At 40.4% G+C, this 144,179-nt stretch overlaps 4 protein-coding genes across 7 annotated transcripts in view; 3 read left to right on the plus strand and 1 right to left on the minus strand.

The window, feature by feature from the left end:
* Positions 1–63,166: 63,166 nt before the first annotated feature.
* On the plus strand, positions 63,167–97,696 carry katnbl1 (katanin p80 subunit B-like 1). The gene is made up of 10 exons (XM_043697969.2): positions 63,167–63,328; positions 77,410–77,546; positions 83,075–83,118; positions 84,381–84,657; positions 88,937–89,052; positions 89,272–89,322; positions 89,405–89,494; positions 93,757–93,861; positions 94,498–94,591; positions 97,042–97,696. The coding sequence occupies exons 2-10, from the start codon at positions 77,424–77,426 to the stop codon at positions 97,072–97,074; spliced, it is 933 nt and encodes a 310-aa protein (XP_043553904.1). The 5' UTR covers positions 63,167–63,328; positions 77,410–77,423; the 3' UTR covers positions 97,075–97,696.
* Positions 97,697–104,259: 6,563 nt separating this feature from the next.
* emc7b (ER membrane protein complex subunit 7b) lies at positions 104,260–115,505 on the plus strand. The gene is made up of 5 exons (XM_043685853.2): positions 104,260–104,474; positions 107,430–107,549; positions 110,672–110,810; positions 111,755–111,835; positions 112,907–115,505. The coding sequence occupies exons 1-5, from the start codon at positions 104,275–104,277 to the stop codon at positions 113,051–113,053; spliced, it is 687 nt and encodes a 228-aa protein (XP_043541788.1). The 5' UTR covers positions 104,260–104,274; the 3' UTR covers positions 113,054–115,505.
* Positions 115,506–125,263: 9,758 nt separating this feature from the next.
* On the plus strand, positions 125,264–128,502 carry LOC122554006 (fibrinogen-like protein 1-like protein). 2 transcript variants are annotated; one of them, XM_087990015.1, is made up of 3 exons: positions 125,264–125,534; positions 126,266–126,446; positions 127,643–128,502. In XM_087990015.1, exons 2-3 carry the CDS (start codon positions 126,296–126,298, stop codon positions 128,335–128,337), a joined length of 846 nt encoding a protein of 281 aa, XP_087846141.1. In that variant the 5' UTR covers positions 125,264–125,534; positions 126,266–126,295; the 3' UTR covers positions 128,338–128,502. The 2 variants fall into 2 exon arrangements, with proteins under 2 accessions (XP_087846141.1, XP_087846140.1); XM_087990014.1 differs by having other exon boundaries at positions 125,268–125,534; positions 126,260–126,446.
* Positions 128,503–131,374: 2,872 nt separating this feature from the next.
* Positions 131,375–144,179, minus strand: part of LOC122553726 (muscarinic acetylcholine receptor M5) — a 179,196-nt gene continuing 166,391 nt past the window's right edge. For 2 of the 3 annotated variants that reach the window (XM_043697983.2, XM_043697982.2), the window contains exon 2: positions 131,375–138,739. In XM_043697983.2, the coding sequence (XP_043553918.2) occupies positions 136,991–138,601 (1,611 nt within the window). In that variant the 5' untranslated portion in view covers positions 138,602–138,739 and the 3' untranslated portion in view covers positions 131,375–136,990. The remainder of the gene's footprint in view (positions 138,740–144,179) is intronic. The other variant, XR_015757939.1, reaches the window with a different exon arrangement.

Here is a 144,179-nt window from a genome sequence, read left to right on the forward strand (position 1 = left end):
ACCTGTTGCCTCCTCCTCGCCTCTGCCCCAATTAGGTGGAGGGTAGGAAGTTCTATAAAAGCCTTCTCATCCCATCACCAACTGAAGGCTTTAAAGTGGGTGATTATTGCACACTTAATGGATTAACAGAGGCAGGTAGTGTCATGTCATGCAGGAAGCTGGAATCAAAGCAAATCTTGATGGGATTTTTTGTTGGCTCATGGCATGCAGGAAGATGTCATTCAGTCAAAGAAACTTAATGTCTGGTCAAGAGACCCAGCATTCAGACGAGGATGCCCTCTGACAGCTACCCTCTGCACTTGGCTTCTGACACCCCCTCCCTTCCTCACTGCCCCTAGCTAGCAAATTGCCTTCTGTCCCCATGCCTTCACTCACCTATGACCTGGGTTTCTAGGTGATCCTAGGCTTCTCCCTGGGTGCACTGTTGACAAGCACTTTGGCCAGAGTTTCAGCCCTTGCGGGCCCTTGTTTGCAGGGAACAACTTCTATTGTCCTCTCAAGTGTCCAAGAGACATTTCCCAAAGGAGCTCATGCAGGACTTTCACTGGTTTTCCAGGTGGTGGGCCAGGCTTCTGCCACCAACATTAAATAGCACCCTTCATTTCAGACTCCTAAATTTAATGGTGCTCAGGTTTCTTAAAATGAAAATTAACTTCACAATTTAAGTCACCCTCATTCAAATGAATCTTTGATATAATCCAGAATTTATAACATTACTCAATTAATCATAGAATCCCTTCAGTGTGGAAGCAGGCCATTCAGCCCATTGAGTCCACACTGACCCTCAGAAAAGCATCCCACCCAGATCCTGCCTTTCCTATGGCTAATCCACCTAACCTGCACGTCCCTGGACAATATGGCCATGCTAAACTGGCCAATCAACTAACCTGCACAGCTTTGGTCTGCGGCAGGAAACCAGAAATCCCAGAGGGAATCCACACAGACATGTGCAAACTCCACACAGACAGTCACCTCAGGCTGGATTCAAACCCAAGTCCCTGTCACTGTGAGGCAGCATTGCTAACCACTGAGCCACTATGCCACACTCACTGGAAACAAATTCCTATATTATCAATCACAACATGCTGAAATTGCTATTTTTGTTACTTTTAACTTAAAGAACGAGAGAATTGAAGCCTATGAATGCTATTAGAAAGGCAGTCACTAATGCCAACTTTTCCTTTGCCAGGTCAGCAACAGCAGCTTGTGCTGTACACAAAGACACTTCTGTATATGTGTTTACTCTGACTTTCTACGGCTTTCTGAGGCAGCACTGACACCGGCAACTTGGAGCACAGAAAGTACTAAGCACATTTGTTTTATTACACAGCATAAACTATCCTTTCAAGCATTTTATCAAGTTGTAAAAACATAGAAAGTATAGCACAGAGGGAGGCCATTCTTCCCATTATACATGTTGCAATGCTAGCTGTTTTCCATTGGATATAGCAGCTTTCGTGCATCAACTATATTACTGAATCATAGTTTAATGTCAAACCAGAAGATAAATGACAGTTCATTGCACTGTTCATGAAACGATGATTCAAAAAATAATATCATTTTGTTTGATTTATACAAGTAAATTATTGCAACATCAATATTTTGTAATAATCACTAATTGAGTAGTACTATTACCACATAATTTTAATTTTGGAATTTTCTTTGTTCATTTTCAAATGTTTTGGGGATTGCTTCTTATGATGCCGATATAACTCAATTAATGTTAGTACTGTATCTCAACAAGAAGATTCTGCCTCCAAGAGTCATTCTAGATGTTGACTTTATAATCTGGGCTGAAACTCCAAGGCAATACTGAAGGGGGAGGGGGGGGGGGGGGGGGCATTATGAGAGAATAGACTGAAGTTAATGAGTCAATTGTATCTCTCTGAAAGAAGTGCCTACGTTGTCTGAACTTTCTTATGTTTCTATGCCCTAAAACTCCTTTTGATAATATTAAGAAGACTTCCTAAACTATTCATGGAATCATTTGGAATCTTAGATTTGTGTTTTATTATTACTGCTTTAATCATCAGATAAAATGATTTTTTTCACCATTAGCCTCAACATGCGTACTCATGACTTTGAAGACCACTATGAGATTTTGTGTTAAATTAAGTCTGTGAAATACTCCTTGTTTCCATGAATAGTTTTATACTTCATTTATCAAACCAAGGATTGCACATAATTTTAGCAAGCTCCTCAATTTATCCAACACTTTCTGGGAAGAATTTTATTCTCCCCCATGAAGGTGGGCTCAGAGGCAAGGAGCTTTTTAAAATCAGATAACTATGTGCTACATGGAGTCCCTTAGACTTTCCTAACTCCCACTGATTACATTCAGGTTGGTGATAGCTTTCTGTCAAAAAGGGGCCCTCCTACCTGCACAGCCAGTGGAAATCTTGCCAAAGCCATGGTCTGCCAATGAGTGAAAAGTCCCACCTTTCTGAAAAACTAATGCCAACCCTCTCCCCCAAGCCAGTCCCATGCCTTCCCTCACCAGAGTCCCCCATTTGGATCCTCAATTATTTCACCCCAGGCTTCAGTGCTGCTCCTGAAGCCTTGTTCACCTGCAGTACAAGCAGGGGGCACCATTCCCAATACCTTTCAACATGTTCCTCCTTTGTTCAGATGTCGATAATACCTGGCTTACTAAGAACACCTTCCATTTCCTGTGAAATTGGCATCATGATTATCTTGCATCAGATTATCAGAAACTAACAGCAGTACATGTTTATATCCTTTAGTAAAATTCACTCTTTTCCAAAATACTAGATGTAAATCAGAGAAGATTGCTTTCCATCCCAATATATCTCAGGTTCAGTATGTTCCTTATAAATGTACTTTTTAGCTGTCTGCGTGCTTTTGGCTTTTTCTGCTCCCATCTATCTGGACTTGGACCATTGGTTCTTGTTTTCAGTGCTACTATGATCTTTCCTCAACTCGTGCTGTTCCAGCTCAAGGTAGGCAGCTCAGCAATTTGCTCTCTAAAATGTGCATGTTCACCTCTCTGAGTAATAGATAGTTTTTTAATCAACCTGGTTAGAGATGATATAGCTGAAAATGTGTTGCTGGAAAGCGCAGCAGGTCAGGCAGCATCCAGGGAACAGGAGAATTGACGTTTCAGGCATAAGCCCTTCTTCAGGAGAAGCCCTTCCTGAAGAAGGGCTTATGCCCGAAACGTCAATTCTCCTGTTCCCTGGATGCTGCCTGACCTGCTGCGCTTTTCCAGCAACACATTTTCAGCTCTGATCTCCAGCATCTGCAGACCTCACTTTCTCCTAGAGATGATATAATACATCTCTGGAGCAAGTGGGACTTTGAACCCAGGCCTCCTCGCTCAGAAGTAGGGACATTACCATGGCAGCACAAGAGCCTCTCCTCTCTGAGTCATAGATTTCCTACATCAACAATTTTCTCATGACTTTCAATCAGCAGCTTAGCAAATTTACCTTCTACGTTTTAAACTGACTTCATCTGTTTTGTTTTTGTTCCTATTATCTATCAATTAGCAGGACTTACTGACTTGGTTTACCAGCTTTCCATTCTATTCCTGTTATTTGTTCTTATCATAATTCCTCTGCTCTTGGGTTTCTTCAGCATTGTATATTGTCTTTTTTAGTGTGGATCTTTACCATTTTGGACTGGGTGTCAACTTGGTTCCCACTGAGCTGACCCGGGAATGGTCACATGGTGAGTCTAGTGTGGTCCATTCGTCACGCATAAATTACTTGCATTCGGTCGGTGCTTGGGATCTCAGTCCCGATTATTTTCTTAAGTTATTTTGGTTAACAGTTTTTTTGGTAATGATTTAATACAAATGAAAATCAAACAGTGTTGGACAGCAGGTTGATGACGGAATAGAGTGCCAAATGTGCGAGATGGGCGAGGAAGTTGTGATGGTAGGTATATAGATGAGATTGTAGGATGGGTCAAGTGTCTTGGGGCCAGATGGATGTCTGTGGAGCAGTCACTGTTGGGTTGACTGTCCAGGGTGTTGGGTTGGTGCGTAGGGTGAGAATCAATGTGGGAGGGGGAATAAGGATTGATCACTGAGGAGTTCAGGATGCCAGTTTAATGTTTAGCCAGGAGCTAGAGCTAGCTTTAATCCCTCTATCTTTTCCTGGCTGACTATTTAGATAAGAATTTACAGCCCTCTGATGTCTCTGATTCTAATCAGAAGTGGGGACCTGTTTGAACATTTCAGACACCTGCTAATTAACCATTCAAGGTTTCACCTTCGCAGGCAATAACCATGTAGTCAGCGAGTCAGGATTTCTGAGAGGTCCCAACACATACCTTTTAAGTCGTGCCCATTCTTGGACTGTAAGATCTGGGTCCATATCTATGGTCTATTTTTTGTTACAATATTGATGACTCTCATTGGTACATGAAAGTTGGAATATTTTACCAGTGTTGTGGAAATGAAGTTCTGCACTTGTATCCATAACATCCATTATCTCCATGGTCATAAAATAGATCAGTTCCCCCAATCCTTTAAAGACAGTGTACTTCATTTTTCTCCTTTTTCTAAAAAAGAATCATCCCACAATACTACAAACTAGTGAATTTAACATCCATTGGAAGTAGAGCTATGGAAACTTGCAGGAAGAGATAGAGAGGAAATCATTAAAGATGGCGAGTGTGAGTTCAAAAAGAGAATGTTGTGGCAATCCAACATATTGGTTTTCTTTTAGTAAAATATTAGGTAAGGGTAAGACAGTTGATGTGGTAATGTTGGATAGTAAAAAAACAGGAAACAGTGGTAATATTTTACAATGCTATGTAATTGTCAATTTGTAAGGTTGTTGATACAGGGATTTCACAAGAAGGGACAGCAGGAGCAGGCAAATCAACCCCTTGAGCCTGCTCCACTTTCCTGCTTACTCCCCATAGCTCCCCATAACTCTTCAGCCCATTGCGAATTTAACATTTGCCTATCTCCTCCTTAAATTTACTCAATGTCCAAGCATCCACCACACTCTGGGGTAGTGAATTCCACAGATTCACGATCCTTTGACACAAATAATTTCTCCTCATCTCTGTTTTATTTGTCGAACTTCAATCATTATGATCCCACAACTCTCTTTTTGGGACAACATTTGTTTAGTAACTCTATAAATGATCTGAAGCTAGAACTCACTGACACAGTAATGAAATTTGTAGATAATGTAAAGCCAATGAAATCAGAAAGGCAAACAGGATAAGCAACAGTTGGATTTGAATATGCTTAGGGATGTAATAGAGAGGCAGCAGATGAAATGTGATGGAAATGAAAGATAAGTGCTTCATTTTGGAGTGAAATGTTCAGGAAGAAATCCTCAATTAAATCAAAAGAAAATAACCTGCATGGAAAATGAAAATGGTATGGGGGCTGCTGATTATGGCAATAGATTCGATATGTCAATGAGTAAATCACATGAAGACTTATTAAAAGGTCAATGTTATTGAGGTAGCCTTATTAACTTATAAATCATTTGAAGCGACTGCCCTTGAAATGTCTACAGTGCTGTCACCATCATGCTAAAAGAATACTGTACTCGTTGAAAGGATATGGATAGGGAAGAACAGATGGGAGGATTCGATGATAATGAGCAGATTCATATTATTGCTAATTTTATGGTTCAAACTGGACAAGATATTGTGGGCTGCTTTATCTTGGTAATAATCATATAATCCGTGGATATGATCTATGCTTCTATCCTACATGATCTGCAAAAATATTGGCCTCAAAATTAACTTTCTCCCCATTTTGATGGTCTAGAAAATATTGAAGGAGGCTAAACCAAAAAATACATAAGTAACCAACTTGCCTGTCTGTTACTGTTTATACAAAAGCAGCTAATATGTTGTACACTTGTCCAAATTTGGAAAGACAGGACACTATGTTACTTAGCTTTGCAGTGTCCCATTAGCTCAGGTCAGGGACCTCTCAGAGAATGGACGACAGGAGCTCCCCAGTCCTGTTGGCAAGTCATTTTACAACAATCTCAGGAAGAGGGCAAGTTAGGAAGTCATGTTGAGGTTGAACAGGGCATTTATGAGGCCTCTTCTGGAGTGCTGTGTCCAGTTCTGATCACCGTTTTATGGAAAGGATGTAATCAAGCTGGAGCTTTCTGGTCGAGGAAGTCTTAGTCCTCCCTTTTGTTGATTATAACTTCTTTCGAACTCCAGTTGCAACTGGTGATCACTGCCACACTTCTGACCTGCCACAGCTGAACCACACTGCCGTTTATACAAACCCTCCCCCAACTCCACAACTCCTCTGTCAAGGCCTGATCTGTACCTTATATAGAGTTAAAATGTCATACAGCACGGAAACAGAGCTTTTGGTCCAACCAGTCCATGCCTACCATAATCCTAAACTAAACTAGTCCCACCTGCCTGCTCTTGGCCCATATCCCTCCAAATCTTTCTCATCGTGTACTTATCCAAATGCATTTTAAATGTTGTAACAATATCTACAACATCACTTCCTCTGGAAGTTCTTTTCCCACACAAACCACTCTCTGTGTACAAACGTTGCCCCTCATGTACTTTTAAAATCTTTCTCCTCTCACCTTAAAAATATGCCCCCTAGTCTTGAAACCTCCCCCCGCCCACCACAGAGAAAAGCCATTTACCTTATCTATACACCTCATGACCTTAAATATCTCTACAAGGTCACCCCGCAACCTCCTACCCTCCAGTGAAAAATGCCCCAGCCTATCCAGACTATCCTTATAACTCAAACCCTCCAGTCCTAGTAACATTTTGGTAAATCTTTTCTGAACCATGTCCACCTTGATAATATCCTTCCTATAAAAGGATGACCAGAACTGGGCACAGTATTCCAGAAGAGGCCTCACCAATGTCCTCCACAATCTCAACATGATTTCCTAACTCTCATACTCAAAGGTCTGAGCAACAAAGGCACGTGTGCTAAATGCCTTCTTAACCACCTTGTCCATATGTGATTCAAATGTCAAAGAATTATGTACCTGAACCCTTAGGTCTCTCTGTTCTACAGCACTACCCAAGGCACTACTTTTAATTATCTAGGTCCTGGCCTTGTTTGTTTTACTAAAATGCAGCACCTTGCATTTATCCAGATTAAACTCTATCTGCCACTCCTCAGCTGAATTGATCAAGATCTCATTGTAATTTTAGATAACCTTCTTCATTGTTCACTATACCACCAATTTTAGTGTCATCTACAAGCTTACTAACCATACCTCCTAAATTCTCATCCAAATTATTTGTATAAATGACTGACCAAAACGTATCTACCATCACTCTGTATCTGGCCTCCAGCATGAAAACCAACCTTCACCATCACTCTGTGTATCCTACTGTTAAGCCAATTTTGTAACCAGTTGGCAAACTGGGCCCTGAGCAGAGGGTCCAGACCTAACAGCCTTCTGCATTTGGTTTTTTTTAATCCAAATGGCAGCCAGCCAGACTTATCCATTTGACTGGCTGCTGATCGGGAAAAGAATTGCAAGGAATAAACAGATCCTGCCATTAAATTCAACGGATCTACTGCATCCCCATCTTCGTCAATACTTTTGATCTCTTTCAGTCTCCCCATTCCCTCACACCTTGCCATATATATTTGGGTTACCATGGTAGTGAATTAGTGGTAAATCTGTGGACCAGCCCTCCTAGGGAGACAATGCAAGCAGAGATTCTGGAGTCATTCAAATGCAGAATATATACCTCTCTTTGAGAAAATAATGTTATAGGATACAACATAAGAGTAAGCTGAGACATTGTTTGTGGTGAATAAAGGCCTTGCAAGGCATTGGTGTCTTTGGCCTATGGCTCCCTAGAAATTCCACTACTATTAGAATTTTCCTAAGCCAATTTCTGGATCAAATTGCAGAGTAATTTAAAGAGACTGATATAATTGTTGTGTCATATGACTGCAGGGATGGTAGTGAGTGAGCTAAGTGGTCCTCAGTTTTTTATTACCCAACCATTTTCAAAGTGTGGCAACAGGAGAAATTACAGCCATCATAGAATTTAACATTATTCTCGGATCAATGCATTGTGCATTTGGTCCACTTAAAGCTACCATATAAAGTACGGAACATAGAACTGTATAACACAGGAACGGGGCCTTCAGCCCACGATCTTATGCCGAACATGATGCCAAATTAAATTAATCCTTTCTGTCTGTCCTTGGTCTATATCCCTCCATTCCTTGCATATCCATGTGCTTATCTTAAAGTTTCTTAAATGCCCCTATTGTATCTGCCTCCACCACCACCACTGGCAGGGGTTCACGGATTCCTCCTGCTCTCTGTGTAAAATGTTTGCCCCTCACATCTCCTTGAACTTCACCCCTCACCTTACATACATGCCCCTGGTTTTAGGCATTTCAACTGGGGAAGAAAGATTGTGACCATCAACCCTGTATTTGGACCTTATAATTTTATAGACTTCTATCGAGTCTCCCCTCAGCCTCCACTGCTCCAGAGAAAACAACCCAAGTTTTTCTCGCTTCTCATTATAGCTCATAAGCTCTAAAGCAGGCAGCATATTGGTAAACCTCTTTTGCATTCTCTCCAAAGCCTCCGCATCCTACCAGAATTGAACGCAGTACTCTAAATGTGGCCTAACCAAAGTTTGATATAGCTGCAACATGACATCTTGACTCTTGTACTCAATTCCCCAACCAATTAAGGCAAGCATGCCATTCACCTTCTTTATCACTCTGTCTATTTGTGTAGCCACTTTCAGGGAGCTATGGACTTGAACCCCAAATGTTATCCAGGGTCCTGCCATCAACTGTATACTTTTCCGTAACATTTGTTCTCCCAAAGTACAACACCTCGCACCTACTCAGATTCAGCTCCATCTGCCATTTCTCGAACCATAACTGCGATTGATTTATATCGCACTGTATCCTTTTGACAACCTTCCGCACTATCCACAACTTCTCCTATCTTTGTATCGTGTGCAAACATACTAACCCAATATACCTAAATATAACTGAATATAAACAGAAGAAGTCTGGAAGGAGTTTAAGGATAACATTGCTTTAACAACATTTTGTAATAGTTTTCTTTTTTACTGAAACTTACACTTCTTTCCAAGAAATTCACATCGCTATATATCAAGCCTGGATTCTCTGCCAAAATGTTCTGTTCCTGCAGCAGCCCCATGGATTATGTTTTTGAGCCAATCTCCTGTTCCATTAAGAATTCAACTCCATCTATCTTCTTTCGAGATACGTGTTTGGATCCAATGAACCAGCAGGATGTGAAAGTGCCTCAATCTGGCTCTCAATTCCCTGCCCATTAAATTGCTATTTATTCAGATTTGTCTTTCAGGGATTGAGAGTGTGTTCACGTCCAGCTCAGTCCTGAGTTGAGTTAAAACGCAGCTTTTGCCTGGAAAGGAAAGCCAAATGGGGGAAAATGTCATAAGGAGAGTCAGAAATCCCACCACAGCAGCCCTAAAGCTTCAGAGATTTGAAACTGACTTGAATTTTTAATAAACTTATTTTGAAAAGTCTGCAGATATTTCTAAATATCAGAAGCATACTTTTTCCCAGGCATGTGGGAGACTGAACATTTTCAGGCCAACCTTCCTGCAAGCAGCAAGAAACCAACTAAACCTGGTAAGAAACTAAACCTGGATTTTCCCTGTGAAGCCCCTGTTTCTTAAGATGGAGTTGTCTCACATTGTGTCCCTGTCCTGACACTGAGAAGGACAGAACCCCATAGGAAGAATTGAGTGCATCAATGAGACAGACAAGCTGAGAAGGATTTGATGAATTGAACTGAACAGTCACAGAGAGGGGAGACAGTGGTACAGGAGGGGGAGGGGAGATATGGAGATAGAATAGAGAGGAAGGAGGACAAAGAAAAGAGAGAGAGAGGAAGGTCAGAAACTTAGAGGAGGAGTGAGGGAGAGGAGGGGAGGACAGAGACAGTGGAAAGAGAACAGGGAGAGGGAGAGAAGAAAGAGGAATAAAAGGGAGAGAGGAGAGCAGAGGAAGATGGAAATGAGAGAGAAGTGAATGAGGAAGGAGGGAGGGCTAAAAGAGAAGAGAGGGAAAGGCAGAAAAATGGCAGAGAGAGGGAGGAGTGGCAGGACAGCAAGGTCAAGAGTGCAGAGAGAGTGGGAGTGAGGGAGAGAGGAAAGAGAAAGGGGAGTGAGATGAGAGAGTGAGGAAGAGAGAGGGCAAGTGTGGGACAGTGAGAGGGAGAGAGAGAGAAAAATTAGGAGAGAGAATGAGGAAGGAGCATTTTGAGGAAAAGGAGGTGGAGCAGGAGAAAGAGAGATTGGGGTAAGGGAGCAGAGTGAGTATAGAGAAGAGAGAGAGGGGCAGAGTAGCAGGGTGGAGATTGCAAGGGGCAGAAAGAACAGAGGGAGACAGGGAGGGGATAGATGAGAGAGAGGGAGTGGGACAATGGAGACACACACTGTGAGAGATGGGGAAGAATGATGGGAGAGATTAAGAGAAGAGAGGAGAGGGAAGAGACAAAGGGAAGAGAAGGTAGGAAGAGGGAAGAGAGGATCGAATAAGAGAGGAGAGATGGTGGAAGAGAGGAGAGAGAGAAGGGAAACAGTCTGAGAGCTGTGCTTCCCTCAGTGAGTGTTCTTGCTGCTTGGCAGGTGAGTATCAAAGGCATGGGAAGGTTCTCCCCCTGTACAGAGTTTCATCCCACTGCCCCAGTTGTCAGAGTGGCATGAGGGAGCCTAATGGAACACCACCATTTGCCAAGCTGAGCTCTATACTGTGGGCTTTCTGATACCACAAGCAACACTAACACCAGCACAAACTGCCTTCTGTCCAGCTGCATGACCACCTATAAGACAGGGGAAACGGCCACTGAGATATAAGGCACATGTAGGCCAGATCTACAAGAGGGCATAAAAGCCATATTGGGCTAGCTATCCTCAGGTGTGTAATCACCCAAGACTCAGGAGGGTCAGTCTCCATTGGCAACTTGATATCTTCATGGTGTCAGCTTGCCGTCCCAGAGGAGTAGGTTGCCATGCACTTCCAGGGCCTGATAATATGTTTATCATTAGGGACCCATTTCCAATGCCAGTTATGTAGGTTTTCAGTGAGGAGTGAGAGGGAATATAGTAAGAGTGAGCACAAGTATCAGCTACTTGAATGTTGAAGTGAAGTACCTGAACAGAGGAATGAGCAGAGCTGCAATATATGCTGTCCTTTTATGGGTTCTGTGGTCCCATCTTTAACCACAGCCATCCCTGCCTGTCTGGGTGAAGAATCTGTCATCATCCTTCCATTCATAGGAGAGCCCACCTCACAGCAGCCATGTGGATGTGGGGCAGACATCCATGTAAGAGTGAGGCCCTTCACAGTTCACCTCACTGTTCCTGTGATTGCTGCAGTCTGACAAAACCCCAGAACTGGTGAGCTTCTCTGCAACGTGCCATTGTTTCTGTGATTGCAAGACCTGACAAAATAGTCACAATATTGCTCCTGTCCTTTTTAATATTTCAAGAGCTCCAGTGGTGAGTAAAGTGGTATCCAAGAGTAGGACTGGTCTGAGGATTTTGGCATCCAAAGACTCTGTCTCCTCCAAACCCCTCCAACATCCGCTGAAGAGAAAAACTAGAAGTGTAGATTGAAATTTTACTTTCAGCTACTAGGGATTCAAAATGGTGTACTTGGCTGACTTTGACCGGAGAATAACTACCCCTCAAAAAGACTCAGCCTAAAAATGATCCCAATGTCTGCAGTGAAGTGGAAGTGGCTACATTCAGTCCATGCTTCCAATATTCTGCTTTGGTCACAGAAAATGTTCAGTTAGATTTCCTCACATCAGGCAGTGATTCATATCAGCAGTTAAAATACACCTAGTTCTAGTTGTCATGTCTCAATCAACAGCATTAAAATAAGTGACTCAGTCCATGTCCTCGTTGCTGCATATGCAGCCTTGCTCTGTATAAACTATTTATTGGATTTAGATTAGATTACTTACAGTGTGGAAACAGGCCCTTCGGCCCAACAAGTCCACACAGACCCATTCCCCTACACCTAACACTACGGGCAATTTAGCATGGCCAATTCACCTAACCTGCACATTTTTTTTTGGACTGTTGGAGGAAACCAGAGCACCCGGAGGAAACCCACACAGACATGGGGAGAATGTGCAAACTCCACACAGAGAGTCGCCTGAGGCGGGAATTGAACCCAGGTCTCAGGCGCTGTGAGGCAGCAGTGCTAACCACTGTGCCACCATGCCGCCCATGGATTTGTCTCCATGACAACTGTGCTACATTAGTTATGGAGCATGGGGAAGCTTCTGGGATCACGAGGGGTACGAATCAAAGAAAAACACTTTCTTCATTACATCTACACAAATAGCCCTCAGAACCAGCAATGGGCATGTTTCTTCTGTGATGGAGAGAAAAGGTACACAGCTGTATTTTGAGTTCCATGAGGAGTGCTGTCCAGGATCGGCCTACCAAGTTAGCCCCCACCCTTTAATTTAGACATGTTTCCTCCAGGTGCTAGTGTTATGTCTATGAGAGGATGTAAACAGCGGCATAATGCCAATAATAATATACAGTAATTCTGGACTATTGTTATGAATGTCATGTTGGTTTAATCTGCAATCTGAACTGCACCTTACAAAATAAAAGGTTCAAATAGTTTGTGCTTCGAAGACTGCATTGATAATGGTCTCATTCTAAAACCATACTTTACTTACATATTATGATTGACACACCAGAGTTTTTTTTGTTAACTGATGCTAAATCAGTGGAAAAAATATCTAATCTCAGTCTTATACCAGACATTCACAGGCAGCATGGCCACTCCTACATACATGAGCTATGCACGGAACAGAGCCAATTCTGCACTAATGCAAGTTGTTCAAGGAATTCTTCTAGATTGGGTATAAGATAAAAAAACTTAGGAATGTGAGAACATTTTCCGAGCTACAGCTAAAGAAACAGAGCACTCTCACCCACATAACATATCCCTCATCGATATACACAACATCCTGTTATCCACAGGCTCCATTCCCATACCAATCTCAATTTTGGCATACTATTGCCTGAGGACACAGTTCATAATTTCCTACAAATATTGAAACAAACGCATGGCCACTTTGCAAAGTAATGAAAGCCAATCTATCTACCCACAATCTACCTACTTTTCTCCCTCCCAAGAAGCTCCACATTTGGCTATTCCAATTTGGTTGCATCTGGATGATGTACATTATTCTATTTACGTGTTCACATTAACCTTTTATACTAGCCAGTTTTGAATCCCTGCTGCATGTACAATTTGCCCGAGGAAATGAAATTGCAGATGTAAGAACTCACATTTGTTGTTGAGGGGAGGTCTTGCCTACTCTAAACATAATAGGGCAGTCCTTAGTCTGTTGCACTGAATCCTATTGATAAGGGTGTCAACTATGAGGCCAACTAGTCTTGCTAATCTTCCAGGATACCTTTCATCATCCACAGAAATGGGACAGATGCAGTATCAAAACACAGTCAGTTAAATGAGTATCTCCAAACGTTTTTTAAAAAGCTATAAGTAAGGATTCCACATGAGCCATTTAGCTCCAGACCTTAGTAACATTTTTATCCAAACTTGGAAAAAGGAGCCAAATCCTATGACTGAGAGTGGCATCAAGGAACATGAATATAATTGAAGTCAATGGGAATCAGGTGGAAACTTCTCCCCTGACTACACTAGGACAGAAAAAGAGTGGTACAGTGCTGATGTTTTCTGAACCAGGAGACCTAGGTTCAAATCCCAACTGCGTCACTGGTGTATAATAACAAGTGTGAGCGGTTTTAAAGGAAATGAGAGTTCTTCGGTAGTGCCCCTACTCCTGGGCCATGAGGACAGAGTTCACATCTCACCTACTCCTGACATGTGTCATGACAGGTTGACTCAAACTACCTAGCACAAGCGATAGAGTTGTCATTGTTAGAGTCCAATTATCTCAGTCCTGCATCATCACTGCAGGAGTTCTTTGGGGTAGTATTTGTTGTATATGGATCTGAAAGGGTTAATACTGATGAATACCATAAGTACCGTTGATTACAATAATATCATATGGGCTTGTAGAAGAACAGCTTAGAATCTTGAAGGAGCGAGACGTAATATCTGATCCTGCAGAACAAAATAGCCTCTGTAACCATGTCTCTCATAAAAATATAACCTGCACCCAGTTGCTAACATGCAATAAGCTGTACCTTGTTAATGTTAGACAAGACAGTGTTTCTCTGATCACACAGGCCCCGTGGCTTGGAATAAAAGTAGAAACTGCTGGAGAAGCTCAACAGGCAACATCTATGCAGAGAGAAACAGCGAGGTTTTGAGTTCAATACGACTCTTCTTCCGAACCCTGTAGTTTCTCCCAGTTAAAAAGGATAGTGACAGCAATCTTTATCATGATCTGTAGCTCATACAGCATAGTGAGTTGGCATTGCCAGCAACTCTATCCTAGCCTCAACCGCCTCCAACTGTTTCATTAATGATTTTGCTTCCATCAAAAAAAAACAGAAGTGGGAATATTTGCTAATAACAACAAGAGCAGGTCAGAGGATTATTCATTCTTGGCAGTAACTCAGCTCCTGACACTCAAAAGTGTATCCCCCATTTATAAGGCACAAGTCAAGAGGGTGATGTACAAGACTCCACTTACCTAGTCACACACCATCTTCACTTGGAAATACATCGCTGCTACTTCATCGTAACGGGATAAAAATTCTAAAACCTTCTCCCAAATATCACTGTGTACCTATATCCCAGTTTTTTTTTACATTATTCATGAGATGTGGGCTTTGCTGGCTAGGTCAGCAGTTATTACCCATCCTTAATTGCCCTTGAGAAGGTAGTGGTGAGTTGCCTTCTTGAATAGTTGCAGTTTTTGGGAGTAGGGAAACCCATAATATTATTAGGAAGGGAGTTCCAGGATTTTAACCAAGTAATGATAAAAGCATTGTGCTTCATTTACAAATGAGGATGTTGTGTGACTTGGAAGGGTACTTGAAATTGATATATCCACATACCCTTGTTCTTCTAGGTGGTAGTAGTCATGGGAGGTTTGGCAGGTATTGTCAAAGGATCCTTGATGATTTGTTGGATAGATGGTGCTTTTTGCCATCACTGAGCATCAGTGAGGGTAGGAATGAATGTTGAAGGTGGTGGTGGGTGTCCCTTCAGATGGGGGGGGGGGGGGGGGGGGGGGATGTCATTGTCAAAGCATCTACAGATGGTTGATCCTGAGGAAGTCTTGCAGAGATGTCCAGTGTCTGAGATGATTGATCCTCAATAAACACAACCATCTTCCTTTATGCAATGTATGACTCCAACCAGAGAGTTTTCCCTCAATTCACATCGACTCCAGTTTTGTTATTGCTCCTTGCTGGCACACTCTGTCAAATGTGGGCTTACATTTCAAAGGCAGTCACCACCATTCCTCTCTTGAGTTCAGCTCTTTCATCCATGTTTGGACCAAAGTTGAAATGAGGGCAGCAGATGAGTGAGCCTGGAGAAACCCAAATATCAGTGAGCAGGTTATTGCTGAGAAGGTAGCACTGGCAACAGTACTTTTCATGACCTTACTAAGGAGACTGAAACTAGACTGGTTAGATGGCATTTGCTGGGGATGGATTTCTCCTTCTTATTATGGACCGGGCATACCTGGACGATTTTCCACATTGCCTGATACATACCAATGTTGTACCCATATTGGAACAGCTTGCTGAGGGCATGGCTAGTTCTGGAGCACAGGTCTTCAGTACTATTGCCAGAACATCATGAGGGGCCTATAGCCTTTACAGTATCCCATATCTGCAGCTGTGTCTTGATAGGACCTGAAGTGAATTGAATTGGCTAAGGCCAGGCATCTGTGTATTCTAGTTGAAATGCTTTCAATACTTCAAGCTTGTCTTTGGCACTGATATGCTATAGTCCTCCGTCATTGATAAAGGAATATCTATGGAACCTCATCCTCCAATGAGTTGTTTCATTGCCTACATCCTTTCACGATTGGATATGGTAGGACTGTCTCTGATTATTTGCTTGTGGCATCAAAGAGTATGCTGGCTACACCGTTTGATACACAAGTAGTTCTCTGTTGTAATTTCAGCAGGTTGGGGCTTTTTTTTAAGACAGCCCTGCTCTTGGCCTGTCTGTGCTCCATTGATTGAGTGATCTTCTGGTTTGGTGATAATGGTAAAGTGAACGATATACAAAAAACTCTGCTATTGCTGATGGCCCAAACCACCTTATGGAAACATAGCCTTGAACTGCTAGATCTGATTGAAATCTATTCCATTTGGCATGGTAATCATGCCACAAAGCACAATGGAGAGAATTTTCAATGTGAAGGAGAGATTTCATCTCCGCAAGGACTGTGTGGTCACACCTATCAATACTGACATGGACAGATTCATCAGCAGCTGCTCGATTGGTGAGGTTGAGGTAGGTGCATTTTCCTTCATGTTGTTTATCTCACCTCCTGCCATAGGCCCAATCTAGAAGCTATGTAGTTTAGGAGTCAGCTAACTCAGTTAGCAGTGGTGCTACCAAGCCACTCTGGTGTTAGCAAGTTAAAGGCAGTTGCATCCAGAACATATCCTGTGCCACGCTGTTTTCAATGCTTTCTCGAAATGGTGATCAATATGGAAGAGGAAAAACAGAAAACAGTAGGTGCTAATCAGTAGAAGGTTTCCTTTCCCATATTTGACTTGATACCATGAGACCTCATAGTGTCCAGTTCCTTAGTCAATGCATGTGGTCTGTCTGATTTTATTCCTTTTGTCAGATGTATTCACAATGGAGCAAAGTACTAGACCATTTCAGAAGGCTTTTATGAGTTAACTAATTGTTATTACTCTAGAGTCACATGCCAGCCAAATAAGTTGATGGGCAACTTATCCTGACCTTGACAACAACGCCCACATTTTATCACGGAATAAAAGGAAATGCCCAAAGGCAATGTAATTGGTTAAAAATAGTTTCTATTCCATTAACATAGAGGTAGTCTACAACTGTAGAAAGCTGAAAATTCTTTTGAGGTTTTGTTACTTCCTGCAATTTGTTTATCCTCACGCAATCTCTGCTTGAAAGTCAAGCAAACCCCAACGATTTTTTCTCTCAGTGATGAGGATATACTAAAGCTATGGCTCAAGGCACCTACATGTGAACTAATTACATAGTCTGAAGAGCTGCCCCCTTCAGATAATTCGAGATTATAGCCAATAAACGTTGTTAAGTTTTTGCTGCAGTGTCATTCCCAAATTTGACCTGCAAAGGAGTGTACAGGTGAAACAGTCTCAAAGAAGAAAGTTTTATACAAGTTGAAGCAAAAGAGATGATCAATTCAGAAAGGGAGAAATTGCCAAAGGGAACTGCACAGACATGCTGTCAACAGACAGGATCTAGTTTCCCATACATTTACCTAATAGGCCTTTCCTGCCAAAATGTCATGATCTTCTCCACATGTATCCATCCATCATGCCAAATAATTTGTTTCCTCCATTAAACATGAATGCACATAAGCATTCAAGAATGTAACCTTATTTCTTTTCAACAGGTTCAATTCTGTTGGTGGAATACCAGCACATTCCAGTTGTCAACCAGGGCCACTTCTTTGTTCCTTGCAACGATGGTACATGTGAAACAGGAGCAAAAGCAGATCAAACAGCCCTTCCAGCCTTCTCTGGCAACCAACAAATTATAGCTGATCTGTTTATGTTCCAAACTCCACATTGCTAGCCATTCCTGATAACCTATGTTTCACTTGCCTAATAAGAATCTATCTATCTATATCTTAAAAATGTTTAATGACCCAGCCACCACTGACTTCTGAGTCAGAGAGTTCCAAAGGGGTACAAATGTTGGAGAGTAAAAACTTCTCCTCATCTCTGTCCTAAAAGGGTAAACCTTAATTTTAAAACAGTTCCTTCTGAACTCAGTCAGAAGAGGAAACATCCTTTCCTTATCCTTCTTGTCAAGACCATTCTGGGTCTTATGTACTTAAATCAAGTCACTCTTCACTCTTCTAAATTTCAGTGGAAAGAAGTTCCATTGGTCCAACCTATCTTCATAAGTCAATCCACTCATTCAGGATATCAACCTAGTAAACATCCTCTGAACCACCTCCAATGCATTTACATTCTTCGCTAAACAGGGAGAACAAAACTGCACAAAATATTCGAGATGGCATCTCACCAAAGCCCTGTCTAATTGCATTATAACTGGGTTATTCAATTCAATCAATGAAACTATCCCATTAGCTTTCTTGATTACATACTGTATCTGCATCCTAATGTTTTGAGATCCAGTCATTAAAACATCAAAATCTTTCTGCAACCATGAGTCATTTTCCATTGACGTAACATGTTCTTTTTCATTCTTCCTATCCCACCGCCAGCATCCCCCCCAACCCCACACCCCCCAACCCCCCCCCCACTCCCCACTGGCTCTCTCAGCCTACCTGTATCCCCCTACAACCTCCTGACGCCTTTCCATAAGACCGTTAGACAGAAGAGCAGGAGTCAGCCATTAAATCCATTGAGACTGCTCTGCCGGTCAGTGAGATCATGTCGGATTTGATAATCCTCAACACTATTTTTCCAGTCGATTCCACCTAACCCTTGATTCCCCTCCTGATTAAAAATCTGTATATCTTGGCCTTGAATATACTTCAGGACAGGACTGCCCTCTGCGGTAAAGAATTTGGCCGATTCACAACCCTCTAAGAAATTGAAATTCCACTTCATCTCCATCTTAAATATGCAACCTATTATACTGTGATGATACAGAATAGTTTTAGATTATTCCACAACCTTGCAGCGTCTACCCTCTTAAATCCTCTGAGCATCTTGTATGGTAAAATACAGTTATCTCTCATTCTTCTGTATTCGAATGAGTACAGACCTAATCTACTCAACTCTCCTCATAAGACAGTTTCTTCATACCTGGTGTCAGCCTACTGATCCTTGTCTAGACTGTTTTTAAATGCTGGTGCACCTTTCGGGGTCAAAGTCATTCACGGTATTCCAGCTGTGGCATAAATAGTGTCTTGTATAGTTTTAGTTCAATCTCCCTACTTTAATATTCCATTCCCTTTGAAATAAAGGCCAACCTTTCACTTGTCTTCCCTCAAAAATATGTTGCTACCTACCTTAATATTATTTGTGATTTTAGCTAATATGCTTTCATTCCCTTCATCTAAGTCATCTCAGTCCTGGCACAGATTCCTGCAGGACTCTACTCACTATCTTCTGCCAGTCAGACAAAGATCCATTTATATGTGCTCTCTGCTTACTGTCTGCCCATATTTTATCAAGTGATAAGTTGTCCATGAGCTTTTAATTTCCGCAATGGCCTTGGATATGGCACCTAATCAAATGCCTTCTGGAAATCAAGTACAGTACATTTACAGGCTTCCCTTTACCATAGATCATGCTACTCCAAAGAACCCCAAAACATTAGTCACATGATTACACTTTGACAAACCTATTCTGTCACTTCCCAATTACCTTTTAGCTTTTCCAAGTTAGCAGCTATGAACTCCAAGACAGACATTAATCTAACTGGTTTTAGTTTTATATTTTTGCCTTACCTGCCTTCTTGAATAGAAGAGTTATATTTGCTACTTTGCAGTCTGACGGAACCTTTTGTGAATTTAAGGAATTTTGGAAAATTAACACCAATACTAGCTCATTAGCCACCTCTTTTGAGATGCTCGGATAAAAACTTGTCAGCCCACTACTCCAACAGTTTGCTTAGCACTGTTTCCCTCATGATTATTATTTCATTAAATTCCTCTCTCTCTTACACCTTCTAAATGATCACTATTACTGGAATGTTTTACATCCTCTGTAGTGAAGACAGCAGTAAAATGTTATTCATTTCATCTGCCATTTCATTACTAGCTATTAGTAACTCCCCCATTCTCACTCTCTCAAAGACCAAAACTCAATTTACTTCTTTTGCTTTTTAAAAACCTGTGAAAACTCTTATTATCTGTTTTTTCATTTCTAGCTAATTTTGTCTCATCTCTGATTTCTTGTTTCTCGTTAACCTTTTAGTCATTCTCTGCTGTTCTGTACATTCGAACCAATCATCTAACCTACTTATCTTTGTAGTTATATTCTTTTATCCTTAAGTTGGATGCTTTAGCATACAGTCATAGAGATGTACAACATAGAAACAGTCCCTTTGGTCTGACTCATCCATGCTGACCAGATATCCTAAATTAAATGCCAACATTTGGCCTATATCTCTCCAAAACCTTCCTATTCATTTACCCATCCAGATGCTTTTTAAATGCTGTAATTCTACCCTCCTCAATCATTTCCTCAAGCAGCTTATTCCATACACACACCACCCTCTGCATGGAAAAATTCCCCCTTAGGTCCCTTTTAAATATTGCCCCTTCACCTTAAATCTAAGCTCTCTAGTTTTGAACTCCCCTACCCTGGAGAAAAGACCTTTTCTATTTACCCTATCCATGCTCCTCATGATTTTATAAATCTCTAAGGTCATCCCTTAGCCTCCAATGCTCCAGAGAAAACAGCCCCAGCCTATTCAGCTTCTCCCTATTGCTCAAACCCTTCAGTCTCAGCAACATCCTTGTAATTTTTTTCTGAAGCCTTTCAAGTTTAACAACAGCCTTCCTATAGCAGGGTGACAGAAGTGAATGCAGTATTCCAAAAGTGGCCTCACCAAAGTCCTGTAGAGCTGCAATATGCCATCCTAATTCCTATACTCAATGCACTGACCAATAAAGGTAAGCATGCTAAACACCTGCTTCACTATTCACTGTGGCTCCACTTTCAAGGAACTATGCACTTGCACCCCTTGTTCTCTCTGTTTAGCAACACTTCCCAGGACCTTACCATTAATGTAGATGTTCTGCCCTGGATTGCCTTATCAAAATGAAACTCCGCACATTTATCTAAATTAAACTCCATCTCCCACTCCTCGGCCCATCGGCCCATTTGATCAAAATCTCATTGTGCTTTGTGATAACCTTCCTCATTGTGAGGTGATGCATTTAGACAAGACTAATTCTAGAGCGAATTATACAATGAATGGAAGAGCTTTGGAAAAAGTTGATGGGCAGAGATATCTGGGAGTGCAGGTCCATTGTACCCTGAAGGTTGCTGCACAGGTGGATAGAGTGGTCAAGAAGGCATATAGCATGCTTGCCTTCATTGGACGGGGTATTGAGTATAAGAGCTGGCAAGTCATGTTAACATTGTACAAGACATTGGTTCGTCCGCATTTAGAATGCTGTGTACAGTTCTGGTCACCACATTACCAAAAAGATGTGGACACTTTGGAGAGGGTGCAGAGAAGGTTTATGAGGATGTTGCCTGGTATGGAACGTGCTAGCTAAGAAGAAAGGTTGAGTAGGTTAGGTTTATTTTCATTAGAAAAAAGGAGATTGAGGGGGGACCTGATTGAGGTTTACAAAATCATGAAGGGTATAGACAGGGTGGATAGAGACAAACTTTTCCCAGGATAAAGGATTCAATAACGAGAGGTCATGCTTTCAAGGTGAGAGGTGGAAAGTTTAAGGGGGATACACGCGGCAAGTACTTCACACAGAGGGTGGTGGGTGCTTGGAACACGTTGCCAGCAGAGGTGGTAGAGGCAGGCACGGTAGATTCATTTAAGATGTGTTTGGACAGATGCATGAGTAGGTGGGGAGCAGAGGGATACAGATGTTTAGAAATTGATCGACAGGTTTAGACAGTACATTTGGATCGGCTCAGGCTTGGAGGGCCGAAGGGCCTGTTCCTGGGCTGTAAATTTTCTTTGTTCTTTGTTCTATTGTCTGCTCCACCATCAATTTTGGTGTCATCTTCAAATTTGCTAACCATTCCTCCTAACTTCACATCCAAATCATTTATATAAATGATGAAAAGCAACGGACTCAGCACCGATCCTTGGGGCACAGCGCTGGTCACAGGCCTTCAGCCTTATATAACCAATAATTTGTACATGTAGCTACAGTTCAATGGTAAATACTTAGAGCTGAAAATCAAACAATACACTTACAAGCACCCAGTATACTATTAATAGGCTGTGAAGAATTTAATGGAGCATTTATACTACAAGGATGCAAGCTGACGTAAGCCTGAGTAAAACAGAAAGCACTGGTTTCTAGTGAGTAATGGGTGCCACATTGTCCTTTAAGAATTTCTCAATCACTTTATCCCAAACACTCAACATTTCTTCTTGTGTACTTTTTCCCAGATTGTGGTCACTATTAGGGGTTCTGAAGACCATGCCAGTTGGTGATTCCTTTCTACACTTATTAGTCATCTCCTCTCATATCAATTGTACACCCTGATAAAAGGCATGTATAATTATTGCACAAGTATCGTCTTTGAGTAGTTAGTGTTAGTAGTAATGGTATCCCTCAACCTTTATTTAGCTTCCTAATCTTTTCGCATACCCATTCAATATTCAGCAACCAATCCTTATCATCCAGCAATTACATCTCCATAATGGACGAATGAGTCACCGGACTCGAAATGTGAACTCTGTTTCTTCCTACAGATGCTTCCACAACTACTGAGTTTCTTCAGCAATTTCTGTTTTTGCTCCATAATGGCTATCAGATCATGATTATTTAGTTCAATGTACATCTTTAATTCATTTGCCTTGTCATAAGTGCTTTGTGCATTTAAATACAAAGTCTTTAGTTATGCCTTTTAGTTATCTTTATAACATAAACTTCTTTGTTGGTGTTTTTTGGACTTTTTTTCTTTCTCTCCTGCCATTCTCTGGCCCTCATTTCCCTGATTACTATTTTCATCCTATCTGTCTCTACTCTTTGATATACCACACCTCTCCATATTTAATTCCTAGCCCCAACTATTTATTGTGAAACCCTAATTTTCTAGTAATGCAGTTCACAAGAACACAGGTCCCAGCATCATTCAGGTGCAGCCCATCCCAATGATATAGCCCTAGTGCCAGTGCTTGACTCAGTGCTTCTCCTGAGTGTGTCTTGAGCTCTCTTTGCCTGCTGCTCCCATCCCTGTGGAAGAACAAAGTGAGTTGGATCAGGGGTGATAGATTCCCCAAAGAACTGAGTTTTGCCAGGTACTGTAGTATTTCTGAATGAGGACCTGCAAGTGATGGTGGCACAGTTAGTTACCCAGACCTATACAATTAGTGCCATCAATCAACAGCATTTGAATGCAGTGGGCAGAGAACTTGGAATATGAGATTGCCCTGGAGATGTCCAGAATTCATTCCAGTTCCTGATGGAGAGCATGCCATCAGTGCAGCTGGCAATCTCTTTGTAAGCAGACCTTCATGCAGTATCACAGCTAACTCATTCACTTTGCCTATTTATTCATAGCAAAGGAGACACACTGCTATAAATTGGAGCACAATGATTTCATACCAATTACCAATCCTCCTTTCCTTCTTTCTCTTGAAACTGTGTGATCAGTTCCATCTGGACATTCTATCAATCACATTTACTCTCCCAGCTGTTTATTTCAGTTGTGCTTTCCTTTCTATTTTAACTTGACAATTTATTTCGCTTATTGTTTCTTTTTTACACGGAATGTATTGTACATTTTTGAGTGAATTCCCTTGGTTTGGCAATTTTTCATCATTTTCCTTTCCACATCTTGAATTTTTGTTTGCATTCTTTTCTCATTTAACCTCTTTTCACCTTTCTACAACATTACAACAGGACTCCCAGGCTTTCCTAACCTAACAATTAGCACCACCCTCTCATTGCTTCTGTCTTAATTCCATCGCTGACAGCTCTAGTCAAGATATTTTTCACCAGTCAGTTCAGTGATGTCGTTACATGCCTCTGAAGTAGGTGGGTCTTGAACCCAAGCCTCTTGGTCCAGGGGTAGACACGTTACCACTGCACCACAAGAGCCCCTTGGCCAGTTCTAGTTAACCTTTCACAAAGATATTGATCCCAGCTGTGACATTAGCTTACTCGAGCATTGTTTTATTTTATTATTCTTTCACGGGATATAGATAGATGTGGGATAGGCATGCCTGTAGCTGGGCCAGCATATGCTGCACATCCCTAATTCCTCTTAACTTGAGTGACTGGCTGGATTATTTCAGAGGGCAGTTAGAAGCTAACCATGTTTTTGTGGGTCTGTAGTCATGTATAAGTAGATTATCTTCCCTGAAAGACAGTAATGAACCTGAAGGGTTTTGTTCACAACATCCACACTAGTTGAGAATAGCTTTTAATTCCAGATTTTACCAAGTGAAATCAAATGATGATATTTTAACCCATGACAATGGGTTGTCAGGGAGGGACAATATAGAGCTATCATGAAGGGGCGATTACTTTTGTGTCCTAAACTTTGAACAAAGGCATAGTAATAATTAATGAAGTACAACAGAAAAACAGGTAAGCTACTCATTTTTCTGGGATGACTCAACCCAGTGTTAGCAAGCAAAGTTATGTCATTGGAGAAAACTCAGAACTTCTTTTTTAGCACAATGTGCAAAGACTTCTATTTTATGTGAAAAAATAAAACCTAAGGAATTTGAAATAACAGTAGCTCAACTTCAGACCAGGAAGACTCTGGACTATGAATACATTGGCTTAACATTATGTCCCTGGCTTCTCATCAAGTGAACAAGACAACATTATACACCAGTCTGATGTCCTGGATTTGCTTTTCTTGGATTAGACAGAAGAGAAAACCAGCCAAGGTCTATTTTTGATTTCACATATGTAGAAATAATGAGTAAAATGTTATCAGAGTTCAAAACAACAGTAACATAAAACATGCATTCGCTTTGGAGACCACCCAGTTACTCTCGTGGAGAACTGCACTACCACTATCCTAAATAGATCAGACTTCAAACAAATCTCGCAGCTCAAAACTGGGCATTGATGTCACACCTTAGGCCATCAAAACAGCAGAAATGTATTCAACCACAATATATAGCCTTGTGACCTGGCATATCCAACACTCTAACATTTCCATCAAGCTGAGAGACCCAGGTTCAATAAAGAGTACATGAGGCACCAACCTGGTGAAGCTATAGCACTCGTGTGACAAACAGTGGAAACAGCATGTCATTGCCAAGTGATCCCACGCCCAGTAGGTCAGATCCAAGCTCTGCAGTCCTGACACAGCCAGTCGCAAATGGTTGTGGGCAATTAAACAATATATATCCATGTCGTCAACAGGGAGTCTAACAAATAAGTTTTAAAAATGTAGTAGAAGCGTTTGCAACAATTTTCACTCAGAAATGATGAGTGGATGATCCATTTCAACCACCTCCAACCAATTCAATTTCCTCTATGTGATGTCAAGAAATAACTAAAAATATTGAATACTGCAAAATCTATAGTCCCTGATAACATTCTGGCAATAGTACTGAACACTTGCGCTCCAGACCTCACTGTGCCTTTTTCCAAGCTGTTCCAGTACAGCTTTAACACTGGTATCTATCCTGTAATGTGAAAATTGCAAATGCATGGCCTGTCCACAAAAGCCAGGACAACCCACCCAACCCCATCAGTTTACTCTGATTCATCAGCTAAGATATGGAAGGGGCCAGTCTTATCAAGCAAAATTGCTCAGTAAAAAACCTACTGACTGACTTTCAGTTTGTATTCCATAACACCTACTCAACTCTTGACTTCATTATAATCTTGGTCTAGACATCTACAAAATAGCTATTTGCTAAGGGTGCAGTGAGAATGACTGCCCCTGACATCAAGGCAGTGTTTAAACATTCAAAGTTTGTGAGAAGATTTGTAGCTCGGGTGCTCGTTGCTGTGGTTCTGTTCGCCGAGCTGGAAGTTTTTGTTGCAAACGTTTCGTCCCCTGTCTAGGTGACATCCTCAGTGCTTGGGAGCCTCCTGTGAAGCACTTCTGTGGTGTTTCCTCCGGCATTTATAGTGGCCTGTCCCTGCCACTTCCGGTTGTCAGTTTCAGTTTTCCACTGTAGTGGCCGGTATATTGGGTCCAGGTCGATGTGTTTGTTGCCTAGTAGCCACACACGCAGACGACAAGCAACATGAATTCGACTGGGACAACACTACCATTATAAGGCAAGCCAAACAAAGAACAGCCAGGGAATTCCTAGAAGCATGGCACTCATCCACAAACTCCATCAACAAAAACATCGACCTGGGCCCAATATACCGGCCACTACAGCGGACAGCTGAAACTGACAACCGGAAGCGGCAGGGACAGGCCACTATAAATGCCGGAGGAAACACCACAGAAGCGCTTCACAGGAGGCTCCCAAGCACTGAGGATGTCACCTAGACAGGGGACGAAACGTTTGCAACAAAAACTTCCAGCTCGGCGAACAGAAGCACAGCAGTGTTTAAACATGTATAACATCAAGTTCTCCTAACTAAGCTGGAGTTAATGGTAAAGCTCCACTGGTTGAAGTCGTGATTTGAAGTCATGCATTGCACAAAGCAAGATATTTGTGATTGTTGGAGGCCTATCATCTCAGTCCAAGAATATTCCTGTCAGTGCCTCCATGTAATGCACTAAGACCAACCATCATCAGCTTTATCAGTAATCTTCCCTCCATTATAAGGTGGAGATGGTCACTAATGATTGCATAATATTCAGTATTACTTGCAATTCCTCAGAGAGTGAACTGTCCAAGGCCATATGCAGCAAGACCTGGAAAATACCCAGATTTCCGCAATAAAGGCAAGGAAAGTTAGCACCATAACAAGTGCAAGTAAATAGTCATCTCAAACAATAGACAATCCAACTGCTGTCTTCTTGAAATTCAATGGCATGACTAACTCTCAGTCTTCCACTAACAGCATCTTGAAAGTTATCATTGGCCAGAAACTGAACTGGAATAGTCATCCAAATATTATGCTACAAAAGCAGGTCAGAGGCTGGAAATTCTAGAGTAAGGAATTCACCATCTGATTTCCGAAAGCCTGTTCACTCTATCTGTAAAGTTCAAGTCAGGAATGTGATAGAATACTTCTCACTTGCCTGGATGAGTCCATTTCCAACAATGCTCAAGAAGTTCAACACAAATGAGTACAAAGCAGCTTGCATGATTAGCTGTCTACCACTTCAGCTCTCATTCCATTCACCATCAATGCAAAGAGGCAGCAATGTGCACCAAATGCACTGTAGTAACTTACCCATGACTCCATCGACATCAACTTCCAAATCCCACACCTCTATCATCGAGAAGGACAAGGGCAGCATGTGCCTGGGAACGTTACTTACTGCAAGATCTCTCCAAGCCACACACCACCCTGATTTGGAACTATAATGCTGTTCCTTCATTGTCATTGAGTCAATATCCCTCTTAACTATGCTGTTGATGTACCTGCGAGGAGAAAGTGAGGTCTGCAGATGCTGGAGATCAAAGTTGAAACTTTATTGCTGGAACAGCACAGCAGGTCAGGCAGCATCCAGGGAACAGGAGATTCGACGTTTCGGGCACAGGCCCTTCTTCAGGAATGTACCTGCACCTCAAGTTCAAGAAGCCAGCTCACCAATTCCTTTCTCTAGAACAATAAGGGATGGACAATAAAGGCTGGCTGAATTAGGAACCTCCACATCTCATGAATGAACAGAAAAAAAAGAGGCTGTATATTCCATGGTGGACAAATGAGAATTTATACCTCGCACATGCTGGAGGTGAACTTCTTGATTTTTTCAGCTATAAGGTGGTATGAATCACACAGAGTCCTGCAGTTGCAGCAGATGGGATGGAGTTCATTCTGCATAAAGATTTACCATTGAAGAAAAGATCTCCAATCTTTGGAGATTACTGAGAATTAAGAAATACTGAAAAAGTTAGTGCGACTTGGTAATATAGAAGTAGTGAAGCATAATCATTCTGGCTGTGTGCTTGAAACACTTGCATTCAAGGGAAATAAAAGAAAGAAGGATTAAAATTTATCAACTCTGCTGCTTTAATGCTTCTGATTTTCAATTCTTGATTCTGTTGATGTGCCCTAAATTTTCACAGTTCAAAATTCAAGTGCAAGTGGTCTCTGTTAATCTGTGTTCCATGGCATTGCATTTCAATTGGCCTGCAGTGTAGAAGGGAGCTTATGATTGAATGGCACCATGTGAGGTTTGAAATACTCTGTTGATGTGTGCCATTGAGTAAATATGTTCAGATTGAAGAGGTGTCACAGAAAGTGGCAGGAGGTAGTTTGTGACCCATCCCTTGCTCCCCTAAACTGAGTGACTTGTTAGATGGCTCAGTGGTTAGTACTACTGCCTCACAGGGACCCAGGTTAGATTCCAATCTTGGACAACTGCTTGTGTGGAATTTGCACATTCTCTATTTGTTTGCATGGGATTCCTCCACATTCTCCGGTTTCCTCCTACAGTCCAAAAATGTGCAGGTTAGGTGGATTCGCCATGCTAAATTGCCGACAGTGTCCAAGACTGTGCAAGCTAGATGGATCAGCCATGGGAAATGCAGGGTTACAGAGAAGGTTTCAGGGGGTTTTGGGTCTGGAAACGATGCTCTTTGGAGAATCAGTGTGGATTTGATGGGCTGAATGGCCTGCCTCTGGACTGTAGGGATTCTACAACTTCATTGGAATTTTAAGATTCAACTACTTTGCTGTGGGTCTGGAGTCAGGTATAGACCAGACCATGTAAGGATGGCTGATTCCCTTCTGTAAAGGACTTTAATGATCCAGATAAGTTTTTCCAACAATTAATAGAATTTCCGCTTTCACTGTTACTGAGATTAGTTTTGAATGATCAGATTTTCCATCAGGTCCCATGGTAGGATTTGAAATCTTATCTCCAGAACTTTAACCAGGATGTCTGGATTACTAGCCCAGTGGCATAACCATTATGCTACTGTGATAGTAAGGAGAAGAAATATGCATAACTTTCCTTCAGACAGCATGGTGATATAAGTTGGAGCTGCTTTGGAAGAATACCTCAGTGACCTTGCTTTGGACTGTCAAAGCTATTGCGATGGATTGTATTTCTCCCATAGACTCAATCTTGTTGTGCTTACATAGTTTCTATCAGGTTCTCTTAAGCATTGAATGTCCTCTTAAAGGGTGTACTATCTGATTAGATTGCCACTGCTCTGAGTCCCTCGCCCTTATCTCGTTTGTCCTTAAATTAGAGTGATTCTTTTAAGTGGCAGCAATAGCATCTACTGTGAGGGAACCTTTTGCTGGTGCAGTTGAAATATCAGCTGAAGACAGGAGGAGAAAAACAAATCAGTTCCTGTTGTCCAGTAGCATAGGAATCAAGAGTGTTGGGAGTGCTTCAGGTGGTTTTGGGGGCAGTGGTAGCAGGAGTGAGAGGCAAGCTATCACTCACAAAGAGACCTGGCTAGAAATGTTTCTTCTTACCTTGGCTGGGTGTCAAAGATCATTTCTGTTGTCATTGAAGCCATGTCTGGAAGGTGAGATTGACCTGACTGAATTGTTGAAATATTCTTTTTGTCCTACTCCTGTACCTACAATTAGCCTTTCTGAAGAGAAGCAAGGTGTCCATTTATCCCATTTCTCCTTTATCAATGTTCGTTTTAGGGGATTAATGTATCCTTGCTCAAAACATTTCTATTCTTCAATTTCACCAAACTCACTTTAAGAATTCTGGTCTCCCTGTTTTGGAAAGATGTTTTTAAACTTGAAATGGTGCAAGAAAGATTTGAAAGGATATTGCCAAGGCTGGAGGATTTGAGCTATAGGGAGAGGCTGAATAGGCTGGGGCTGTTTTCCCTGGAGCGTCAGAGGTTGAGGGTTGACCTTATAGAAGTTTATAAAATCATGAGGGGCATAGAAAAAGTAAAGAGACAAGGTCTTTTCACCAGGGTAGGGGAGTCCAAAACTAGAAGGCATAGATATAAGTTGAGAGGGGAATGATTTAAATAGGACCAAAGAGGAAATCTTTTCATACAGAGGGTGGAGTATGTTTGGAATGAACTGCCAAAGGGAGTGATGGAAGAGGGTAGCATTACAACATTTAAAAGGCATCTGGATGGGTATATGGATAAGAAGGGTTTAAAAGGATATGAGCCAAATGCAGGCAAATGGGACTAAATCATGTTAGGAGATCTGGTCGGCATGGACAAGTTGGACCAAAGTGTCTGTTTCTGTGCTGTACAATGCTATAACCATGTCTCACTTTAAGAAATCTAACCTCACATAATGCTGTGGCTGGATCCCACTGCTTAGTGGCATGCAGCCCAAAACTGTGTGAAAACTCTTGGTTGGGCAGCACAAGATAGTGAGGTCCAAGCATTAAAATAGTTCAGGCCTTTCATCTTTTCGACCAGAGAACAAAATTAAAACTAATCTATGTGTTGTTTGGTGGATGATGTTTCAAAGTAAAACATTTTTGTTGCATCCGGGAATCATTTTAGAAGTTCTTTGAATGCTCAGAGACCTGGGTGGGTCTCAGAGACCTGACAAAACATGCTTTCTATCAAATAACAGCAATATTGCCAAGGAAACAATCATTATCAATATGCACCAAACATTACTTGTGCACTATTCACATTAGCTTTAGTTTAATTTTTGAATAAGGGTGAGCGTTTCCGAAGGATTATGTGCTCAGTTAATTAGCACCGTGTTTCCCTGTACATCAGTTTCTGGTAGCTGGCTCAAGTGCAACATTGGCTGGGTTGTCAGTACATAAGCCTTTGCCAGGCATGGTGGGTGGAGATTGGAATTCACCCCCATGTCCAAGTTATAGGCTATGTAGGATTACAAGCCATCGCACGGAATTCTGTTGTGCTATGGAGCAGGAAGGTCACAGTGACATCATCGTCAGATGTTACTACAAACCCTCAACCCAATGGCTTAGAATTTCTTTTCGGCACCTCTGTGACCATAAAACAAGGACCAATTCAATCAGTCAAACAAATTGAGAACCATTCTCCCATTCATCCATAAGGATACAAGAAGAACTTTATGATGTTTTCCATCCCACACCTAACCTCTCCTATTGAAAAGAATAGAAATTACTGAAGTTCTCAGTGTGGAGGATTCAACATTTTTCCAAGACTTTGGGGAAATTATACAATTTAAGGCAGTACTAAGATATGATAAGTTATTGAGAAAGGGTGAGAGAGAGAGAGAGCACCACTGTAACTTCGCTTTGGACTGCTATAACTATATGTATGGATTGATTTTGTGTAGACTCAATGTTACACAATTGTTCCTTCATGGATTTTATCTACCTCTGCTTCTCTTGGACATTGAATGTCCTGTATTATTAGAAGTTGTACTGTCTGGTTAGATAGCTGCTGCTCTGAGTCCCTTGTATCTGTAACTTAACGTGACTGTACCTTACTACTATAAAATCTTATATATTTGTTATGAAGGTGTGGGTGTACCTTTAAGAGAGTTAAAAGCAGTAGAACTACCGCTCACAGCACCAAGTGTTCTCAATAAGGCAACAATGTAACACTGCGTCAAACAACTCAGTTGGTTCATTGCCTGGAGACAAAAACAAATTCGAATTTGGCCAATCAGCTTAAATTATACCCCGAAAAAATATCAATTTCCAATCAAGTTTGAATTGAGTATATTGGCAATCTTAAAAGTCGATGTTCTGGGGTATAAGGCCGGGGAGAATTGAACAGTTAAGAGGAGAACTGCCAAGTCCTAGCATGTAACAGATTGCTTGAAAAAAGTATCTCTCTTAAAAGTACCCATTCGATCAATAATCTGTGATGCAGAAGTTCCTAACAAGGGGAAAAGAAGACACAGGAAGATCTGAAGACAGGAACTTACAGATGCCTGGTTTTGAGATATGAAGTGTTGTTTTGTAAATCTTAATTGGGAGTTTTATTGGATGAGTATTATAGAAGTATTATATGAAGATAAAAGATAGGTTCGAGAAAGAAATTGTATACGGTGGTTAGTTAATTATTCTCTGTTATACTTTAAGATATAATGTTGTTAATTTTTAGTTCGCATAGTTCTTGGCCACTCAAAGTTTTACTGATTACTGCATGGGATAAATCTTTTTTGTGTTGCTTGCTTTAAATTAAGCAGGACAGTTTATCCCATGTCGTAACATATTCTTTATTTAAATTTTGAAAAGCAGTGCAGTGAATATAGCTCTCTAGTACCGTGATCTTTCCTGATTTGCTTCGAGCCCTGACCTCAACTGTTGCTGCAGAAGTAAAAGTCACATCATCCTTTATCATAACCATAAGACCATAAGAAATAGGAACAGGAGTAGGCCATTTGGCACCTCAAGTTGGTCCACCATTCAATAGGATCACAGCTGATCCAATACTCCTCACGGTCTCATTCCTGCATTTTCCCTGTAACCCTTGAATTCCATGATTTGTATTATATTGTCTTCTCAAGCAAATTCATTTCCCATTACACGAGGAGTCACCCTGAAGAACTTTATAGATTGATATAGAGAGATCCTGATTTCAGTTTACCCTCAGCCAAGAAAACAGATTTCCTTTGTTCAGTGCTTTCAATGTAGCATAACATCTCATAGCTCGTAGCAGCAGCAAAAGAAAAGAAAACTGCATGGAAAATAAAAGGAAATATTAGGGTGGATGACCAAAAGCTTTTCAGGAGGCTTTTAAAAGGTACAGAGGGAAGTGGAGGGACTGAGTTTCAGACCATGGAACCTAAGTGGTTAAACGCTCTATATTAAATGCTCCCTGGACAGAGGAAGAAAGGGAGGATGACCAAAAAATAGAGTTTAGTGTCTTTGGCTATGGTGCATCAAAGAGATAAAGAATGTTGAGTGCATGAACTGATTTAAATATGAGGATGCAATTTTGATATCTGTTGCACTGGGGAAGTTAGCAACCCTGTGTTTAGGAGGACAAGTAATTCAAAGAGCTATAACCTACAAAGCAGCCAAAGCATCACTTTCTATTAGGGGAGACAGTTGGTTGATGCACAGCTTTTGAGTAGCCAGTCCACTAACACAGGGTGAGTGAGGAAGGCATGCCTCCATAAACTACCACAGCCAGTATAGGGATTGAACTCACATTATTGGCTTTGTTCTGCACCATATTGTAGTCAACTAAGCTAACTGACTCCCAGACAACCGCAATAGGTAAACATACAATAGTGCGGCATAAGAAATTAGAATTAGATTATCAACCTGCTCCTCAGATGCTGCCTGACCTGCTGTGCTTTTCCAGCACCACACTCTCAACTTAAATTATCAACGGTCTCTCCACAAAATAAGTAGAAATGTTGAGAGAACAATCACCTCAAGCTGCCCTTGTCAGCCTGAGAGACCTAAGACCAGAGTACAACAGAGTTCAAGATGAGCATGTGAAGGAAATAAACTATCAGTAGAAATCAAGCAGAATGACAGAAAATGCTGGAAATATTCAGTAGGCCTGGCAATAGCTATCGAGGCAGAAACAGTTAAGGTGGGAAAATGTAGAAATGTAAATGATTACAGCAAGTGAAAGGGGGTTGGGGGGTTCAGGGGTGAGGTGGGAAGAGGTGTCTTTAGCAAATAGAATAAAGGAGAACCCTAAAGCTTTCTATAGGTGTTTGAGGAATAAAAGGATGATTAGGGTAGGAATAGGGCCAATCAAAGACAGAAGTGGGAAGTTGAGTGTGGAGATCGGAGAGGTGCTAAGCGAACATTTCTCATCGGTTTTCACTCAGAAAAAAGAGGATATTGTCGAGGAGACAAATGAGGTACAAGATATTAGACTAGAAAGGATCAAGGTTAGTTATGAACAGGTGTTATCAATTCTAGAAGGAGTGAAAATAAACAAGTCCCCTGGGCTGGATTGGATTTATCCCAGGATTCTTTGGGAAGCTAGGGAGGAGATAGCAGAGCCTTTGGCTTTGATATTGGAGTCATCATTGACTACAGGTTTGGTACCAGAGGACAGGAGGATTTCAAATGTTGTGCCCTTGTTCAAGAAGGGCAGCAGAGATGACCCAGGTAATTATAGACCAGTGAACCTTACTTCTGTTGTAGGAAAGGTTTTGGAAAGGATTATAAGAGATAAGATTTATAATCATCTAGCAAGCAACAATTTGATTTCAGATAGTCAACATGGTTTCGTCAAGGGCAGGTCATGTCTCACAGACCTCACTGAGTTTTTTGAGAAGGTGACCAAGCATGTAGATGAGGGTAGAGTAGTTGACGTGGTGTACATGCACTTCAGTAAAGCCTTTGATAAGGTTCCACATGGTAGGCTGTTGGAGAAAATGCAGAGGCATGGGATTGAGGGTGATTTAGCAGTTTGGATTAGAAACTGGCTTTCTGAAAGAAGGCAGCGAGTGGTGGTTGATGGAAAATATTCAGCCTGGAGTCCGGTTACTAGTGGTGTGCCACAAGGATCTGGGACCACTGCTGTTTGTCATTTTTATAAATGATTGAGACGCAGGCATAGGTGGATGGATTAGTAAATTTGCAGATGGCACTAAAGTCAGTTGAGTAGTGGACAGTGTGGAAGAATATTACAAGTTGCAGGGGGACTTGGATAAACTGCAGAATTGGGCTGAGAGGTGGCAAATGGAGTTCAATGCAGCTAAATGTGAGGTGATGCACTTTGGTAAGAATAACAGGAAGGCAGAGTACTGGGTTGATGGAAAGATTCTTGGTAGTGTGGATGTGCAGAGGGATCTTGGAGTCCATGTACATAGATCCCTCAAAGTTACCACTCAGGTGGATAGTGCTGTTAAGAAGGCATACAGTGTGTTAGGTTTCATTCGTAGAGGGATTGAGTTCTGGAACCGCAATATCATGCTGCAACTATAGAAAACACTTGTGCGGCCACACTTGGAATATTGTGTACAGTCCTGGTCCCCATATTTTGGGTAGGATTTGGAAGCATTGGAAAAGGTGCAGAGGAGATTTACCAGGATGTTGCCTGGTCTGGAGGGAAGGTCTTATGAGAAAAGGCTGGGAGACTTGAACATGTTCTCATTGGCAAGAAGAAGGCTAAGAGGGGATTTGATAGAGACATACAAGATGATCAGAGGATTAGATAGGGTAGGCAGTGGAAGTCTTTTCCCTAGGATGATGACGTCAGCTTGTACAAGAGGGCATAACTACAAATTGAGGGGGGATAGATTTAAGACAGATGTCAGAGGCAGGTTCTTTACGCAGAGAGTGGTAAGGGCGTGGAATGACCTACCTGCTAATGTAGTCAACTCAGCCACATTAGGGAGATTTAAACAATCCTTAGATGAGCACATGGATGATTTTGGGATAGTGCAGGGAGACGAGCTGAGAATAGTTCACAGGATGGCGCAACATCAAGGGCCGAAGGGCCTGTTCTGCGCGGTATTGTTCTATGTTCTATGTTCTAAGAATATGGATATCTGTACAGGATGGGAAGCAGGAGACAATCAATGGTTTTATGATATTAAAAACATTGGTTTGGCACCTCGAAATGCAATCGAAAATGAGTCTTTTAGGCCATCATGGCAAATCGAAGCAGAGATTAAATTATCTGTTTAGAAAACAGAATAAGGTGCTAAAGAGTGAAATCTGAAGGAGTACTGTTCCTTTAAAATTGGCAGCATTCCCAGGCTTTGTGCTTTTCAATTTTGTGCATGCTTCCTGAGTAACATTTATATTCTCCCAGTTACATTTCACCTGAGCCAAGCAGATTGTTGTTAATGTTTCTTGGTAAACCTCATCCCAGTTTGAAGTAGGTGTAATCTGCAGTTCATTCCTACAGGGATTTCCTCCACAGCAAAGCTTTGCTTGTAAAAAGTGTGTTTTCTCACTCCTTTCAAACAAAAATAGTCTTCCATTACTATTTGCCAACAGTGTCAGATGTCAATGCAAGTTCAACAACATCCTCTCGTGGATGTTTAAAAATAACAGCTTTTCATTTGCTTAGTGGACAACCGACCTCAACTGGTGAAGGAGTAAGAAGTCAACCACCAAGTTGTGGTACCATCCTAAACCACAAAGGCACTGCTTTGTCAACAACAGCAGAGCCCTGCAATTGAAGTGCTGTTGGTTCATACCACCGGGCACTTGTTTTTATACACAAGACTAAATATGTTGGGATTTTTGTTTCATTTTTAATCGCATTTACCATGAAGACTGCATGGCAGAGCTGGTGTAACTGAAAGGTGCATTCATAATGTGATCAAAGAGGTTGATTGTCAGCCTGTAAATCCTTCTACAATTTGATGGTAGGAGGTAAGAGCAGCAGAGTTTCATGGTCAACCACACTGCAGTAGGCAGCAGCAAATCACTGCAGTACTTTGTCAAAGTGAATCAGGGACAGATCAAATGGAAATCTATGGTTACCAACATCCTCTTAGGACAGGATATTACAAGGGACTTCATAAAGGACAGGATAAAAGAGGACATGGGGTGGAGGAGGGACAGGTAAATGCAATTAATGGAAAATTAGAGATGTCCTTTTTAAAGAGATTTTAGACGAGGGAGCAGAAGTGTTGATGTCTTCGACCTCAGATTTTTTTTGCAATACTTTTGTGTATGTTGTGACGTTCTGTGGCTCTTGTACAGAAAGCAGCAAGGCAAATGGCTTGGCTGTGTGACTATATTAATTGGCAAGGCAAGCTCAAGCACAAATGCTAGGAGCAAACAGGTAGGCGTGAAGTTAGCAATTGTTAATAGAGCAAATGAACATCCCTGAGGTGCAGTCTGGTCCAGTCTGTGGATTTAGTGCCTCTTCCTGCCTGCGATGTGTCCCTGCTAACTGCTGGTGTGCCCTGCAATGCAAATATGTGCTTGCAGAGCACACTGCCAGTGAATGGTCAGGTGAAGCTCCAGGATGGTCAAGATGGGTTGACAGATTAGCTATCAGGTGTCTGTGGTTAAAGAGTACATGTAGTTGGTGCACGTGGATCATATCCTGAGTTACCATTGACTGGTTTTTGACACAGGTCGCTCGGAATAAGCTGCACACTGAATCTAATAGATCAGGTTTGTTGTCTAGTTTTCTGAATGTTTAGCTTGTTTGATAAGATGGAAGTCTGAATATTAATATTGGGAGTTGCAGTGTTAAGGCATTTATAAGGTATAATGCACATCAGTTGGTATCTCGCCAGTACATACTGAGAATCTCACAAACCTATAAGCTTCTGCCCTCAATAAATGATGCTAAATGGCACCACTGCAACAGTCAATCCACAGCTACATTGTGAATTTGGAGTCTAATGATGGAGTAAAGACGCTTGGGTAGATTAAGCAATGATGTACATTGACATTGAGTAGCTTTTTAAAAAGCATTAATGAAGAGGACAGGACCAGCTACAGCCTTTTGAGGGCAGTACAGAAAGGGATACATTTATTTCATAGCTGTTCTGGACAAGGACAGAAGTAAAAACCTAAACAGATTTTACTCGAAAAATCCAGCACACATCTCCAACCTAAGTCAAATGATCAGATCCACCAAAATGAATCTGAAAGCCTGAAGTTCTAATGACCCAAATGGTTAGCTGTTGGTTCAGTGACTGGAAAGGCATAGGCTTGATGAAGATAGATCTTCTACATGTATTGTGACTTCATCCATGTAATGAATGTCGGTGGTGAGATGCCAGTTTTGTGAGGTCAACAGTGGAGTAGTCCAACTCAGATGACAATTTGTGGATATTCACGCTTAACTTCTGATATGATTAATTCCCAAGTGAGAGTCCCAAATCCATTATGATCCCAGATCAGAAGGGAGGAACTGGCTCCCCTCCTTTATCCAACTTACCTCAACACCCCACACATGTCAGTTAGTTGCAATATTACCCTACATAGAACATAGAACATTACAGTGCAGTATAGGCCCTTCGGCCCTCCATGTGGTGCTGACCTGTGAAACCAATCTGAAGCCCATCTAACCTACAGCAAAGGATTCCTTCTGTTATGAGTACCTTTCGCAGTTCCAAAGTATTTAGGTTTTAAAAAGAGCCAGTTTAACCAGACATTCTCAAGTTACAAGAAATGCAACACACTCTCGTGGATTCGAAATATGAAGTGAATAAAAGCAATTCAAAAAGAATTTTTGGTTTGCCCATGCAGTGTAGATGTTGCAAATAAAGAAGCTGCTTCTGGTCTATCCATTGAGCAGTTGGTCTGGAGATCCTGGATTCTGAAGATTGACTCGGGGAGGGGAAGTGTTTGTTTCACCCTTTAACATCAAGATTTAGTTGCTGACTTGTTCCCAGCAATCAAAGAGCAAGAGAGGGACAGATCATTCTTTTTCTGTTTACCTGAAAGCATTCGTAGTGTCCAGTAGATGTTCTTCAATCGTAACCTTTGTAGCACATACTGACCCAGTAGCACTCAAACACCAGATGAGTACACAGGCACCAGAGGTATGGCTCAGTGGTTAGTACTGTTATCTCACAATGCCAGGGACTTGGGTTCAATTCCAGCTTTGGGTGATTGTGTGGAGTTTGCCCATTCTGCTTGGGTTTCCTCCCACAGTCTAAAGATATGCAGGTTAGATGAATTGGCCATGCTAAATTGCTCATTTTGTTCAGGGATGTGTGGGTTAGGTGCATTAGTCAGGGGTAAATTTAGTGTTGGGGGTGGGTTACTCTTCGGAGGGTTGGTGTGGACTTGTTGGGCCAAAGGGCCTGTTTCCACACAGTAAGGATTCTATAAAGAGGTTACAACAAGGTTCAACTCCTTGGCTTCAGTATTGCTGGCAGGGCAAAAAACAGACATATCTTTCACTCAGAGTGTGTTTCCCTTCCTTTGAAGCATTTATTTGAAATTTCTTGACATCTATCCAAGTATGAAACTCCATGATCTCTCTTGAGGCTGGATATAATCCACAAAGGAATTTTCCAGTCAGTTCCAAGTGAGCTGCATCCTTAGGTTTGCATGTCCTTCTTTCTAAAAACAAAACAAAATCAACCTGTCTTGCTTATAAGTTCAAATTATTGACACATTTATCCAGTGCAGCATTTGTGCAAGAATAATAGGGTAATAACATGATATTTGTATCCTTGTTATCTTGGGATAAAATCTGAATAATTGTTGGTTCACTGTTTATTGACTAACAGAAAAAAAGGTGATATTCCAGATAAGCCCAATTGACATAATAGCTGTTATATGAGTCACAATAATGTCAAAACTTTGTTTCTGAAACTTATCATTCAAATTTATACTGTGTATATGATTTATCAGATATAGAAATAGACTCCTATAACCTGATAAACTATGTCCACAGCAATATATGGTAACACACTTCTTAGTTCTGGCTGTGATTGAGAGGCTGGATGGGTAACTATACCACTATACCTGTATAAGTACTTAATGTTTATTGCATATTTTGGAATTGGAATTTATTACAAAATTTACTTTCCCATCCTTGTATTTTTGAAAATTATACCCTTTTGAACTTTGTTCTTTCTTGTTAAGTTTGAAATCCCGCATTTATATCTCCCATTATCAATTGCACAACACCAGGTTATAGTCCAATAGGTTTATTTGGAAGTACTAGCTTTTGGAATGCTGCTCCTTCATCAGGTAGCTGCCTGATGAAGGAGCAGCGCTCCAAAAGCTAGTACCTCCAACCCAGTGTTATGTGATTTTTAACTTTGTCCACCTCAGTCCAGCACCTGCACCTCCACATCATTATCAAATGCCTGCAATCAATCATCCCAAAACTTGAACAGTAAAGTTATCCTGAGAACAGATACTTTTAACAAGTGTGGACAAAACTGGGATGAAGATCTTGCATATACATTACAGAAGCAATATTTAAGTTAGGTATCTGGTCCAGTCATCACAATTCATTCTCAGTATTCAAAATTCACAATTGTTGATCAAAATATCCTAATTGATTAATTTTTTATTTGTCTTCGAACTGGCCTGCAGCTGCCTAATGCTGTTGATACACAGAGACTGAGTGAGACGGAGGGGCAAGAAACATACTTGAGGGTTCTCCAATCTGAGAAGAAATAAATAACATTTCAGAGATGTTTGTTAAAGCAGCACACATACTGTGAACAATGTTTGATAAGTTTTTCAGTTAAGTGGAAGTTAGAAATAAAATTGGAGCGCTTGAAAATTGTCTGCATGTGACAAAGTAAGATCCTCTGAATCTTAACCCTCTCAGAAAAAGAAGGCCTTGATGAAACTAGAGCCTGTACAATGTCCTGACAGGGTTACACTGAGAGGTTGTTTTCACTGGCTAGGTAATCTAGAATTTGAGGAGACAATCTCCAACAAAGGGTCAATTGTTTTAGGTTAAGATAAGGAGAAATTCTTGCCCTCAGAATCTTTGGAGTTATCTATTCCAGAGGGATGGATATGTTCCATCCTTCAGTGCATTTAAAGCCAGGCTTGATAAACATTTGGTCTCTCAATTTTTCAAGAGATATGGTAATTGGACATGAAAACATTTCAGCAGAGGTTCTCCTCTAATAATATTAAAATGCAGAGCAGATTTGAGGACCAATGATCAACTTCTGGTCCGACTTCTTATGTTCTTATGAAGAGGTAGTTTAGACATGAGATATGGTCACTTTTCAACACTGTCAGCAACTTGAGTCATTGGCACATCCAGGTGACCATCGTGTCTTCGTCACTGGGACAAGGAAATCAAGCCACACTTTCTTGCTGATTAGCTCCAATTACCTTGGCCATCGAGCAAGACATAGAGAAATGTGTCAGCAATGTTCCATAAGGTACTTCACTTTTCATTTCACTTGCCTCCTAAGATCACCTTAATGTGCATTATGTCTACTTTGTACGAAACGTATTTATGGTATGACAGCCTGTTTATGTGTAGCTTCAGATCATTAAATACTGTCCCATTTTCAGCATGCCTTTGAGGTAGTATATACACCAAAAACATGTTATGTCTCAGTGCACAAACAGACCGTAACTTCTGGCACAGGTTCATATCCGTGCGGTTCTTGAGGTTACAGGCATGTAGGTGGTGAAGAGAACAATGAGCAGATCAGAAGCTGTTTCTGCAAGCATCAACGTTCATGTCAGGTTACAAGTTCCATCTTGTGTAGCTATCAGTGGATCAAGACATTTTTTGGCGGAAGCGGACTTTTATTAGAACTTAAGTCTTGTGGACAGTTTAAACATTAAATCCCAGTTCAATATCATTAGATTGTTAAACAGCCTGACTTTAATTTGCTTAAATCTGACCAAGAGTATGGTGCTGGGAAAGCATAGTTGGTCAGGCAGCACCTGAGGAACAGGAGAGTTGATGATTTGAGCATAAGCTCCTCATCAGGAAGAAGAGCTTATGCTCGAAATGTCGACTCTCTTGCTCCTCGGATGCTGCCTGACCTGCTGTGCTTTTCCAGCACCACACTCTTCGACTCTGATCACCAGCATCTGCAGTCTTCACTTTCTCCTCCTTAAATCTGACCAAGCATTCCTCCCGAAGGACCAGTCACATGTATGGGTAGAATGTTTATTCCAATAGGGAGGTGAGTGCTGGAGGTGGGTAATTTTGAGGGTCAGGATTTTTTGGAATGAGGGAGTTTGCAGGGAGAAATGTGGGCGAGCCTGAAACCCAATTCTTCCTGCACTGAAACTATTGAACGCTTTCTGGAAAACTTCCAACACCTTCTCCTCAACACCTGGTTTCAATGAATGAAGTGGCCACAACAGTCCTCTGTAGTCAGTATTGAGCCCCTCAGCAGGGTATACAAACAGCATATAGTTATGGTAGTGAGGTGCAGCAATTGTACGGCAATGGAAAATAAATTTTCACTGGCAATTTTAATTCTGTGAGCATCCCTTACTAACAGGATAGGTTAACATCACCTTTGTCTTTTGTCATTACACCGCCATAGTAATGGACATGAAAGCAAATTTCCACTTGGACTGATTATATGTGTGCAGCCACTGACTAAAATAAAAGTTGTCCCCTTTATTACATAATAAATCCTTCCAAAGAATGGTGAGAATGTAAAAACCCACAGGGTGTGGTTGAAGAGATTATGGAGGCATTTTAAGAAAAACTAGGCAAACATTTGAAGGAAATAAGGGATAGATTATTATGAGGTTAGATTTATCATGAGCCCCAGGAAATAAGTAACCCAGCACATAAGGTGACCCATATTCCTGATCTCAAAAGTAATGCTTTTACATTGGCTCAGTGTAGAAGTCAAACCACCATGCTCAGCCCATCCTTTCAGCCATGTTGTGCTATATTCACATTGGTAAGCCCATGACAGTTTTTCTCTCCATTAATGCATACTCATAATTGAGCAGAAAGCATTTAGCAAGCAATATGGGTTGTGCTAACAAATGTGCATGGGAGTTTAAGACATATCTAGCTTTTGTATCTGAAGCACATGACATTTCAAAACAGAGAATAGGAACATAGAATTAGGAGAATACCCCAGCATTCAATATGATTGTGATCAAACATTCCAATACTTTTACACAGCACTTCTCTATAATTCTGTCCCACTACTGGCAATCAGAATTTTATCAATTTCTATTTTAAACATACTTGTATATGGTAATCAGAATTTTATCAATTTCTATTTTAAACATACTTATATATCTGCATATAAGTTAAACATTGTTTTTGGAGAGATTTCTTGAGGGTTCACAAATTAACATGTATGTTAACATTTATATTAGACAAAGAATGATTAAAGGAGGTCAAAACACCAGCTTGAACTGATTTCCAGTGCTATGCATGTTGAGGTGTACAAGGGAATAAATATTAGCTCTGAAACATTTATTTTAATTAATATTGAATTGCTTTTACTAATCAATGTCAATAGCTTGACCAGTATTCAGATCACAAGCTGCAGATGGATGGTAATTGGAGAGATGTTGACATTTTATTATGTGGAGGAGCCAGTGTTGGACTGGGGTGGATAAAGTTAAAAATTACACAACACCAGGTTATAGTCCAACAGGTTTATTTGGATGAGCTGAATTTTATGGAGGGTGAAAAATTTGCAATTAATCTCAAGGGTTGGAATCTTATAGGGGTCTAAGTGGACTATGGCAAGATCTGTAGCCGAATTGGATAAGAAGAGACCTATCTCAACATTGGGAGAATTTCATGCCAACTTTTATGGTTTTGACAATCGATGTGGAGAGTTTCTCACTAGGCAAGATTGAGTTGCCATTTCAGAGGGAATATAGCTTGGTAAGTGCCTTATGAATGGTTGGACTTGCCTCATTAGTACACAGTAACCCATCTTACCAAACAAGGTAGGTGTTGGGAAATCTCAAAATTGAAATCAGTGTATCAATCTGGCAAGTTCAGATCACTAAGAGAAAGTGGTGGATGCAGGTACAGTTACAACATTTAAAAGACTTTTTTTTCCCTTTATTCATTCACAGAATGAAGGATCATTGGCTCGGCAGCATTTTCTGCCCATAAGGAATTAACAGTAAACCACATTTCTGTGAGTCTGGAGTGACATGTAGGCCATACCAGGTAAGGATGGCAGTTTCCTTCCCTAAAGGACATTAGTGAATCAGATAGGGTATTGCTGACAATTGTCAATGGATTCATGGTCATCATTAATTCCAGACTTTCTTCTTATTGAATTCAAATTCCACCAACTGCTATAATGGGATTTGAACCTGGGTCCACAGAACATTTATCTAAGTCTCTGAATCAACAGTTCAACGATAATACCACTAGAATAATTTCATGAATAGGAAAGGTTTGGAGAGATATAGGTCAAGCAGCAGCTGGGACTAGTTTAGGTTGGGAACATGATCAGTATGGATTATTTGGACCAACAGGTCTGTTTCATGCTGTTTGACTTCGATTCTATAACCAATAAAGCGCTGGTTCAGTTGGGCTGAACATCTCATCTGGTAACAAGGTGTAAGCCAGATAGACTTAAATCTATGTCTCTTGGGCTTGATGATGAAAACCATACCAGGGGAAGTTCTGGTGTGGGAGGGAGCAAGCATATTTTTGGGAAAAAGCAATTAAGTAGATTAATAGACAAAGAAATCAATGGAGAGCCAAAGGTTAGGTGATTGGAATTTTGCAAGTGATTTGTGGGAAGAGATGTTTTCAGGGTCTATGAGAGTAGAGTTGAAGGGGGATAGAGAGTTATGGTGGTACAACAAAGTGGTCAATGATAGCACTGTATTTTGATTGAGATTAAGTGAAAAGTGATGCTACAAAAAGGGGTTGCCAAAAAATATGGGAGGGGAGTTTCAAAAAGGAGCAAGTTGTTAACACTATAAGCCAGATTTTGCATGACTGTCCGACTGTCCATGCAATGTTCTCCAACAGCAGCATGAACAGTGAGTAGCTCGTTGTAGGGCCTGAAGTGCAGAAAGGAGTGTGTTTATATGTCTAACGGATTGAGAAAGCTGAACACGGAGGTCTTTGATGTGGTGATCTGCCTGAATACATTGGGTGGGAAGGTTGGTGAGAGACAAAGAAGATGATTTTGAGAGTTATAGGGTAGCCAGGAAGGACCTGAAGAGAGAGCTAAAAGCAGCAAGGAGGGGACATGAAAGGTCCTTAGTAGATAGGATTAGGGAAAACCCTAAGGCTTTCTATAGGTATGTTAGGAATAAAAGAATGACTAGGGTAGGAATAGGTCCAGTCAAGGATAGTAGGGGGAAGTTGCGTGTGGAGGCGGAAGAGATTGGGGAGACACTGAATGAATACTTTTCTTCAGTATTCACTCAGGAACAGGGCATTGTTGTCGATGAGAATACTGAGGCACAAATAAGCAGAATGGATGGCTTTGAGGTATGTAGAGAAGAGGTGTTGGAAATCCTGGAAAAGGTGAAAATAGATAAGTCCCCTGGGCCTGATGGCATTTATCCTAGGATTCTCTGGGAAGCAAGGGAGGAGATTGCAGAGCCATTGGCCTTGATTTTTATGTCCTCTTTGTCTACAGGAGTAGTCCCAGAAGACTGGAGGATAGCAAATGTGGTTCCCTTGTTCAAAAAGGGGAGTAGGGATAGCCCTAGTAACTATAGGCCGGTGAGTCTCACTTCTGTTGTGGGCAAAGTCTTAGAGAGAATTGTAAGGGATAGGATTTATGCACATCTGGATAGGAATAATGTGATCAAGGATAGTCAGCATGGTTTTGTGAAGGGCAAGTCGTGCCTCACAAACCTTATTGAATTCTTTGAAAAGGTGACGAAGGAGGTTGATGAGGGGAAAGCGGTAGATGTGGTATATATGGATTTTAGTAAGGCGTTTGATAAGGTTCCCCATGGTAGGCTACTGCAGAAAATACGGAGATATGGCATTGAGGGTGAGTTGGAGGTTTGGATTAGGAATTGGCTGGATGGAAGAAGACAGAGGGTAGTAGTTGATGGCAAAGTTTCTTCATGGAGTGCCGTCACTAGCGGTGTTCCGCAAGGATCTGTTTTGGGACCATTGCTGTTTGTCATTTTTATAAATGACCTGGAAGAGGGGTTAGAAGGTTGGGTGAGCAAGTTTGCGGATGATACGAAAGTCGGAGGAGTTGTTGACAGTGAGGAAGCATGTGGCAGGTTACAGCAGGATATAGCGAAGCTGCAGAGCTGGGCAGAAAGGTGGCAGATGGAATTCAATGTAGCTAAGTGCGAGGTGATTCACTTTGGGAAGAATAACAAAAAGATGGGGTACTGGGCTAATGGTCGGATACTTGGTAGTGTGGATGAGCAGAGGGATCTTGGTGTCCATGTACACAGATCTCTGAAAGTTGCCACCCAGGTAAATAGTGCGGTGAGGAAGGCATATGGCGTACTGGCTTTTATTGGTAGAGGAATTGAGTTCCGGAGTCCTGAGGTCATGATGCAGTTGTATAAGACTCTGGTACGGCCGCATCTGGAATATTGTGTGCAGTTTTGGTCGCCATACTATAGGAAGGATGTGGAGGCATTGGAACGGGTGCAGAGGAGGTTTACCAGGATGTTGCCTGGTATGGAAGGAAAATCGTATGAGGAAAGACTGAGGCACTTGGGGCTGTTTTCACTAGAGAAAAGAAGGTTTAGGGGTGACTTGATTGAGGTGTACAAGATGATTAGGGGGTTAGATAGGGTCGACAGTATGAACCTTTTCCCGCGTATTGAGTCGGGTATTACAAGGGGGCATAGCTTTAAATTAAGGGGGGGTAGATATAGGACTGATGTTAGGGGTAGGTTCTTCACTCAGCGAGTTGTTAGTTCATGGAATGCCCTGCCAGTAACAGTGGTGGACTCTCCCTCTTTATGGGCATTTAAGAGGGCATTGGATAGGTATATGGAGGATAGTGGGTTAGTGTAGTTTAGGTGGGCTTGGATCGGCGCAACATCGAGGGCCCAAGGGCCTGTACTGCGCTGTATTCTTCTATGTTCTATGTTCTATGTTCTATGATGTTATTGTCCATAACGATTGGAATCTTCCAGGTGGGTGGAAGTGGGTTTGAAGGTGAGACTGGGAGGAATTACACAGAAGTTGAAAGGATCCATTCCCATCTGTGGTGCTCTCTACAAAGATGAATGAACACTTTGTTATGGACTAGGTCAGACCATTCAATACATTCTTAAGCAGGCAAACCAGACCATAACTTTGCAATTTGTTCCAGTAAGTGTACAGTGAAAATTACCCAGAGTAAGTTAGCTAGGTTGACTACCAGGTTTTAAAACAGACAGAAATTTATTCACAAAATTACACAATGAAACACAAAGAACAGAATAAAGAACCTCTACAGAACTCAATCTATCCAAACTCGACTTAATTACGCTGCTCCGAATGTATACAACAGTCCCAATCAGCAAACCCCCTTTAAAAAAAACAGTACAAATGGAACAAATGCTTACAGGTTGAAGTTAGAAGGGCAGAAGGAAAGAGAGAGTTTTTTTAGCAACCTGTTTCCACACAGCTCACTGTTGAACTCCTAAATAGTTCTGGACTGAACTGCTCAGCTAGAGAGCTGACCACTCACTTTCATTACACAGGTGACTTCTAAAACATGGCCACTTTGGCCTGAAGACTCATCTGTTTACATATAAACAAAAGACCTCTCAAAATCCTTTTTCATCTCTGTACCAAACTAGTCTAATCAGAAGCGGGAGGTGCTTATGACCCCCTTGAAACAAAAACCAAGGACACAGTATCCTTGAGAAAAGGAACAGCTTTTAGAAAAATGGGTCCAGCTCTGTGGCAACTTGTAGAGGCTGCCCTTCAGCACCAGGTAATCAGTATTTTTTTTAAACAGATTCAAATATTTTGTAGTACAGAATGCACGTATTACTGGAAGCAAACATATTTTGTCAAAGCTTTTTGTTTTATACTCAACAGGACAATATTTTTAAAAAATCAAAATAAAGGGGAATAAACATTCATACCATACAAGGGAATACTGATTGGTTAGCTAGTGGACTCTGACTAGGAAAGATGCTGCTATGAAGAGACCACAATTTAATGATGATTGACAGTTAACTGCCAAGCTCTGTTTTAATATTAAAAAAGGCACACTGACTCTGATTGGTGAAAGTTTGTCTGTAAAATGAACCTGGCTGTCACATATTTTGTTACATTTAAACAGGTGTATTTTGTGTCTATGTTCATTTTACCTACAAGAACAGGGCACTATTTATTGCTATATGTAGCTCCCAGTACACACAAGTACATCACACACCGGGCTTCCAACAATATGTCTTTTTTCAGCAGTACTCGGATTAAAACCTATTCAATGGCCTCAAGATAGAGGTACCTTAATATCACCTTTCCAACAATGAGTGTTGTAGGATTGCATGATTAAGCAATGAGAAATAAAGTACATTCTGTTTAACTGTAATTGTGGTTAGTTGTAAAACACTTTGTGTAAAGATGAATAGCCGTATTTGGCCATTGCTGGGAAGATCTTGCAGGCAGGAGCCCATTGTCAGTCGGACTGTGGTCAGGTTCCAGAAGTGGTCCTGACCCTTAATGATGTTCTGAGGAAAGGTTCCACCCCAAAGAGGAAGAAGTGGATGCTGCCATCACTGGCTATTCAGACCATGCTGAGTGGCACCATCTCATTGAAAGGCTATTTGTATCTGAAGTGGCAGCATCAGGCCACTGGAGAAGAAAGACAAGTCCTCATCTGACAATTAATCAGAAAGGCAGCACCTTCTGCAATGTAGTTCTCCCTCATTAAAAACATTGAAAGGACAGCCTACATTATCTGTTCATTTTTCTATAGTGGTGGCTTAACCTACAACCTCGGCCTCATTGGCGAGAATGCTCCAACAGATTAAACATATTTGCGTGTATGTCTGTATATGTCTTTGTGTTTTTTTGTGCATCTTCAATAAGAGAAATAACAAATACTGTTATTTAAAGAGAAGTTTTTATTCATTGTACACACAATTACACATAGAGTAGTTAGGTCTCATGATGGTGATCATGGATATATAGGATGTCAGGTTTACGTAAATCATGACAGTTGTACCACATATATTTGTTATTCTTTTTCCACTATTTTCACTTTCTCATTATTTCCATGATGTTAACCAGTCCAGCGCTTAACAGTTTTAAAGGAAAGCTTTCACAATATATTGCAAAAATAGCATGTGACGGTTAAACACCTATTCAATCCTAATGATGTTCACATTTAATTGCACTTAAAATTGCATTTTGTAACTTTGGCAGCACTGCTAGCTTAAATTACTGTCTTTGTAATTTACCCACGCCATTACTTTTCCTAGTTTCACATTTTGTGAACCTGGACAAATTAGAAAACACATATTGATATGTTGCTACACATTATGTTCTGATGTCAAAGTGCACAATGTGTCAAATAATTGGAAAAAATATCATAGTGAGACACATGCTTAAAATCTGGTATTGTTTTCAAAGAGGTTAATTATTACAGGATCACTCATTTCTACATTTGTCCGTGCACTTCTCCTTGGCCTCTGCTATTAGCATGTGACCTTTAAAGTGACTCATTGCATCAGCTGCAGCAGTAAAAAATGTGCTGTTTAGTAGGTCATAACCTGTATGTTTGGAACAAACAGAATTCCAATCAGTTCAATCCCACACTAAAAATGCTGTCCAATCTTGCTGCATGCACAAACGAATATGTGAATGTAAGTTGGTCTTGTAGTAATTGCATGTGAAGAGGAGACAAACAAAACCATTATCCAAGAAGAACTTCATTTTCGAAAAAGCCAATCAGCAATGTTCACAAGGTGCCTTTTGCAGGCATCTGTGCGTATATTAACATCTTTTCAATCAAGTTCTGATGTAGGGTCACCGGACCTGAAACATTAACTCCAATTTCTCTTCACAGATGCTGTCAGACCCATTGAGCTTTTCCAGCAATTTCTGCTTTTATTTCTGATTTACAGCATCCGCAGTTCTTTTACTTTTTATTCTGCAATGTAGATGTTAGAATAACAACATTTATGACATGAAAAATATAGCATTTTCTGAATATTTTAAAAGAAACTTAAATCGTTAATTCACTTTGAAGCAACACGGTCTTCCTATTTCAATAGGCAGTATCTCTACTCTTGGTGGATCATGAAAAACTATCAAGAGGAAAGAAAATGAGATAGGTTGCTGCAGCTCCTCAAACTCTGGCTGCTTTTTGTGCCTGCCCAGAATGAAATTACTGCTGGTAGTATCAGTGGCAGAGGAAATAATGTGGTCTGGCTTGGAGGGGAAGTCCAGAGAAATAGGCTGTGAAGCCATGAGAAACAACTTAGGTTCTGCTCAGTACTTCACCATAAGACTTTATGGGGACAAACATGCATCTTGTTATTTTGTGGTACACACCATGGCATTGTGCCAGCCCTCTGTCACCACATTGCAATGCTTTTCTCTCACAGCTACTGTGAATTAAAAGCTATGTTGCAGGTTATTTTTCTAATGTGTTGATTTATTAAGTGTAATTCCAACCCTCCCCAAGACCTATGGGTATTGGGGACAGGAAGTTCCACCCTTTGAGAATATTTTCTGGCTTTCAGTGCAAGAATGAAAAGCAGCTTTGTGATCGCTCAGCTTGGTGATACGCTGCAGCAATCCCTAACCTTTCAGTAGTAGCTTACAGCCACCTTGTGGAATTTAACGGGATTTTCTTTTGTAAAACGCATTCCTTGATTTAAGCAAGAAATTTGAATAAAATGTTTTTTACCAACTTAACCAACAACTCAAAGGTTGCCAGCAATATTCCTCATATCCAATGCTGGCCCAATCCTCCCACTCTCCATAGGCATAACTACTCACCATTGCCAGACATGCTGGTATTCCTGGTGCCAAGGCTGTAGTGCACCCAGTCAAATGCTGTAAGTCCAGAGCTGCCCTACACATCCACTCCAAACATAGGAGACAAGTGGAAATTAGTGGCCATCTTTGTGGACAGGGACCTTAAAGTGGCGTTCCAGTAGACAGAGTGGTGAAGATGGTATTTGACATCATTGGTCAGAGTATTGAGTATAGAGGTTGGGGTATCCTGTTACGGCTGTACAAGACATTGGTAAAGCCACTTTTGGAATACTGCGCACAATTCTGGACACCCTAATATAGGAAGGATGTTGTTAAACTAAAAAGGGTACAGAAAAAATTTACAAGGATGTCGCCAGGACAGGAGGAGGGTTTGATTTATAAGGAAAGGCTGGATAGGCTGGGACTTTACTCCCTGGGGCATCAGATGCTGAGGGGTGAACTTAAGGAGATTTATAAAATCATGAGTGGGCATAGATAAGGTAAAAACAATGACTGCAGATGCTGGAAACCAGATTCTGGATCAGTGGTGCTGGAAGAGCACAGCAATTCAGGCAGCAGCCGAAAAGCTTCGAAATTGACGTTTCGGGCAAAAGCCCTTCATCAGGAAATTGAATAGCCAATGTCTTTTTATATTGGTAGGGAAGTCTAAACTAGATGGCATAGATTTAGATGAAAGGGGAAAGATTTAAAAGGGAGCCGAGGGATAATTTTTTCACACAGAAGATGGTGAATATATGGAATGTGCTGCCAGAGGAAGTGGTAGATGCAACTTACAACTTTATAAAGTTGTAACAATACAGTTAGGAAAGGTTTGAATAGGAAAGGTTTCGAGGGATATAAGCGAAATCAGGCAAATGGGACTAGGTGAGTTTAGGATACCTAGTTGGCGTGAACCGAAGGGTCTGTCGCCTATGACCTGGAGATCCTACTAGATAGGATGGTGCAGTGGAGGGTCACTCTCTTCACTCAGGACCTACAGCATGGTCTGAGCTGGTTATCTGAGTCACTGCAATGTCCACAGTCTGATGATAAGCCCAGTAATGCAGAAAAAAGTTTGATTACCTTCTCTGCTCTGCCAGGGCAATCTGTTCTCTACAACTTCACACTCACTGTCTGCTACCACACCTACATCTCACCAAGGTATGTTACTCTACTACACTCATTAATGCATGCAACACTTTCCCTCACTCATTCTCACACTCCCCCTCCCAAATCCCGTACATGACTAACTCGGCATGTCCTCTGTGCTACCTCCATACTACTCAGAACAGCTCACCTGCAACAGCACTAAGAGCTGAGCCACCCACTTCCATCTCACTCAATCCTTCCTTATCTCTCATTCAAGGAGTAAATGTCTTCTCAAATACCAAACTATCCAGGTGGATATTTATCTCCTCCCCTTCTACAAGATGCTTAGTCCTTGCAGATCATGACTGCACTGTTCCTGTAAAGATGCTGAGAACTTCATGTCCTAGCAACCAAGCATTGTTTCTGGTTATACTACTCTGCCAATAGCCTCACTGTGAATGTATTATTAATATACCACAACTTCTTCCCCTTGGTCATGGTGCATTCTCTCTTTTGTCTCCTACAGGCACCAACGGGAAGACCATGGTGGCTGTAGTCAATAGGGCCATACGCATGACATGTACTCCTCCACTTTCGATGTCCTTGAGGAAGCACCAGCAAGGTTGCCTCCTGCACCCCTCACAAGCTCAGATACTTACACCTAGGTGATTATATTACGTATGTTTGAGTGAGGAGCAGCTACTGGTGAGTACTTCATTGCCATGTCACCACACCTGGCTGAGGGAGAAACACCCAGATTGCTGGCAGTCAGATGATAGCCACAGACTTGGTACCTGCTCAGGCCCAAGTAGGAGAGGAGCCCCCTAGTTGTGGCAATTAAAAAAATCTTCATACATACGCAACCACAGATGCAGGAGCAGCAGATGGGTTTGCGGGGTCACTGGGCAATCTAACATTGGGACACTGAAAGCGCATCCCCTCCCACCAAAGGTCTCCTCTTAGGATACTGCAGAGGTGAATGGACCCTCCACTTCCAGCCAGCCTGTCACCCTCAGGCCTGTGGGAAGTCAAACCAAGAGGGTGGACTTGCCCCTGGGCAGGACATACTCAACACGTCTGAGCCCTCAAGACACAATGTCCCTCAGGTCATCCAATTAAACATTCAAGGACAAGGGGCTTTGTGTAGGGTAGACATCCTCCACCCCAGCTGCAGGGATGCACTGAGACACAGTGGGAGGGAAAGAAAGGAAGAAGAAAACCTTCTGAAAGCACACAGGTGGCACGGTGACATGGCAATGTTTTCACATTTATAAATACATGTTCATATTTCACCATCAGCCTTGTGTGGCAGTCTCTGTCCAGCCACAACTACAGAGCTGAGGGTACAGGGCCCACCTTTCCTCAGCACCGCACAATGTTCCACCGTCCAAGGTGTAAAAGTGAGCAGCTTCAGCACCATGTGCAGGCAGTGGGTAATTGGGCTCCATGTTTGCAGGGAAACAAACACAACTACTGCCAAATAGGCGCCAGTGGGATTCATTCACTATTGTGCAGATGTCATCAGGGCTGATTGCGGCAAGGATTTAGATTGCACTCAGTAGGTCAAAATCTAAGGCTCGCAAAGCAGCCATACAGAGCATGGAAAAAAACCTTTTGGCCCATCATGTCTGCACTGGTCAAAAACAACCACTAATTATTCTAATCCCATTTACCAGCACGTAGCCCATAGCTTTGTATGTCTTGACATCGCAACTGCACTTCTAAGTACTTCTTCAAAGTTAAGATGGTTTCAGCCTCTGCCGCCCTTACAGGTAATGAGTTCCACAACCCTCTGGGTGAAAAGGCTTTTCTTCATAAAGTCCTCTAAACCTTCTGCCCCTTGCCTTGAATCTATGCCCCCAGTCATTAATCCCTCTGGGTTTCTTCCCGTGTACCCCTTATTACCTTATACTACTCAATCATGTCCCCTTTGATCTCCTCTGCTCTAAGGAAAAGGACTCCAGTATGGCCAATCTCTCTCTATAGCTGAAACTATGCTTCAATGTATGGGTGTCTGTGTAATGGTGTTGCCCTTTGAAGGGTCTCACACCACCCAAATTCAAAGCCCCCTCCCTCACAGAATGAAGTGCTTCACAGGGAGCTGCTGAGTAAGGTGAGAGCCCCTGGTGTTTGAGGTGAGCTACTGGCATGAATTGGCTGTCTGACAGAAGGCAGAGAGTGGGATAAAAGGTTCTTTTTTGGAATTTCAGCTGGTGACAAGTGGTGTCCCACAGGGTTCAGTGTTGGTACCCTGCCTTCTCACCCTTACAGCCATTTTCAGTTCCATTTCGTACATATTGTTTATAACACGATGGGAGGAAGCACGGTCACCCTTTGGAAAGTGAGTCTCAGGCTCAGGCTCTCTGGTTTAGTGAATCCCCAAAAATAAACATTTCTTTCCTGGTGGTCCTCTCTGTTAACCCCAAAGACTTTGCACTTGCCCGAATTCCCACTCAACCTGTCTGTCTGAGCCTTCCATCTACCCATTTTGCCCTCTCAGCAACATTCCCAGCTGGCAGCCACTGGGAAGCTCAGAACATGCCAATGAATGGATTCCACTTCAGAAAATTGCTGCCGCATGGAAACCTCAGAGGTCTATGTAACAGCAAAGTAAACTACAGGGAAGGTAGCCACACATCCTCAGGCATAACAAACATGCAGCACTGGTAGTGCACTGTTCACCATGGTAACCTGGATGATACTTACTCAATAAACCCCTCCACGCTGATGGCACCTTTCCCTCTATCATCTCCCTGCCTTATATATTGAGTTGTTCACCCTTCAGTATAGTTAGCTATGTTATATCCCAGCATTCTGACTCAAATCCACAAAATTAATTTCTCCAACCTTATTCCGATAGCAGTAGCCTCTGGTAAGCCCTTTGACTTTAAGACCATCCAACCATAAGAGATAGGAGTGGAACTAAGGCCATTTGGCCCAGCGAGTCCATTCCGACATTCAATCATGGCTGATGGGCTTTCAATGCCACTTACCCGCACTCTCCCGTAGCCCTTAATTTCTTGCAAGATTAAGAATTTATCAATCTCTGCCTTGAAAACATTTAATGTCCCAGCCTTCACTGCTCTATGGCAATGAATTCCACAGGCCCACCACTCTCTGGCTGAAGAAATGTCTCCTCATTTCCATTCTAAATTGACCCCCTCTAATTTTAAGGCTGTGCCCACCGCCGAGTTTCCTCGCCTAACGGAAACAACTTCCCAGTGTCCACCCTTTCTAAGCCATTTATTATCTTGTAAGTTTCTATTAGATATCCCCTCAAACTTCTAAACTCTAATGAATGCAATTCCAGGACCCTCAGCTGTTCATCATATATTAGGCCTATTATTCAAGGGAATCATCCGTGTGAATCTTCGCTGGACACGCTCCAGTGCCAGTATGTCCTTCCTGAGGTGTGGGGCCCAAAACTGGGCACAGTATTCTAACTGGGGACTAACCAGAGCTTTATAAAATCTGAAAAACGCATCGCTACTTTTACATTCCAACTCTCTTGAGATAAATGACAACATTACATTTGCTTTCTTAACCTGCAAGTCAACCTTTAGAGAATCCTGGACTAGCACTCCCAGATCCCTTTGTACTTTGGCTTTATGACTTTTCTCACCATTTAGAAAATCATCCATGTCTGTATTCTTTTTTCCAAAGTGCAAGACCTCACATTGAATTTCATCCACCATTTCTTGGACCACTCTCCTAAACTGTCTAAATCTTTCTGCAGCCTCCTCACATCCTCAGAACTACCTGCCTGTCCGTCTAACGTCGTATCATCGGCAAACTTCGCCAGAATGCTCCCAGTCCCTTCATCCAGATCATTAATTTATAAAGTAAACAGCTGCTGCACCAACACTGAACCCTGTGGGACACCACTTGTCACCAGCTGACATTCCAAAAAAGAACCTTTTATCCCACTCTCTGCCTTCTGTCAGACAGCCAATTCATGCCAGTAGCTCACCTCAAACACCAGGGGCTCTCACCTTACTCAGCAGCTCCCTGTGAAGCACTTTATCAAAGACCTTTTGGAAGTCTAGGTGGATAACATCCACTGGGTTTCCCTGATCTAACCTACTTGTTACCCCTTCAAAGAATTCTAACAGGTTTGTCAGGCACAACCTCCCCTTACGAAATCCATGCTGACTTGTTCTAATCCGACCCTGCACTTCCAAGAATTTAGAAATCTCATACTTAATGATGGATTCTAGAATTTTACCTATAACCGAGGTTAGGCTAATGGGTCTATAATTTTCCATCTTTTGTCTCAATTCTTTCTTGAACAAGGGGGTTACAACAGCGAATTTCCAATCATCTGGGACTTTCCCTGACTCCAGTGATTTTTGAAAGATCACAACCAATGTCTTCGCTATTCCTTCAGCCACTTCCCTCAGAACTCTAGAATGTAGCCCAGCGGGGCCAGGAGATTTATCAATTTTTAGACCTTTTAGCTTTTCTAGCACTTTCTCTTTTGTAATGGCTACCATACTCAACTCTGACCCTTGACCCTCCTTAATTGTTGGGATATTACTCATGTCTTCCACTGTGAAGACTGACACAAAGTATTTATTAAGTTCTTCAGCTATTTCCTTATTTCTCAGCACTAGCCTTTTTGTAGCAATTTGGAGTGGCCCAATTTCTACTTTTGCCTTTGGTTTGTTTCTTATGTATTGAAAGAAACTTTTACTATTATTTCTAATATTACTGGCTAGCTTACCTTCATATTTGATCCTCTCCTTCCAGAATTTTCTCTTTGTTACCCTCTGTTTGTGTTTGTAGTCTTCCCAATCTTCTGATTTCCCAGTGCTCCTAGCCACTTTATTGGCTTTCTCTTTTTCTATGTTACATTTCCTGATTTCCTTTGTTAACCATGGCTGTCTAATCCCCACCACCCCCCACTCCTGGATAATCTTTCTTTGGGATGAACCTCTGTACTGTGTCCTCAATTGTACCCAGAAACTCCTGCCATTGTTGCTCTACTGTCTTCCCCGCTCAGCTCTGCTTCCAGTCAATTTTCGTCAGTTCCTCTCTCATGCCCCTGTAATTACCTTTATTTAACTGTAACACCATTACATCCGCTTTTGCCTTCTCTCTTTCAAACTGCAGACTGAACTCCACCATATTATGATCACTGCTTCCTAAGTGTTCCCTTACTTTAAGATCTTTTATAAAGTCTGCCTCATTACGTGGCACTAAGTCCAGAATAGCCTACTCCCTTGTGGGCTCCATCACAAGCTCTTCCAAAAAGCCATCCTGTAAGCATTCCATAAATTCCCTTTCTTTGGATCCACCAGCAACATTATTCACCCAGTCAATTTATTGAAGTCCCCCATGATCACCGTGACCCTGCCTATTTGACAAGCCCTATCTATTTCCACGACTTTGAGTGGATGAACACCCGGAACTGGTCATGATCCACCTCCTTGAATGACTTAGCCGGGCAGCCCTGAACAATGAGTGACCAGACCTGTGACTGATATCTATCCAACTCCATATCTGTGTTCTCCTGACTCCTGGGTCAGGTCACACTGAACCCACAGGGCTGACCATGGCCCACTCCCTGGACTGCAGAGGTACTCTGACTGGCCAACTGACTGAGCCAAGCCCCTTGACTTACTGTACTAGGACCTATTCCCTGACACACCCTCACACCCATCTGCCCACCACCGCTTACATAAACTGAAGGCTGTCTCTCCTGGACTTGACAGAGAACTATTCCACTGTACCTCAAAAGCCTTCCTACACATCTGAACAGATATTTTCCAAATCAGTCAGTTCAGTGATGCTAGTACACAATTCTGAAGCAGGTGAGAGTTGGAACAGAGATAGGATAGTACCATTGTGCCACATCTATTTGCCTTATTACTTTCAACTACCAGGTGTATAACATTCATCAATCAAAGTTGGTTCATGTGGTGCACTAGAGTAGTCTTTGGGCTAGGAAACCTCGAGTCAAGTCCACCTACTCTGGAAGTGTGTCATAACATGTTTGAACAGGTTGATTCAAAATTATTTCCATCAATAGAACCTATCACTTACTGCCAAGAGGCACTGGGAGAAACTGTAACTCATCCAGTACTGAATGTTGGGTAAGTAATCTGACTGCACAAAGGCAGTAAAGAGCTATCATTTATATACAGCAAACTTTGTTTCAACCATCACTCTGGCAAAAATTATATACCGCAAATACTGCGATCGACTGTAATGTCCAAGTATTTATTCTGTAAATAAAGTATAACAGTATGTGTGTGCCCCCTACATTACATTTGTATTACTTACTGTGTGTTTTTGGATTTAATTTAGGAGTTGTGTCAATATTTTTAAATAGATTCTTTTTACATTGAGGGATGTTGATGTCTTGGAAGCTTTGCTTGGTCAGGGTTTGCTGCAGTTATGAAGATTATTTAGAATATTTGATCAAGAGCATAATCCTGATCTCATAGGTGCCAGTTGAATAAAGTTTGCTGTACTTCTTAACATTCGTCCTAAATCTCTGGATAGTATCATTGAGGCACCCCCATATAGATGAGATATGGAGATGCTGGTGTTAGACTGGGCTGGACAAAGTTAAAAATCACACAACACCAGGTTATAGTCCAATAGATTTATTTGGAGCTTTCAGAGTGCTGCTCCTTTATCAGGTATTAGTCTTCCATGTCGATATGCGCAATCTTCTTGGAGATCCTCTCCACTTCCAGCTGGTAGTTGGTGGTGTCGGTGCTACCCATGATGTGGAGACCTGATGAAGGAGCAACACTCTGAAAGCTAGTACTTCCAAATAAACCTGTTGGACTACAACCTGGTGTTGTGTGATTTTTAACTTTGTCCATATAGATGAGGTTAGAGGACATGGATCTTTAGAAAGAAATCAGAGGTGACAGCGCTGGGTGGGAAGTAAAGTAATTGATGAAGATGCATTGTGCTGAGTGGAACCTGAGCAAATTTTCAGATCATCATGATCTGTTATACTGTCTCAATATCTTGGTGACTGAACGATATGACCTTCATATGGATCAGCTGCAAGAGCTGTCAAAGTATGAGGCTGAGAAACCAGAGCAGAGAGCAGCCAAAACAGCTTCAACTACAGCAATGTCTATTTGCCATATGCTTAATCACCCCTCCAGATCTGGCAGTATCTGTGGAGACAGAAACCGAGTTTGAGCCCAATATGACTTTTCTTCAAAACTGAATTTCTGAGTTTCTTCAGCATTTCCCTTTTTATTCCATTATGTTGTGCTTACAGTCCTACAATGTCGGGCTTATTTTCTGAAGAATAGACATGTTAATTCCATAACCACGTGAGGTTAGAAGAATGGGAGATGGCCAGATAAGGAAGGTATTTCCCCTTGTCAAGGAGACGAAAACTAGGGAACACAGTTTAAGAAAGAAGGTCTCGCTTTTAAGGCAAAGAGGAGGAGAAATCTTTTCTCTTAGAGGGTTGTTAGAGTGTGGAATTGTCCCACCCCAGAAGCTGAGATGTCAAATGTATTCAAGTTTGAGTTTGGTAGAATTTTAATGGACAAGGCAGTCAAGCTTAATGGGGTCAGACAGGAAAGTGGAGCTGACACCACAAATGGAGCAGCTGTAATTTTATTGAATGGCAGTAAAGGTTTGAGGGGCCAAAGGGTCCTCTTTTGTTTCTCTGCCTAATGTTCCTACAGTTTCTATTCTTAACTGTATAATCTAATGAAGGGTCTCAGTGCAATCTCTATGGGTAAAGCCTTGTGAGCTGTGGAACAACTGAGGGGTTTCTGGGCAGCACACCTCAGATGCTGTCCTTCAATCTGTTGCACTGGCTCTGGGGGCTGGGGATAACTTGACCTGACCCGACATTTCAGCGGTGGGATTGATTTGGATGGTATGTATTTGAGAAATTTTCAGACCCACATGCTATTGACCATTCTCTCATGCTCTTCACATGATTGTCTTAGATATCTTCAATCCATTTCCAGGGTCCATATGACAGAATTGGTGCTGAGAGGATGTTTCCCCTCGTGGGGAAATGTAGAGACAGAGTGTACACTGAAAGGGTCACTTTACAGTGTATGGAAGCAAAAGTGATTTTTCTCTTCTCCCAGAGGAGTTCTATTCTTTGGAATTATCTTTGCCAGAGAGCTGTCGAGGCTGGGTCAATGAGTTTGGCTGAGTTACAGGTTCTTAAAAAGTTCATTCGTGGGACAAGCATGCCGCTGGCTAGACCAGCATTTATTTTCCATCCCTAATTGCTCAGGGAGCAGTTAAGCGTGCTGTGGGTCTGAAGTCACATCTAGACCGACGAGGTAAAGATGGCAGTTTCCTTCCTAAAGGACATGAGTGAATCAAATGGGTTTTCCTAATAATCGACAATGGATTCGTGGTCATCAATAGACTCTTTAACTCCAGATATTTATTGAATTCACATTCCACATCTGCCGTGGCGGGATTTGAACCAAGGTCCACGGACCATTTCCTGGTTTTGATCCACGTGGGGGTGACAGATTGTGAGTGACAGGCAGGAAAGTACAGTTAAGGCCACAAGGGCTTTTGCCCGAAACGTCGATTTTCCTGCTCCTCGGATGCTGTCTGTCCTGCTGTGTTTTTCCAGCACCACTCTAATCCAAAGTCTGGTTTCCAGTATCTGCAGTCCTCACTTTTGCTCAGTTAAGGCCACAGTCAGAGCAGACAGGATCTTATTGATTAGCAGTGCAGGTTTAATCAGCCTAATGGCTGAATCACATCCCAATTCCTTACCCTCGTATAAATATGTAGCCTGATGCAGCAAGATTTCAGTACCTTCTCTATCATATAGTTTTAAGTTGCTGTCAACATTAAAGGTCAAATGGATGCTCAAACTTCTCTCTCCTGGGTGTTTGCATGATTGCATGCATTGGTTTCTGCCAGTAAAATTGGATTCAAGTACAGGCAATTCCTGTGCATTTCTGAAATGGTCTGCCTCACTTGCATTGGGGTGAAAGGGAGAGGGAAAATTAGCTACAAACTCTATTCTTAATGTAGATTTTTAAAAATTCATTCATGGGATGTGTCATTGTTAGCTGGGTTAGCATTTCGGGCCCATCTCTGATTGCCCTTGAAGAGGTGACGGTGAGTTGAACTGTTGCTCTCTGGTTGGGGAGTTGGGCTGTCTCCTAGACTTCTGCAGGGCACTAAACCACCAGTGTGTAGTTGTGGAGCTTGGCCTCAGCACCGAGCCCCATGGTCACTATCGCTGTCACCAAGTCCAGAAATGTGGAATACAGGATGGTATGCACCTCACATTCTTCAGGGACCTTGGGTCACTTTTAGGCAGGTTCGCTGAGGTGCTGGACAACTAGCAAAACAGGTAGAACTAGGATGTGTCTCATGAAGGACAAAGAACACCTTCGTGATCCTGATATGGGGCAGAGCCTAGGGGGTTTTATTGGGGAACTCCATCACAGTGGTAGGCAGAGTTGCCACATCTCCTGGATTGAAGTCTCCAAGAATTAAAGATTAACTTCCTGAATACTGCCACAGCAGGAAGATATTACAGTGTTTTAAGAACTGTCCTTTCCCCTATTTATATTGATGTACTTGTGATAGAAATACAGAGGAAACTCGATTATCCAGCATTCAATTAACCAAGTTTTGGATTATCTGAACAAGATTGCAAGTTCTTGATGCTTGGCTAGTTATATTATCTAGCATTCAATTATCAGGCATCCTCACCTCCACCCCCCCACCCCACCCCACCCGTTATCTACTTCCCACTCCCACCTCCTGTAAGGGCTGCATCACTGCCCTGATCCCTTTGCCATCTTTCTATTTACCCCTTATTCAGTTGGCATACTTAACCATCTGGCACCCAACACTCCAGCAACCTATGCACTCGCCATTCTACCCAACTGCCAACCTACCCCCTTCCTACTTGGCACTCTACCTCAACCAGCAGCCTACTCCCCCCTTGTCTAATGGTGTTCCAACCCATTGGGCAGTTTACAAACTACCCATTCGCACCATCCTATCCCCTACCCACTGGTACCCTAACCCCACACTGAAAGGACATGCCCTATTGGCATCAGCTGTCAAAGTGGCTGTCTGTGATCGTGCACCTTTCAATGCCAGAACTGGTCCTCACCCTTAACAATTTCTCCTTTGAATCCTCCCACGTCCTCCAGACCAAAGGGGTAGCCATGGGCACACGTATAGGCCCCAGCTATGCCTGTCTCTTTGTTGGCTACATAGAACAGTTGATCTTCCGTAATTACACCGGCACCACTCCCCACCTCTTCCTCCGCTACATTGATGACTGCATTGGCGCCACCTCGTGCTCACGCGAGGAGGTTGAGCAATTCATCAACTTCACCAACACATTCCACCCTGACCTTAAATTTACCTGGACCATCTCTGACACCTCCCTCCCCTTCCTGGACCTCTCCATCTCCATCAGTGACGACTGACTTGACACTGACATTTTCTACAAACCCACCGACTCCCACAGCTACCTGGATTACACCTCTTCCCACCCTACCTCTTGCAAAAATGCCATCCCGTATTCCCAATTCCTCCGCCTCCGCCGTATCTGCTCCCAGGAGGACAAGTTCCACCATAGAACACACCAGATGGCCTCCTTCTTTCAAGACTGCAATTTCCCTTCCCACGTGGTTAAAGATGCCCTCCAACGCATCTCATCCACATCCCGCACCTCCGCCCTCAGACCCAACCCCTCCAACCGCAACAAGGACAGAACGCCCCTGGTGCTCACCTTCCACCCTACCAACCTTCGCATAAACCAAATCATCCGCCGACATTTCCGCCACCTCCAAACAGACCCCACCACCAGGGATATATTTCCCTCCCCACCCCTCTCCGCCTTCCGCAAAGACTGCTCCCTCCGTGACTACCTGGTCAGGTCCACGCCCCCCTACGACCCACCCTCCCATCCTGGCACTTTCCCCTGCCACCGCAGGAACTGTAAAACCTGTGCCCACACCTCCTCCCTCACCTCCATCCAAGGCCCTAAAGGAGCCTTTCACATCCATCAAAGTTTTACCTGCACATCCACTAATATCATTTATTGTATCCGTTGCTCGCGATGCGGTCTCCTCTACATCGGGGAGACCGGGCACCTCCGAGCAGAGCGCTTCAGGGAACATCTCCGAGACACCCGCACCAATCAACCACATCGCCCAGTGGCTCAACATTTCAACTCCCCCTCCCACTCTGCCGAGGATATGGAGGTGCTGGGCCTCCTCCACCACCGCTCCCTCACCACCAGACGCATGGAAGAAGAACGCCTCATCTTCCGCCTCGGAACACTTCAACCCCAGGGCATCAATGTGGACTTCAACTGCTTCCTCATTTCCCCTTCCCCCACCTCATCTAGTTTCTAACCTCCAGCTCAACACTGTCCCCTTGACCTGTCCGGACTTGTCCGACCTACCTAGCTCCTTTTCCACCTATCCACTCCACCCTCTCCTCCCTGACCTATCACCTTCATCTCCTCCCCCACTCACCTATTGTACTCTATGCTACTTTCTCCCCACCCCCACCCTCCTCTAGCTTATCTCTCTGCCTTTATTCCTGATGAAGGGCTTTTGCCCGAAGCGTCGATTTTACTTCTCCTTGGATGCTGCCTGAACTGCTGTGCACTTCCAGAACCATTAATCCAGAATATCACAGCCGACTACTCTGAAAAGTTTCCTTTCCCTGAGTGAGATGGCCACTCCTTGGAAACTCAGACCCACATGTTTTCTAGATGCTGGTCCCGCAATCAAACCGACTTATTCCGATACACAGCAGGAGCTGGACTGAACACTGAAATTGTCTTTCGCAAGCTCGGTCCTCCGGCTGGGAGGACCCAGCCATCCCGGCATGCCCGCGTGCACGGTCGGCGGGCTCGGTCCTCCGGCTGGGAGGACTCAGCCATCCCGGCATGCCCGCGTGCACTCCCGGCGGGCTCGGTCCTCCGGCTGGGAGGACTTAGCCATCCCGGCATGCCCGCGTGCACGCCCGGCGGGCTCGGTCCTCCGGTTGGGAGGACTCAGCCATCCCGGCATGCCCGCGTGCACGCCCGGCGGGCTCGGTCCTCCGGCTGGGAGGACTCAGCCATCCCGGCATGCCGTGGGCTCCTTTTGAATGGCGAAGCTTCAGGGAAAGGTAGAGACGAGCGGTGTGGCCCGGTAGCGCCCGAAAGAGAAGAGAAGAGAGGAGAGGACACGAGGGGAGTGACTGGGAAAGGAAGGACAAATTCTAATCCATCGCACTCCCACTGAAATGTTGTAAAATGTTCTGGTACGTGACCCTCCAACTTCGTATGGGCGGCGGCTTGAGGCCTCGCTCTTGTTTAGTTCCAACTGGATGGGATGTTGGGTTGGGTGGGGGGTGGGGGGTGGGATGAATTGGAGTTAATAGAAGAAAAGCTGTTTCTTTATAATTTGAAGTTATTTGCTAAGGAGGTCTTCCAACTATCCACATTATCACAATCAATGTAAGACAACTTGTCGTTAACAATGGCACCTCAAAGCACAATCTTTATGCGATTTTTAAGGTTAAATTAATAAAATCTGAAAACGTTTGGGCTTTAAAAGTCGGGGACTGGATCCTTCATCTCACTCTTAGTCCAAAAGACGCGACGGATCTTATTGAAAAATCTGCATTCGTTTGGACCCATTTTGTTTGCCTAGCTGGGAGTGACATGAAGGGAAGTCTGTTTAAATGTGGTGAAGTTGTCAAAGCGCATTTTGTAGAATTGGTTAGCAGGCAGATCGTTTACTGTTTGACAACTGGCGATTTATTTATAGCTGCTGAGAATGCCAACTTGTAAAGCGACCTTGCTATTTGAACAAGCAAATCTGTTCACAATTTTTGAACCTGGCCTTTTTGCAAGGATTAAGTTGTCATTTCCCCAGAGTCCTGTTTTATGGGATGATTCAGATTTTGAACAATGTGAGTGGACAGTACTGAATGGTGGTTAAATAAATATACTGTATACTTTATACTATAAGGTAATGAAGCCAATTCTATGATTTTCATTAGCTATTCACTACATTTGAAAAAAGAGGATTAGGATTTCTAACACATTATTTTACTTGACATCTGTGAATATAACTGGTTGCAAATCATAACATAGTTCAGGTGGATGATACTGATCAGAGCAAGAAATCCCATGTGCTGATCAACACTGTCAAAAGTATTGATTGGTTGTTAATCCCATGTAAATGTTTTGGAATACTGTTACACAACTATATTTGTCTGCTTCATCTTTAAGCTTTTTTGAGTTAACTTATTATAGTAGAGAGTTACTAATTCTCCTTGTAACTGTGGAATTTGAAACATCAGGAAGGCAATATCTGCAAACCAAATGCGAACCAAAACACTACCATTTCTGGTAAAACTCTGGACTTGCAACAGGACAGTGTCTGGGAGAAATCATGGCAAGCGATACACTATAACAAGGAAGAAAAATGGAGAGGAAAGGAATGATGGAATGAAAGAAAAACAAAACAAGATTAAATTATACATTTTTAAATGTGTAATTTACAACATTTAACACATTAAATAATGAGCCTTAACACTTACAATAACTTATTGTCAGGGAGCCTTTTCAGTCATAGTTAACATTGTTTGATGTTAACCTGGAACGGACATGGTAAAAGTAGGCAAATTTAACTATAGCAGTAAAGGGTCTTGGTGAAACTGCATCTGGAGTACCGTGTACAGTTTTGGTCTGTTTATTTGGAAAGGAATACAGTTATGTTAGAAGAAGTTCAGAGAAGGTTCACTTGACTCAATTTTGAAAGAAAGATTGAATAGGTCAGGGCTTTACTTATTCAAGCTTAGAAGGCTGAGAGAGATCTTATTGAAACAAGATGCTGAGGCTATTAGTGAAATAGATGTTGGGAGGATATTTCCTCTTAAGAGTGAGACTAGCACTGGAGGACACAGTTTAAAAATAAGAGGACTCTTTAAGATGAAGACAGGGACAGTGTTTTTTCTAATGCTCGTTACTCAGTGGAATTCATTTCTGGAGGCTTGCATTGAGGACAGCCAAAGTGGGTTCAACAGATTTTAATTCTACAGTGAAGTTGAGGACTATAGGAACAGGCTGGAAAGTACAGTTTAGACCTCAATCAGATCAACCATGATCTTATTAAAGATCAGGGGATGTACTTGCAATACTGAAGCAGTACATGTTCAAATGCAACAAGATTTGGAAATATCCAGGTTTGGGCTGAAAAGTGCAAGTAACATTCGTGCCACACAAATGCCAGGCAATTAGCATCTCCAATTAAAACAAAACAATCTAACTGCCATCCTTTGACAATCAATTATGTAATCATTACTGAAACCCCCCATGATCAATATGTTGGGGTTACCATTGACCGGAAACTCAAGTAGACTCACCACATAAATACTGTGGCTACGAGAGCAAAATAGACATGAGTAGTGCTGCGGGGAGAAAGTGAGGTCTGCAGATGCTGGAGATCAAAGTTGAAACTTTATTGCTGGAACAGCACAGCAGGTCAGGCAGCATCCAGGGAACAGGAGATTCGACGTTTCGGGCACAGGCCCTTCTTCAGGAATGAGTAGTGCTGCAGCAAGTAACTCATCTGACTCCCAAAGTCTGTCCACTATCCACAAGTCAAGAGTGTGATGGAATACTACACTATACATGGATGGGCAGAGATCCAACAACACTCAAGAGGCTTGATATCATCTAGGACACAGCAGCTGGCTTGATAGTCACCACATCCACACCTCCACTAGCAGCAGTACTATCTACAAGTTGAACTGCAGAATTTTGCCAAAGATACTTAACACCTTCCAAACCCACAGTCACTTCTATCTAGAAGGACAAGATCAGCAAATACTTGGAAATATATCGCCGTCCTTCACTGCTGGATCAAAATCCTAGAATTCCCTCCTGGACAGAATTGTGGATCTATATACAGCATATGGACTGCAGCATTTCAAGAAGGAAACTGACCACCTTCTCAAGATCAACTAGGAATGGGCAGTAAATGCTGACCCAGCCACTAATGCCCACAAGTCCACAGCAAATAGTTCCGGTTCAAAGGGGTGAGTGGTCTACTGACATGTTCCTATAAGTGAACTTCCTATGGGGAGCTTTAGTTAGTTGAATTTGGCCAAATTCAGCAACTTGCATTCACTGCGTTAGAATAGTGAGTCAAATGGCAAGATGCTGTTTTCAGAAGACTTAATGACTTACACGTTGGGACATTTGAGTTAAATATTCAAAAACCTAATTATTCACAGGAAAGTCTGGGTCCTAATTCAATCTCTTTCTAGTACTGTCAGGGATTGCATAGAAACTTTAAATTAATTCTAGTGTGTGATAACTCTCAGATTTTGATTATACCCTGCAATAATCCTACGTCTTGTGCGCAATTTTTTTCCTGTATTGAGTCTCTTTATGATTAAGTGGCAGTTTAATAATGCGAAGAAGTTCATTGCCATTTAGAACAAAGCAGCAAACTTGATCGTAACAGCATCTGCGACCTTAATCATTCACTCCCTGTACTGTCAGCTCAACATGGCTATGCAGTATGTGCCATCTGCAAAATGCACTGTGGCAAATTACTTTGGACTTTTTAACAGCATTTTCCAAATGGTGATCGCCATTGTCTAGTAGGTGTGCTGTCACCTGATTTCATATTGTTGAAAAATATATTGTTCCTTCTTAGTAACTGGACCAAACTTCTAGAATTTTCTACCTTCCTAGCAGCACTGGTTTACCTTCACAACATCTGCTGTAATTCATGAAGGCAGCCCCCCACCAATGTTTCAATGACACTTTGGCAAGACAATGATTTATTGCCTTTCCTTTGTCTCCTGTAACCTGTAAATGAGTAAAATAAGCTTTTCTGAAACCAGTACTGTTTAGAAGTATTTAATACATTCATATCACAGTTAAGACGAGTGTTTTACAATAATTGTACATTTTGAATCTACTGAAGAAATATATTTTGGGCATTTTCATACTGTTCTTGGTGTTATGGAGACAGACAATTTGTCTACCTCCATATTCACACCACTATAAGACATAAGAACAGAATTAGACCATTCAGTCCATCGGTTTGATCATGCCTGATGAAGTAGCGGCGCTCCGAAAGCTAGTGTGCTTCCAATTAAACCTGTTGGACTATAACCTGGTATTGTGTGATTTTTAACATTCTCTGTAAGCCTTGATCCTTTTACTAATCAAGAACCTGTCTATCTCTGTCTTAAATACACTCAATATCTTGGCCTCCACAGTCCTTCGTGGGCAATGAATTCCACAGATTCACCTTCTGGCTGAAGAAATTCCTCCTTATCTCAATTCTAAAGGCTGTGTCCTAAGGTCCTAGTCTCTCCTACTAGTGGAAACAATGTCTTTGTAACAGCTTGTATCCAAGCCTCTCAATATTCTGTAAGTTTTGATGAGATCATCCTCTTCCTTCCAAACTCCATCGAGCATGCACCCAAAGTCCTTAACCATTCCTCATATGGCAAATCCCTCATCCCTGGGGTTTTTCTTGGCAATCTCCTCTGGACCCTGTCCAACACCAGCATTTCCTTTCTTGCATGCAGGGTACAGTAAAATTAAAACCTTTTGAAGATTTTAATAGTTACTCAGTGGTTCCAAGCCAGATTTTTTGAATAACTAATCACAGACGTTGCAAATAATTAACTTCCAGATACCAGATTTGTATCTGAAACAAAAGATTTAATAATTTATTAAATACACAATAACCTTAACAGAGGAAAATTAGGTAACAAGGTAATCTGATTAATGTCTATTAAACCCAAAACATTTGTTTTCAGCCCCCATTCACACAAAAGACAGACAAATTAACGCAGTTAAGGCATACCGAAAAGAAATCAATAAAATTGTTCAGATTACTTGAATGGTTTTCACAATGCGTTGTTTCACAGACACAAATGTGTACGCTTGGGTTGCTTTTCTGAAACTGAAAGGGGCTGCAGACTTAATCAAGTCACTTGAGTAATCTTTTAAAAACACAGGCTCTGTTGCTTGGCATGCCTAAATTAGCTTTAGGCAAATTTTTTCAGTTAATTGTTCATACAGGGTTTGTTTTCATTGATCTGTTTTTTTTTAATGAACCTGTCAGAGATGTTGTTATACACTTTGGAACAGGTGGGATTTGAACCATTGACAGGGACATTAGCACTGCACCATAAGATTCATACAGTGTTAACCTTACTTAATATTTGATATATTGTTGAATCTACCAGGCTGTTAAGCTTGTTGTCCTGTGACTCCACTGAGTAAAACAAACGGTCCAACATTGTAAGCAGGAATTATTGTGTAAAATAAGATGAACTATTGATACATTTCTATAGGTCTTTATTTGTGGCTTATATGTATCAATAGTTTCTGAAATAAGACCAATATTGATGATGAAAAAATGTAAGTTAACTAAAAAGGAAATCTCAAGAGATACTGTTCAATCTGAACTGTTTTTTCCAACATTATTAATTGGGGAGGAGCTACTTATTCAAGAATAGTGATTGGGTATGAATTTGATTAAAATCATCAATTTTTAAATTCTATAAATCTACATGCTAATATAAAAAAAAATTCAAACGCTGGAAATCTAAAGCAAAAGCGTTGGAGAAACTCTGGTCTGGCAGCATCTGTAGAGAGAAAACAGAGTTAATGTATCAAGTCCAGTGAACACTTCTTTAGACCTGAAAATAGCTGGCAAAGTGTAGCTGTTATGCTCAACGTGGGGGAGGGTAAATAAAGTACTTGAAGATGGGACTGTGAGACAGAAAAAAGGGATAGACAAACAGAGGTTGCTGATGGTCAGCCGAGAGAGAGAAATTCTGGGTCAGGTGCTGATGAGAAGCGTAAATGGTTGAAAATGGCTGCACTGGGAGCAACCCATACAGAACAGGATTTGGGATGTGAAGGTAGGTAGCGAACATGGAGATGGATAGTTATAAAATTGTTAAATGTTGAGCTCTGAAGGCTCTAAGATATCTAAGTGGAAAATGAGGTGTTGTTCTGTGTATCATTGGAGTTGCGAGTATGGTGCTGGAAAAGCACAGCAGTTCAGGCAGCATCCAAGGAGCAGGAGAATCAATATTTCAGCCATAAGCCCTTCACCATTTTCCTGCTCCTTGGAGACTGCCTGACCTGCTGTGTTTTTCCAGCACCACACTCTCAACTCTGATCTCCTGTGCTTCATTGGATCATTCAAATCAGCCTGAGACAGAAATTTTGGCATGGGAATACTGTGGTGCATTGAAGTAGCAACAGCAAGCTCAAGCTTATTTTTCCCACCACAGTGGTCACCATTGTGCATTTCATCTCCTTGGTATAAAGGAGACCATATTGGAGGAACACCCTTGTGGATTAGGTTGAATGAAGAGCAGGCAATTCACTGCCTCACCTGGAAAATGTATCTTGGATCATGGTTAATGAGGACTTCAATGCACAAGTGCTGCACCTTCTTTGATTGCATGGGAAGATGCTGTATGAGTGTGGAGGAGGAGTGGACCAGGATGCCCTGGTGGGAATGGTTCCTGCAGAATGCTGACAGGGGAGGGGAATATGAGGCTTGTGGTGACATTCCACTGAAATTGGCAGAAATTATGGCTATGATCATTTTGGATATGGAGACTGGTTGCGTAGAAAGTGAGGACCTGAGGGTCCTGATCGTTGTTGCGGGAAGGGAAGAAAGGGAAGTGCAGGAAAGAGATGAGGCATGCCTAAGTGCCATGTAGTGGTAGGGAATCCTTGTTTGAGGAAAAAGGTGGGGTTTTTTTTAAGAATGTAGCTTATGAATAATCCAGGACAATGGAGTAGGTGGTAAGTTGGAAATATGAGCGTGATATGAGGCTGACTGGAAGTAGGGTTGGAGCTGGTGTCCTGTTACCTTGAGTCGACAAATACTGTAGCAAACAGAGGGACTGGAGAACGTCTGTATGAGTCTGTTTTTAAAAAAAGCCTTCAATTTGTACAATGCTTTTCATAACCAGTAGATGTCTCAGAGCACTTTCAAACATTTGTAGTACTTTTAGTTACTGTTTTTAATATGGGGAACAGCACTACTTGGTTGATCACACAGACGACAATATGATAATAACCAACTCGTCTGAATTTGGCATGTTGATTGAGGGATAATTAATAGCCAGGACAGTAAGAATAATTACCCTGCTCCTCATCAGAATAGTGTCTTGGGATCTTTTACATTTTGCGTGAATAGGTCAGGGGACACTGATTTAAAGTCTCAATGAAACGTTGATCTGTTTATTGGTAAAGCACTCCCTCAGTAGTGCTCTCAACTTTGATTTTTGTATTTTAGCCTTGGAATGGCACTTGATCTCACAATCTTGTGGCTCAGGCAAGAGTGTTGCTAATTGAGCTGTTTCTGATATTTATCTGGGAACAGCAAAGAATGTGGCCTGGAAATAGAAATGTTCAGAATATATGCTGAGTAGAAATCTGCAACAAAGTCTGAAAGCATTTTTACAATGAAATAAATTTCATAAAATCTACATCGATAAGTATCACCAGCCCTCAATTTATTCCTGTGAATGTGTATCATCCATTTCTTTCTGGCTCCAAGCTTCACAAGTCAGAAGCATTTATCCAAATCTAATATCTTTCCTAACTTCTTCAACAAAATTCGGCACCTCCACTTTTATCAGTTCATTTGGCAGAATAAGGAACAATGAATTGCTTTCAATATTTTCACCTTTGTGCTCAGGACCTTTCATCATAGAGTTACAGAGATGCAGCAGAGAAACAGACCCTTCGGCCTGACTCGTCTATGCCGACCAGAGATCCTAAATTAATCTAATCTTGTTTGTCAGCACTTGGCCCATAGCCCTCCAAACCCTTCCTATTCATATACCCATCCATATGTCTTTTAAATGTTATAATTGAACCATCCTCCACCACTTCCTCTGGCAACTCATTCCATACACTCACCACCCTTTGCGTGAAAAAGTTGCCCCTTAGATCCCTTTTAAATCTTTCCCCTCTCGCCCTAGACTTATGCCCTCCAGTTCTGGCTCTCAACAACCCAGGGAAAAGACCTTGACAATTTACCCTATACATGCCCCTCATGATTTTATAAACCTCTATAAGGTCACCCCTCAGCCTCCATCGCTCCAGGGAAAATAGCCTCAGCCTATTCAGCTTCTCTCTGTAGCTCAAACCCTTCTGGCAACATCCTTGTAAATCTTTTCTGAACCTTTTCAAGTTTCACAATGTCCTGCCTATAGAAGGGAGACTAGAATTGCATACAATGTTCCAAAAGTGGCCCGACCAATGTCCTGTACAGCTGTAACATGACCTCCGTACTCCTATACTCGATGCTGTGACCAAGAAAGGAAAGCTTACGAAATGCCGCCTTCACTATCCTCTCTACCTGCAATTTCATGTTCAAGGAACAATGAACTTGCACTCCAATGTTTCTTTGTCCAGCAACACTCCCCAAGACCTTACCATTAAGTTCAAGTCCTGTCCTGATTTACCTTTCCAAAATGCAGCACCTCACATTTATGTAAGTTAAACTCCATCTGTCATTCCTCGGCCCATTGGCCCATCTGACCAAGATCCCATTGTACTCTTGAGGTAACCTTTCTCGCTGTCCACTACACCTCCAATTTTGGTGTCATCTGCAAACTTACTCATTATACCTTCTGTGTTCACATCCAAATCATTTATATAAAATGACGAAAAGCAGTGGACCCCGTACTGATCCTTGTCGCACACTACTCCAGTCTGAAATAAAACCCTCCACCACCAACCTCTGTCTTCTACCTTCAAGCCAGTTCTGTATCCAAATGGCTAGTTGTCATAGAATTCCTATAGTATGGAAACAGGTCAGCTGTACATTTCTATGACTAAGTCCACACTAACCCTTTGAAGAGTAACCCATACCCCTTACATTTACCCCTAAATAATGCACCTAACCTACAAACCCTGAATGCTATGGACAATTTAGCATGGCCAATTCAACTGGCCTGCACATCTTTGGACTGTGGGAGGAAACCGGAGCACCCAGAGGAAACCCGTACAGACACGGAGAGAATGTGCAAACTCCACACAAACAGTTGCCCAAGGCTGGAATTGAACCCGGGTCCCTGGCGCTGTCAGATTGCAGTGCGAACCAATGAGCCATTGTGCTGCCTCATGTTCTCCCTGTATGTGATCTAACTTTGCTAACCAGTCTACCTTGAGGAACCTTGTAGAACGCCTTTCTGAAGCCCATATAAATCACGTCCACTGCTCTGCCCTCATCAATCCTCTCCGTTACTTCTTCAAAAAACTCAATCAAGTTAGTGAGACATGATCATCTTGCCCCATCTCACCATAATCATTTCTTTGAGCAATTAATTCACATATAAGACCATACGACTTGAGAGCAGAATCAGGCTATTCAGCCCACCACATCTGCTACACTATTCAGTGAGATCCTGGCTGCTCTGTTAATCCTCAACTTCATTTTCCTGCCTTTTCCTATAACCCATGATTCCATTACTGATTAAATCTATTGACTGACATAGATTTTTAATGACCCAGCTTTGACAACTCTATGCAATAATGAATTCCACAGATTCTCAACCCTCCAGGAGAAGAAAGTCTTCCTCATTTTTGTCTTAAATGTTTGATCTGACCATACTGTGGCTTTAAGAGATGTAGTTTTATCCAGGTTTTTTTATTAATGAAGAAAGTTATGTCATTTTCTTAAACATTTAGATAGTTATAGTTAAGCCAATTATTTTCTTTTTATTCTGTGTTTATTTTAACTGTATTTGGCTTAAAAGCGAGTAGTTTGACCAATCAGATTTCATCTGGAACACAGTGCCTCACACTTACCTTTAATATTAGAAAACATTAGGCAACCTTCTGAATATATTTTTAGGGGCTTTGGTATGGTCCATAACAGCAACCTGTATTCTAAGATAATGTTCTCTGGTCTGAGACGCCACAAAGGGAAACAACATTTCCGCACCTAACCTGTCAAGTTCCTGTTGTCTTGTGAATCTTGTCTGTTTCAATAAGGTCACCTCTCATTCTTAGAAATTCCAATGAGTTAAGCCCAACCTACTCGACCTCTCTACATGAGAACCCCTTCCATATCTGGTATCAGCCTAGTGAATTTTCTCTGAACTGCCTCCAATGCCTCTACATATTTCCTTAGATAACAGACCCAAAACCATTCAGATTATTCCAGCTATGGTCTGACTAGCGTAATGTTTTAGCAAAACAAATTGAGAATTCCTAAATTTCTCTTCTGTGATTTTTCTCTATTTAAATAATGTTTCTGTCCATTTAAATAATATTCAGCTTCTCTATTCTTCCTGGCAAAATGCATAACTTCATATATTCCCACATTATATTCCATCTGCAAAGTCTTTGCCCACTCGCTTAATGTATCTTTATCAGTCTTCAGATTCTTTGTGTTACCAGTATTACTTGCCTTCTTGTTATTTTTGTCATATGCAGACCAGGGCTACAGTACATTCACTTTCCACATGCAGGATATGAATTAATAATTGTGGTCCCAAAACTGACTTTGTGATACTCCATTAGTTACAGTTTGCCATCCTGAAAATGTCTCCCCTATCCCAATTCTGACTTCTATTAGTTAGCCAATCCTCTATCCATGGTAACTACTACCTGCACATCCTGGGCTCTTTTCTAACTAAGTAGTCTAATGTATGGTGCCTTATCAAGCAGCTTCTAAAAATCCATAACTTGGAGGTGCCAGTGTTGGACTGGGGTGGACAAAGTTCCACATCACACAAAGCCAGGTTATAGTCCAAAAGGTTTATTTGGAAGCACTAGCTTTCAACAGCATCACTGCTTCGTCAGGTAGTAGTGAAGGTTAAGATGATGATCTTAACCTCCACAACCATTTGATGAAGGAGTGGTCCTCCAAAAGCTAGTGCTTCTGAATAAACCTGTTGGGCTATAACCTGGTGTTGTGTGATATGTAACTTTAAAAATCCAAATATATTGGATCCACTGCTTTCCATTTATCTATCCTGCTTGTTATCTCTGCAAAGAATCATAATAAATTTGTCAGTCATGATTTCCACTTCATGAAGTCATGTTAACTCTGCTTGATCATATTATGATGTGGTATTACAAACTTTAAAGTAGATTCTAACAACAATGCTGAAAGATTTTCTTCGTCAAGCATCACTATATTTTAGTGGTAGATGTAACCATGCTTCCTGTCTGTTTGTTTACATGATAAAGCTGGAAAATAATTGTTTTTACAATGAGCTTCCGTCTTTCTGAGGAGGCTTCAGACCAGTGCAGTCAGGAAGCTGCTCTGAAAGTTTTCACTTTGACTACTGTGGCAAATTTACACCACTCTATTCAACACAATTCACAACATTGATAAGGTTCTGCATGGTAGACTGATTAGTAAAGTTAGGTGACATGGGATTCAGGGTGAGCTTGCCAATTTGATACAAATTTAACTTTACAGTAAGAGACAGAGAATTGTTGTGGAGTGTTGCTTTTTGGACTGAAGAGGCCTGTGACCAGCACTGTTCCATAGGGATCAGTATTGTTTGTCATTTATACAAATGATTTGACTGTGAAAATATGAGACATGGTTTGTCAGTTGTTAAGTAAAATTGGTAGTCTAGTAGACAATGAAGACAATGAAAATTACAAAGAGATCTTGAATATAATTTAGATAAATGTGAGGTGCTGCATTTTGGAGAAACAAATCTTAGCGGGACTTATATACTTAATGGTAAGGTCCTAGAGCGTGTTACTGAACAAAGAGCCCTTGCAGTGTGAGATATGAGAATGTGTATAGGGTATGAGCAGGTAGGGAAAGAGTTAAGTTTTGAGTTTTGTAAAACGTTCATGTGAGCATGACTCAGATCAGATAAGAACTTGCATTTAACAATGGGGTGCTGGAGGCAATGATAATGGGTTAACAAGGTGGCAAAGCATGCTTTATGTAAAGCCATTTAACAATATTGGAAACATTCAGTATATAAGGTCAGTTCACAAGGGGAAAAGTATCCATTATGTGAAGCCAGTTAAGCAGGTTAAGAACATTCATTGTATTACAGCAGAAGGCTTAATCTCTACTATTGACACTCGCTGATTGTAACGGTTATCCAATTAATATATATGTTGCCTTATCTGGATACTCCTCCCTGTAAAATGACTGAATAATTCATTGAGAAGACGGAGAACTCGTGTCTCTGTGCACATGTGCAATTGTTTTCTCTCCCTCCAGTGCCCTGAATAAAGATGGAGGAGGTAAAACTATACTGTGTCTCTGAGTATTTTTCTTTGAATGAGTGGGGGAACAGGACAACACACGGTTTCTTGAAAGTAGAGTCACAGGTAGATAGGATAGTGAAGAAGGCGTTTGGTATGCTCTCCTTTATTCGTTAGAGTACGGGGCATTGTAGTTGGGAGGTCATGTTGCAGCTGTACAGGACACTGGTTCGGCCACTTTTGGAATATTGCATGTAATTCTGGTCTCTTTCCTATTGGCAGGATATTGTGAAACTTGAAAAGTTCAGAAAAGATTTACAAGGATGTTGCCAGAGTTGGAGGATTTGAGCTGTAGGGAGAGGCTGAATGGGCTCGGGCTACTTACCCTGGAGTGACAGGAGCTGAGGGGTGACCTTAGAGAGGCTTATAAAATAATGATTGGCATGGATAGGATAAATAGACAAGGTCTTTTCCCTGGGGTGGGGAGTCCAGGACCAGAGGGCATAGATTTAGGGTGAGAGTGGAAAGATATAAAAGAGACCTAAGGGGTACACTTTTCACACAGAGGGTGGTGCATGTATGGAGTGAGCTGCCAGAGGAAATGATGGAGGATGGTACAATAACAACATTTAAAAGGCATCTGGATGGATATATGAATAGGAAAGGTTTGGAGGGATATGGGCTAAGTGCTGGCAAATGGGACTCCATGAGGTTAGGATAACTGGTCGGCATGTGTGCGTTCGACCGAAGGATCTGTTTCACAGCTGTACACCTCTATAACTGTCAATGGGCTGAGTAGTAGTAGATGGAGTTTAATTTGGACAAATGTGAGGTTTTGCATTTTGGTAAAACAAACAAGCACAGGATTTTTACAATTAATGGTAGGGCCCTAGGTAGTGTTGTAGAATAGAGACGTATGGATTTAGGTACATAACTCTTTGAAATTTGTGTCACAGGTAGGCACAGTGGTTAAGAAGTCATTTAGCTTGCCCTTGTTGCTCAGACCTTTGAGTATAGGAGTTGGGACATCAGTTTGGGGCTGCGGAGGATATTGGTGAGGCCTCTTTTAGAGCCTGTTTGTGGTTCTGGTTGCCTGTTATAGGAAGGATATTATTACACTGGAGGGGGTTCAGAAAAGATTTACAGGATGTTGCCGGGACTTTTTCCAATGGAGCATAGGAAGTCGGGGTGGGGAAGTTTATAAAATAATGAGGGGAATAGATAAGGTGAGTAACAAAGATCTTTTCCCTAAGGTGGGAGAGCTCAAATCCAGGGTGATTAAAGGTGAAAGGAGAAAGATTTAAAAAGGACATGGGGGCAACTTTTTTTTAATACAGTGGTAACTGTATAGAATGAACTGCCAGTTGGATTTAGATACAGTTACAATGTTTAAAAGATATTTGGCGTAAGTACATGGATAGGAAAGGTTTGGAGGGATATGGCCAAACACAGGCAGGTGGGTGTAGTTTTGTTTGGGAACATGATTGGCGTGGACTAGCTTGACTGAAGGCCATGTTTCCATGCTGTGTGACTATTTTCCCAATGATATATGTTAAGCTAACTGGTCTATAATTCCTGTTTTCTTTTTGTCTCCTTCATTTTAATTATGTACCTTCTGCTTCTGGTGTTGAAATTGTGTTTTTCATTTATTTCCGTTGGTGGTTTATCCTCCAATTACTTTGGTCTGTTCCCTCAAAAGCCTCTCCAATGTCCCTTTGCCAGTCCTTCTGTAAACTTAATTTTTGCTGACTCCTGCTTAATTTCCACATTATTCTTTGTCTTTTGTTATGTTCATGCAGTTTTCTTATGTTGGAGATGCTACAGAAATGTAGAGTATATTCGCTTCCACATTTATATTGCAATATAAGGACAACAGTTTTCAGATTGTCATTGTTAACTGGGAAGTGGCGATAAGTCTATTTACTATTTGACATCCAGTGGCCTGAAAAATTCAAACTCAAAACCATTTGATGTCTATGGGAAGAAACCATTTCTCTGAATTTGATGCCAAGCAGAAGAAGGGCTGTGGAGAGTTAGTTGAGGTAAACCATAAAAGTTTAGGAGATTGACGTCTTGCTATTGTCTCAAGATCAATTTTTAAAAAATGAATAATTCTTACCTGTTTTGAATCTAGGATTGCAAGTGATTATGGCATCTAGACATCAAAATGTCAAGCAAGGTATATTATTATTTGGCATGGAAGATGAACCCATTGAAGAAAGGCAACTTGGTAAAAGGATGCATCCTAATTGTAATGAGACTATGAAAAAGGTCAGCAGAAAATATCTGTAGAGTTTCACTGTCATATGCATGCTGTTTCCTCAATGTTCTATGTTCAGAATTCTGTTTTTTTTTATTGACCCTGCCATAGGTTCCAGACTGAGTGCAGGGAAACTGCCCCAAGGTTTCTACAGCTTCAAATTTGTACCAGCCATTTGCGAGTGGTCATAAAGTGACCCAAGGTGATTGACACTTTCTATCAGACTTCCCTAGTCTTCAGGCAGTGCAAGTGAGACCCCCATATTGCTATGTGTAGACTTGCATTATTTTGTGCTATCTCCCTTCCCAAATCTACCTTTTCTGTTAGTAGCCTGCAGCTTTTGCAGTTTCCCCCGATGATAAAACCTCACTCTCTACTCTTGCAAGAACTTCCTTATGTTTATGAAGCAAGCTGATTCTGAAATTAATGCCTGATTGAGCAGAGGACCTGGAGGATCTACTGGAAATTGAAAATTGGATTTGAGGTTTCATGAGTTAAAACATCTTCAAAGTAGAAGCAGGAATTAAAGTACTAGAGTCAACTGAATATTGATGCATCTAATCAGTTCTCCTTCAGGGTAATAAAATTTAAATGAGAAAAGTGAGCATGCCTCAGTCTTGATATTCTAAGACTCTTGATTCAGTACTGTCCCTTTCAATTATAAAATTAAGAAAAGACGAGAGAAACCATGAAGCTACTGATTCTGAAATTAGGAACAGAGTAACTGAGCTATTGAACAAATATGAACTGATTGGCGAGAGCCAGCATGAAATTGTGAACGTGAGTCACATCAGTCTGAAGTAATTAATTTTTTTTGGATGTTTATAATATACCAAATGGAGATGTCTACAGCTGTTAATGGATTTCAAAAGATTTTGGGAGACTTGGTTTATGTATAATGGGTCTGCTTTCTATTTCGAAAGCTATGATTAGTGCTATCTCAGGACCTCAGCCTTTTAATATTCTTACCTGTACCATGGAGGAATAGAGAGTCAAGTTTGCTGGTGACAGTAATTAGGGTGGAGCAGATGGGAATAGAATGTTGTCAGGAATATTGATAAGTATATGGCCCAGAATGGGAGTTCAGTATGGGTAACTGCAAGGTAATCCATTTGATTTAGAAAAGGATTCTTTTCATGTGTACTAACAAATCCCTAATGCTGTTAGAATTTACTACAAAGTATTGCAGTCGCTGGAAATGCTCAGCAAGTCAGGTAGCATTTATGGATAGAGGAACAATGGCTATTTCAGTTCATTTGACCTTTTATTGAAAGTACGAAAAGTTAGAGGGATGGGCTTTAAGCAACTGAAAAGATTAGGAAGAGAGTTGCAGAATGATCAAAAGGGAAAATTGGTAGGGTGGAAGATCTAAGTGACAAAAATGATTAGTGGTGCAAGACCAAAGGGATGTAGGTGTGTCTGGAGCAGCTGTAAATGACAAAAAAGATGAACCACTGCCAGCAGAAACCAAAGAATGAATGAAATACCAACACCAAAAAGGACAAAAAGAAACAATGGGTGCAGAGGTTATGGTCAACTGATGGCGGTTCACAAAGCCTTTGAGATGAAAAATGATGTACTGTTCTTCAAAATTCCATTAAACCTCAGTAGAATACTGCATGAAGCTGACAGCAAAGATGTCTGCATGGGAGAAAGGTGGAAAATTTAAAATGATGGCATACCAGAATTTACATACAATTTTAATTTCATAAAATATTCCTATCTGTGCTGACTGGAATGTCGCCATCCAGCATAATTCCATTTTCCAACTCTTGTAAGTTACAGTCCTTAAATACGCATTCAAATACTTTTAAATGTAACAAGGGTTCTGTTTATTATATTTTCAGAAATTGTGTTGCTACTAGTTTCTATGCTTCTCTGACTTTGGGCTTGAGAGGAACAAGTTTCCCACCTCTAGGCCAGCGTGGCACAAATTGATTGCTAAACTGTCCATTGTCTTTCTGTCACCATTCCATAGCATAGGAAAGGTTAGCCTTCAGACACTTTTCCCATTCAGTGATTTGCCAACAAGCCTGTCAATAAATCTGCCACTTCTCCTTATCCTCACACCCAGAAATGCAGGTTCTTAAATAGACTGAGAGATTTGTGACAAACCGCAAACTAGCTAATCTGGTTTCAGATCCACAGCACAGGCCAATAATAAACAAACCTTTGTCTAAAGAGCCTATGGCCCTGGCTCTTACAGATCTTTGTGAAATCACTGAAAGCACATCATTTCTCAGAATCTAGGAATGAGTAATGTGTAATAATTGTTTAAAGATCTTGAAACATGACTGATTTGAATTGAGCAAATTCGATTTTCAGTGTTTTTTGTCTTAGTAATTTCTAGTGATATTAATTATATCTATGCAATATATACATAAAGTTTTAAAAATTATTTTGTCATATTCACTTATCAGAATCGCAGCAGACATAAAACAAAATGCTGGAAATACTTAACAGATCTACTGGTAGCTGTTGAGGGGAAAACCTGAGTTAATGCTTGAGATAAATGGTCTTTCATGATAATAATTAGAAGAATGCTTTTGTTTCTAGAATTAGAATCTTAACATATAATGCAATATTTTCTGTTATCTAATTCTGGCAATATTTTGAACCACCAAGGTACATGCAAAATGATGAGTACCCATCTTATTTGGAATCATTAAGTGGTTATGGTGTAGAAAAGGCCATTGAGCCCAATGTGAGATCTTGAAGATTTGTAGCTCAGGTTATGGATCAGGTTGTCGGTTTACTCACTGACCTGGTGGGTTTGTTTTCAGATGTTTTGTTTTGAGATTGCTGGGTAAAATCATCAGTGAGCCTCCGGTGAAACGTTGGTGTTGTCTCGCTTGCTATTTGTGTGATTTTGTTTGGGATGGTGGATGATATTATTTCCAGCTCTGTTTCTGTGAGATTCGTAAATCTAGTTACTGTCCAAATCGAGGTGTTTGTTTGAATGCAGGCCTCTAGGTATTCCGGCGCGTGTCTTTGTTTGGCTTGTCCCAGGATAAGTGTAATATCTCAGTCGAACTGGTGTCCTCCTTCATCTGTGTGTATGGATACCAGTGATTGTTGGTCATGCCTTTTGGTGCCTAGTTGGTGCTCATGTATCCTGTTGGCTAGTTTCCTAGTTTGTCCAGAGTAATGTTTGTTGCAGTCCTTGCAGAGTATTTTGTTGTTACATTTGCTCTGCTGGCTGTAAATTCAGGGTCGTTTAAATTCATCCGTAGTTGTTTTAGTGTGGAAGGAGGTTTGTGGGCTACCATGATGCCGAGGGGCCGGAGTAGTCTGGTGGTCATCTCTTTGAAGTATGGTAGGGTGACTAGAGTCTCTGGGCATGTTGTGTCTTCCTGTTTAGGTTGCGCACGAATCAGCGGACTGTGCTCATCAGGTAACCATTATTCCTGAATATGTTGTACAGGTGTTTCTCCTCAGTTTCTCGTAGTTCCAGGGTGCTGCAGTGTGTTGTGGTTCGTTTGAGTAGTGTCCTTATGCAGCTCTGTTTGTGGGTGTTAGGATGGTTGCTTCTGTAGTTGAGTATCTGGTCAGTGTGTGTGGCTTTCCTGTGAACGCAGATTTGCAGTTCTTCATAGTTTTTTTGTTCTATAATGACATGCAAGAAAGGGAGTCGTTTATTGTTCTGTTCCTCTTCGGTGAATTTTATACCAATGAGGATGTTCTTTATGTGTTTGTGAGTTTCTTCTAGCTTGTTGCATTTTGTGATGACAAAGGTGTCACCCACATAGTGGACCCAAAGCTTAGACTGATAGTGGGGATGGCTGTTTGTTCTCACGTCTGCATAAGTGCTTCTGCTATAAATCCTGCTATTGGTGATCCCATAGGCATTCTGTAATTTGTTTGTATATCTTGTTGAATATGAAGTGGGTTGTGAGACACAGGTATTGAGGATGTTTTCCTTACTGGTGAAGTTGGCACTGTCAGGTGTTTGTATCCTTGGTTTGTCCTAAACAGGAAGGCACAATACACCCAAAGACTCTAGTCATCCTACCATACATCAAAGACATTTCAGAGATGACCACCAGACTACTCCAGCCTCTACACATTATGGTAGCCCATATACCTCCTACTACATTAAAACAACTACTGGTGAATTTAAAGGATCCTGTACCTACAGCCAGCAGAACAAACATAACGTACAAAGTATCCTGTAAAGACTGCAACAAACATTACTCTAGACAAACCAGCAGAAACAGCCACCAGGATACATGAGCACCAACTGGGCACCAAAAGACATGACCCACTATCATTAGTATCCATTTACACAGACGAAGAGGGACACCAGTTCGACTGGGACAGGCCAAACAAAGAGACACACGGGAAATCATAGAGGCCTGCCATTCAATCCTGAACTCCATTAACAAGCATCTAGATTTGGACCGCACTTACCAACCTCTCAGAAACAACTGAAATGACATCATCCACCACCACAAACACCACTTGCACATAAGTAGCAAGTGGGACAGAACATACACACTTCACTGGAGGCTCACTGAAGATGTTACCTAGTATAGTGACGAAATGTCTGAGAACAAACCAACCCAGCTCAGTGAGTAAACTGACAACTTGATTGAGCCCAATGTTTTTAGATTTTTTTTTCAAACAACCTGTTCAGAAACACTATGATACCTCTGGAGCTGTTGGAACCTAAACCCAGACCACCTGACTCAGAAGTATGGACATTACCACTATACTACATAAGCCCTAGCCTAATGTTTCTTTGTTCTGTCTTTAAGCTGTGTAGCTAATCCTATTCCCTTGCCTTTATCCCATAGTCCTCCAGTAGGTTTTGCTTCAGCTAATTATTCAATTCCCTTTTGAAAACCAGGATTGAATCATCTGTCTCCACTATACACTCAATTGCACATTTCTTTGTTCGTATGCAGTGTTTTTGTAAGAGTATACTTGTCTAACACCAATCCGATGAATGGATGCAGACAAGAATTTATTTTGTTGATTTTTTCATTGATAGCATAATCCAGACAAGCTCTTTGATTATCTTCTTATTAAATATTGGAGTGCTTTTTTTTCAATAAATTATAGACATAGGTGTAAAGATTTATAAATTCTGTAAATTTTCTTTGTATGTGTTAGCTACATATCTTAAACAAAAATGCATGCCTGCACATCTAGTTGTGCCACTAATTTATGTATATATTGCCTGCAAAACCCAGAAGTTAAAAAAAGCGGTATATTTAAAATTATAGTGGATCACATCCTTTAATGAATTAAATCCACAACAGTAAAAACATTCCTAGTTTCAGACAGAATACTTCTTTGAAATCTCCTAAGCTATTTGTTGAACTTCACATCAAGTATTTTGAAAATGTCAGCATCTGGACAACTGATTGTTGGAAGATGCTATATAAAAGTCTTGCTAATTTTATTTCTAGTGATCTGTTGTTATTGCAAAATTATTAGGTTTTTTTCCCAATAAACGAAAAGGCAATCAGAAAGTATTTGAGAAAGATATTGCCTGAAATAAAGCAATTTATAATCACTTTTCTTTTCATACCAGGTTAGGCTCCCGGAATGCAAAGAGGCGACTCATAAAATTAAAAGGTGAGATCAGTCTTTGATTTAACTTGTTTGTATGATAACACTTGATTGTTAATCCACATACTGCACTAGACCTGTCTAGGGATTGAGCCTATTGTAAACAGTAGAACAGGGTCTGCTGCAAACTCAATCTATTTTCATAGTTAAACCACACTGTAATAGCACATTGAGCTGCTACATCTGAACAAGTGTGAACAGGTAACTTATCGACTCAGGGCAGGAGTGGGAAAATGACTGATTCCTCTGCACAGGGAAGTCAAAGTTGTCATTAAAGTCAGATTATACAAGCATTCCATGCATTCCTGAAATGAGGATGGAGCAAAGGAACGTTTTTGAGGGGAATAGGAGAGACCCCTTAAAACTCCTCAAAAAAGAACTGAAAAGGCAGTATTTGTGTTATGTGGTACCCCCAACCCCTGCAGCCAGCACCTTAATGATGCTTCAGTGGATAAAATGCTCATGTATTTTACCTGATGGGCGATTAAAATTAAATTCTGATGGAACTTAGATGCTGATCTAAATATTTTGAGGTCCCCACCCCCTTTGAAAGGACTTGCCACCTAATTAGAAGTCAGAAAGCAGTTCCAAAAGCAGAGGTTAAAAGTTTAAAAGTCTGTTTAAACATTTGTTCCACCCCACCCCCGTAACCCCCACCGTTTGATTGTAAGAAAAACAGTCAAAAACAAATATTGTTAGAAGCACTTAGCAGATCAGGCAGCATCTATAGTAGAAAGTGTTGACAAACGTAATGTCATCTGCTGAACACTTGAATAACCAGTGATGTTGGTCTTACTAAGATTGCACAACTAAAATAATATAAATTAGCTTCATTCATATTGTTGCATATTTAATCACTGATTCTGAACTAGACATCATTGAAGGAGTTATTTGTCTGTCGTTCGTAAGTATTTTAGAAACTTCTAGAATCTTTGAATTTTAAGTTGCAGAAGAAGGCCATCTGACCCATCATGGCTGTACAGACTCCTGAAAGAATGACATAACTAGTCCCATTCTCCAGCCCTAGCTTCATAGCTCTCTAAACTCATCACTCAGCAATACTCTGCAATGTGTTTATCGTGTCCAGTATAGTACTCTGTATCTCTTGGTTTATGAGATGGGATAGAGTGTTGTCTGCTTCTAAACCCTTCGTTCTAAATAACAAAGAAGCACAATAGAAACAACTGCAATGCAATTTTTTTTCTGTTCGATGAGAATAGATTTGCTGGGAGCAAATATGCCTACGACTGTTGGCTTTATCTCAACAGATTATCTACTGGACAAACGAAGAAAACATTGCACAGAATATCCAAAGCGACGTGTTGTAAAAGGAAGACGAGACGTAGAGTCCAAAGTATCGTGGGCAACGGGAAGCAGTGTCCAGATCTTTGGAGCTGTGACATGGCAAATAAAGAAAATGAAGTAGTCTGTTCAGGAACTGTACCTAAATTATGCAATGACAATCGCAGCTCCCAGTTGAACTCTAGTGATTCTCCTGCTTCACAGGCTGGTGCTTCTGTCACATATGCAGATTATTTTGCACAGGTAGGGCATCTTTGTTTTGAATCTTTCTACTGAAATTGAAAATTTCTGATTTGTTGTGAGAGAACCACTTTTATTTCACCTTTGTATTTATCCAGGTCCCTTTTAAATAATATTGTACTTATTTCTAATACTGCTTTAGACATGCACATTCCAGATCATTATGACCCACTGAGCTAACTAGTTAATTTACCAGTTACTTTAACATTCATTTCTGTTTACAAACTTTTCTGCTGTGGGAAACAACTTCTACTTATACTCAGTCAAATCTTTTTATGATTTTAATCGCCATATTAAGCCGCCTTCCAAGCAGCTCCTCTTTGAGGGCAACAGCTCCAAAATTTCTATTCTCTCCACATGGACCAAAAAGATATTCTGCTGGACTCTTTTTGAATCATGCCCAGGATTTGACGTTGCATTGCAATTGGGACTCACCCAATGAATTATAAAAGTTAGCATGATTGCTATATTTATTTTTACAGCCTTTCAAACTTGTCCTGTCACATTGAAAGATGTGGCGGCACGGTGGCACTGTGTGGAGTTTGCACATTCTCCCCGTGTCTGCGTGGGTTTCCTCCGGGTGCTCCGGTTTCCTCCCACAGTCCAAAGATGTGCAGGTCAGGTGAATTGGCAATGCTAAATTGCCCGTAGTGTTAGGTGAAGGGGTTAATGTATGGGTGGGTTGCACTTCGGCGGGTCGGTGTGGACTTGTTGGGCTGAAGGGCCTGTTTCCACACTCAGTAATCTAATCTGATCTGTGTGCATGTACCCCCAGATATCTCACTGCACCCAAATTGCTATTTCTTTCACTTATCTCCTGTACTTTTCAATTACCTTTTAAGTTGTTTATTCAAACAGACTATATAGTTTCACATAGACTATGGATTTACTTGGATAAAGTGTATAACAGACTTGCATTTATTTTCACCTTTTGACAAAGTTACAAGTTCTCAGACATTTCCTTGGAGTGTTACCAAGTAGAATGTGACATCAAGCCAGATTGAAATTAGGGCAGATGACCAAAAGCTTAATCAAAGAGGTGGATTTCAAGATATATCTTAAAGAATGAGAAAGGTAGAAATTTTGAGAGAAAATTTCAGAACTTAAGCTCTAGATACCTGACGGAATAGTTACCAATGGTGAAGCAATAATAATTTGGATGGTGAGAGATTCTAGATTTGGAGTATGGCTGAGATCTGGGAAGGTTGCAGGATTTTTGAGAGTTTGGGAGAGGGAGAGATGGAGGGTTGGAGATGGGGTGAGGTCAGGCCATCGTGACGTTAATACAGAGATGTGAAGTTAAAATATGATTGCTTGTTTGTGTAGATCAGCAACCACAGATGAACACAATTTGGGTTGAGGTTAGTGTTTGGGCTGCAAACGTTTGGATTAAATAACCAGGGTTTGACAGAAGTGGCAGTTCCTTTCTGTCTCCGAATTCGCTTAAAGGGGCCTTCTTGTGGCGTAGTGGTAGCATCCCTCCCCCTGGACTAGGAGGCCTGGGTTCAAGTTCCACCTGCTGCAGATGTGTGTAATAACATTTCTGAACAGGTTAATTAGGCAAATAGATTAAATAAACTGATATAATGTTAGAGGTTAACCAAATTCTCCACACGTTGAAATAGTTTAGTCTCAAGATAACCAAGTCATGATTGAGAGTTTCAGTAGCAGATCGGTTGAGGTACAGGAAAGAAATCTAGTATTGTGCACTTTGAAATAGAAACTGATGAACACAATTTATATTCAGAAACTTAACTCCAACAAATAAGCTGGTGAAGTTCCATCAGAAGAGGAACTAAGTCAGTAGATAAGGAGTTGTCTAAAGCTGTTGTCTTTCTACTACTTAGCACTTCAGATGTCATTGCTCAGGGAGCACACACGTGACTGAGTGCCTTTTGGATGAGAAGTGAGACTGAAGTCCCATCTGCCTTCCCAGGTTGATGTAACAAACCCTATAGTCGAGAGTGTAGTGCTGGAAAAGCACAGCAGGTCAGACTGCATCTGAGGAACAGGAGAATCAATGTTTCTGGCATAAGCCCTTCATCAGGAATGAGGCTTGTGGGTCAGGACTGAGAGATAAATGAGAGGGGGTGGGGTTTTGCAGACAGTAGAAAGCGATAGGTGGTTGAAGGTGAGGGAGAAGGTGATGGATCAGGGAGGGGGGGGGTGATGGACAGGTCCAGAGGATGGTGCCGAGTTGGAGCTTGGGACTGGGATAATGTGGGGAGTGGGGAAATGAGGAAGCTTTGAAATCCACATTTACCCCACGTGGTTGCAGGATTCCAAGGCAGAATATGAGGCGTTCATCCTCCAGACATCAGGTGGTAACGGTTTGCCGAAGCAGGCGACCCAGGACCTGCTTGTCCTTGACTGAGTGGGAGGGGGAGTTGAAGTGTTCAGCCATGGGGCACTAGGGTTGGTGAGTGCAGGTGTCCCAAAGATGTTCTCTGAAATGATCCGCAAGAAGCCGTCCTGTCTCCCCGATGTAGAGGAGACTACACCGGGTGCAATGGATGCAGTAGATGACATTCGTAGAGATACAGGTAAATTTCTGGCAGATGTGGAAGGATCCCTAGGGGCCTTGGACAGAGTTGAGGAGAGTGGTCTGGTCGCAGGTTTTGCACTTCCTGCTGTGGTAGGGAAAGGTGCTAGGAGTGGGGTGTAGACTGGTGGCGGGGGATGGTGGTATAGACCTGATGAGGGAGTTGCGGAGGGAATGGTCTTTTTGGAACGCTGATAGGGTGTGGTGGGAAATATATCTCTGGTGGTGGAAGTGGCGGAGGATGATATGTTGTATGTGGAGGGTGGAAGGTGAGGACCAGGGAGGGGTTCTGTCCTTGTTGCGTTGGGAGGGGTGGGGTTCAAGGACAGCAGTGCATGAAGTGGAGGAGATGTGCTGGAGGGCACCTTCAACCATGTGGGAAGGGAAGTTGTGATCGTTGAAGACAGGGGCCATCTGGGACTTAAAGATGGAATTGGTTATCCTGGGATCGCATGCAGCAAAGGCAGAGGAATTGGGAAGAAGGGATGGTATTTTTACAGGCGGTAGAGTGTAAGGAGGTATAGTCTAAGTAGCTGTGGGCTTGTAGTATATGTCCGTGGTTAGTCACTTGCTAGAGACGGTGATGGAGTGGTCCAGGAAGGGAGGGAGGTTTCAGAGATGATCCAGGTGAATTTGAGGTCACGGTGGAAAGTGTTGGTAAAGTTGGTGAACTGTTCAACCACCTCGTGGGAGCACGAGGCAGTGCCCATGCAGTCATCAATGTAGTGGAGGAACAGGTGGAGGTGGTGCCGATATAACTGTAGAAGATGGACTGTTCCATGTTTTTCTGCGTTGCAACGATGGCTACTTCCAAAAAGTAGTAAAGCACTTTGAGCAGAATGTGAAACGTGCCGAGTAACTGCAAGGTCATTATTTTAATTAGCCACTTTTGCTGATCCATGACTGGATGTCAGGTGCACATCTGGTCTTTTAACTCTTTATTCTAATATTAATGATTTTTTTGTACAATCCGCACACAGTATTCTCTGTTCCATATTTTGCCCCTAAAGAACAAATGGTAAGTAGCTCATTTCTCATTTACTAATATGAATTTCTTTGTTTGTGGTTCTGTTTCCCCCCCCAAGATGGTGGGAGCATCTTAGAGTGAATGCTTCTTCCACAAACACTGCAACTTGGCCAAAGGAGAGGTGTGGACAACTCTGGAGGCAGTGATCAGCATCCTTTTTGGCTGAACTGTTATTATTTTTGTTTGCTTCCATTGGGCACAATAGCATCCAAAAACAGCTGATTCATTTTAAAAAAGAGCTATTTCTGTTTATATGATGAAGTCTAATTTGTAGCTTCGTTAATACTGGCATAAATATTGCAGAGTTGCTTCTTGTAATGTCCTTGCAGTATAAATAAATAGCTGTTTCCAACAGTAATTAATCATCAGTTAATATGTATTGCATGTGTCATGCAGGAAGGAGGAAGTTGCGAAGCTTCAAAACAGCTGAGATTTTTTTAAAAAATGATATTAATGCCAAATGCTTATAAGTGCTCTTGGGTAACTTAGCACAGGAGTGGCTTCAGTGTCTGCATTAATATAGTGATTATAGCAATGCTCTTAAGCCTTTTTAAAATTTTAACATGTATTCCTAACCTTAAAAGGAATGGAAGTACCACAGAATTGAATAGATAATGGGAGCCAAGGAAAGTATTGAAGTGTAGTTAGCAACATAGAAATTAACTGTTTTTACTACCTAACTCTCTTCTTGTTTGGTTCTGTTAATACCACAGATTTCTAAGGATCATGCTACAATGACACAAGTACTGTTTGGTAGAAACCTAAGACTGAACGTAGCTCTGACATTTTGGCAAAAAAGTGCAAGTGAGCTGGTAGCTTATCTGGTCAGGTAATAATCATATTTAGCATTGTACTAAATCTATTTTATGTAAGTCATTGTTACAAATTCTATCATAAACTTCTTTATTGCAATATATATAGTTAAATTGAATGCAAACTATTTTGGAAAAGCAGATAGAAAGCTTCCATTTTATTTGTTATTATGCATCATTGCTTGACAATTTGTCTTAGTTTGTGATATGATGTTGAATCTTTTTGTCATCTGTAGGATACATGACATTGCTGTTACTGCAGATTGTCTACCAGTGCTTACAAAAAGGTAATATTAAAATAACTTTTTTTCCATCTATAGTTAATACTTTTGTCAAATATTCTTTAATGCTCTTTATTTTTGCTTATAGTCTAGAGGAAGAAAAACAAAGCATCTCCATAGGTTGTTGTGTTGACCTCTTACCACTAGTGCAAGAGTTATTAAGAAGCAGATATGAAGAGTAAGTATTATGAGATTACAGAAGCTACTTTACTGTGCTTTAGGAACCTAATATCCTAGATCATAGTGAGTCATTGTATTGAATAGCATACGTGCAATTAAAGGAAAGCTAGACTAGCACATGGGGGAGAAAGTATTGGAAGATTTCAGTTATGGAATTAGATGAAGGAACAAAGTCTTGAGTGGGACATAAACTCTGTCAGAATGGCCTGGTTCTGTCCTGTGTGGCGTTTTTGTGTTGCCCTCGGTAGTTTTGAAAATTATTTTCACTCTATACAGCTTTTTTGTGGTAATTTGAGAAATTTAGTTTGTACTGCTTTAACATTGTGTACAAGTACAGTAATTGCTGGACCGATATTGCTGGAAAAGTTCAATAGGTCTGACAGCATCTATGAAGGGAAATCAAAGTTAATGTTTATGAAATGTTAACTTTAAGTGCTCCCAATGGCCTTTTGAGCATTGCATTGCAAGCTGGGCAATGGGAAAAGCAGCATGAACAAGGAACAGAAAATTCACAATAAAACCATATCTCCAGCTTAATGAAAAGAGTTATTAGGACAGATTTCTTTCCTACAATTTTGTTGATTCTGCTATCACCTAACGTTTGGATGTAAACCATAGATTAATGGAACTGAAATTGGTTTAAAGTTGTTTTTTTTTAAAAAGGAATACTGGATTTGTTGTCATAGGCTGAGCATGGAACTACAGTGTTAGCGGCCTGAGAACTGTATTAAATTAAGGTAGTTGCCAGCTTGCATTAAGATGACTGTGGTTGCACCTGAACTGGAAGTGCACCAATATCCTGGGCAGGAGGTTTGCTTGAGCTTTTTGGGAGGGTTTAAACTAGATTGGCAGGGGAATGGGAACTGGAGATATGGATCAGATTATGGAGTTGGTAATGAACAGCCAGATACAGTATGCAGAGAGTCTGTGAAGAGGAATAGGCACTTGATAGGGCAAAGGTTCGGTCAGTGTGATGGGTTGAAGTGTGTCTGTTTTAATGCAAGAAGTATCAGGAATAAGAGTAATGAACTTAGAGCATGATTAGTATTTGGAACTATGATGTTGTGGCCAATATGGAGACTTGGATATCATTGGCAAGAATGGTTGTTGGATGTTCCAGGGTTTAGATGTTTCAAAAGGAATAGTGGGGAGGTAAAAGAGGTGGAGGAGTACATTGCTAATCAGGGATAGTATCACAGCCACAGAAAGGGGGGTGTCAACAAGGGTTTGTCTACAGAGTCAGTATGAGTGGAAGTCAGAAACCGGAAATGAGCAATCACTTTATTGGGAGTTTTCTACAGACCCTCCAATAGCAACACAGGCATGGTGGAGCAGATTGGGAGACAGATTTTGGAAAGGTGCAGAAGTAACAGTTGTTGTTATGTGTAACTTTTAACTCCCCAAATATTGATTGGAACCTTCTTAGTTCAAATACTTTGGATGGAGCAGTTTTTGTCAGGTGTGTCCAGGAATGGTTCCTGACTCCATATGTAGATATGGCCTACTAGTCGGCCTACTGGATTTGGTGCTTGGCAACAAACTAGGCAAGGTGTCAGATCTCTCGGTGGGAGAGCATTTAGGTGATAGTGATCACAACATACTGACTTTTACTATACTCCTGGAGAGAAATAGGAGCAGATGTTATGGGGAAGTGTTTAATTGGGCAGTGGGAATTACAATGCTATTAGGCAGGAACTAGACTATCTAAATTGGTACAGATGTTCTCAGGGAAATGCACATCAGAAATGTAAAGGTTGTTTAGGAAGCACTTGCTAATAGTGCTGAACAGGTTTGTGCCGCTGGGGCAAGGAAGGGATGGTAGGTTGGGTGACAAGGATAGTGGAACATCTAGTTAAGAGGAAGAGGGAATGTTACTTAAAGTTGAGGAGGCAAGGATCAGACAGGTCTCTAGAGGGTTCCAAGGTAGCCAGGAAGAAACTGAAGAATGGACTTAGGAGAGCTAGAAGGGGGCTGGAAGAGAGTAGGATAAAGGAAAGCCCTAAGGCGTTCTACACATGTGAGGAACAAGAGAATGACCAGAGTGAGGGTAGGGCCAATCCAGGATAGTGGAGGGAACTCGCGCCTGGAGTCAAAGGAAGTAAGGGACATCCTTAATGAATACTTTGCTTCAGTATCCACTACTGAGAGAGGGACCTTGACACACTGAGGGCAACGTGAAACAGACTAATATACTTGAACAGATTGAAAATTTTGAAAGTCATAAGGATAGATAAATCCCCGGGCCTGAAGGGATATACCCTGGGTTACTACGGGAAGCAAGGGAAGAGATTGCTGCACCATTGGTGATGATCTTTGTGTCCTCACTGTCCACTGGAGTGCCAGATGATTGGAGGGTGGCAAATGTTATTTCCTTGTTCAAGAAAGAGAATAGGGATAATCCTTGGAATTAAAGACCAGTCAGCCTCCTGTCTGTGGTGGGTCAAGTATTGGAGAGGATTCTGAGAGAAAGGAATTATGATTACTTGGAAAACCATAGTTGGATTAGAGATAGTTAGCATGGCTTTGTGAGAGGGAAGTCGTGTCTCACAGTCATTATTAAATTCTTTGAGGATGTGACAGATCACATTGAAGGTAGAGCGGTGGATATGGTTTACATGAATTTTAGCAAGGCATTTTATAAGGTTCCCCATGGTAGGCTCATTCAGAAAGTAAGAAGGTATGGGATACAGGGAAATTTTGGCTTTCTGGATACAGAATTGCCTGGCCCATAGAAGATAGTGGATGGGAGTAGACGGAAAGTATTCAACCTGGACCTTGGTGACCAGTGGTGTCCTGCAGGGGTCAGTTCTGGGACCTCTGCACTTTGTGATTTTTATAAATGACTTGGATGAAGAAGTGCAAAGATGGTTTAATAAGTTTGACGATGACATGAAAATGGTGGAGTGGTAGATAGTATGTCGATTGCAACGGGACATGACAGGCTGCAGAACTGGGCTGATAAGTGGCAGATGGCGTTCAGCCTGGCAAAGGTTGAAGTGATTCCTTTTGGAAGGCTGAATTTGAATGCAGAGTACAGGGTTTAAGGCAAGATTCTTGCAGTGTGGAGGAACAGAGGGATCTTGGAGTCCCATGTTCATAGATCCCTCAGTGTTGCCACCCAAGTTGATAGACTTGTCATGAAGGCATATGGTGTGTTGGCTTTCATTAGATTGAGTTTAAGAGTTGCGAGGTTATGCTGCAGCTCTATAGAACCCTGGTTAGACTGCACTTAGAATATTGTGTTCAGTTGTGGTTGCCGCATTATCGGAAGGATGTGGAAGCAGAGGGGATGCAGAGAAGATTTACCAGGATGCTGCCTGGACTCGAGAGTATGTCTTATGAAGAAAGGTCAAGGGTGCTAAGGCTTTTCTCATTGAAGCAAAGAAGGATAAGAGGTGCCTAGATAGAAGTGTCCAAGATAATGAGAGGCACAGAGAGAGAGTGGTTAGCCAGAGACTTTTTCCCAGGGCAGAAATGGCTGTCATGAGGGGGCATAATTTTAAGGTTTATGAGAGGAAGGTTTCGGGAAGATTCAGAGATAGGTTCTTTACCCAGAGAGTGGTGAGTGCGTGGAATGCACTGCCAGCCGTGGTGGTAGAGTCAGATACATTAGCGACATTTAAGCGACTCGTGGATAGGAACATGAAAGATAGTACAGTGGAGGATATGTAGGTTAGTCTGATCTTAAGAGTAGGAGAAAAGGTTGGCACATCGAGGGCCCAAGTGTCTGTACTTTGCTGTACTGCTGTATGTTCTATGCTCTCTGTTCTATGTACTTGAAATGGCCTCAGCTGCAACTGAGCTCAGATTGTCATGTGAACGATGAGGTCAAATGAACTTGGAGATGGTTTGCGATTTTTATGCTGATAAAACTGAGTTTCCAAATTAGAGCAGGCTAGATTTTGCATTGATGGTTTAAACCATTGTTCTTTTTTTTAAAACATCTAAGTCTCGTGGTCCTTCCTAATAGACATGGAACGTACCCCTCACGTTTGCACCAATATCAAATCTATTAATTGCTGGCACATTCTTGATATGCAAAATGAGAAAGATTGTCCCCACAAATTTATTTCTTTTTTTTGTATCTGCTTGCTAATGCAATGAAACACATTTCACCCAATGTGTCTGATGCATCCTAACAATTGGAAAGCTTAGACCCAAAACCTTTATTGCGATCACATCATAAAATTCATTGCATAGATTTGTTTGTTTATGACTTGCTGTATTAAACCTTACTTGTAACATTTTCAAATAATGCAGATATCTGATTGTTGGTTTAAACTGGCTCCGAGCTGTCCTTAAGCAATGGTGGCCAGAGCTGTCTGCAAATACTGCAAATAATGATGAAACCCATGTAGAAGATAGGTAAGTGAAATCATATTTTACTTATCAATAAATGTGGAAACTTGTTTTTTAAATATCCCCAAAATGATTGAATGGGATGTTATTGGGTAGGACATAATAGCTTATTTCTTCAGTTGGCCAAGAGAAATTTCTATCTCATAACTCCTTACCGCTACATCAAAAATCTTTCAATTCAGTCTTAAAATTACAATGATCCAGCCTCTCCTTTCTCTTATTGTTCTAATTTCTACTGAATGCCTTATTAGAAAAAAAAAGAGTCTCCAGTCATCTGGACTGCAATTATATGTGATCAATTTGTTGTACAGAATAAGGACTGAAATGATTGTATTGGTCACTGATAATTTGATGCTTTTCTTTGCTCTATTGATCTGATCCAGGTTAACAAACTCAGGTTATGTCCACCTCAATGACTTTCAACCTACTTTTATTGTGCACTAAAGTAAAGTAGTTAACTCACTGCAAAATGATGAGTACTCCAAAAATAAAAAATAATTCATGTTATTTATTTGAGAGGTAGGGATTTCTGTTGCATTTCATATTTTTTAGAGTAGTATTTCCTAAACTCTTGCACCCTGATGAAATTACTTTCTAGGCAGCTTGAAAGTTAATATTAATCTTTTGAAATACTTATTCTAGAAACGTAAAGGTTTTGAAAGATCAGCTACGACAACTACGGGAGCAAGGCTTTCAATTATCTTCAGTTCCAGGGTATACTGGAAAAGTAGCTAAGGTAAGAACTGTTTAATCAGTTCTTCTTTTAATCACTCAATTATTCTGCCTCCACACTCCTGGGGAAAAAAAATCTGCCTAGATTTTGCAATCAGTGGCAAAAGTTTCTCTTTCCAATTAGTCTTGCTGTTAGCTGCTGACAAGCCTCTGCTGAACTTTTAAGTGGCATTTGCAACTTTTGAGCTCATTTTCTGCACATCAATCTCTCTCATCTGTTTCTGAACTGGGAAAGAAACAGCAAGACTCTTGAACCTTGAGGTATTCCCAGGGGCAGACAGAATCTAAACCAGGCACTTTAAGTGCAATTTAAATTGCATACAAAAAAAAACACGGTGGTGGGGGGAGAAAGGGTGGGGTTAGGAGTGCATGTGTAGCAAGCGATGCTACAAAGTAGACAAACATTTTTCTCTTAAATCCCAACACTAGATCCTGAAGGAATGAATCTCTGAACATGTAAAACTTCTATTGCCACCACACAGTTATGACTTACTACATTAAAAATTCACCTAGACCTGAGTCTGCAAGACTTTTTATGGCATTTTAGTTCGCCCAATCACAACTTCAAATTTAAATGGATTTCGGTGCCAAGGATTGTTGCAGCGCACGTCTTGCAAGCATCAAGATTTTAGTATTAACTGCATATACAAGTACCAGACATTGTTATTATTGAGCAAATTGTACAACAGTGAATAATCATACCCTCATTGTTATTTCTATTGCAAAACCTTGGACAATATTCTATTGCTTCTGCAGAATTTACTTTTGGTGGTAGAATTAACAAAGTGATGAACCAAATCATTGTTAACATGGTTAACAAACTGCATTCTGTGGCCACATGTGCTGGTGTTTTTGATTTTATTCTCACTTCATTTGATTGTTAAAGGGAATTACAACTGGCGTATACTTCCACTGTTTTTAAATGCTATTTTATAGGTTCAAGCTTACCTTTCTGAAAATTTAAGTTAGTCTTTAATCCATAAAGAAATAAGCGAAAATGTTATGATTCCCTTTTCATTCCACATACCACTTTCTCATTTCCCTTCAGAATATCAGGCATAAGACATCTAGCTTTTTTTAGAAAGGTAAGATAAGTCTAAATTAAATCATTTGGCTCTAATTCTGCTAAACTTTCTAGAAAAACTATTTCCATTTTCATCAGCTTAAAATCTTGTCCTGCTCTATACCATTCAGAAAATGGGGGAAAAGAAATTATAAGAACTTTACCTACTTGCATTTGCAATTCAAAACAACAAGAACTTATAATTTGCTTCCTCTACATGCAGCGCAGTGGCTCAGTCGTTAACGCTGCTGCCTCGTAGTGCCGAGGACCTGGGTGTGATTCCGCCCTCTGATGACTATATGGAATTTTGCATTCTCCTTGTGATTGTGTGGGTTTCCTCCGGGTGCTCTGGTTTCCTTCCACAGTCTGAAAACGTGCCGGTTAGGTGGATTGGCCGTGCTAAATTGCCCATAGTGTCCAGGGGTATGCAGGCTAGGTGGATTAGCCATGGGCAATGAATGCAGGGTTCCGGGGGTGTGGAGGGGCGGGGGATGTTGGGTTGGTGAGTGCGTCTGGGTGGAATGCTCTTTGAAGGGTCAATGTAGACTCAATGGGCCGAATAGCTTTCTTCCACACCATATGGATTTTTTAAAAAATGTCGTCATTGTTATAGATTTCCATTCTTTTATTGCCCTAAAATATGTCTGTTAACCTATATGATGTGTGCATCTGCTACATGGGTACATGCCAATGACCTCTGTATGTTGACATTATTGTTGCTTCCTTGCAATTGGTATCAGAGTATATGTGAATATCTTCAGTTGTCCTTTTTTCTTTCCCCAGTGAAAGTGAAAAGATATTTAACTCCTCAATATGGAGTATCTGATTTAGTAGCTTATTTGGTTGCAGCGCCTTGTGTTTTCATACATTTTGATTGGGTTGACACTTTGACAGCTGTCGAGAATAGACATTAAAGGGAAAAATAAATTTATTGAGCTTTTTATTTCAAATTTCTTTAATGCAGTTCTAAAGCTGTCGTGACAAAAGTGATTTCATAATTTGTCATCAAAATAATTTGTTTTGTTTAATGATTGAACCTCCATATGTTGACCATGTAATTATACTTGTCAAACATATTGTTTGACAGAGTAGTTGTGAATGATGGTTAAGTGAAAGCCTTTTCCCAGCAGACAAGTATTATAAAATAGACAAGTTTCAATTGTTTGAGAGTCCTTTTCACAACTTTGCTATGTTTTGCCAAGATTCCCAATAATATTTGTCAGTTGCTGATGTAGATAATCAAACTGTGTGTTTTGGTGACATGCAGCAACCTCCAAATCTTTTAATTTTGGATAGAATGCAAGTTTTGTTGGTTTCAATCTAATAGTAAGTCGTCTTGACTCATGTTAGCGATGTTTTAACGAGCTGAAATTTTTATTTTGTTTCTGCAGAGTGTGGGAACCTACCTGGAGCAATTGTACTAAATATATGCAGTATCCAGGGGACTTCATTTTTTCAAGTACTATCAGCAGTTGAAAGCTGCTTTGCAACATCATTTCAACCTCCTTGTTTGTTAAAATATTCGGGAGACCAACACTGCAGAAAGTGATCAAAGTAGGCTCAGCACAAAGTTGGTTGCAAATTATGTTCGAAACCACTATTGAACCCAATGAAGCTACTTCACATTGAAGTGGTTTATTCGCCAAGAGGCATATCCTCGACTCTGTGAGCTGATGATGTGACACTGTTTTGCGTTCCAGATTCATGTAGCCTAACTTGGACAGGAGAAGGTCTGTGTTCTTCAATATTGTCAGACTGGTGCCAATCAACTGCACTGAAATGCTGCTTCAGTGCTCTTGGACACTATGAATGTATTTTCTGTATATTTGATTCAAGGTTGTAAAATTTGCATATGACTGTGCAACAATAATAAGTTATAATTTCAGTAAAGAAAGCACCATAGTAGAGCATGCAGCTGTTTACTAATATCAGTAAGGTGACCTTAACAAAATGTGCATAGCACTGTATTCTTTTAATTGAAACATTAAAGTAGACATTTCTTGTGACTTTGCACTTAAATAAAAAATGCTATGTCTTTACATAGTACTCAGTGATGACTTGTGCATCAATTTCTTTTTAGTGAGTTTATTCAATGAAATGTGGTTTGGATTTCTGTTTTGTTACAGTTTTCTTTCTGCTTTTGCTTTCCTGTTGAAAAGAACTGCCCAATTATAGGTAAATATTTAAAGTACTGTTGCAAAAACATGAAGTGATTAACACAGGGTTGATAATAGTACAAACTTTTTTGGATTTTATGGAGATATGGCTAACATTCTAGGACCAGATTGAATCTATTAAAGATGATAAGACAGGTCATAAATAAGAATATTATAAGAATATTAAAAGATGGGAAAATAGCTTCTGACAGTACCAAACATCCCAAGTTATGTCATCTCAATCTGAACTCCTCCAACTGTGGAAGCATTTTCTAAGTCTATGTTTATAACACTATTTATTCTTAAATATTTCAGTTGGTTCACCCTTCATTTCACATTCATGTAGAGAAATGTCTGACATGCCTGTCTAGACGTATATGAGAGTTGAAGGAATAGAAAATGTAGGGCTTATTCAGAACGGATATCAGGATGTTGTTCTGTAGGAGAATAACTTGCATTTATATAGTGCCTTTCTTACGCACTCTTTCTGTGAAGCATATTGATACATTTAATGAAGTGCTTTTGAAGATTGTTGTAATGTAGGGAGTGGGTAGCCAATTTGCACACAGCAAGATCCTACAACAGTAATGTGATAACCAGATAATTTGTTGGTTGAGGAATAAGACCGAGAGCTTCCTTGCTGCTCTTTGAAATGGTACCACAGAATCTTTTATGTCTTCTTGAGGTTGTAAGCTGAACTTCCATTTAATTATTCATTCAGATGATAGCTCTGTCAGTGTAGTACTGTCTTGTTTTGCACAAAGTGTCAACCTAGGTTATAGATTCTGGAGTGTGATTTGGAACCTCACCCTTCTGATTCTGTAATCAATAAAGACTCCTGGATATAGTGCTATTGGTGGACATCCTACAATAATTTAAAAACTAAGAGTTCTAAATCTTAGATTTATTCATCCAGAATAATTCAAAGGTGGGCCAAATACCATTGCATGGGATCAGGCAACTTGGTATGTCTGCACGAATGTTTACCCATTAATAGTAAGAAAACATGGTTATGAAAGGAAATAGGAATTTAAGAAATATTTCAAAGGCAAAAAAATCACTGGATCAAAAGAATGTATGTGCAATTTGAATTTTTGTTCGTTTGTAACATTGGTAGGTACTGAACTGACCCTGAAGGAATTTGATATGTTCTTGGAGGAGGAAGCTGAGTCTTGTTACAAGGAGTTACAAGTTAGTTACTTTTTCCTTATTGATATCTTATATATGTCTTGTACTTCTTTATGAGGACTTTGCAGTGGACACATTCTTAACCAATGTTATCAATAGACGGAGCAGATTGATGTCCGTGTCAAGTAGCTTTTTCCCTCCCTCTGGTTTTATCCACACGAGTTATAACTTTGGTCTAGTAGCTACACTATTCAGGACTGAGGTCAACAGTGATGCTATCAAGCCACCCTTGATTTGGCAAACCCAGAGTACATTTTGTACCCTTCCTATTTTCAGTGCTTCCAAATACTGTAAGATTTGCTCTCTGTGGTCACTTGTCAATTCTAAAAGAATTGCACAGTAGAACAAAAAGCTAATCACTCTCAACAAGTAAGGTAAAAACAACATTGCTTATAACAAAGAACAAAGAAAATTCCAGCACAGGAACAGGCCCTTCGGCCCTCCAAGCCTGCACTGATCCCGAATCTCTATCTAAACCTGTCACCTATTTTCTAAAGATCTGTATTCCTTTGCTCCCTGCCCATTCATGTATCTGTCTAGATACATCTGAAATGACGCTATCGTTCCCGCCTCTACCACCTCCACTGGCAATGTGTTCCAGATCCCCATCACCCTCTGCGTAAAGAACTTTCCATGCATGTCTCCCCTAAACCTTTCTCCTCTCACTTTGAATTCATGGCCCCGAGTAATTAAGTTCTGCACTCTGGGGAAAAAGCTTCTTGCTATCCACCCTGCCTCTACCCCTCATGATTTTGTTGACCTCAATCAGGTCCCCCCTCAACCTCTGTCTTTCTAATGAAAATAATCCTAATCTATTCAACCTATCGTTATAGCTAGCACCCTCCATACCAGGCAACATCCTGGTGAACCTCCTCTGCATCCTCTCCAAAGAATGTGGCGACCAGAACTGTACACAATATTCCAAATGCAGCCAAACCAAAGTCCTATACAACTGCCAACTCTTGTACTTGATATCCTATCCAATGAAGGGAAGCATGCCATATGCCTTCTTGACCACTTTACTGACCTGTGCTGCCACCTTCAGGGAACAATGGACCTAAACACCCAGATATCTCTATACATCAATTTTCCCCAAAGGTGTTGTCGAGGTGGCTGGCATAGATCAACTGAAATGTGAGCTAAAGGTTATTCTGATACAGCGAGGGGTAATTGGGAAGAGATGCATGAGGAACATTAACTTTGGAATGGATCAGATGGACTAAAAATGGTCTGTTGATGTGGTGTACATTCTGTACTATTTGTACCATTTTCTCCTTCATATTCCAAGCTAACCTTTGGTGCAGGTGCACTATTTTTTTTCTGAAAAGCAGGGTGTAATCAAGTAACTTAGTTTGAAATGAGATTTTAGCTGGAGGCATATTTGCCAAACAAGAATTTGATAGTCAGTGGTTGCTCTTAAGGACCGAAACAAATTCTACATAGTTGCATAAGTTATTTTCGCAGTCCAGTATTTGAAATAAAGAAAAGATTATTTTTCTTCAAATATACTTGAATTCCTGTGTAATTTGATGAAATCACTTTTATAGGTTCACATACTATTGAATATTTTAAAGGTTTTTTGAAGTGACAAAGTTGAAGTGATTTTATTTTTGCCAACTCTGGTAGAAACTAAGAATAAATAGCCCCAGAAGAGATCAGATAACAAACTAGTAGTAGTAATTGACTTTAGGAGAGTGATCAGTCAACATTAGAGTTAGTGAAAATATTAATTGACCTCCCTCATACAGTGAAAGAGCAACATATTTCTCTGCACGTGAAATAGTGCCTCTGTTCTTCATGTAACATGCTTTGTAATAAATGGGAAGCTGAAAGAGAATTTGGCTGTAACTTGATTGTTTAATCATTGGTAAAATGCATCATTTTTGATCCATTAAGTTCTGGTAATATTTATTCTGAAAATGGAATGCTTTGATATATTAACCATGAAATATTAAGGCCAAAAATGATTTCATAGTTTGGAAAGTTACCAATTCTCATGCTATGAACTGAACTAACAACAAGTTATAAATATGCTAATATATGTAGAAAAGTTACTTTTGATATTCATAGAGCTATGCAGTGCACCATTGTGAAATGTGGTAATTAGCTGAAAATCCTAATTTGGATAGAAAAGCATTGTAGAGGGAAGTCTACATAAATATTGTTCATATTTATTTTTAGGTGTTTTCAGGCAGGCTTAAACTGAAAACCCGCTAATCTACAGAAGTAAATACAAATGTTACTGCAGCATCCTAAGAAAGTTCTATGGAGTACAGTTAGTTATCGCTAAATATTCTCACGCAATTTTAAATAAAAAATTCTATATTGAGATTAGTTGTTCTGAATGTTTTACAAAATGAGATATTTCATCAATGATGAAACATAGTACAAAATGTCTGTTGTTCTACCAGATTTGATGTACAAATCCCAGACTCATGCAAAGAATAGTCATGGAGTCATGCAGCATGGAAACATCCTTTGGTCCAATTCATCCATGCCGAGCAAGTTTCCCAAAATAAACTCGTCCCACTTGCCTGCGTTTGGTCCATATCCTTCTAAAACCTTTCTAATCATGTACCTGTCCAAATGTCTTTTTAAATGTTGTAACTGTACCTGCATATACCACTTCCTCTGGCAGTTCATTCCACATACACATTTCACCCTCTGTGAGAAAAAGTTGCCCCTCTGGTCCCTTTCAAATCTTTCACCTTTATTTTTAAAAATATACCCTCTAGTTTTGAACTCCTCCAGCCCCACCCCAACCCAGACTTTTGCTGTTCGCCTTAGCTATGCTCCTCATGATTTTGTAAACCTCTATAACGTCACCCCTCAACCTTCTACACTCCAGGGAAAAAGTCTCAGCCTATCCTTACAGCTCAAATCTTCTTGTATTGGTAGAGCATCTTGGTAAATCTTTTCTGAACCCTTTCCAATTTAATAATATCATTCCAATAGCAGGCAACTTAGAGATATTAGCCAAAACTGAAATCATACAAGTTGCATTATATGTGCTTATTTTACAAGTGATAAAAGCAGGATGTATTCATGATTATACCCCAATAGTTTGTATAAACTGTTTATGTCCCCTTTATTAACACAAAGCAAATTCTAGTATTCTGTGTGGTAAGGCATCTTCACATGTGATAATAATGTAATTTGAATTACCAATTTAAAAAAAGCTGTTCCAAAAAAAAATGACAATATACGTGGCAATGGTTAATATGCTGCATTCATTGCAAATACATTTGCTGACATTGTTTACAATAAAGATGTCAATGTTATAAATATTTAGAAGACCACAATGTTCTATTCAGTGCCTATAAATAGACTCTAACACCTCTCTTGCATGTATTGGGCAGTTAGTAAAGCTCCTCCTGAACATAGTCATTGTTCTTTAACTTAACAGCTTTTTTCCAAAAGGATCACCAGAATATTTGTGTAAAAAAAAAAATGAATGTGTGCAGAGTAGTTATTTTTAAGGTGCTGTGAATTGATGCTGGAGAACATGAACTAGCTTCGCCTTTTGGGGATTCACTTGGATGTAATGTATGTATTGATCAACTTATCTGCCTTAGATCAGGTCATGTGCCAGTGACTTCCTTGTTGAATTTGAATTATTTGAAACATTCAAAACAAAACTTGAGTTATACTGTAAATAACTTGCATCTGTCAGGTCCTTTGAAAATAGTAAGAATTGTATCTAGCAACCTCTTATGATTCCTACCTATTACGTTTTGAAAATCTAGATGAACAACATCAAGAGTCCTTCTGTCAGGCAATCTAAAATGAGAAGTCACAGATTTAGGCAAAGGATGGCAGATTTAAAACTTAAGATAATGGTGAATTACTTCTTTCAAAGGTTCGTGAATCTGTGTAATTCACTATGCTGTGGACTCCACGACACTGAATACATTTGGGAATATAGATAGCTGTTTAATTAATAATTGGGTAAAAGGTATGGAAAGCGGATAGGAAAGTGAAGTTGAGGCTGAGATAAGGTCAGCCATGATCGTGTTTTATGATGGAGAAGGCTAGAGGGGCTGAATTGCTTATTTCTGCTCCTAGTTCTTATGAAGTTTACTTCCTTCATTGGCATTCTACCTTCAAATAGTGAAGTTACTGGGACATGACCTCTTTAACATGAGCTTCATTGTGGGTTTCTAATAAAAACTTATTGATATATTTGTACAAATCTAATTTCCCAAGTGATTAGCCTTTGAATTTATTGCTATTCCACAGGAAATCTGTAATTCTCGTAATGTCTTTTATGAACAATCTACAATAATCAAACTATGAGATCCTATTTAGAAAAATTGCTTTATTTTGGTAAAACTATCAATACCAATGAAAATATTAATTAAATGAGATATTAAATTTTAAAAACCTTCAATCGTGAAACAGGTAGTAGAATTGACTAGGAAGCTAAGTGACTACAAAAAGCAAGGTTACATTAATATTTCACTGGGCAGGCAGTGTCTAGTACGAAACGTTTAATTTTATTTTTTTATAGGAGGTGTTTTGTTAACAAGGTTAGTAATTATTCCTTATCCCTAACTGTCCTGGAGATGTCATGATTTGCACCTCTCAGACCCTAAATGGATGTAGCTGCAGCTTGACAATGAGCTGTCATCTTGAACAATCAGTGTCCATGTGGTGTTGGTAAAGTTCTCATCAAACCAGTCACTTCTAATCCCAGGGTCACCACACCTCTTTTGAAGTATGCCCACAATGTTGACGAAGTATTGTATGGTTTTTGACCTAATGACATTTGGGAGGTGAGCTTCAAGGCATTCGATAGCCTCCCAGATCGTGCGGTTTCCAATTCTACAACTCCCTGTACAAATCAGATAATTTGGGGGTGAATAAGTGTGATCTCATTCAGGCTTTTGGAAGCCTATAAAAGTAATGGGAGTGCAGTGAAAAATGTGCAAGGTCACCATCTAAGGTACTAAAGTAGATTAGATACAAAAATGAAAGCTAAAACTTTGCATTACAGTTCTTCTGTAATTAGGAAAATATAGAAATATAGCGGCGCTATTTTGCTTTATATGGTGTGTATTTCCTGTGTGTATCTATCTAAATAAATGCATCCTGTCTGCTGAGGTGCATGGTTGCATGTATTTGAAAGATGTCACAATGATTTGCATGTCTCGGATCCTCGCTGGGTGCAGCTGCAGCTTGGCGATGATTGACAGCTCAGTGTGATTTGGAACCTCGTGCAGGCGGGACCCAGAGGTCACGGTTGAAAGGTGAGGGTTTACACCCTTCAGGCTGAGGAGGATGGCGGTGGAGGTGCTCGTCGTCTCCCGGCTCCTGTGTTTCCTGCTGGCTCTCCGGCTGGGCGCCGGCTCCGAGGCCGAGGGTGTCGGGGAGAAGTTTAAAATCGAGGGCCGGGCGGTGGTGCCCGGCGTCAGGCCGCAGGATTGGATCCACACAGCGCGGGTGTTGGTGGAGGGAGAGGAACATGTCGGCTTCTTCAAGTAAGGAGAGGCTGGGGACTGGGCCTAGACTGGGGCCTCACTTCCCTCTGTCACGGTCTTGTCGATCCGAGCAGCTGGAGGGGAGGGAGCACGATCCGGACTGGGATGCCTGTCCAACCCCTTTCGCCACCTCAGAAAAGGCCGTCAGTTAGAACTTGCATTTGTATAGCGCCTTCCGCGACCACCTGGCGTTTTAAAGTGCTCGGCAGCCTGTAAAATGCTGTCTTTGAAGTGTGATATTAGGCAGGAATTGCAGCAGGCAGTTTGAACTCCCGGTGTTCAGGGACTGATGTTGGCATCAACTCCCCTGCCCTTCCTTAAAATAGTGCTACAGGATCTTTACCATCAACTCGTGCAGTCAGATTTCACCTCCGTTCAATGTATCATATGAAAGGTGGCATGTCTGATAGTGCAGGACTTGTCCAGTGCTGAGCACAAAGCGCCGTCAGCTTTGATTTTTGTTCAAGCTCTGAAGTGGGACTTGCTTTGTCTCAAAAGGGCTGTGTCCTACCCTTGTTCCTAGGCAGTCCCTCAAAACCAAAGATGACTTTATTCCACTTCGGGGTTGTGACTCCTGATATAATGAAACAACCTAGTGCTGGATCTGCAGATTCTGCGGCAGGTGATGTTTAAAAAAGATGGTGGGTGTGGTGCCAAGGTTTTTTACAGACAATTTATGCTGATTGCATTTGGCCTCCAACTGGGCCTGAAGGAGATTTGAACCACAGCTAACTGATGGGATGAGAATGCAGATCTTGAAATAAGCTATATATCAATCCAGTGCCTTAGATCGTTTGTCTATTAAATTTAAAAAAAAAGACTTGGAGCCATTTATCCATATCTCAAAATGCCCCAAAAAGCTTTACAACCAATGAATTGGTTTAGAAATTTAGTAACTAGTGTGATTAAGAAAATATTGGTGCACAGCAACTTCCCATAAACAATTATGTGACAAATGATCCAGATAATCTGGGTGAATATTAGCCAAAGCACTGGAGATAACTCTCGTATGGTCTTCAAAACTGTGGCCATGAGAGATTTTTGTGCTCATCTCAGGGGGGTGAATTAGGCCTCAGTCTAATGTCTCATCTGAAAAATGGTGCTCCCAACAATCCACCTCTCTGTGATGAACTGAAATGTTCAGTTTTGGTTTGTGGTTCTGGGTTGGGATGTGAATCTGCAGTCGTCTTACTCAGATGAAATACATTTTAAAGTATCCCCACAGTTCAACAAGTGTGACAACAAGGGAGTTTTGTTTCTCTATTGGCTCAATGGGGAATAGACTTACTAAAAGATCCCCTGGCACTATTTCATAATAGCAGGTGAGTCATCTCTGTTGTTCCAGTTGTTATGCATCCTGCTATATTACTAAAATTAATGATCTTGCTGTTATCATGTTGCTGTTTGTGGGGGCTTGCTTGGTGTAAATTGAAAGCAGTGTTGCAACAGTGATTACACTTTAAAAATAATTCACTGCCTATCAGCACTTTAAGATGTCTGGTGGTCTCTGCCTAAACACCAGTTTTGTGTTGTTGCGGAATGGGCAACACTGTGGACAAGTCAATAAAACGTTGGGCTACTTATAAATCTGTTTACTCCGGTTATTCTCCTGAGGGTATTAATCCTTGCTGCTAGATATTTCCATTGTTTTGTCAGCTATCTCAGCTGATTTGTGTTGGCTGATTCACAGCATTGGTTGTCAGTTATGCCAATTTCTCACCAGATACCCAAGTAGTTCAGTTTACAGAGGAGGGTATTGTGTTGAAATCTAGATGTGTTGAAACCAGTTATTGGCTTCCTGTTGTCATTCTGCTTGAAAGTGACAAGTCTTTTCAAACTAAAGATTAACACTGGGACTTTCTTTATAATTCACTACTGCACCAGGTACTGTCAATTAACTATTTATTTTGACAGGGTATCTTTGCTGATAATTTGGCTGCTATTTTAAATGGTAAAACCTAAAATTCAAATATGTTTTTGTTGCATAAATTATCTTAAAATTATAATACAATTATGCTATTTGGCCCATTGTCTTTGTTTAACTGGACCAGTTTTGAATTTAATCTATGTCCTTGCCCCTCTCTGTGTCTTTTATTTTTCAAATACTGTAAGTACCTTTTTAAGTATTTCATTTCTTAGTTGGCACAAATAGCTAAACAGTTTTGCTTTATTATTGAAAAATAATTCTCAAAAAGCAACAACATATAAGGAAGGTTAGTTTAAACTGTAAGCGAAGAGTTTATTGGTTCATCTGCATGGTTGGGTTATTCATGAAGTATTAACAAGCAATGGGTTAAAGTTTATGTCTACAGTGTATCAACAAATCTTTTGCAAAATGGAAAAGTGGTTTAAAATAACTGATGTAGACTAAAATAATCATGTTGTGAAAAATCTACAAAATCAATTTGGAAGAAAATCATTATTCTTATTTTGGGCAGGTATCATGAACTACAGCCCTTCATTCCATTACAGTATCCACCAGATTTTTAATTGATTTCCAGAATTTTTGCCTCCATTGTTTTTCCTAAAGATCAATTTGATGTGTTTGTGCTTTACATGAAGATTTTGCTTTTTTTTCATTTGAGCATAATGTTCCTTCCATCGCTGTTGTTTAATTGGAAGAAAGGTACTTCTAGTTGCCATTTATTGTCACCTACGTCTAAGTCTCAGTTGCCTCCTTTTGAAGTGAAAAGGCCTGAATTTCTCCAATCTTTTCTCAAAATTCAGTCTCCTAGCGATGCTGTTGATCTCATCTCCTTATTCTATATCGCCATTGACTTTGTTCCATAGTGACTCGGCATGTTAAGAAATTAATTCACTTCCTTACTTGATCTTTTTCTACTTTATATTCAGTTATTCTGCTCCACGTTATTGCTGATACAGTTACTTTTGGAGTATGCACGTGGTGTTTAACATGGTGATGTTCTGAAGGACCCTATATATTTCACTTTACAGGACAGATGGAACGTTCACTGTAAACGATGTTCCTTCTGGTTCATATGTGGTGGAAATAGTATCACCAGCCTATCGCTTTGAAGCTGTGCGAGTGGATATAACGTCCAAAGGTAAAATCAGGTAAGACTGAGCTAATCATTGACTAGTATTTTTAATTTCAGTTAATTTGAAATTGCTTTTTGCAAGGCTTGCATTTCTTAATATCCAGTTGTATTAGGTCACACTGCAGTAACTTTTCTTTATTTATATTTTTAAAATATATGTGAATCCATTACTGAGATGGTCACCAAGATCTAACAAACGGCTGGGCCATTTTAAAGGGTTCTGATTCTCTTCTTGCGCATGAACTGTCCTCACCCTTTGCCAGAAGTATCTCAACTCAGTGTTCTGTCATGTCTGCCTCATCATTTCACTCTACTCCTTTCAAGAAATTCCCAAGGTTGAGAACCTCATGTTGTTTGGCAGGATCCTGCCTTCTGCCTAGCCTAGAGTGAGCTGTTACTCAGCTGCTTTATGGTGATTGTGCCCTCAGTCAGATTGCCTGTACGTGATTGGCCTCTGCTGCTCTCAGTTACAATGGGACAGTCAATCCAATTGGTTAAAAATCACACAACACCAGGTTGTAGTCCAACAGATATATTTGGAAGCATTAGCTTTCTGAGCATTGCTCCTTCATCAGGTAGCTGTACGGCAGGATCATAAGGCAGAATTTATAGCAAAAGATTAGTGTCGTGCAACTGAAACAACATATTGAACAAACATAGGCTGCTGTTAAGTCTTTCAACTTTTAGAATGGGTTGCAGGTTTCGGTTCATTAATATATAAATTCCAGAACTGCTTTTAAATCACGTTCTCAAGGTAACTTAAGGTGGCATAAGCATGACGTGATGGCAGATTCAGCAGAGGGGAACTGAATGGCAGTTCCTTTCACTTTCCACCACTGGGCCATCCACTGCCACTTCAATTGAGAGAGTGACTACTGCTGGATAAGCTGGAAGATTAAAGAGGGGGCTAAGGCTAGAGGGAAGACAGCAAGGCGAAATGCTAGTCTATGGCCAGTGTGGGGGCCAGAGCCGTGGACGAAGGTCAGAGAAGAATGAGAGTAAACTATAGAATTGGAGAGAGGCAGGGACTGGGTGCAGCTGAGACAGGAGACATGAGCCTTGATGATGATTGGTGGGTGGGGCCGGGAGGAGGTTTGTGGTTGCTTGGTGAGGAGACTGACTTGGACGGACTAGGGCCAAAAGCTCTCGGAAGTTTCACAAGTTATTAGACTTTTTGCTCAGGTTGGGTGGGAGGAAATAAATAGAGAAACTTTGCATTGAAATGGGATATTTTAATATTTGTTAATATATGTAAATTTTCCTTTGTTGTATCTCATTGCCAACTGAAATTACGTGCAAGTCCTGTTAGCGCTTCCTGTTAAAACTGTTCATGCCTATTCAGTTTCCTCTTTCATGCCAAATACTTTCCCCTCTTAACTTTAATTTGTTCAAAAGCTGAATGCCTTTTCATCTGGATACTACTTCCAGCAACATTTGGGTGGAATGTGAGCCAAAGTGGGTTTGGATGAAGCCAGAATGACAGCTGTCACACAGCCTGTTCAAGTATGGATTTGAAGGATCAAGGTATATCCCAGTTAAGGGTTTGAGGGCTGGGATCCAGATCCTGAAGTCTGGGTCTTAATAGTGCTTCTCCATCGTATCAAACAATGTTTTGTCAAATTTTAGCCTTTATGAAATGTGTCCCATTTGTAATTCCACCTACCTATCATAGCTTAGAAATAGCTGTGTTTTTCCTCCGATTATGAAAAGTGCTACAATAATCTGAAACTTTGTCAAAAATCTCCAGGGAGAAGAGAGTGGAAGAGGGAATAAGTGATATGCTGAGTGGGGAAGGAGGCCACAAGTGAGTAGGTTTGTCTGGGGAGGGAAGGCAGGCATAACTGAGTGGAGTATAGAGCGCACGCGCGCGTGTGTGTGTGTGTGTGTGTTTTCAGAGGGAAGGTTGTGGTGATGTGAGATTTACAGTTGAGTAACAAGGCACAGACTTGATTGAACATGACAGCATCTTATCATGATCCCTACAAACCCAGGACCCAGTTCTGTTTGATCTGGAGTCTTGCCAACATAACTCCTTTTGCACATGCTCAGTTGCTATACTTAGAGTGTCAATCTAAGATATAATTTCTTTACAAAGTGTGTGTGCATGTGTTGGATCTGTTTAGTGTGTGCGTCTGAGTGATGGGCAAAGACTTCTGAGTCTTCTATTCGCAAGGTATATGAAGAATTTGGTAGAAATATACCTGAGTATATTAAATTACATTTTTACAAATTATTTTAAAATTATAGGTCTTGATATTTATATATGCTGATCTGTTACGCCCCACTAATAATATATAAAATGTTCCTTTGCTTTATTGCTGCTTTGTTTTTCCTGATGTCTGGAGTAGTGTTAATTTGTAAACTCTTTGATATCTTTATATTTGCTCATGGATATGAGTGTCATTGGGTAATCCAGCCTTTTCCATTACTAAGTTACTCTTGAAATTTAAAATGGGATCAAATTGGAAGGTAGTTTGCAAAGCACTGGCAGAGCCTTTTGCTTTGCTTTTCATGTACATAATCTTGCAAGGTCCTATTTTGATATTATTATGGAATTCATCCTGCATTCATTGGCTGCACTGAGATTGTGTGGGATCACTTTCATGACTTGATGTGAACAAATTGATCCATAGCCTTGACAAGAATAAAAGTGAACAAATTGAGGAATGATGTTATTACTCGCTTCGTCTGGCAATTCCACCCACCTGAAATAGTTTAGAAGCATTTGCAGTTTTCCTCAGATCATGAAAACCGCTACAATAATGTGATACTTTATCAAAATAATCAGTCCGCTCATCTTTGGCCACTAATTTTCAGACTGTTTTGCCTTTGACCACTCTTGCTCCCAGAAACTCCTTAAAATATACCTCTTTAACAAAGCTTTAGACTTAATACCTCCTCATGTGGCTTAGTGTCATACTTCATTTTCTAATGCTCTTGTGAAGGGCTCGGGCTGTTTCATTATATGAAAGGCACTTTATAATGTAAAAGTTGTTGCTGCTGCTGTGGTCTGAATAAAGTGATTAGTAATATTTAAAAGTTTTAACATTTTGGCTTTCTGTTTGGTTAAAGAAAATCTTCTGGCCGTCAAGTTGTTTCACTCTTCTAATAACTTTTCAAAAATTGTTTCCTTACAAGAGCAAGACATGTGAACTACTTAAAAGCATCTGAAGTTATTAGGTTACCATATCCCATACAAATCAAATCTACTGGCCCTCCGCCATATTTTCTGAAGAGAGAAACATGGGGCTGGACAGATTTCCTCATGAATCCTATGGTAAGTGTTTTTGAATTATGTAACTATGATTTTAGCCCTTTTCTATGAAGTACTTAGTGTAAATTTAGCTATTACTGAAAAAACGAGACTTTGTGAAAGCTTTTCATCTTGCAGTCATTAGGACAATTTACAAGAAATTGTCTCTCTAGAGTCCAGTTGACAACAAATGTGCACTTTGCATTCATAAATACTATTTTCCTTTCACATTGATATTTCTTGCAAATTGTTCTGATGGGTGCAGGATGAAATCCAAGATTCAATCTATCTTTTTCTTCCAGTAACCACACTACCTCATTTGGGACATGGACCCTCCTGTTCACATGCTATCTCTTGTTGTACAATTGTTGTCAGGTTCCACGCATGATAGGACTATTCCATCAGTGGCAAAAATGGCAGCAATTCTGCAAAAGCACCTCCCAAATTAGGGCCTTAATCGTTTTTATTGGTTGTCTGTTTCCATGATGTAGTCAGCAGACCTGATTTCCACCCCCGCCCAAGTTGTCTTGGGAAACTCTGATGTTGGGAATTCATTGTGGAACCGTCCTAAAGAAGCTGCCGAGTATTTTCTGCCCTCTCCGACTCAACCCCATATCCAAGATGCTGATAAAACACAACTTTGTTTGTGTTCTCAACTGTTTACATGCTACCCTCCACCACAAAACTTAGATGCATTACAGTGATTCCCTTACACGTAAGGCATGAATATAAATTGTAAATTGCTGAGGCCCCAACACTGATCCTTGCGACACCAAGTCTGAAAACTTAAAAATATACTTTTGGCTTTTTCATCTATCTATGCTAATGTATTACTCCCAAAACCAAGAACCAAGAAGGTATCTTTGCAGCAAAATATCTGAATAGTCTTCACTCCAAACTATGCTGAATACTCACCTGTAACCTAATTTGAAGAGATTTTTACAATTTGACTGTTGTATTTTGTGCAGGTCATGATGATGATTCTTCCATTGTTAATCATCCTCCTATTGCCTAAAGTGGTCAACACAAATGATCCTGACATGAGACGGGTATGTATGCTGAGTTGAACTTTAAAAATCAACAATAACAGAAATTTTGTGCCAGTATGTTTTAATGGAAAAAAATTATATCCACTACTTCTATGTTTAAAATCAGTGGAAATAAATTTCCCCTAGGTAGTGCTAAATCCCAAAATTTACGTACATATCACAAATTAATTTGAGAGAACTGATCTTTTTTACATTTTATTAATGAAGAATGTGCATGCATTGTGAGGGAAGTAATGAAGTGTACTTAGATTATTGGGCACAAAACAAACTTGGTATGAATCATTTTACATTATCTAACTGAAAAAATAACTCATAATTTTGCATGGGTCTTGGGAATTCCACTTGTATCATTGGAGTTGCATAATTATCTGTGTTGCTTAACATAAGGGTGATCTTGAAACAGTTGCTTGGCTAAAAAAAAAAACTGAAAATGTGTTGCTGGAAAAGCGCAGCAGGTCAGGCAGCATCCAAGGAACAGGAGAATCGACATTTCAGGCATGAGCCCTTCTTCAGGAAGCGCTTCTTCTGATCTGCGCTTTTCTAGCAACACATTTTCAGCTCTGATCTCCAGCATCTGCAGCCCTCACTTTCTCCTTTTAAAAAAAACTGACTTTAATATTGTAGATGGGTCTTCCTATTATAATGTGTTGTGAAAATTGTGCTGCCTGATCCATTCTGTCTTTGATATCGGTTCCAAATGACCAGTGCAGCCTGCCAGTTAATACCCTACTCAACACAGTTTGTCTTACTCAAAGGTAATCATAGGAAAGAGCGTTCATTTCTCCAAATCAATAGTTGTAGCTAGAATTAAGGAGGGTTACTAGCTGGGTTTTTTTATTTGAAGGCTAAAAAAATGCACACGCTTTACCTTTGGAAAATAATGTTTATATTGGTATACTGTAAATATTAGGTGCTGAAATACACAGTTTGTGTGTCCCAAACTCAGCCGGCTTTCGTCTGAACTGGTTCTGGTGCACTTAAAAGCACAATTTTTATGATATTGTTATATGAATATAGGAATGAGATGCGTCCTGCAGTGTCATCACAATATATGTCTGCATTCTATTTCAGGAGATGGAGCAATCCATGAATATGTTGAACCCGAACCATGAGTTGCCGGATGTTTCAGAGTTCATGACTCGCCTTTTTTCTTCCAAGTCATCTAAATCTGGGAGTGGTAGCAAGGCTGGCAAAAGTGGTGTTCTGAAAAGGAGGTAGTCTTTCCTTCAACAAGTCGTTCAAGGTTATGACACACACAATGCCTGTTTATGCTCTTTCTGAAAAATAAATCGCCAGTAGAATAAATACTGAGAGCTTCTTACAAAGAAAAGTAAAATCTGAAACAAAGCATACTTGACATCTTGAAGACAAAGGGCTTGGTATTTATGTAAACAGTGAAAATTGTGTGCTTGCAGTGACTAGTATATTCTGGAGAATGTCTTATTTAATTAAGTGTAACTCAGAATAATTTCCCAGTTAATTTACTGCCACTTTTGGTAAGTATTTTTTAATACATTTCAGTGTGTTCAAGAAACTAAAGTAATATAAAACTGATTTTTTTCAAATCTCTGTTCAATTTCTCAAGTATGAGGCAATGGTATGTCTCAAATTAATGAAAAAATATTCAAGATAACTTGTTCTGGGCTATGTATATTTCAAGTGCACATAATAAAATAATACAGAAAAACCGTGTCTGTCATTCTTATTACAACCAAAACATCATTGATGAGAACTTTGTGAACAATATTTAGGAGCTTACAATCCTGATTTAGTATGTCATTTTTATTTTGTAGAAGCTGATTTAAACTGAGCATAATTATTCAGTTCAGTCTATAAGTCATTTTTACATTAAAACGTACAGTTTTCTTTAACAGCATTTCACAGCCTTTCAAACAGTTTTTTACTATTCACTTCTCGTTGAGGATCATTGCAGAGATTAGTTATTGCAGAAGAAAAATACATGTTGATAGTTCTAAAATTCTTTTTGTTTAAAGCTATTTCCGCCTGTCATGTAGCTGTGGTTTAAATTGTAACAGTGCATTGAATTTTTTTCTACTCCATTTGGTATCCTATACAGCTCTGTATAATTTTTAATTATTCCTTATTATATTTTATATATTTTTTCTTACCCATTACAGATATGTACTATTTTGACATGATAGAGCAGTTATTTACATTTACAGGTGATTTGTTTACATTTTGTCTATTATAGTTAATGTGAGAAAACGTAATAACTGAAGCCTGCAAATAATTCTCATACAAAGTTTCACTGCAAATGTATTTTATGTTGCCAAAATCGTCACCTAGCATAAACAAATTATGGATGTAGATTTGATCACCGAGTTGGAAGGTTTGTTTTCAGACGTTTCGTCACCATAATAGGTAACATCAGTGAGCTTCCGAATGAAGCACTCGTGCTGTAGCCTGTCTTCTATTTTTATGTTTGAGTTTCCTTGGTGGTTAATGTCATTTCCTGTGGTAACATTTACTGTGGTAATGTCATTTCCTGTTTTTCTCAGGGATGATAAATGCGATCCAAGTCAATGTGTTGTTGATAGAGTTCCTGTTGGAATGCTATGCTTCGAGGAATTGTTTGTGTCTGTGTTTGGCTTGTCCTAGGGTGGATGTGTTGTACCAGTCGAAGTGGTGGCCTTCCTCATCCATATGTAAGGATACTAGTGATAGTGGGTCATGTCTTTTTGTGGCTAGTTGATGTTCATGTATCCCGGTACCCATTTACCACCCCCTGAGGAAAAGAATGGGAAATGACATCACCATAGGAAATGATATCACCAACCCAAGGAAATTCAAACATACAAATAGAAAGCGGGCTCCATCACCAATGCTTCATTCGGAGGTTCACTGAAGATGTTAACTAGTATGGTGCCGAAACGTCTGAAAATGAACCTTCCAGCTCAGCAAGCAAACCTACATGAACCTTAGCCTGAGCTACAAATCTCAAAACGCAATAAACCAATTTTAATACAGGACTTAATTGAAGGAGACCTCTCCAAATCTAAATAATTTTTGTGGACGGTGTATCGGTACATTTTATGAGCAATGCATGTTTTTGAGCTCCATTTAAGATCAAGAATGTTTGGTGTAACTATTTGGAAGAAAATGAGTAGCACGTGGATGGTAATGTAGGACCTTTAAACAGCATACCCTGTAAATGGCTAAAGTAAATCAAAGTTCCTGCAGGTTGAAGTTCGATGCTGCTAGCTTGCTCAGCTTGATGATTTGAACCTGAATGAGCTTATACTTAAGGCTTCTCACGTACATACAAATATTGAACATTTTAAAGAGCATCTAAATGTAAATTCTATTCTGTAAATTAACTTTCTAGTAAAACTTTGCAAATTATTGTCTTTGTCATGTTGCAAGTCAATAAATAAGCTAGAAGTTTAAGCTGGCATCCAAAGAAAAATCAGCAGTTTGACTGTTTTTGCTTTCTATTGCAGGTCAGTATTAAATCCCCATTGTTCCTTTGCAATTTTTTTTTTGAATGGTGGTGTATTTCATTTCCGTTAGCTAGTTTCTTGTGGTGTATCTGTTATTTGTAATTTGCTCAAATCACAGTAAGTGTTAAATATCGTATTCCAGGAACAGTTTCAAATCAGCTGCAAATGTAACTGGTAATTGCACACAATAAACTTTGATTTTGCTGGCTGCAAGACTTTGATGATATGGAATTGTTCCAGACTCGTGTAACATGGTAACTAATACTTCTGCCATATCAAGCAGTTGTTCGAACTGGAAATGCTTGGACACTTATTTTCAAATATTTGTGAACTGTGCAAATGTTGATACATGCACCCAGCTGCCTCCATTCTAATGCTAGGAAGGATAGCACGTGCTATCCAAATGAAAATTTATCATTTGTAGAGGCCTTATTAATATGTCAAACAGAAACATTGAACAAGACTATAATGTGAAATTGTGAGACTGTAATCATAGATGATATGTGGCTTTCGCTCATTCGAAGTGACAGGCATTTTTTGTTTGATTCTGAGCCCCAGACTATGCTGGACTATAATGGTTTCCAAGACAATACATGACACGAAGCAATCCTATAGCATTGTAAGCAATGAGAGTGTATTACACGTATTGTGTTTAGGTCAAAATTTGATTTTATGCAATAGTGATAAATGGGTGTCTTTTATTTCTCTGCTATTTGACTGAATTGCAGAATATGTTCAGCACTATATTTTCTACACTTTCCAAAATCTGACACAATCAAATTTCAAATCACTGCATGTAACAATTATGGTGTCTTGGATCACAAAGTGTATACAAGTGGTCCTTCAGATTCAGTTGAATGTAGTTAAGAGAAGACAACACTAATTTACTTAAATATGAACATTTATTAAGTAAATAAAAGGCGAGGAATAAAAAGCCTCATGCCCTTCTGCCTGTTGGGATCCATTCAATCGATGACTGGTCTACAGGCTTAGGTTTCTGCCTGGCACCAAATGCGATCTTAGTCTGAGATGAAGTCCAACAACTTGGAACAAGTCTCTGTCTGTCTCTATCTCTCACCCTGTCAGCGTACAAACATGTTGATTGTATGGGCATGTACAGAAATGTTAATGGGACTCATTCAAGGTCATGCAGCTGTCAAATAGCATTATCAATTTTAGCCCATCCTGTACATGTGGTATTTGTTACGTGCCCAGTACCTTTGTTTGAAATTTTGCTTGATTTATCTTCAAAATTGTCAGGGTGTTTTCCTTTGCAGACATAAATTGGCTGGTAACTTTTTTCTGTGTAATTTCCCTGTTATGTTTTCACTTAATTATTTTCAAATAAAATCTATAAATAATCATTCTAATTTGCCCACTGGAAAAGCTAACATTGTCTTGCACGTGCAGTCAACATACACATTTATATGATTCTGTTTTTAGACTAGTGTATCTAACCATAATTAAATGTATTACTTTGTGAATTGGCATTTTAAGTGAAACTGCAGAATAATTCTAATTCATTCCATCTTATAGGTGCGTATATGTATTATAGTATTCCTTTCTAAAGGTTTTTTGTAAACTTTAGCAAATTGTTAAAGATTCTAAATGTCTTTTGGTACATTATATCTTCTGTGCAATTAAAGTAAATGACTAACTGCAAAAGAGTTGTTTCACATCTGAAATTCATAGCTAAATGAGATGGGGATATTTTTCAGATGGATGAGCTGAAATGTGCTAAAAACCACCTTTTCACCTTTACAACCTTTGAAAAATTAATTTTGTATTATAATTGCACAAATGCTTATTATATGTTTATTTAGTGAATAATTCCCTCACCTCCAACTTTGTCACCTCTTTACACAAACGTAGGCTTTGAATTTTTTTTAGTCTATGATATGGCTTGTAGATGTCACTGGATAAGGCCAGCATTGTGGCTATCCCTAATTGCCCTTGAACTGTGTGACTTGTTTTCTACAAGTTTTTTTTTTCCTAATGCTTAACTGTTCTAAAATTCTTAACTGTTCACGTCCTGGTCTATTCCAAATCTGCAAACTCGCAATAAAATGAGGATAAACAAACTTTCCAATCTTCCATACCACGAACAAAACTCAAAAATGAAACAAAAACTGTCCGTCCATTCTTAAGACACAATTTAGAAATATGAATTCATCTTAAAGCTATCCATGCATCTCCAACCTTTGAACACAGGTTCCCAAATGATATTAAAGCCAGTTTAGAGTCCAATGACATTACCATGTGATTTAAGATGTATAGCAATGATGGTAGATTTTAGGGCAGCATGGTGGCTCAGTGGTGAGTGCTGCTGCTGCCTCTCAGTGCCAAAGACTCTGGTTCAATTCTAACCTCGGGTGATTTTGTACAAACTCCACATAAAAGTTCTCCTAGTATCTGCATGGGGTTCCACGGAGTGCTCTGGTTTTCTACCGCACCGCGAAGATGTGCAAGTTAGGTGAATTGGCCATTGCTAAATTGCTCCATCGTGTCCAGAGATGTGCAGGCTAGGGAGATTAGCAATGGGAAATCCAGGGATTAGGTAGTGATCTGGATGGGATATTCTTTAGAAGGTCAGTACAGACTTGATGGGTTGAATGGCCTCTCCCCACACTGTGGGAATTCTATGTTTTATGTCTTCGACTTCCTTAAAGGACATTTTTGAACCAGGTCAATTTTTACAACAATTCGTGGTTTTGTGATTAGAGTTAACACTTCATGATTACAATTAACACTGAGACTAGCTTTATATACAACATTTTCAATTGAATTTTAAGTTCCATTAGCTGCTTCAGTGGGTTTTGAACTTTTGTCGGCAGTGACATTACCATACCACTGCCTGCCCTAAATTGATGAACACCAATAGCCTTTAATTAGCACAAACAAATGCTGACAATGTATTCAACTAAGCAGAGCCTGCTGATACATTCAATTAGAAGGTGTCTTACACTAGCTTTGTCATTTAATCACCTCATGTTAACGTGCATACTTTCAGACTGGACACTGGATAAGAAGTGAAACCAGGAAACTGATTATTCTCTACGTAACTGTTGATCAACAGAACACTGAACTTGTGGGATCAAGCTGGGGTTTTTCCAGTCTGTACTGTTCTGTCAGTTCTTATGTCTTCACTGGCTGAAGCACTGATGCAGGAGAAAACAAAAATAAATTCTCTAGTTATTGCAAAGTTTAAAAATCACACAACACCAGGTTTATTTGGAAGCACTACCTTTTGGAGCGCTGCTCCTTTAGGTGATTGTGGAGTATAAGATCATAAGACACAGAATTTACAGCAAAAGTTTACAGTGTGATGTAAACTCTTATTGAGTACACACCCAGCATCTTCAACTGCTCCTCATAGACAAGCCCTTCACCTCTGCAAGTAATCTTGTAAACCTCCTCTGAACCCCCTTCAATGCCACAGATCCTTTCTTAGATATGGGACCCAAAACTGCTCAGAACAATTGCCCCCTCTGCAGACTGACCAGAGCCTTCAATTATATATTGAAAAAGACCTGGATCGTTTAAGTCTCTTATCTTTTAGAAACACCATGTTGGTTTCAGTCCTTTCATATGTAAATTGCAAAATTTTGTTTAAAAGTTACATTCTGTAGTGAATGTTAACAATTGGTGTCATGTGAGAGAGAGACTCCCTGAGATTCTTGTAGAGAGAGGAGGAAAACTTCTTCAAGGCAGGCATCCTTGCAAGAGGATTCGCAGTAGGGTTAAAATCAACGAGGTAAAAACAATGACTGCAGATGCTGGAAACCAGATTCTGGATCAGTGGTGCTGGAAGAGCACAGCAATTCAGGCAGCATCCGAGGACAGGCAAAATCGACGTTTCGGGCAAAAGCCCTTCATCAATTGGTGTCATGTCAGCCCAGATAATGCATTTGAGGTGTGAGACAGTCTCTCACAGGACAGCTCACACCTCAAATGTATTATCTGGGCCGACATGACACCAGTTGTTAACATTCACTTGAGAATGTAACTTTTGAAAAAAGTTTTGTGGTGTACATATGAAAGAACTGGAACCAACAGGATTTTTCTAAAAGATGAGACTTAACAAACAATCCAGGTCTTTTTCAAATATATAATTTCAGTTACACAACACTGTAAATCTTTGCTATAGATTGTCTTACGATCTTATACTCCGCAACCACCTGATGAAGAAGCAGCGCTCCAAAAGCTAGTGGTTCCAAATAAACCTGGTGTTGTGTGATTTTTAACTTTCTACACCCCAGTCCAACACTAGCATTTCCAAATCATGAATAGTTATTGCAGTCATTGTTAAACATTCAAGGATTGAAAAGAAGAGAATTTGGTACATGTCTACTATTACTGCCTCCATTCCACTTCTTGATGCATTTGATGCCTTCATGAATGAATGTTCCCCATTTTAGTTGGTCACAAGCCAAGGTCTCCCACATGGCAGTGGGAATGTTTGATTTCTTCAGGCATGTTTTATGGATAACCCTTAAGTGTTTCCACTGCCCCCCCCCCCCCCCCCACGAGTCTCCATTCTTAACTAGGTTCCGACTGTGTTAGTTGCTTCAGGAGTCGGGATAGGAGTTCAAACAACTTAATCTGCTCATTGCAGCTTTAATTGAGTGATTTGTGTCTTGATGCTGGGCATATTGGTCTAATAGAGCATGCTGCAGTTGGATTGTTCTTCTTGTTACTAGATTTGGAAAATCTCATTAAGGCACCAGTGCTAGTACTTCTCCAGTGCTTTGAAATGTTTGCCTTTACTGTATTAAACACAACAGTAAATCGCTCCCAGATTTCTGCATGTTGCCTCTTATGCCTGTAGGTGGCACTATTGTAGATAATTCCAATACTTATTATGTAATAATTTAGATTTTCTGATTAAAATGACAGCAAGGTTAACAATATTTATTAAAGTAAAAATCTATTATTGAGGCTGTTGTAAGGCTCTGGTCAGACTGCAGAGGGGGCAATTGTTCTGAGCAGTTTTGGATCCCATATCTAAGAAAGGATCTGTGGCATTGAAGGGGGTTCAGAGGAGGTTTACAAGATTACTTGCAGAGGTGAAGGGCTTGTCTATGAGGAGCAGTTGAAGATGCTGGGTGTGTACTCATTAAGAGTTTAAAAGATAAAAGGGGATTCTGATTGAAACTTATAGAATATTGAGAAGCCTGGATAGAGTAGACATGGAGAGGATGTTTGCACCAGTGGTAGAAACTAGGATCTGAGGGTACACCCGCAGACTGGTGACCCTTTAGAACTATAATGAAGAGGAATTTCTTGGCCAGAAGGTGGTGAATCTGTGGAACTCATTGACACAGATGGCTGTGGAGGCCAAGCCATTTGAGTATTTAAGACAGAAGTAGATTTGTTCTTGACAGCAAAGGGATCAAAAGTTAAGGAGAGAAGGGGATTGAGAAACAAATCAGCCATGATGAAATGTTGGATGAGATTCAATGGTCCAAAAGGGCTAAATCTGCTCCTATATCTAGTCTTACAATTTACCTACTTATTTTTTGCCCATTCTTTGTCAAAGATGTTCCAATATTGTTAAAATTTAGATTTGTGGGGCATATATCTTAAGGGTGAGACATTGCCTACCTCCACTTGTGGGAAGGTCTGTCAGATCAAGTGCCAATCAGGTACTTAAGCAATAGCCTCATGATCCTCTTGGCCAATCAGGTCCTGCAATATGCCAGCCACCTGAAGCTACTAACCAATCACAAGCCAGCAACCATCATTTCAAGGACCAAGGCTGCTGGCTATGTGGCAGTGTGGAAGACTGGGAGCAGCAGGAGAGTATGAGATTTTGGAGGTGGATGTATTATAGGATGGGGTTGTTGGTAGGAGCAAAGCAGGTGTAGCCCACCCCAAACTTTTGCTCCAATCTGGGGTCATGGAGGACAATCAAGAGCGTTCACAATGCAATGGCACGCCACTCCTGCAGAGCTGTCTTTTCTCTTGCCTATATCGAACAAGGTTAGCGAGGCTGATAGCAGGTTCAAACACATAAGTGGTTTCTTATGTATCTTCCTTAAGTATCTGTCTTGTGATGGGTGTGGACTACCAACTATGGAAATCCCACCTTGAACCTAACTAAAAGTAACAGGAAGGAGGGGGCAAGCATCTCCTGATGCCTACCCTCTACCTGCTCCCCCCACCCCAATTATTTGTCTTTCAACATTTTCCCTGCCAGTTCAAGAAAGGCAGGAGATTCCACCTTTTATTTCATATTTTATGCCTGATTTGACATTTAATGAAAAGGATTTTTGGCTACCATTCCCTGTTTCAGACACTGTGCTACTCATTAACATATCTTTAGCCTGATTTAGCTGGTCTTATTGGTTATTGGAGTTTCCCCAGTCATACAGAAATGGAGGGCTGGACCTTTATGGTAGCTGGCCGGCAGCCAGGAACACATGGAAAAGCAATGATAGAGTGAAACTTGTTTGTTCATCGCATACTGCAAAATCTAGCCTGAAGTTTCAATCCAAAGCATTATCTCTAATTTTGTATCTGATAATTACTTATTGTCAAAGGTGAACTCTAATATAAATATAAACCTACCACAAACATATCACTTATTACACAGTGACCTTGTTGAGGGAAACACTCCTAGTAAGGATTATTGAATGCCTGATCTAAATGTTTTTGGACACAGTCCTAGGAGCAGTTTTAACCCTAGCTCTATCCTTAATACTACATAGTCATAAGTCATGCCCATCTAGAAATTACACCATAAAATATAGGTGCAAAAATCAGGCCATTCAACCCATCGAATCTGCTCTGCTACTCAATCATGGCTGATAAGTTTCTCAACCCCATTCTCCCGCTTTCTCCCAATAACCGTTGATCTCCTTGACAATCAAGAACCTATCTATCATTGTATTAAATATACTCAATGACTTGGCCTCCACAGCCTTCTGTGGCAGTGAATTCCATAGATTTACCAGTCTCTGGCTGAAGAAGTTTCTCCTTATCTCCATTCTAAAAGGTCTTCCTTTTACTCCAATGCTACGCCCTCAGGTCCTAGTCTTTCCTACCAATGGAACCATCTTCCCAACATCTACTCTATCCAGGCCATTCAGTATTCTGTAAGTTTCAATTAGATCCCCTCCCTTGTCCTTCTAAACTCTTCAAGTATAGACCCAGAGTCCTCAAAAATTCATCATTTGTTAAACTTTTCATTTCAGTTTAGTTGTTGAGTGCCACCCATAAAACGTTTTCCTCTGAAGTTGTCAAATTATCTCCTCCACTTCTCATCCATTAGATATCAGCTTTCCGTAAATTAACCACCGCTCCCTCTCCGCGTATTGAACACTAAAGTTTGACCAAGTCTTGGGTCCTACCATCTACCAGGGAATGGAAAGTCTCCCCCATGCCTTCAAATAGCTCCACTCTCACACATCAAGTCCAACATAAAGGTTAAGAATTCTCAATGTGCAAGTCAGAGTAAGTACCTGGAGACTTCAGCTTATGTCTAGGTGCAGGAGCCTCATTAGACAATAGCATCTCAGGACATGATCATGGACACCTGGCCAACCCCTCCCCCAAGAATACATGTTAATTGGTGTCCAATATGTGTCAGCCTCTAAGAACTTTAATGGTGCATCTGTGATCCATTTACATGACATTTATGCATTTTATTGCTGGACCTTGGGCTGCACTTGTCATGCTGCAGCAAGGTCACTGTGTACTCAGGGATGTGCACGCAGCCCCATGGCCTGGACCAGGGACTACATTTCTGGGCTGTTCACTTGCTCCCTTAGTACTCACTCACTTTGAGCCTACCTAGATGCTCACAGCATCTCAGTGTTGCCCTGCATTTTTGGGCCTTGCCCCTCACCGGATGTACCTAGCTCAATGTACTGTTATATAGCCATTTAGCACAGCCACACGCTTGTCATGTCATCAACAGTCCTCAGTCAAGTGAAGGGAGATAGCCTTCTGTCAGGGCATACCAGCACATTGAGAGCATCTTCTGAAACCAGTCCATCGGCTTGAGTGTGATCAGTCAGCTGAATGGTGAGAAGCTGAATGCCGTACTGTGGAATGTTTTCATCCTAAATGAGAATCAAGCAGGAACTAAAAGAGATGAAAGTGAATGTCCAAAATTGAGGGTTAGGCAATGCAGGGTTAGTGCAGGGGTTCGGGTGGGTGACAGCAAGTAGGGAAGATATTGTGGGGCAATGGCAAGAATGGTATAACATGTGCTTGGTGGGATGCGGGTGCATTAGCAGAGAATGAGTGCAAGATATCAGAAAGAAGATTGTGGCACTTATACCTTCTGAGTGGGGAAGGTGATTTACCTTTTTAGTTTGTTGACACTGCATAGAGCCAGGTGATAACTTCATAGCAGACCTCATATGTGGCCTCCATTGCTGATTCCAGGGGAAGATGATGTCCTACCTCTACACCATCCTGTCAGCCAGGATATCCCAGCAGGGGTCTGTTGTCCCAGGGACAAAAATTGGAAATTGAAGGGTGACTCCATAGGTGTGGGATAGATAATTAGTGAGACATGATGAGAAAACTCCGTGAAACTCAATGAAACTGACAAAAATAATGCTTCAGTCCAAAGATACTGAAGTCCAAGGATTCTCGCTTGCACGAAGTGTAAACGCAAATCTTGCTGCATCCATCAAAGATTATGAACTAATAAAACATAACCATAAATCAACCCCAGTTGGGGAAATTTCCAGGTGGAAGTGAACAGGAAATACCTACCATACACCCAGCCCTGCCTTACTGAGAAAATTCAGCTTCATAGAAAGGAACGCCTACTCACCATCACCACTGCCTTCCACCTTACTGCAGTAAGCAAGCTTCACTGCTCATGTTCCATATTCCCATCTTCCACCTCCACCTCATTTTTCTTACATCTCCTGTGCACTTTCTCCAAACACATTTCTCCTCTCGTCCTGCCTCCTTGCTCACCCATTTTCAATTATCCTCCTGCCTTGTAAACTGGATCTGAATACTGCACTTGGTTTTGTCTCAGTATTTGCAACACTGTGGAAGATTGATTAGTAGCTGTTAGTACTAAATATGTCAGGAATAGCTAATGACAAATTTTTGAAAATTTTAAAAGATGTTGCAGTTAGGCTGTATGTTTCAAACATTCTCGACATTATTTCAATTTAACTAGAATGTCATCTACTTGCGATTACAGACCCTGAATATTATTGAAAAGGGAGATATTTTTCTGAAGCACTTCAGCAGAACAAACACAAGAGTGCCAAATTTTAAACAATCTCAGAAAATTATATCACAGGAGATGGGGATGTTGATTGGTTGATAAGTTGACTGTGAAGATGTTACCAATGAGAAAGTAATGGGAACTACAGTAACTTTTCTCTTCCTACTCTTACCACTAAGCGGACGGTTATAAGTTCAAGCCCCGCTTCTAGTATTTCAGCACAAAATTTAGGCCCACACTCCAGTGTCGTACAAAGAGAGCATTGCTCTCGTGGAGGTTCTGTCTCTTGCATGGAGCATTAAACTGATGTTTCACCTGCCCTCTTGAATGGATTCCATTACACTGTACAAAAACTACAGAAATGTTCTCTATGGTAAGTTGGTCAACGTTTAATTTTATCGAGCGGAAATGTTGCAGGATCACATGAGAATTCCAGGGCGAGGCCTATCTTGAATCAGGAACAATTCAGTGTTAGGTTCCGGGTATTGAGTTGAAATTCTCATGAGTCAGTGGAGAGTTCCCTATTAAAGGAATTATTGCTCATTAATGACCTTATTAACTGTAGATCTTCTTATTAATATGCAGATTTTTATTGTAACTAGACACCAATGTCATCAAATGACATATTACTCATTCAATGCTGTTTACTGAGCCACCTAGGGAATCATATGTCACATTTTCCTGTATACAGCGATGAATATATTTCAAAGGTGCTTCATCAGCTGTTAACTGCTTTGAAATTTCTGAGGTTGTGAAATGTATTTTATAAAAGCCAGTTTTTTCTTAAATGTAGTTCAAAGTGTATAGATAAGAGCAATTGTTGAAATCCTGCAAACTGGCAATGTTGGAATTCAGTAACTGATAGCAACTTGGAATTGAGAACTTGTTGCACATTGGACTGGAGGATCAGCACCTGCCAAAGTTCAGAGAGATCGCACGTAAACAGCAAGGACAGCTGTGCTGCTTGAGAAATCTTTTTTCAGCTAACCTGAGATTTGTCTGCATTGTATCAACTTCATTTCCTTAATTTTGAAAGGTAAGACAGAAGCTGCAGTACATTTGTGCAGGTTCTCATTGGAATGATTACTTTTTTTTAGGACTGAGACAAGAAAGCTGACATATAAAGGTGATCCTTAAAGTAATCAGTAACTCTCAAAATGCTCTGGATTATTTAAGCATAGAATATAATTCCAAGCAAGGGTATGATTTATAAATTATTTGTATCTGAGATTGTTACATATATTCTGGTCTGGATTCTTCAGTTTAACTGCAATTAATCGTTTGTTTCACAGTGTACCAGTTGAAAGCTCGGAATAAAAAGTGAATAATTATGTATTATCATTTATAGCCATTTCTTACCTATTTTTGCCGAATGGATTGTTTCATTCACATTGTTGATTTCTCAATAATCTGTACCAGAAAATGCTCATTACAAGTTAATGGCTTTTGCAATGTATCAGGGGGCAATGTCAATTAGACTTTCTCCTCCCAAGATTAGTATTCCATGAAGCTCTATGTAAGAACTGTAGCCAGAATTGTAGAAACTCATCAGAACTCTAGTAGTCAAATTGGACTGACAGGTAGTTTCTAGACTCCATTTGTAACATCTGGTGTTGAGGCCAAAGCTGTTGGCAGGAGGCTGTCTGAAAGCTCAAACTCCAAGTGAAAAAAAAATTGTAAGAAGAAACAGCATAAATGGGGAAAATCTTTAATCCAACAACAAGTAAATGTTTGACACAAACTTAATCATTTTTTGTTCAGTTACAGTTTCCAGACCGATTGAAAGAAATTGTAGCCATGAATCTGTGGGGCTTTTTCACCTGCATTCTACTTATGTTGCTGAAGTGCACCATTTTGACAAGTGCTGAACTATCTATAGAACTGAAAAATGCCCAGCTCCTGTCTTCAAAGGATTATGCTGATATCATCAATATGGAACAGAAAGATGGTAAGTTTGAATTAACTTTCAGTTCAAGGTATTGTGAATATCATTGTGTGTCAATAATGCACTAACCATTATATCCCCTTGCTCATTCTTACCACATGACATTATACAGTGTGATTACAGATCAGGCTTTTATTGGCATGTTATTTTATCATTGAAAAAGTCTGTAAGAATTGGCCAATAGAAAAATAAAGTACTTAGAATAAACTAATTATTTGTAAGAGCTCATGTTACAGAAATGATATTATTGAGGGTTCAGAAGAGCTTTACCAGGAGCTTGCTGGGAATGGAGGGTTTGAGTTATGAGGTGAGGCTGGATAGGCTGGGACATTTTTTCATTGGAATGTAGGAGAAATAACCTTATAGAGGGTTTATAACATAATGAGGGATATAGATAAGGTGAATGGCAGGTACCTTTTCCCTCACATGGGTGATTTCAAGACTAGGGGACATAGTTTTAAGGTGAGAGGAGAAAGATTAAAAAAAAACAGGGCCAATTTTTTGCACAGAGAGTGGTTTGTGTATAGGATGAACTTCCTGGGAAAGTGGTGCATATGGGTACAGTTACAACATCTAAAAGACATGTAGGTACGTACGTGTACGTACGGGCGGCACGGGGGCACAGTGGTTAGCACTGCTGCCTCACAGCGCCGGAGACCCGGGTTCAATTCCCGCCTCAGGCGACTGACTGTGTGGAGTTTGCACATTCTCCCCGTGTCTGCGTGGGTTTCCTCCGGGTGCTCCGGTTTCCTCCCACAGTCCAAAGATGTGCAGGTCAGGTGAATTGGCCATGCTAAATTGCCCGTAGTGTTAAGTAAGGGGTAAATGTAGGGGTATGGGTGGGTTGCGCTTCGGTGGTTCGGTGTGGACTTGTTGGGCCGAAGGGCCTGTTTCCACACTGTAATGTAATCTAATCTAAAAAAAAATGTTTGGAGGGATATGGGCCAAGTGCAGGCAGATGGGACTATTTAGTTTGGGATATATTATTGGTTGGACAGAAGGGTCAGTTTCCATGCTGTATGACTCCATGTAGCAAACTAACTCATTAAAATGAGCTTTAATAGAATTGGAGAATGATACAGCAGAGAATTCTTTACTTACAAGGAGCTTTTGTAAAATAAATACAAGAGATGCCAAAACAATGTGAAATTCTAAAACTGAGCTGTGATGCTGTTTTAACTGATGTCTCTGTTATGTAGGTTTTCCCAATGATTGTTATGAAATTTTTCAGCAGTCAGAAGGTAAGGCTAAAGACGGCCTTTATATCATTCAACTAATGAAGGATCTTATAGTTGTGTATTGTGATATGCACAGTGCAGAAGGCGGCTGGACCGTGGTCCAGCACATCACTGCTAATACTTCCTTGGATTTTGACCGAACATGGGAGGACTACAAGCAAGGATTTGGATTGGTTAATGGCGATCATTGGCTGGGCAATGAATTCATGCACAGACTTACGAGCAAGCCAAGAGCATACAAGTTGGGAATAAAGCTAATTGATATTAATGGCGAAATGAAATGGGGAGAATATGATCCATTCCTTATTGAACATGAAAAAGCCAAGTACAAAATTAGGCTTGGTCTTTATCAAGGAACAGCAGCTGATGCTTTGACACAAGATACAGAAGCATATATCCATGATAACCAAAAATTCACCACAAAAGATAGTGATAACGACAACTACTTTCAGAACTGTGCTAAAGTTGAGCTGAATGGGATTTCAGGTGGAGGATGGTGGTACAATGCCTGTGCTGGAGCCAACCTGAACAGAAGAAATATTCTGTACTGGCAGAATGATTGCAATAAAGAAAATCTGTGCAAATATGCGTGGATGATGGTAAAACCTAATAAGAAGCGAGATAAATGTAGCAATAGCTCGCATGATGAACTATAATTTTGGTGTATTACGCAAAACTGCAAATCAATCCAATTCATACTTTAATTTGTCATTTTTCTTAAGTAAATGTTGTATTTAGGAATATTAAAGTACCATTTACTGCAAGGGTAATAACAAATACATATATCCAACGTAGTTTGAATAAATTTGTTACACCGCTTGGTACAGCATGTATGAACTAATTTTTATGGAAAAAAAATGATGAATCCTTTCAAGACATGATTCAGATTGACTGGTTCAATGGGTCTGAATGTAATTATTTTACTTTTGCAAATTTGATTCAAATCTAGCTCAGATGAAGGGACAGAATTCTTTGTAAGATGCGTGTAAAGAGCTGAAACTAAATTACATTTGCAGTGTTGCTGAAAAAGCTATTGAAAGCTAAAATGTCAAGAGGAAATAGTTCAGGTTTGGGGGTAAGGCATATTGTTGAGCAGAGTAAACTATATCTACAAGTTAACAGTGCATGTGTGATGTTGATGCTGGTTGAAAAAGAGAATGTGAATACTTTTTAACAAGTACAAAACTTGCAAGCACAAGAAAAAAATATATTTCAGAATCCAAATGAAAATACTGATGGTGAAATCCAGTGTTCATGACAGATATATAAAAAAAAACAAGCTGAAGTAACCAAACCAGGTTAAAAATCACACAACACCAGGTTATAGTCCAACAGGTTTAATTGGAAGCACACTAGCTTTCGGAGCGCTGCTCCTTCATCAGGTGATTGTGGAGTATAAGATCGTAAGACACAAAATTTATAGCAAAAGTTTACAGTGTGGTGTAACTGAAATTAAAAACTGAAAAAGATCTTCACGATCTTATACTCCACAATCACCTGATGAAGGAGCAGTGCCCCGAAAGCTAGTGTGCTTCCAATTAAACCTGTTGGACTATAACCTGGGTGCTGTGTGATTTTTAACCTTGTACACCCCAGTCCAACACCGGCATCTCCGAATCATAACCAAACCAGAGTTTCTTCAAAATGCAATTCAAGCTCTTACAACCAACTTTGCTCTATTTTCTAAACTGGATTCTCCTCAGTTGTAAAATCTGTAGCTCTTACTTTAATCAATAGTTTTGAAGGACAAACTTTTTTTCTCACTGGTGAAGAGTTCAGTTCAAATTAAAAATCTGTTGGTTTAAGTTTCTTCAAGAAAAATGACAGTGGCTATGATAAATTTATGCTTCTTGAATTGACCAAACACAAAATTCTGTTTCAGTTTCTAAATCTGTCTTCAAATGGTAAATACTATTAAGATCTCTATCCTGCACTGAATCAATATCTTCAGTCCATCAATAACATTTCTGAAGGATATCCATTCTACTGTATTACATGTAAGAGTGGTGTTGTGAGGATCTTGTTTGATTCATTAAGTACAGTGAGGTGAACTATTGATACATGACACCTCCATTACACAGACAATTTGCAAAGATCTTCTGATCTTCCATTTTGGTAATATTGAAGCCACTTGTACAGCTGGCTTTCTGTTCCCTTTTCCCACAGCACATGCCCACCAAGTCAAATATGGCTACCCTGCTATTGCCCTGAACCCCATTTGCAGTATCATTTCTCTTTTACTTGCATCCATGCCTTCTCCAAAATAATTTCATCCACCACCTTGACTTCTTTCTCAGTAAACTATCAATCATTCAACTTCCCTTGAAAATAACAAATGCTGGAGATCACAGCGGGTCAGGCAGCATCCATAGAGAGAGAGCAAGCTAACGTTTTGTGTCTAGTAATTTGCTCCTATATTCAACTTCCTTTCTTAGACATTATATTAGCTGAAATTGTAATTGGTTCCTTCTCCTTCGGTACTGAACCCCTCTCTTTCAATTTTTCTTCAAAAGAAAATAAGAGAAGTAGCATCCCTCCTTCTGAACCAGAGATTTAAGTCCCTCTTTACATATTGATGGCCACCAAAGATTTATCATAATGGGCCCAAACCAATTGATTATGACCATTTATATCCTTGTGATATGCATATGGAAGGTAGCAAGAGTGGAAGAATTTTCTGATCAGCCAGTGCAAAACAGCTCCCCACATTAAAAGACTCAACTCTTACTGTGAGCAAGAACCATCCTCATTCCAAGCGACTACCACACAGAGATACAAAGACAATGTAGGAGCAAATTACTGCAGATGCTAGAATCTGTACTGAAAACAAAAAGTGCTGGAAATCACAGCGTGCAAGGCAGCATCCAAGGAGAGAGAACAAGTTAACATTTTGAGTCTAGCTGTCTCTTCATCAGAACTAACATGCAGTGTGGAGGATAAACATGCAGGAGGTTGGAAGAACACAGAAGTGGAAGTTCCAGGTGTAACCCTTCTTCAGAACCCTGTAGTGTGGAGGGGACAGAATTTTACACAATAGTGGGGAGGGGGTCTAGAGTGCTGGGAGAGAGAGGATGTTGATAGTTCAGATTAAGTGATTGAAATGTGAGAATGGTAGAACAATGGTGTGTCTAACTACCAGATTGGAATGAACAGATAGTCGCATCGTGGTGAAGGGAGGGGAGAGAAGACATAGTGACAGAAAATGTAACAAGTGAAGCTAAAAGAAAGGGAAAGAATGGGTTCACAAGTGACAAATCTCAATTCTAAGTCTTAAAAGGTATTACTTCACCTCCAAATTCCAAGTGGGAGGGTATGATTGATGTGTGTATGAATGTTTCTGTGGGCAGTTTCAATATTGTAAGGCAGTAAATTTCTATTGTGGAGTGGGCATAATACAGATAGTGACTGGTGTCACTATGTTTGGCTGAATATCTCAAACAGTTCTGTTATAATTATAGGGGAACTATGAACTCTACATATTATTGTTGCCATCTAACCTACATGTGCAATAGAAGTACAGCAATTAGTTTTATTATATTTGCAAGCTAGACCAAAAGAGAAAATAACAGTAAGATTTTGCCTCTATTTGTGAATAACATTCCAGCTGGAAGTGGAATCTGCTGAAAATTGTGGTGCTCTACTGTGATGGTCTAGCAGTTGGATATCCCACGAGGAGTCATTCAGGAGTTCATGTACAATGAGTGCTTAATTGGATGCAAAATCAATGATTCTTAAATTATATCCTGATGAAAGTTATTATCAACAAGAGAAAAGTAAAGCAATTAAATTGTGCTACCTTTTCTAATTACAAATGCATTCATTTCAAAAACAAATTTATTTATGGGTTATGCATGTATCACTATGAACCAGGCAGATTGTTAAACTCTGGTTTGTTGGCATCTCTGTGAAGCATTTATGGCAAAATGATTGTTTTAATCAACACAATAATGTGCAAACATTTACAAACCAACTGAATATTTGTAATACCAATACTTTATTAATAAAACCTTTTCATTCAATTTTTCAACTTAGTTCAACATTAATAGATAGAAATTGTGAATAAATTACTTAGGTATCCAACAACAAACTTCATATGAGGGCTAAACAATCATTACAACAGTTAGCATTTAAGCAGATCACTCTCACCATATATAGTTGCAGAGTCTTCAAATGAAGCAGGTAAGTGATAAAACGTCCTGAAATTTGGAAGAGTACAGACTTAACACAGATACAATTTCCACTGACCAAATAATGCACAAGTATCCCAGGTTTGACTACATTTTTTAGTTATGTGCATGTGCCTATTCCTTTTGATTATCAAAATTATTAGATGTGCATTAGAGAAGACTGTCATTCTGTAGAAACAAAATCACTCCAGTTTAATATTTGTACAACTCAAGTAATAACCTATGCATGTCATGAAATGAGAATAACTATTAAACCTTTATTCTGTGATAAATCATTGCTAAAATACCTTTAGGTTGACATCTCTAAATGAATATCTCACTTGAACAGAATTCAGTTAAAGATTTCAGGATTGCAATCATCACAGCATCTTCTGTGACTCAATAAAGTCCATAATGGCAACAAGAGAAAGTGCTTTGTATCAAACAACAACATTGATATCAAGGGCAAAAACAGAACATCTGGGAAAGGGCCAGTTTGATTGGGGGGTAAGATAACACATTTTCAATCAGCAATTTTACAAAGTTATAAAAAGGATGGTCAAGTGCTGTCTAAGTGTATTATAAACATGTACTCACTTTAATAACCGTCAATTTTTTTTGTGCTCATGAAACTGAAGAATTATCATTCTGCATTTATGGAACCATCACATCAACGAGGTCCTTATGTTGACCAGATGTAAAGTAAAGCTTGTTCTATGTAGCTCAACAATGCTGTTTCAGGAGACCTTCCAGAGGGTATCAATAGAATCTTGTATAGTCTCCATACCAGCCATCCTTATGATTTTTTTTTCCCTGAAAGGCAGTGTTGATTACTAAGTTATACATAATTAACAAGAACTTTGTCTATGGACCCAATGCTGAGTCGAAACTGGACTGGAGTTACTCAGTGTAAGTGTCACACAATATCCAACACAATGAGGACAGTGTTGCCAAAAGAGAAAATGCTGGAAAATCTCAGCAGGTCAGGTAGCATCTGTGAGGAGAGAAAAGAGCTGACATGTTGTCCGTTCTCAGAACTGAATTTGAAGATGGATCTCAAAATGAAAAGACATCTGTGATATTTTGGATAGTTTGATTAAGGAATTGAAAAGTAGTTACTTCTGAATATAATTCTTTAAAAGTAAAAACATGGGTTTTATTTATAGAAAAATACACTAAATGTGACTAGAACTTTGTATATTGCTTTCCAATTGATTGTAATGAATATTTAATTCATTGCTTGAAAAAATGAGACACTGGCTGAATAATCCTGGATGTGATAAGCCATTTAAGATTAACAACTGAGCTCACAGTACATCTTACATATGTTCACTAGAAGCTACGCATATTTATATACAGGAATCTGTCCCCTGCAGACAAATAAAATGTCTATACATTGTGCATTTTTAAAAATATAAACAATAGCAATAATAATAACAACAATGCCTCAACCAATAGACTCACAAAACAATCATCAGTATTTTCTTGTACTGTATAAATTGTTGTTCCCATTGAAATGTGGAATTCTTGTGTTTGTCCTGATGAACACGAGATAAAAAGCTTCAACTGTAAATATTTTTCAGCAAGACTCAAATTCTGTAGGACAAGTTACTATGCTCAGGAATTGGCAAGCATCTTGCATTCATTGTGCTAAGAAATCCTTGAACTTGAATGTTTTCTTAGAGCAATCTAGAAGCTATCCCCCTTGGTTGTGAATAGAACCAAATCTAAGAAGTGACAGACAGAACACACTAGTAATGAATGCACATTTTGGATATGAGTTAGCTTGTTTAAATCAAGCAAAGTACATTGAGATGGCAAGTGTAGCATATACAGGGTACATTGCTTTTGCATTAATATGCAAAGACAAAATTGACTGAATTAAATAAGTTTGATCAAAACTGCTAAGTAGCTTGTTCACTCACTGTGAAATAAATTTATTTTAACAATTAGTTTCTGGCCACATTTATCTTGAAGTTTCTTCATATGCCTTCAAAACACTTGGAGGGGTACATGAGGAAATGTGTAAAGCGTACAAGTATCTGGTTTCAACCACAAAAGTCTAATATTGTCACACCCTCGCATTATGTATTCTAATGTATTCGGCAATGTGAGACTACAATGGCATGCAGAGGCATCACATTCACTGTGGGCGATAACTACCATTAAAGGTGTGAAGGTATCTACATCAGATGCTCAACTTAAACCAACCTAATTCCAGCACTCTATCCAACCCAATCCTTATACGTCATCACTTAGGTTCAGGAAAAAGTCACACCCCAAAAGGATACTATTTTTGTACTGTACAAAAACTTCTATCGCTGCACACCACTAACATTTTTGGAGAATTTTGCTCCTTTTTTTAATTTCTTCTGGTTACACATGTAGAGCATTCTGTAAATGTAGAGCTCAGACAGGTAATGATAGCCTTTTCTTATACTTCTGTTGGAGCAGAATGAACATCAGTTTCTCATATAGTGATTCACTTCCTCTTTTCTCATCATCCTACTTCTTTCCTAGTGAGTGCTGTCTTTCGCTTCACCATTTATCCCAAAAGGCGTTATTATAATTAGAAACTCCCTAAAAGCTCATGTTGCATTCCTTTGTGATTTGTGTTAATGACCATTCTTATAGAGAGCAGAAGGCCCTGGGGTTCAATTCCTGGAAGTGATGAGTTTGCTGATTTTGGTCAGAGTGACAATAGAGTTATTGCAATTGACTACAATGCCCCTTGGTTAAAAAGAAAGACTTGTATTTATATTGTAATTTTCATAACATCAGGATGCTCCAACGCACTTGTAAAGAAGTAAATTTGAAGTGCAGTCACTGTTAAATATAGGAAACCTGAAAGCCAATTTGACCATAGCAGGCTCCCACAAATAGTAATGATCAGACAAGCTGCATTTTATATCAATCGAGGTAAACATTGTCCAAGATATTGGAAAAACTGCCTATTCTTTTTCATAAAGTGCCCTCTTTTATATCATGGGAGTGGCCTTCTTGGAATGACTCTGCCAACAGTGCAGCACTGTCTTCAGTCCTGCACTGACATCTCAGCTAGATTATGTGCTCAAGGCTCTGGTGCAGGATTGAATTTCCAAAAGCATTTTGATGAAGAGGTAAGAATGCTACCACTGAGTTATGGCTGACAGGAAAGGAAAAGTCTCCTCGAGTTTCCATTCCTGATTGTAAATCTGATAACCCCTGCTGGAAAGACCAGTTGTCTGAGCATTTAGTAAAGGGAATATCAGGGTGGCCTTGGATGGTTTGTGTTCCCCTCCTTTCCAAAAGCCTACTGACAGTTACAAATGCAGCTGAAAGTAGTCATGATTCGGAGATGCCGGTGTTGGACTGGGGTGTACAAAGTTAAAAATCACACAACACCAGGTTATAGTCCAACAGGTTTAATTGGAAGCACACTAGCTTTCGGAGCGACGCTCCTTCATCAGGTGATTGTGGAGGGCTCGATCGTAACACAGAATTTATAGCAAAAATTTGCAGTGTGATATAACTGAAATTATACATTGAAAAATTGATTGTCTGTTAAGCCTTTCATCTGTTAGAATACAGTGATAATTTCACTTCTTCCATGTGTAAATCACAAAACCCTTTTTTTAAAGTTGCATTCTCGGGTTAGCTGTTAACAATGGTGGTAACTAGACAATATGTTGAAGGCGTTAGCCCCCTGTGTTCTCTGTCTATGACCTGATGTTTAGATTGATTCTAATCTAAAAAGTTAGATAACAGAGTTTTACATGAATTCATGCAGTTTTTGAGCTCAGAGCTCTACATGAATGTATGTAGTTTTTGAGCAAAGTGCAATGTAACTCTGCAAGTACAAATTCACCACACAAAATATATGTGTGCATGTGGGTCTTTGTCTGTCTGTGTGTGTGTCTGTCTGTCTGGGGTGGGGGTTGTAAGTGTGAGAAAGTATGTGTGTGTGTGTGTGTAGTGAGTGCAGAGTGTCTTAAGTCTGTGAGGGGGTGTATGTGTGAGTGTGGGAGTGTGTATGTCTATAAAGATGTGTATGGGTGCAGGTGTGCGCGTCTTTGTGTACCTGTCTGTGTGTGTGTGTGTGTGTGTGTGTAGTGCAATGGTGATCACCTGTAATGTGACATGAACCAAGGGTCCCGGTTAAGGCCCTCCCTATGGGTACCGAACTTAGCGATCAGCCTCTGCTCGGCCACTTTCCTCTGCTGCCTGTCCCGAAGTCCACCTTGGAGGATGGTCACCCGAAGGTCCGAGGCTGCATGTCCTGGACCACTGAAGTGTTCCCCAACTGGGAGTGAACCGTCCTGTCTGTTGATTGTTGTACGGTGCCCATTCATCCATTGTCGTAGCCTGTATAATTTCAGTTACATCACACTGCAAATTTTTGCTGTAAATTCTGTGTTACGATTGAGCCCTCCACTATCACCTGAATTGCATGATTCAAATTAAATGTTGATTTTACTCTATCACTATCACCTGATGAAGGAGCGTCGCTCCGAAAGCTAGTATGCTTCCAATTAAACCTGTTGGACTATAACCTGGTTTTGTGTGATTTTCAGCAGAAAGTAGAGCATTGAGGTCACAGGTGGCTGTGAAAGAATGCCTGAAGGGTGTTCCTGCTTTTAAGAAAGGAGGACAAATCAAAAGAGCGAAATAAATTAGCTAAAAGCAGGAAGAGCTGTCTAGTAAAGGTGAAGACACAATTTCCTGAGTAGTATTGCACTATGATGCAGTATGTAGCAAATAATTTTAGCACTGAGTCTTGTGTTTCATTTAATAGTCTTTCACATAGTGAAGTGTTTGCCACTGTGACATGCAAAATATTTATGAACCTTGAGACCTAGCAAATTGTACAGGTTATCCCTGCCACTTTGACGTCCTTTGCTTGAAATAGTGCTACAACAGGAAAATCTGACTCATTTCTTGTGAGATTGGCTGTCGTTTATATTGGTTTTTACGTATGCTGGTCTGTTCCATTTCCATTCCCCACAAAACAATGTCTAGGCTGTTGTCCCAATTCTGCATCTGACCCACAAACATAAAACCCTGCCATTAATCACAAAGTGCTGTTGGTCACATGTGATGTATAAAGTGAATTGCATGATTCAAATTAAATGTTGATTTTACTCTATCACGAACATTGTGTAGTTTACTTGTTGGCTGCTGAGTACTGACTGTGGCAGCCTGATTTCTCTTCACTTCTCTTTCCCTTCCATTGAAATAATAACAACAGCTTAAATGTTTTACGAAATGTTTTGTTGCACAGAGCATAACACATTGGGTTGACTGTGCTGTTGACATAGCACAGCCAGTATCCAAGATGCCACAATGACAATGGGATACAATTTGAACAGAATGTTGAGACTAATACCATAATGTTATAAGGTGTCCAGGTGATGATGAAAGCTAGTAAGATAGCACTAAGCGTCTGGGCAGCCTTTTTTTCCTTGACCAGAACCAACCGTTTTCTTTTGGTGATCTGGATACCAAGATTTTGATCAAGATTTCTAATAGTTCGACCTTCTGAGTCAGCAGATGAACAGGGTGTTACCTTTCCTTCTGTGCTTCCATTACTTGCATCTGAAGTTGATGAGAAACTTCCATTCTTAACAGCCAATTTACTACATTTGTAAGAAACATATTTTTTATCACTCATCTTTTTTAGAGGGGTCATCAAGGTGTTTTGATTTTCATAATCATTTATGATAGGATGCTTACCAAAGGACATCCTTGCGTCATCTTCACCACCACTCACATTGGCCTGATTTTGCTCTTGAGATCCTGAACTGACTGATGTTGTGGCAAGCTTTTCATCATTGCCTGATGCTGGGCGATTAACAAAAGATCCCATTTTGCTACTGCTTAGCCACTGCTCTGTGACATTTGGTGTAGGCGTGGATTTTAGAGTCACTGTTGTGCTCCTGTTTGAAGAAGACCATGAAACTTCGCAAATTTCCTTGTTTGAAAGTTTGTTGCCTTCACAGCCAAAACAGGACTTCAAAAGAGTCTTTTTGGAAGGCGCAACTTCATTTTCAGACCCCACATTTGTTCCTTGAAGCTCTGCCAGATCCTTAGTGCGCCTTTCTGTCTCTTTATAGATACGGCAGTATAATATCGTCATCACCGACACAGGAATATAGAAAGCAGCTATTGCTGTGCTAAAAGTAATAATGGGCTCGGATAAAAATTGTATCTGGCACTCATTTGGGTGCACTGTCCTTTCTCCAACCAGGTACTGCCAGCATACAATGGCTGGGGCCCATAATACAAAAGATATTAACCAAGCCAGTCCAATCATTATGCCAGCCCTTTTAGGTGTACGCTTAGCCCTATATGTCAAAGGGCGTGTGATTGAGAAATACCTGTCAAAGCTAATGAGGAGCAAATTCATGACAGAAGCATTACTAGCTACATAATCTAATGCCAGCCACAAATCACATGTCAGATTTCCCAGCGACCAGTAACCCATTAGAATATAAGAGGTGTAGAGGTTCATTGAAAACACTCCAATGATGAGATCAGCACAGGCCAGGCTTAACAAATAATAATTGTTCACAGTCTTAAGTTGGCTGTTCACTTTGAATGAGACAATGACTAAAATGTTACCAATTATAGTTATAAAGCTTACAATTGCAGTAATGGTGGCGATTGATACTATTTTCAAAAGACTGTGTCCCTCCTCTTGATTGGAGATATTGTCATCTAGAGTCGTATTCTTTAAAAAATGTAATCCCATGATTTCAGGAACTGGAGTTAACATTTAGAGTAAACAATGACCATTCCACTTCAATCTGCTAAAAAATTTAGATGAGAAATCTCATACCCATGACATGAACTGGGGATTATAAGGGTGTGATTTCTTCTGTAGGTATCGTTTCTCTTTGCCTCTTTGGTTCTACTGAAAAATAAGAAAAAGATTACAAAAATTGTTTCCTTTCTTAACCTATAATTTAAGACTGTTAGACCAAAATCATAGAAGCACAAGTAGGCCCTTCAGCCCATTGAGTATATTTCATCATTCAATGAGATCACAGCTGATCTGATAAAATACAACTCCACTTTCCTGCCTTTTCCCTATAATCCTTGATTCATTTACTGATAAAAAGTTTGTCTATCTTGAACATACTTAACAACTCAGACAATGGCCCTCTGTGCTAAAGAAGTCCACAATTACACAATCCTATAAGAGAAGAAATTCTTTAAATGCATGACCCCTTAGTCTAAACTTACACCCTCTCGTCCTAGACTCTTGCCCAATGCAGAAGCAACCTTTTCACACCTAACCTGTTAAGTTCTCTGTCAGTATGTTTCAATAAGGCTGTGTCTCATTCTTCCATATTCCAAAGAGTACAGGTCCAATCTGTTCAACCTTTCCTCATAAGGCAGTCCACCTGTACTTGCTACCAGCCCTGTAACTCTTCTCCAGGCTGCTTCCAATGCCAGTATATATTTCCTCCAATAAGGGACTCCCACAGTATTCCAGCTGTGGGCTGACTAATGCTTTGTACAGTTTTCACAAAATCTTCCAATTTTATATTTCATTCCCTTTGAAATATAGGCCCATGTTCCATTTGCCTTCCCTATTATGTGGATGCAAGCTGTTTGTGATTCATGGATACAAACTCCAAGATCTCTCCTTTCTGTAGTTTTTCTCCATTTAAATAATATTCAGCTCCTCTATTCTTCCTGCCAACATGCATAATCACTCAATTCCCCATATTATATTCCAACTGCTAAATTTTTGCCCACTCACTTAATCTATCCATGCCCCTCGACAGATTCTTTACTTCATCCTCACCACTTGCCTCCCACTTATTTTTCTTTAATCATCCAACATAAACTTGGCATTCACTTTCCTTGTCCAAGTCATTAATATATATTGGACATAATTGTGGCCCCAGCACCAATTCCTGTGTCACTCCACAGGTTGACATCCTGAAACTGTCACCTTAATCCAACTTGCTGTCATCTATTAGACAGTCATTTATCAATGCCAATATACAATTCCAGCATCATCAGCTCTTTTCTTATTAAGTAGCCAAATATGTGTTATCTCATCAAAAACTTCCCAAAAATTCAAATATATTATTTCTACTGCTTTGCCTTAATCCATACTGCTTGTTAATTCCTCAAAGAATTCTAGTAAATTTGTCAGACACAATTTCCCTTTCATGAAGCCATACTGACTCATATTATGCATTTCTAAATGTTCTATTTCACATCCTTTATAAGACTTGAACATTTTCTCAAAAACTTATTTGTTTTCCAGTATCCAAATGTATCTTAAATAATCAAATGTTGTTCAATTATTTTGAATAATTTGACTGGTGGGTGAGCTTATAGACTTTACCTTTAAGTCAGGAGTTCTAATGACTATGACAGGTATCTTCACAATGTGACCAAACAGCAACAATCAAAGTGTCCTTCTTGCTCTGAGGAACTTCCAGAGAAAGAAAATAAGCTAAAGTAACTAAGACACTTTAAAATACATTTTAGATCCTTTTTCTTTTTCTAGTCGAGTATTTAATTAGTCCTTGAACTAGTAATTCAAATATCTGGTACTTTTGTCAGTGTACGAAGGAATGCAAAATGTTTAATACAACATTAAAACTATTATGTAAAACAATTACTTGGAGTTAAGCATGTTCCATAATTATTTCCTTGCCACAGACAGCTCAAGAAAATAGCCCACATCAGAAACAGAAAATGGAATGTGCCCAGACGTTGATCATACTATGACAAAACATTGTATAATAGAGTTTCTACTTTGGATACAATCTTGAATTGCTTAGTTGGAATCACCTCTGATTATGGTATATGTGGGTGATAGAAACCAATTGAATCTTCTGATACCATATTAGCCATGTCTCAACTCTTAAGTAATGGGAGCTAACAGGTATCACCTCATCACATACAAATACCTTGCTGAAGATAAGAAAGCTATCATTGTATCTACAACAGATCATGAGGTCAGAACATATCTGGATAATAATGGTGGGCATGTGCAAAGAAATGACACCTAGACACTACATCATTTCATTTAGCATACTCTTAAGCTTGGGCTAGCCACTGCGGATTTGCAGACACAATGGCAAAAGATCTCTGCCTTCAGCCATGATACACCAAAAGCCTGGAAACTATAGAACTTCACAGACTGGAATCTTCATTGTCACAATCAGTAGCATAGAAATTGTATTGAAGCAACTCAGAGCTGCTTGGAGGAAAGTTTCTTTCTATTATACTTGCTGTATCTTTCAATTTGAAATGTCCCCTATAATCATAAATATTAAGAGTATTACAATGCTGAACAAAGAGACCTTGGAGTGCAGGCTCATAATTCCTTGAAAGTGGAGTCTCAGGTAGATAGGATATTGAAGAAGATGTTTGGTATGCTTTCCTTTATTAGTCAGAGCATTGGGTAAAGAAGTTGGAAGGTCATATTGCGGTTGTACAGGACATTGGTTATGCCACTTTTGGAATATTCTGTGCAATTCTGATCTCCCTCCTATAGGAAGGATGTTGTGAACTTTGAAAGGGTTCTGAAAAGATTTACAAGGATGTTGCCTGGGTTGGAGGGTTTGGTCTATAAGGAGAAGCTGAATAGACTGGGGTTGCTTTCCCTGGACAATCAGAGGCTAACGGTGATGGGCATCGATAGATAAATAGACAAAGTATTTTCCTTGGTTTGGGGAGTCCAGAATTAGAGGGCATAGGTTTAGGGTGAGAGGGGAAAGATTTAAAAGGGACCTAAGGAGCAACTTTTTCATGTAAAAGCTGTTGGTGGTGCATATATAGAATGAGCTGCCAGAGGAAGTGGTGGAGGCTGGTACAATTACAACACTTAAAAGGCATCTGGATGGGTATATGAATAGGAAGCGTTGAGAGAGATATGAGCCAGGTGCTGGCAAATGGGACTAGATTAGGTTGGGATATCTGGTTGGCATGGACAAGTTGGAACGAAGGGTCTGTTTCCATGCCGTACATCTCCATGACTCGATAAATTGATGCTCATAAGAATAAACATGCTGTATCTAAATATCTAAATATCTAAATATACTTCTATTAGGTTTCGGCTTCTGTTGGTAGGGTTAGCTTTTGAACTATACAACCTATTTAGTTACTCATATACAAATTGAATGTGTAAGAATATTTGAGGATTTCTATCTGCTTACATTACAGACACTTTGTATATATTTTTAAGTATTACTCACTGTGTACGTTCTGTATTAGTTTGATATAATTTTGTTGAAAGTTATAACTAACTTTGCAATCTGTTTTTAACAGTAAGTAGCTATTTTAAAATAGCAACAGCCACAGTAAAGCATATTGCCCATCAGGTCTCCAAATAACAGACAGTTATTTAAAAGTGAATGATCTAATAGGACACAGTCACAGTCACAGTCACAGTCAGATGATTGTCTAATTTAATTAAAAATTCATATAAAATTAGCAAAATGTAAGACAATGAGTTATTCGTGGAACCTAAATTGGCATCAAGAAATGACTGGGCATTGCACATGCCTCACCTAGCCAATCAGAGTCTAAATCATGCACTGATTGGACCAATCAGACTTCAGGGATACTACTGGTGCTGCTGTGATTGTGGTTCAGAAAGAGTTAATAGGACCTGTGTACATGTGCAGAACACAGAAGGAAACAGAGCAAGAATTTTGGACAAGAAGCACCCTAGCCTACCAAGGACGACTATTCCATTGTGAATAAGATAAATTTATTGCCTTGTTATGGATCATTTTCACTGTACTTGTTTAATTGCTTAATAAATTTGCAAACCTTGTCCAAACACACTCATAGCTGGAGTGTTTTTGTATTTGGTCAGACGCTGAGTCTCAAAATTAATGTTAAATTGGATTTCAAAATTTTATAGTATGGAGTTACGCTGAATTTTCTTTAACTTCCCGTAACAGTACTTTATTTATTCGATGAATAAAAGTACATATCTTGAAAAAAAGAACTTTTAAATAATTCAGGTACCAGTGGCTTCACAGTTAAATCTTGACTGTCTTCTTACACTTTCCAATAAAGATCACTGAAGAAATGACTCCCGAGAACATCACTTCATTGTGGTACGTGGCTATTCAGATGATCATATGGCTCAGTGGGTCTGTTTCTGTGTTGAAAATTTTAGGTCAAGCCCCTTCCCAGGACTTGTTATCATGAAAGGATTGTTCATGACATGGTCAAATAAATTGGGCCAGATCTTCTCATGAAATAACAGCACCAGTGAGCTGCAGAAACAATGCTATACACACTAGAAATGCAAATGTGTGTGCATTTTAGTTGTCTAGAAAGTATAACTATCCCCATGCCAATGGACTGTCGGGGCTGCTGAGAGGAACCTATGAATATTTCTCATACTAAGCATAGCTTTGGAGACTTAGGCTTACTACACAATACCTACTATAGAATTATTATGCTGTCTAATCCCTGGTGTGGCTCCGTGATCATCAGCAGAGCTCAACTCAACTGTCCAGCCTCTGAGTTGAGCTTCCCTCACTCATTTACCCACTTAAAACCTTTGAGTTCTTTAAACACTTCCCTAGATGCAGCAGCTAATGTAGCCACATCAAAGGTGGGCGGCACGGTGGCACAGTGGTTAGCACTGCTGCCTCACAGCGCCAGAGACCCGGGTTCAATTCCCGCCTCAGGCGACTGACTGTGTGGAGTTTGCACATTCTCCCCGTGTCTGCATGGGTTTCCTCCGGGTGCTCCAGTTTCCTCCCACAGTCCAAAGATGTGAGGGTCAGGTGAATTGGCCATGCTAAATTGCCCGTAGTGTTAGGTTGTAGGGGTATTGGTGGGTTGCGCTTCGGCGGGTCGGTGTGGACTTGTTGGGCCGAAGGGCCTGTTTCCACACTGTAAGTAATCTAATCTAATCTAAAGGTGCTTGTCCCAGGTGCTGCTGTGGATGGCTGTACTGAAGCATCACTGTTAAAACCATACAGGAAGATTTGACTAAAATGATACAAAAAGATCTGGGTTGGAGGAGTTGTGGGGGTGAGCACAGGAGGGGGCCATTGATCTTCATGGTCAACCACATTTACTCCATAATCGTTGCTGACGAAACATCTAGGCAGGTGCTGTGAGAGGTAATCAACCTGCTAATCCTTCTGACATGATCGTGGAAGCTTTGTTAACCATATGAGGCAGAGTGGTGCCTCTCAAGGTTTTATTCTTTGTGTCTCTCTTGTGGAGAGGGGGACAGAATAGAGAGGGCTCTGAGTGGACTGCAACTGATTGTAAATGGGCACAACTAAGCACTGACAGCATTTTGAGCTCCTTATGACTACAAATGCCACATCACAAGTTACATTTATACA

Source organism: Chiloscyllium plagiosum, unplaced genomic scaffold (genome assembly GCF_037043375.1).
Source record: "Chiloscyllium plagiosum isolate Xiang-an unplaced genomic scaffold, Cpla_swu_hap1 HiC_scaffold_8, whole genome shotgun sequence".
NCBI lineage: Eukaryota > Metazoa > Chordata > Chondrichthyes > Orectolobiformes > Hemiscylliidae > Chiloscyllium > Chiloscyllium plagiosum.

Bases quoted from the DNA above. Each gene is read 5' to 3' on its own strand.
- LOC122554006 (XM_087990015.1), top strand. From the start codon at position 126,296: ATGAATCTGTGGGGCTTTTTCACCTGCATTCTACTTATGTTGCTGAAG. The intron at 126,447-127,642 runs GTAAGTTTGAAT...TCTGTTATGTAG, and splicing joins CAATATGGAACAGAAAGATG to GTTTTCCCAATGATTGTTAT.
- katnbl1 (XM_043697969.2), top strand. From the start codon at position 77,424: ATGGCATCTAGACATCAAAATGTCAAGCAAGGTATATTATTATTTGGC. The intron at 83,119-84,380 runs GTGAGATCAGTC...TTATCTCAACAG, and splicing joins GCGACTCATAAAATTAAAAG to ATTATCTACTGGACAAACGA. The intron at 89,323-89,404 runs GTAATATTAAAA...TTTTGCTTATAG, and splicing joins CTACCAGTGCTTACAAAAAG to TCTAGAGGAAGAAAAACAAA.
- emc7b (XM_043685853.2), top strand. From the start codon at position 104,275: ATGGCGGTGGAGGTGCTCGTCGTCTCCCGGCTCCTGTGTTTCCTGCTG. The intron at 104,475-107,429 runs GTAAGGAGAGGC...TTCACTTTACAG, and splicing joins GAACATGTCGGCTTCTTCAA to GACAGATGGAACGTTCACTG. The intron at 111,836-112,906 runs GTATGTATGCTG...ATTCTATTTCAG, and splicing joins ATGATCCTGACATGAGACGG to GAGATGGAGCAATCCATGAA.